Source organism: Electrophorus electricus, chromosome 3 (genome assembly GCF_013358815.1).
Source record: "Electrophorus electricus isolate fEleEle1 chromosome 3, fEleEle1.pri, whole genome shotgun sequence".
Classification (NCBI taxonomy): domain Eukaryota; kingdom Metazoa; phylum Chordata; class Actinopteri; order Gymnotiformes; family Gymnotidae; genus Electrophorus; species Electrophorus electricus.
The window spans coordinates 8,709,854-8,836,903 of record NC_049537.1 but is presented as its reverse complement, the minus strand read 5'-3'; the positions used below and the strand labels follow the sequence as shown (position 1 = coordinate 8,836,903).

Here is a 127,050-nt window from a genome sequence, read left to right as displayed (position 1 = left end):
GTGAAACAATAATTATCTTGCTTAATGATATCAGCAGTGACTACACATAGAGCTTCTCATCTAGCCAGGGCAGTGTAGGGATAGTTCCTAAAAGAATGGACTTTACTATCTGAAGCAAATCCAACAAATAATATTGCTTGCACAGTGACAAAACTGCCACCACAATTAATATGGCTAGAATGGAAAATTAAACAAGCAAATGTAGCATAGCCATTTAAAGCTTGGTTGTCTATTGGGAGCACTGAAAGGAGTGTTTTGTCTTTACCAGTCCAAATTAATTTTGGTTTCAGACGCATCAGACAGCAGTCCTGGAGAGGCATGGCAGTCTTTTTTCTTTCTTTTTTTTTTTTTTTTTTTCTTTTCTCATCTAAAATGTGTGTGGTAACTAGCTGGACCAGCCTATAACATGAGAAGAGTTCAAACCTCCAGATATCAGAATGTTCTTACCATTTGTAGTTTTCTGTCTCACGTGCTCTCAGAAGCATAGACATGTTAAGATCAAACGTTGCATTTTATTAGTTCTCTGTGCATGCAACAAGTATGTTTTTGAGAAAGAGATCTGCATTGTTGGAAATGGATAGGCAGATCCCTTATTTGTGTGAAAAAAAGTGCATACACACACTATACACAACTGTGAATGGTTGTAAGGGGAGATATAATCCAATTTTATTTCAGTATATGAGGAACTATAACATTATTATAATCAGAGAATTTCAGACTATAAAACTTGTGTCTCAACATTTTCAGACTTACAGTTAAATTTTTTTATATATATATTTGGTTATGAGGAGAACAATGCAATGATTTCCAGTGAAAAATATTAATTGTGGATGAAACTTTACATTTTAAAACTAATATTAACAATTATGGCAGACATCTATGTGTCTATGAAAAATAAATAATATGATTTTATTTGATATGACAAATACTTTGAACAATGAGTACAGGGAGCTAAACTGTGTGTTTTAGTGTAGTTTAGAGGAAGGAATGCTTCCATAATAAAAGCATTAATTATGGAAGCAGTTTTCTCACATAAAAAAAAATCCATGTGCTGCAGAAAAGTCATCCATTTCCTCCTTTGAGACTGTCAGCTTGCCAATTTCAATGAATCAATCAGTTGCTCTATTACACAACAAAATCAATGGATCAATCTATGGATTAGTTAGCCAGATCTGGCTGTCTGTCTAACGAGCATTAAGTAATGCCTTTGTCACTATTCTAAGCCTGTACCCTGCGCTATAGGCACACTGAATACTGAATATTCTGAATACACATGTCAACTATTACAGGTGGGTCAAAGATTAGTAGCAGGGTATTAATTCTTAAAATGCTTCATCAGGAGTTGTCAGAGTTTTTTTTAAATTTGTTTTAAAATTAAATTACATTTTATGCACCAAGTTTGGTGATGAGACATGTATATAGGTACACTATACACATGCATGCTTGCACATATGCACACATATCTTGTTTCGCTCCTTCAAATGCAGGTGTTGTTATCATGGCATATGTGTAACAAAAACATAAACCTTCACCTTAACAAAACTACAGTCATGTAGCACATTCATTCAGCAGTGATTCTTTGTTCTGGGCTATTCTATCTCCCATGTTCCTAGCTTCTGCATTCTCTCCATATCATGCCTTTGTCCACTCTGATTTTGTCGTTACCTTTCCTTTGTGCTGGTCTTTACCTTTACACCTTTTGTTTCCTGTCTTCCTTTACTGTTTTCTTTCCAGGTCAGGCATTTCTGTACCTCAGCATCATTGCACTCTGCTCATAATATAAAGAGGTGCGTCACTCTGTTTCTCTGTGTGTGTGTGTGTGTGTGTGTGTGTGTGTGTGTAATAAAGACATTAAGGTATACATGTTAAATGCAGTACAGTACAGACTTTGGAGGGACTGAAACGAAAAAAGATCTAAGACAGGTCATTTTGTGCAGAATAGCAGGGTCATGGTTGAACACACACACACACATTTTCAGACTCAGCAATCTAATAACCTAGTGAGCTAAAAGCCTTCTGAATCCGTTAGCAATGAGACTAACAGCATTAGTGGGCTCTCTCTCTTAGGTGGAAATTATAAACAGAGTGATCTATTAAATTACAGCTATTCAATTAAGTCCCATCTCTAAACAAACAATTATCAGAGTGTAAGCGTTTGATGTTTATTGAGATCGTTTGTGCATGTGTGTCAGTCAGAGTGTTTACATGATGCTATGAGTCTATATGTGTTTTTGATCCAAATATAAGCATTAGTTAGTTTGTGTTCATAGCAGTGTAATGTACATTTTTAATGAATGATCGAGCAAAGGACTGAACGGGTGCTGTGAAAGAGTTTCAATAAAAGAATTCCACATTTTAAAGAATGTCTAGTGTCTGTGCTTAGTGACGTATTAGTCAGATAACATCAATGCATTACTATAATAGAGTAGAAACGGTGACACCAGATATACCTGCAAGTATTAACACATGTACATGAATGCACTCCTAATTTAGATTCATTAATATAATGTTGTACTTAAACTCTTATACACCAGCTAAGTGTAAGGTTTCACTGTCATGGTGCATGCACACAGTGGCGTGAGTGTAGACTCTGTATATAGGGAGTGTGGTTACAGTATGTATTCTAATTACAAGTCAAACTCAAAAGCTCCATCTATTACTCAATACAGTACTCAGGTTACGCTAGTGATAAGAGCCCTATTCTACCCATGAGTTTCTGGAATTTTCTTTTTCAATCAAAACAATATAAACACAGTTGCAGTTCAGAAAATGATCTCACTTGCTCATTCAGTCTAGGTTAGACGTTTATATATTTGTGCATATTTGTCTGTGCATGTATTTTTATTTTTTTTCCCCTCTGCACATTTTGCAAATATTTGTCAGTTAGCCAGCTTATCTTTAGCTGGACATCCCCTCTGCTCCTTTAGTCACTTTCTTTCTCTCTTTTGGTTTCACATCTCTCTTCTTATATATTAATGTTATTGTTCTTCTTTTATTTCTCCCTCTCTTGTAATTTAATAAAGCATAGTGTTTTTTAGGGGCTTATACCTCACTCTTAAATATGCTGTGAAATCACAGTGAGGGGCTTCATTGCAGACCCATCAAACAGGAGCCTGTGTTATGAATGTACAAAATACTCCAAAATCCACCAGAATGATTATACAAAATAATTTTAGTACAAAATGTAAGATTTGGATGGCTATTTTATATATATATATATATATATATATATATATATATATATATATATATATATATATATATACTCACACACACAAACGCACACACACACATATATATATATATATATATATACTCACACACACACACACACACACACACACACACACATATATATATATATATATATATATATACTCGCACACACAAACGCACACACACACATAAGTGTATAAGTATTAACCTCTCTCCTGCCTCCGGCCTACTTTCCTGCCTCTAAAATTTCCTTCTGGACAAAAGCACTAGAACAAGTTAAAGAAAAGACTTGCAATAGAATACACACATAAACACTATCTCTCTCTCCCTCTTTCTCTCGCTCCCTCTCTTTCTCTCTCTCTCTCTATCTCTCAATTTCTCTCTCTCGCACACATACCCACACCCTCAGACGTTCACCTCCTCATATCACACAAACTGTCCCTAGAGACAGGCACTGAGTATTTCCAGTTGGCGTTCGCCATTTGAAAGGAGTGATTGTTTTTTAAACAAAGGGATGAATTAATTTACCTGCTAAACAGAAAGATACAGAAAAGAAGGGAAAGCAAAAGAAAAGGTAAAGAAAGAAGATAAATGTACCCTCAGGTGGGAGGATTTGTGTGTCCCAGTTTTAGTCAAAACCTTAGTAAACACACACCTGTTGATCCAGACCTTGCAAATACCATATGCTAATGTTTCTATTGAATGAAGGTTGAATAAAGTTTCTCCTGACATTAAGTATGATGTTCAGTATAGATTTAAAATCTTTTAATGCATATATTCACAAATATGTTCTAACAACATATGTTACTAGATAATTGATTTTTTGGATAATTTTATATACATTGACAACTGGCACTCCCTCTTAGCCTACATTTGTAAAATTCAGTTCTTTAAGAAAAAATAACTTCTGTAACAAAAGTAAAATTATGGGATGCCAATTATATCATGGAAATCTTAATATGCCTTTTACGTAATGAGCACAACCCATTACTAGCAAGTTATTTAATTATAAACAGAACTGTCATTCATTTTTTCATTATTATACAATATATCATTACTATATTTGGCTGTAGTAAAATACTGAAGAAATTCATATTTAATCCTTTTGCTCTCTAACTTGATATATTGTATTTTGTTATTTTTAGCTTTCAGTCCCAGGTCCACAGCTGGACCCTAGAGGCCAGTCACCATTCCCTTAGATACAGGGGAGAATGTCTTAGACACAGGCGCGTGGCAACAGATCTAGTAGAATGATATGTGCAGATGCTATCATTTACACCTGTCACTACAAGTGAAGATAATCCAACTAACAAGACTTGGGGGGGGGGGGGACACTTCAGGGTGTAAACATTGAATTTATGTATGCTATTTATGTAGCTACTTAAATAAGATTATGTACTATTAAGCTTTTTAAGCATGTTGTTTTAAAATGTTACAGGTTAATTTATCTTGGCTGACAGTATCCTATAACCTCTGGGATTTTTTGACTAGTTAATTACCTCTGACAAGTTTTTCTGAGGAAGAAATACAGGAAAAAGAAAGAAAGAAAGAAGAAAAAGGAAAAATACAGGAGGAGAGAAAGAAAAGAAACTCATTTGCTTTGGCTCATAAAAGTCAAATAGACTACAAGCTCACTACATGGAATTTAGTGCATAAGAATATGTTGTGTATGATAAGAATGCAGACATACAGTATGTAGTCTGTAATTGAAGAATTATTTTTATTTTACTTTCAATTATGTATTAGTCCTTTGGTGTACAATCAACAAGAAATGACTGAATTAACTGTTTGTTGACAAAGAATGCTGATGCACTTTCATGCATTTCTACAAATGACGTTTTATAGTACATTGTAAGTTGTTTTAATATAAAATATTTAAAAAATAAAAATATAAACTCAAACATCAAACATTATCAGGAATTTAAAACATGAATTGTGGTTTCAGCTCCACAGATTCTTTTTGAGCCACTGAATATTGCAGCTGTGATCTGTTCCCCAAGAAATATGAACTTGTAAGAAAACTAGAGAGAAATAGAAAGGGTTTTATAGGGAGGCACCAGGCAGCCCCTTCAGTGGCGCTCATGACCCACACACTCAACCCTGACACTCCTCCAACAGTGAGCAGATAGGTCTCTCCACTTTCAGCATTATCTCATCTCTCCACTTTCACTCATTCTCTGGGGGTCCATGACTCCTATCAGTCCCTTTCATGCACTCTGCATGCTGACAGCATCTCGGGCAACAACAAGTTTTGGAGGTGCGTCTGCAATTCACGCATATCTTTCGGACAGTCTGTGTGTTTTTACGTGTGTGATTGTTACATACATGGCACTGTGCATGTACATATTTTACCAGTGTTTCAGTCACAGTTAAAATGTAATTCCAGCATCATTAAGCCTGCCATGGAGCCAGACAGCTCACAGGACAAGACCACACATACACACCCGCATGTGGCAAATGTGAGGAGGAGTGCAATCCCATACAGTAGTATTTTAGTCATTTTGTTACTGAATGTAAAACACAAGAAATGTGTGTATTTAGCATATTATATGAATTTGTGTGTGTGGGTACTCACTAAAGAAGTGTACCTAATACATGCAATCTAATAACTGCCATGCAATCTAACACTATTCATACATTTACCAACTCTGAAAAAAACCCTAGAAAAAAAATAAATTAGAATAATACTCATAATTAAATAGTCTCAATCATAAACTGTTTAAAATATTATTTTTTTACATTTTAGATATGATTACAAGAAGGAACTTGAAATCTTATTATATCATTCTGTAATCTGGAAAGTACCTCTTTAGGAGGATGACTATGCAAGTTTAGTTAGATAACATTTTTTATAACATTTCTTAAGTATAATCCAGTGCTTGAAGTGCTGGTATTTTTGCTTAAGATAATTGAAGGAGTCTACAGTCAGATAACTGGAAATTATTAATGAAGAAAAGGTATCTGAGAGGAATGGGAAATGGAGCAGCATAAGAAAGAACTGGGTAACAGGAGACTTAGGTATGTTAAACATTCACAGTTCCATCAGATATACATACACTGCGACATCTTTGTCTTAAATTACAGAGCTCCAGTAAAGTGTGTAAAGATTCTAAAACAATACTAATACAAATGTGACAAGAATACAATTCAACCTATGTGATTGTTCTACAGCATTATTAGACTAACTGTAAAGCTTCACTGTCTCTACATTAACCAGTCATTGCCATTGCATCCATTACTGAAATGGCTAATCATTTTGGAATGATTTGAAAACACCACACCTTTAGGGCTGCTATTTTAGAAACAATGTAGCATTCTGGATTTATTGCATTAATGTACTCTGTGAAACTGCCTATATAACAGGATTCAGGGGTACACTTCCCAGCATTTCATCTGTACAGTAGCCCAGCTTTAATTTGTAAGAGTTGGCTTGTGTGCCAAAAGAACAGATAGCTGGTTAGTTAACAGATTTAAAGGAAAAAAATACAAAACAAATACAAATTACAAAATTCCCAGTGAAGGCACAGTAAAAGCCTTAGAATCTCTTAACCTAGAATAATACACTGCAGTTCTCTACATAAAGTGCAAATTATTATGCATACTGTATTGTTATAATAAAGTAAAAATGTTTGAAACTTAGAACTGAAGTCATAATTGTGTACAAATCCATTTCATTCTAAAACTAAAGAACTTTGAAAATGTGTCTTTGTGTAATATGACCTCTATTGCTCAGCCAGTGGCAGTAACCATGCTAGTGTGGTGGTTATAGCTAAAGGCTGGGTGTAACTCTATGGGTGGAGTCATGTTGAAAGAGTGGGAGATATTGGTAATGTGGTTAAATGTGGATGGCTTGTCCTGCATGAAATTGGTCAGATGCTGAGAGCCCTCCCCTCTCCTTCTTTTGGATTTGCTGGATATTTTCCTGTTTCGAGTCTGAATACCTTCTTTCTTCATTGTGAGTGGCCGATTTATCTGATAAAAAATTAATAATCACACATATAGACAGAAATATTAAGTACACTTGTTCTGTGTATGTAATGGGGGGGGGGGGGGGGGGTAGCAGGAGTAGGGGGTGTTAATAAAGGAAATGTACACTGTATAATGTTTCTTCCCTGTACGTTTCTCAATAAAAATGACCACAAATGAAATATTAAATATCAACAGCAGATTTACAAACAATTCCAGCTCAGCTATTGCACTGTAAATTGAATGTGTCACTGTATCCAAATACATTTAGTCTCTCTCTTACCTTGTCTCTCAGTCTTTCTATAATAACTCTCTGATAGCAGGCATACAAAGAACACAACCCGTGTGATACTCACATTGTGTAGTTTGTAGTAGAGGCCACAGGCATTGCAGACAGGCTCACCATTGGCATTTCGTCTCCAAAGTGTGGTGGTTCCTGTCTGGCAGTTAGCACAGCAAGTACCTGCTCGTCTGGCTGCTGACTACAAACACACATCCATGTATGCACCCACACACACAAACAGAGGCATATACATTTAGATTAAAATACAAGTTTCTTGGAATACATATTTCGCTTATGCATGCTTTTGTTAGTGATTAGTGGAAGGATCAAAGTGATAGGCCTACTGCCATGTGTGTAACCCCATGATTTTATTCAGGATACCTATTTATATTTATATAACCAAAAAGCCTTAACGTCACACTTTGCCAACTTTCCCTATAAATCACATCCCGCCAAGACTCGGTGAACAGTTAGGCCTACTGCTAGACAGGTCTACATGAAATCATACCCACAAATGGGCGAACCTACAAAAGCCCCTCGATTTCTGCTTTTCGTCCAGCCCTTACGTTTCCCTTTTAAGCTTTTTTCTTTTACGTTCCCGTCCTGTAGCACAAAACTGCGTGCTAGAAGCACTGGTTGGCTTTTAAAAACTCGAGCGGATGCGCGTTCTCATGATCCGCTCTTCTCTATCGGTACCGAGCAGACATCCGGCTCCGGAAACAACTGGACCGACCCGTCTCTGCAGGAGAACCTCAAATATACGACTGCGGTAAAGCGGGTTGTATATTCATGTTGAACGTCTACATTTCTTACACGAAAACATCTTAAGTCATAATGACTATGACATGATCAGTGCCTATCCTGCAGAAAAGAAAAAAAAAAACATTTTGTTTTTAGACTAAAATGGAATCATGTAGTTTTTGTATTTTGTTTTTGATTGCTTTTTAACAAAAGTCTCGTTTATATTGAATACTCGTCGGAAAGGCTTCCGCACAACGTTTTTAGGACTTTGGTAAAAGTATGGAAACCGTTACCAGCCCTTAAAGCACGTGTTATTCTTGAGTTACTCAAACCACAGTTTAGACATCACGAGCTTCAGCTTGTGTGCAGGCGGCTGTAATACGCCTGAATTTGTGACTAATGCTCTGTGAACACAGCTAAAGAGCTTTGGTCATTGTTACATGCATGAAACACCTAGTGGTTTGGCTAAGAAATAACCGGAAAACAACAGCCCTGAAGGAATGCCAGGGTAAAGCTTTAATTTGATAAGGTTTTTGCACAGCAAAATCCACAGTGTTGAATTTATGTAAATCCAGCTAAAGAAAGCTAAGGATTGTAAGAGATCATTCAACGTTGAAGGTGTTAATTCACAACAGGCTAGTGTAGAGGTTATTTTGCCAGTACTGGAATGTGTTTTTATGGTGTATTCTCTAATTTCATGATGCTACTGCTATTTTAAGTCTTTGGAATGCAGCTTTTTGGTCTTAATGCTTTCATGACAAATGTTCCTGTTTCATGGATACTGATTTGACAGCCAAATGTATTCACAAGTTAGTTAGTCACATAAATCAACATTATATAACCCTATTTAACCATTTATTTTTAGATAGTATTCATTGGAAATGCTAAGAGGGCATAAATATGTATTTATTGTGCAATTACTATTTGTCATTATATGCAACCAATAAGTGTGTATTTAGTTAAAATTGCAAAGTATAACAGCACAACTGTAAATGTCGGTCTGATGGATCTCCTAGGGATGGTATCTGATATCTGATCATGTTTTCACTTATTGGTTCTAATTAACTACAGTTCATTACTTGCACTTTAAGCCTGTTTGCTTGTCCAAGGAAACTCTGTGATCCATATGGTCAGTAGACCCCCACCCCTTTCCCTCCCTGCCTCTCTCTTTTTCTATCTCTTTCTCCCTCCCCTCCCTATTTCCCCCTTCTTCTTTATTCTCATCAGACTCTTTAACCTACCTTCTGTGTGTGTAATTCAAGTAAACCCCAATTCAACCACCACAATGGCAATGAAAAGCACTACTCAATAAAGGGGTCTCACAGTTCTGCCTCTTTTCAAACCTTTGGCAAATTGTTCAAATAGTGCTACAAATTGTTCAAAGTATTTCTAGTCAATACAGAATATCTTAGTTTATATACCCTGTGTGTGTGTGTGTGTGTGTGTGTGTGTGTGTGTGTGTGTGTATATTTGTGACTTACCAGTCGACGTTTGGGTCTGATGAGTGGTCGGTTCTGGCCATTCATTTTATGGTAGAGTCCACATGCATTACATAAGTAATGGCCTGTACCATCTCGTCGCCACAAAGGAGTCGAGGTAGCCCCACAGTTCACACACTCACGTCCTTCTAACACACACACACACATTCACCCATACATATACAAATACACACACAAACACATTAATCCATACATAAACATATACACACACACACGCACACAAACACATTAATCCATACATATACAAACACACATACACACACACACACACACACACACACACACACACACACACACACACACATATAGTATGTATGAATTGTGAGCATGGCTCAACTTCCCATGGGTAATGCTTACAGCTGACTTAAGTTCCCTAAATTTAAAATATTTTGATGTGTTAAACTGAATAAACATTTTAGCTGCTCCAGCTCTTCTTTTTATACTATACATCAAAAACCCAATATATTGGTGGTGTTAAAAGTTGCTCGTTAGCTACTAAGACTAAAAGGCATGCGCTAGGTCACCAGGTGCGTGCTCACACTAATCCATCTCAGTCATCACCATAGATCATATATGGCACCGTTTATAGACGGTCGTGTGTGGATGGTATCCAGTTATATATTTGCAGCTAAAGCACTATACTAAACATACAACTGCTATTGCTTTTGGTAACTAACAAGCTATCAGTACAGATCCAAATTAATGACACTTTCCATAAAACGCATAAACATTTAAATGTGTGACGTAAAAATATCGGACGGATTTAAAGACATGACTTTTCATACTTTGACAAACTTTGAGACTAGTAATAGGGTATATCGGAAATATTTCAATTTATAATATTAATTGTAGCTAGTATGGAAACGGTCGATTCGGCTTCTATTTTTGCCGTCACAGTTTTATCTGCAAGTTTCTTCTACACACCAGAACAGGCGCGGCTTTTGCTTTTTGCTTTTGCAGTTAAGACGCCGGTGCCCCCACCGAGAAGACCGCCTGTGTGTAATGAGCGGCCTGTATACTCAGGAGCTCCTGGTAAGGCGTATGGTGAATATGAAGACAGTGATACGGCATGGTGCGTCAGATTGTTCCGGAGCGGGCCAGCGCTCTCCATCTTCATTCCGTCTACAAGAGACATCGGGTACTTCCTGGCTTCCCGCTCACTAACGCTTGGAGGATCCGGGGACACGTCCGTTGGCGGTGTGGGAGGAAGGCAGTAGAGCTGAGGGCTGCATCGCTGGGTTTGTGACAAGCAAGACACCGAACCCGAGCCAGGAGCATATGATCCGGGGTATACTGCTGAAATCCCACTTGACGCTGCAGGGTGTAAAACAGTCTTACTGAAGTGCCTTGCTGTCCATGTATTGTGGTGTTGGGACGCAGAAGAGGCCGATTTGCTGCTCTCCAGCCAAGGGAAAGCTTGGGTGTGGAGAAGGTGAGGTCGACACATGGATCCACCAGTCAATCCAGCTGTAAAAAAAAAAAAAAAAAAAGAATTACAGACGAACAGGTCTGTTTACTGGAACACAGTGAAACAATAAAGCCAAACAGGCTTATAAAATTACGTATTATATCTGTTAAAGATAACGTATTTAAAGGAGCAATATTAACATTAACGCAACGTTACATTTGTTTAGATGTTTAAATGTCACGAACAAAATAGTCTTTCATTATTAATTTTTTTAATCTATAAATTAACTTTAATTGATGGTTTATTTGGGTATGATCCAGCATCAACGAAGCCGTTACATGTGTCAGAAAGTCAAAAAAGATTGAATTAGGGTGAAGTTTTGAATATTAGGATGAAGTCCCCACTCGTGTACGGATGTTTTGATATCTTGAACTCATCTCGGAATCACGAAGAAAAGTTTACATAATTTTATACTATGCGACGTAAGTATAAAGCTTGTTTGGAAGATTGATAGATTGTTGCATATTGTAGCATTTTCTTGGTAGGGTCCGAGTTATAAAATCCCCAATACTAAATTAATACACATATTGTTGAAATCCTATAGTGTTCATGTGTGGTATGCAACGCTGGAGATGTTAATTCAACACAGGATTTCTTGCTGTGAGGATATTCTTTTACCTTGATCTAGTTTAAAACGAGTTTACTATACATGTTATTCATTGGGTGAGCAAAGTCGAGCTAGATCCTGGTTTCATACCTGGAGTTTGGCTGTAAGACATCCTTGCTCGAGTGTGAGGCGCGTGTGTGTGGTAATAGGGATTTCCTTGAGAGTCTATATGACTGAGAAATACATCCACATCCTCTGGCGACAGTAACGGTGCTGATGGCTCTATAAATCCAGAGCCCTGATTCCCCAAGCCAGCGTGAGATGTGACTGTGTCCTGCGTACCCAGCATGGCTGGATGATGAGCGTGCATCATCCATCGGGGCTCCGCCGAGAACTCCATCTATAGCTGCAGTATTATCCAGGTGAACTGGTCTCCGCGCTATTGTGTAAGGTGATTTGATACGTGTAAGAAAACCCTTGCGTAGTTTATCAACAGTATCCCGCCTATCTTTTATACAGCTTTTCGAATTGTCTTCATCCAAAGCATAAATCTAATGGAACACCTAGAAGAAAACAAAATAACGGATATTGTTATTTCAAGTATTTTACGCTGTACCCGCGTGTCTGTCGCGTGGCATGTCTTACCTCTTGGTGACTGGTCCTGTTTTAAGAGGATGATGCACGCGAGGGATTCCCTAGATGACAGACACTTCGTGCGCTCTTAAATCTCAAATCGGTAAATATTCCATATGTTCTCTAGAGCTGATTACTTACTCGAAATCTAAATTATTTTTATAAATAAAAGTACAACTTACCCACTTGCGCTTGTCTAACAGGGGAATCCGGTTTGTGTCTCCACGGCAGGGATGAGTGAGCGCATTTCTTCTTGTTCAAGTTTTAGTCCACTTTTTGTGTTTGAATCCTAACTAGACATTTGTCCAATGACCTGTCGGCCTAGAGGAAACAAAATTCTTATTTATGTGGCCAGGGGCGGGATCTTGTCCCCAACATTGAGGTCTAGCCAATTAGACTGCACTCTTTTTCACGTTTGACACATGAGACCAGGTTTTCACCGTAGGTAACTCTTCTCCTGACACAGTGCGTTACACCGCACACTTACGAGGAGGTCATTACTGGGTACTTAGTTTATTAACAGTCTGATTGTATGTATCTTAAAGGCTGGGTTAAGTGATACCATAATGCGTAAATTAGGACATGAAAGGTGTCATGAAGAACTGGAGGCGCTCAGTAAACAAAAATGATAAATGCTTTAATAATGCAATTAGTAATGCAGTCAAGTAGTTCAGCACTGAATTTTACTCTTTTTCTAATTTTGGGAGATAGTACTGTAATATAAAGTTAATCACTTAAAAAAGAACTTGCATTTCCCTAATATAAACCTGCAGAAATAGGTTTCATGTTATTAGTCATTTTGGTTTTTACTACATCTTCAAGATCTAGTCACATATATAATTTAATTCTTTCCAGCACAATCCACCATGAAGGAATGTATTATTCCAATAGGTGAAATTAGACATTTAAGGCGAAGAGCCCCTTTTCCCTCTGAGGTTAATCAGCTTGTTACCACTCATTGGTGGTGCAACTCCTTGCACAAAGACACATCTCTTAAGCATTAATAATTCACAGAATCAGCTTCTTTGTAGGCTGTATTATTTGTCTCTTGAGAGTGCTGTCATCATGCTGACTAATATTTCTTATCTTTTTTCTTATATGAAAGGGAGCGAGAGAGAGAGAGAGAGAGAGAGAGAGAGAGAGAGAGAGAGAGAGAGAGAGAGATGTTTCTTATGTTTCTGTGATGCAGGGCTATGTCATTGTGAATTTGAATAAAAACGGTGGCAACACAGCAACTTCTAATGAACAAATGACATCACATAAAGATTTAACTTATAGATCATAATTATTAATATTTGCTAAATAAATCTTTACTTTTGCATATCCCTTTCTGTGATAGTTCTATATGATACCAAAATGGATTCCCCAAAACATTAAATTGGAGAAGCATATAATTTCTTAAATAATATAAATAATACAATACCAACATATACAAGGTTATCTATATGAAGAATATCTTCTCATACCAAATCCATGAACCAGTCTGTTCTGAAAACCAATTGCATGTTCTCTGTCAGTATTCCAAATGTATGTTCCTTTTTTGGCCATCATTGTCTTAACCATTTCAGCAGCTAATAGGTCTTCAGGTTCCTTGTGGATCCCATTGGACATCCCTTTATTGTGAAATCTAAGTATTCCTTAATGGTTCTTTATAGAGCATCTATGAACTCAATACTTGGCTCCCTACAGAATATACAACCTCAGAATCATTATGGTTCTACTTAGAACTTGTTTGTCAAATCTTCACATTGCATGTAAAAGTATTTCGAGTATTTTTCTTTTTTTTCAGTTTTCTGCAGCTGGAGCTGAACAGTATAACTCATGCCTTCCTTATTGCCTTGCAGTCAAAAGTTCATTTCCTGCAGGGAGAGAGAAACAGGAAAGCAGTATTTATTGCATATTACAGTGACAGCCTGCCAGTCATGTTGTCCTTCTCCCCAGAAAACTAACTAGACATTCAACAGGTAAAATATTATGTAGTAAATATATATATATTTTTTGTCATAAGTGATTCTTCAGGTTGTGCCAAGAAACCCTAGAGAATCTTCTTAGGCAAAAGCTTTTTTATTTTTTAATGGTTGCACCATCACAGTCCCACCAGGAATGCTTGAACCCCTGAATCGTTTTACTGACAGTTGCACATCTTCAAATAATTCTTCTGTGAAAAATGACCAATTCCATATTCCTCTGCATAATGCAAGACTAGGAACACATTAGGCTCCTGAGTAGCTTACTTAGCTCGTTAAAGCACTCCTTCTCTGACTAGTGAGCATCAGAGCCACTATCCAGGATGAAACAGCCAAGATCCAGGAGTACACCAGGATGATGGCCCCAAGTGAAGTGCTTAGTGAGTACCTCAGACAGCAGAAACCCAAGGAGAATGGGAATGAGGAGGAGCAGGAACCATCATGGGAGGATGAACCCCTGCATTGTATGTACCACCGGCAAATCATGGAAGTGGCTGATATGGAGAAATCTTATCAATGGATTGAAAGACAGCGTAGAGGGACTAATTATGGCAGCACAGCAACAATCTCTGAATATGAGATCAATAGAGATTGGGATCTACAACACCAGGTAGGACCCCAGATTCAGGCAGTGCACAGATGCCCCTGAGACAGTCCAGCACATAACAGCAGGATGCCAAAACCCATGGAACACCAAAAGTGGCTGGCATAGTGTACATAGTGAAACATCTGTACCAAGTACAGGTTGTATGTTCCAAGGTCAAAGTGGGAAACACCCACAAAGGTGATGGAGAATGACCATGCTAAGATTCTGTGGGACTTCCCGATACAGACAGATAAAATGGTTATGGCTAACCAACCAAACATAGTAGTGGTGGGTAAACAACTGAAGAGGGCTGTAGTGATAGATGTAGCAATCCCAAGTGATAGCAACATCAGGAACAAGGAACATGAAAAGCTCAAAAAAATACCAAGAGCTGAGAGAAGAGCTAGAAAAGATGTGGAAGGTGAAGGCAACAGTGGTTTCAGTAGTAATTGGAACACTAGCAACTGTGACCCCAAAGTAGAAGAATGGCAGATCCAGCAGATCCCAGAAATATCACCTGAGATCTCCATCCAAGATTGCAGTCCAGGGAACAGCTGAACTGCACTATGCAGGACCCTCAAGCTCCCAGGCCTCAAGCTCCCAGGCCTCTGGTAGAGGACCCAAACTTGAAGGAAAAAGAGACCGCCCATGGTAGAGCTTCCCCAGTGGGGAATTGTTAGTTGGAGTACCAGCATTGTATGTGGCTGCGATTTGCTTGACTGTGCACTGCTTGCTCATCAGAATGATTCTTGACATCCTCAGACCACTTATGTCCATTAATTGTTTACATCCACGGGGTTCCCTTTCACTAGATGTTTTTCATTGATCACACCATTCTCAGTATACTCTCCACAGAGATGTCTAATAAAATCCTTCAAAGTTGGCAGTTTTTAAATATTGGCCCCAGGTACTCTATCACTGATGACCATGCCTCGGTCAAAGTAGCTCAGATCACTCAATTTTCCTCACATTCTTCCACAAAACAAATAGAGTCTTCCAGTAGTACATGTGAAAGAGAGAAGGCTGTGTAAAAATGTGTTCATAGGCCCCTATACAGCTATACATTACGCCAAAGCATTTATTGCATGTTTTCCCAAGGTTACAGGCAAAGCTTCCCTGCTACATTGGGATGGGAATTCATTTTCCCAAGGACCCAACCTATGGTACACAACATATCAAAACACAAAGGTTTACTTAGGCACTCAAAATTATGATTTAGTTTAGTTAAATTGTTTTAGTTAAATTATAAATTTTCTACAGCAGAGTTTACCAAGACAACTGTGTTGTATGTATGCGTGCTGTAAATCAGTGCAACTTGAATTGCGTTTGTTTATTGGCACACATATATGTATGTGGCTCTAGGTATATGTTCATGTGTGTGTCTGGGCATATGTGTGTGTGTGTGTGTGTGTGTGTGTGTGTGTGTGTGTATGCGTGCATGTGTATTTGTTTTTGTACCAATGTGGTAGGAATAACCCTTTCCCCCTCCTTTACCCATAGTGCCTTGCAGGCCTGGTTTTCACCACATCAGGATACAGGGTTGCTTACTGAATTCCGGTATGAAACGGAGCGCTGGTGCACCGCAACATGTGTGTTATACACACACATCCCTCTCCACACCTAGGGACACGTGCCCCTAACGGACACTAGCACACATGCACATACATAGAAAGTCAAAGTATATATAGATTACTATAATAACACACAAAGCTCATGATATTCTAAATTGTATGAGTCACACATACACACACACACACACGCACACACACACAAAGCTTTTGTATACATAATTATTTGTCATAATACATATAAACAAATACACAGCTTTTGACAGTAATGCCTTAACTGAGACACACATGCATGTACATGCACACACACACACACACACACACACACACACACACACACACACACACACACCTTTTGATCCAAGTGATACAAGCATGCCTTTATTTTGTATGAAAAATAGAAGAAGAGGGAGGAGTCAAAGACCAGGAGAGCAGGAATATTTGAGGGTGACACTGAGATTGAAGAAAATGTGATTGCACTGGGCCAGTCACTAGGGCTGCATCACTATCACTTCTAACCCAAAGCTGCCATCTCCTGGCCACAGTGAACGAGACAGCAACTTTGCACACTACTCAATCCCACCAAGGCTGCCTGATTCAGTTTCATGGCTCCAGATAGGCCTGGCTTGAAACTTCTCATGATCACCTTATGCAGTCACATGATGATAAGCACTAGCTCCTTTAAGCACCTTCAATATAAACTTACAATTCAAAGTTAACGTTTGAAATGGTGTAACCTCACACAGATTTCCTGGGTGCCTAGCATAGAACATGGCTCTGTGGAGCTGCGAATGTGTATGTGTATGTGTATGTGTGTCTGTAAATATGCCTCTGTCAGCTTCCGGGGGATGTGCTGGGTAACTGTTGCCCGCTTTGGGTTTCCGGAGTGGGCGCCTGCACACTGCCAGTCCCCCTCCACTTCTCCTGCTATCTTGCTCTCTCCATCACTCCTGCTATCTCACTGTCACACCAGTCAGGCACTCAGCCAGGACACTGTGGTGACAGTAGAGCAGGTTTCCGCCTCACAGCAAGCACCCGGCTACACAGAGGAAAGGGCAGTGGAGTGATGTGGAGAGAACTCAATGACAGGGCAGCACTGTTGGCTCTTCCTGTTGTTCAGCACCTGGGCTTGTTTGTCTGACTCACCTGAATGGTCAATGATGAACGTGTCATTTCCAACATTTAAATTCTGTTAGACGAAGAATACATTGCTTTTAAACTTTGTTTTGCTTTTTTGTTACTCCCTCTGTTTTGGCATAAAATGAAGGAATTATGATGTATGTCCCAGTAAACTATAACAAGTCAAACCATGTAGTTTAAGGAACAAGTTATACATTCAAAAGTTGAAAGATTATTGTTGTGTTTTTGATTTGTATCATTAATCTCTCCCCTTAACAAAATTTTCTTTGTAGTAAATTGTTGACTATAAACAGAACAAATTACACAAATTATATATATATATATATATATATATATATATATATATATATATATATATATATATATATCAATATATTAACAATAACAAATCACAGTGCACTTACACTGCTCACATAAAGTGTATAACAAAACAAATAACCCACATAATGTTAAAGGCTTAATATTACAAATACATTCAGGCTGGCAGGTAAATTAAATTGTTCTATTAGATTTTCTATACTCTATGTATTTGCCTAATTATAGAAATATAAACAAACAAAACACAGGTGAAGTGTTTCAGCACGTTTAACCTGTGACAATAAACTTGGTCTTTATTTGAAAATTACATTTGAGAATTTACCACTCTCCTAGCCAAGGCACCTTACAGGACGTAAGTCAGTGGATGGCACAATAATACAAGTAGATGTCAGTATATGTCAATATATAGCACAATATTGCAAGTACATGGAAGACTTAGAGCCAAAAGACTTAGCACTAGAGTTTCACCAAATGTTTTGGCACAACTGTACCTGCCACCTGCTAGATAAATAAACATCAATTCCTGAATTACATGGTGAAACATCTGTGGACCTCTCTTAACAGACTATTGGACAATTGACAGAGGAGGCTGTAGGACTGCAGTCAGATTATTTGTATGCTGTGTGTTTGTTTGTAATGACAAGGCATTGACTGAAGGTACTGACTGAAGAGGGTGTCTGGGATGAAGAATATTTTAAAATATTCTGCAGGAGTAGAAGTTGTAGTAGAGGCTGGGACTGTGTGGTGGAATTGTAAGGAGGGAAGAAAATGTGGGGAGCAGATTTCAGCATGGCAGTGATTCTCCTTGGTAATGTTAAAATTGCAGCCAAATATCAAGAAGAGCCAGAAGCTGCAGAAATAGTATATAATAAAGAGAGTTTAGGGCAAAAGCATCAGTAACAGAGGATGACCTATTTACTGATAGGAAAGAGAAAAGGAGGGTTGTAAAGAGAAGACTAGGCAGACTGGTGCACAGTGGCTTTCTATCTGTCTGTCTTCTAAAACTAAAACTTTGTTTTGGTTTATTTATTTTTTTTTTTTGTATTCCAAAAGTTTTTTTTATCACTTCTCAGCTGAGATATGAGATGAAATCCTTAAAAAGAGGTTACAAACTTCACAGAAATAACACTTTAGTAAATTGAGCTAATGTTAATTGACTTGACATATTTGAAGGTAACTCCCTAAGATTCATCATCATTACACAATGATTAATCCCCTAAGTGAAGATCATTCTTACTGAGGTGGAGGGACATGACAACATCATGACTGACTGGGTCATATAACAATTTGCATAAATAAAACACATGCAACTTACTATGATCACAATGTTTTTATTAACATAAAAAGAGCAGAAACAAAAACATTCTTTTATAGAAAAGTCAACATTTGGCAAACTGAAATATTATCTCAGTTTGTCTGAAATAAATATTCCTTTATGAGTATAGAAATTAAGACATAAGATAATAATGCAGTTTGCCTAATGTGGAAACATGAGATGAAGAGATGAGATTGAATATTTTTCATGCAATTTAAAAGACCTTATAATTCATTAAATGGTTCATATCCATATATATTATATTTATCTTTTATCTCATCTGCCAAATGTAGAACTTGAATTCATGTGAGAAAATGTCCTTTGAAGTGTGTGGGCCAAACAGCACATCTGTGCATGTGTATGTTAGTAAGTATTTGTGAAATATCATATCTGATTGACAGTCTGCAGATCAGTGAACTCAGTATTAACAGATGTTCAGTGGTTGTTGAACAGACTGGCATCTCATTGTGAATACAACTAAAATCGGTACACTAAAATCTACACACACACACACACACACACAAACAAACAATCTATTCTCCTCCGAGGATATCCTTTTAACTTTGGATGAAATGATTGCACTGCTGATGCCATATATAAATTTGTGCCTGATTATGTGATTATGTTTTACCTTGATCATGGCTGCGTCTCATACTCCTTCTGACTTCTGATGCAAGTACAGAAATAGTACCATTCTAGTACCGTGGCCACTGTGTTTGACACCTCTGTTTTTCCTTTACTCTCAAACCTGATACAAATCACCACATTTATCTACAGTTGCCATGTTTAGCACAGATATGATTAATGGACTTTCTTTAGTGCACTATCCCAAAGGATATCCTTTTAGAATGAAATAGGTTTTAGGAGTACAGAGTTATAGCAAAGTTTGTGTTTGTGTTAATACATGTCAACTCTCCTAAGTGTCTCTCAGCATAGTTTTAGGATGCTAGCCAGTCAGCTGGAAACAGATCAGAGCAGGTTTGTGGTTAGAACTTTTTCTGTGTTTGAGGCAATATTGGAGATTTGATCACCTGCTGTATATGTGCAACTGCACTGTAATAGTGATCTATAGTAAAAAGTAAAAGGTCTGGATTGTTATAGAGATTACAGAGAAACATGCTTGTGCTTAATTTCACATTTAAATCAGATAGATGTTAAGAGGTCACATAATACCTGTTAAAAGCATTTGAGGAGGAGTTACCTACATCCCTTAGTTCAAGAGCTCATTTTGGCTTAGCTCTTCTTCACAGGACTTTGGATGTCTTTTCTTCTATAAAACAGCATTTTCCAGCCCTGTCTTCTAGGGCTACACAATACCCACACAATACTCAATACACATTTCTGATCTGTTCCAATGCCTAAACCAAGCAATCAAGAAGGTGAATGCTTCAGCAGAGACAGAGAAGAAATGCCCCAGAGCACTAAGTTGGAAAGCCTTTTTGTATATAAACCACTGGTGTATGTATTTAAAGTAGGTGTTTTGTGTACAAATTATGTTATATGCTTGTGATAAACTCTTCACCTGAACCAAATACATGAAAGGCATAACTATGAGAAATAGGTACAGAGGACCCAGCACTCAAACTGTAGTTTGTTTAATTTTATTTTTACAGAAATATTTCCATAGAATTGGCTATAAGCACTTGTCAAAAATGGCAAACTTTACATTTTCAATGGAATAAAAAGAGCAAAAGTACCATTAGTTAAGGTCTGTCTATGTGTGTGTGTGTGTGTGTGTGTGTGTGTGTGTGTGTGTGTGTGTGTGTGTGACTTTGGCAATTAAAATATCACGTCTATATAATATAGGATATCATTTTATGACTGTTTTGGCCGTGTCTTCATCTCTACACTTTTAAATGAGTATCTCTTCCCAGTTCGAGAGTCAGTGAGGATATACCAGGTGCCCCAGTAGATGCCATCTGTGATGCCACTATAGCGGCCATGGTAGTAGCGCCCATTAAGATTGGCAGCCAGACAGGAGTCAAACCACCAGCCTGCACCATAGTACTGAGCACAGTTCCCTGCTGCGTAGCGGTCATGATCACGGTCATATGTACTGAAAGCTCTGCCATTATGGTTGTAACGTTTACTATAACTAAGGGCATTACCAGCATCTCCATGATAATCTTGTGCGGTCAGACGAAACCTGAGAGGTAAAATTAAAAACATAGCAGAAAAAGCATGTAATTGTGTGTTTGGCCATAGGTGATTATTTATAAATGAGTGATGAGTGAATGTGTTTGTGCATGATGTTTTGTGTTTTCATACAATGCACAAGGCTTTGTACAAAATATTGCATTTGTTTGGCTTTGTGTCTATCTCATCTGTATGTATGTGTGTGTGCGTGTGACGTGTGTGCATGTGTGTGTATGTGTACACATTGGCAGGTGTTTGAGGGAAATATACCTTTGGATTTCCCCTGCCACTTTGAAGGTGTTGTAGGTGGCATGTCGTGTCTGTTGGTGCCAGTCTTGGAGCGTGATGCAGAGTATGTGTGGTCTGTTGGCTGTGAGAGCGTGCAGAACTGCATTCCCTAGCCAGTGTTCCCTCTGCAGTGAACCAAAACCTTCCCGGTACTCCCGCCATGTCTGGTTAAAGTCCAGCTGTCCATCAAATCGCCGTTGAAACACAGTCCATCCTCCACCCATAGACAGCATGTCACACGCAGCCTAGAATGAGAAAAGGATAAGCAGACACACACATAATTATATGTGTGTGCATGAATCGTGTGTTTTTTACTAATAACATTCGATTATTGTACATAACACACATACTGGCCATATATCTGGACATTGTTTATAAGATCTCACATCCTTTGCTAGTTTTGAACATTGCACAAGAATTTGTTCTCTGTTACATATGGGTGTAGTTTTACCTCTAGTGCCGGTTGTTGGGGGTCTGGTTGTATGGTGTAAATCCCATTCTCTTTGATTCCTAACTGAAGAATCTCATAACAGTCCTGAGGATAAAGCCCTGAAGAGGGTGCCACTACCACAGTGGAGTAAAACATGCATACATTAGCACCCAATAAGAGTTATTGCACTTTGCACTTGGCTGTTTGTTTGTGTGTGTGTGTGTGTGTGTTTTGAATGGTAGAGAGAAACTATACCTGTTGGAGTTTTTTGTGTTGGTGTGGGAGCAGACAGTGTGATACTCTTTATCAAAAGCAACAAGTCTTTTTTTCCATTTCTACCAACAGCAGCACCTTCTGAGAGAGAGAGAACAAGCGAGAGAGACAGAGAGAGAAAGAGAGAAAGAGAGAGAGAGAGACAGAGAGACATAGAGAAAGAGAGAGACAGAAAGAGAGAGAGAGAGAGAGAGAGAGAGAGAGAGAGAGAGAGATGGGAATTATTCTTTGCCTGTTTGGTTTAGGTTAGGAAGGTTGTGACAAGGTTATATAAAGATTGCACAAAGGTTATTCACTTGAATAGAAACTATTTAAGTGTCAGTTTTTGGTGCAGACTCACATTCCTGAGACTACTGCCGACATCAGGTTCTATTTAATGTGTGTGTTTAGTGGTGGGTGGGTATGGGTTTGTGCATGTGGGTTTATGGCAGGGCTGATTAATTTGAAGGTGGTGAGAGAAAACGTGTGACACCTAAAGTAACTGTGCAGCTGGCAGTAATATTGATTGCCCAGTGGCCAGATGTTCATTGTTTAGCCTGATATTTAGAATGAGCATTTATGCATAATTCATGAGAGCAAAATTTATAAGAGCAAATTCTTCAAAAGAGTGGCCACTAGGACCAAATATACTGTGCATTACACTGACCTAGTCTTCGTGCCATATCTCTGAGCCTCTGAGTATGGCAGTGCAGGTCACATTCGGTCAGCACTGCTGTCAATAGAGCCAAAGTGGCTGCCAGTGAATTAGATTCATATCCTCGATTTCCCATTGCTGGATCATGTTGTTTCATACACTGCTGCAGATGCACCAAGCGCTCTGAAATGGCAGATGCCTGGAAGGCACACTCATAGGCAGAGGATGTAAACTAATGGGCTTTTGTTTAGTTGTATATAAGTAGTATATAAGCACAGGTTGTGTTAACTGTAATTTGTTATTGTACAAAATAGCACTTTCTCTCTTTCTTTTTTTTTCTCTCTCTCTCTCTCTCTCTCTCTCACACACACACACACACATGCACACACACACACACACACACACACACATGCACACACACACGTACGCACGCACACATGCACACACACACACACACACACAGAGTTTTAAAATACATCTATAATACATCATTCAAAATCATGCAATATTTCACACTGTATCTATTTATTTTAGTTTTTCAATGCTCTGAATATTATACAGCCAAAAAATAACTCCACAATACACTTTTTGTAATAAAGACCTGAAAAAGACCTTTATTTATCCAAAGGATATACTTGCAGGTGCTCACAGACATGCAAAAATATGAATACACAGCAGAACAAATAATGCATGCATTTAGATTCCTTCATAAGTAGCACATAGCCCCAGTTCACCCTCTCACACAAAAAACATACAGAACTAACCTGAGCATTTCTTTGACGGGCCTCCTGTGTTTTCCTGTACAGCATGTCCTGGGTGTGTGTGAGTTGTTCTTTTGGGGGAGATGCTGTTAAACTGCAGGCACCTACACATCTTCTGTTAGAGGGCCCAGCTACCAAACTATCCCTCTGACATAGCACACACACTGACATCATGCATACACCTAGCAAAAGTAAGTGCAGGATGCGCACCCACATGCACATGCTGCACATGCCACTCATGGGAAACACAGAGGTGTTTGGACCAATGACTGCAGTCAGCTGTCTTAAATACACCAAACTACCTTTCACCAGTCTTTTCCAACCTGCTGTCTCCTTTATTCTTCCACCTAGGGGTTTCCTTCTCAGCACTCCAGGGTCTCAATCGATCAGTCTTTGCTCTGTTCTGTCGTTTTTGTTTTGTCCTTTGTAGCTGTTTAGTCCTGACAATACTGTGTTGTGCCTCATCCCTTGTACCAGTTTCAGTGAGTCTTTTTAGGTCTTTATCTGATATGCTCCTTCTTTCACTCTTTAGCACTTTTTTGCACTATTCCTGTCTGCATCTCACTGCTTCTTGTGCTGTCTTTCTCTTTTTTTTAGGTCTTTTTTCTTTCCCTCTATCCCTCCCTCCTTCCCTCTCCCCCACCTCCTCTTTCTCTCTTTGAGGTTCTTTTGACTCAAATTCCTAGATAGCTCTGTTTCTTTGCTCTCTGACATGTACCAATACTCACTGCCTGAGCAAACATACACAAGTACCTACACACATGCCACCTGGTTGATTGCATAAATTAATTTCTACCCTTCTCCTAAGTTACACACACTCCCTCATTAACAAATCGAATGGAAACACACACACATGAAAACCATGACATTTCAGTATTTCCATACCTCCTTGTGTGTGTCCTCTCTTGTGATATGTGTGTATTGTTTCTGAACTTGCTATAGGTCATAAACAGTGCAAGGATCTTGTGTTTGTGGAATTCCTTAAAAAAAAAACCAACATATTTACACTTTCATTAACTGCCTCATCTACACACACATAAACACACATCTTCTGAATAGAGCGACCTCCACTCCACTCCAACCTTTGACATTTCTCTGTCTAGAAGAGGAAGGTAGTAGACCTCTCCATGTGTGGTTTAGAGAAGTGTGTTTGCTTTGTGCATGAGTGTGTTTGGGGGAGAGGTGGGAAAAAGGTCAGAGAGGAGACAATGATTACCTCTCTTTGAAGAAATTAAAACATTGTGAATTGTTATTAAATATTAAAGGAAATGATTGGTAAGTGTACTTGTGAAACAAATCATATTTCTACTCATGCAAGCCATTAACTCATGCAAGGCATAAATAAAATAAAAACTTAAACATCCTTAACTACTTGATAGAAGTGGTTTTGACACTGATCATTCACTGTGAAAAGAATGAACTGGAATTGCATATTTTAAAAATTGTCAACGCAGGAGTTCGGCCCTACTGTACAGTTACTGTGTTACTTTTATTATTCAATAACTTGTCTTAAGACCCCTTTTAGTGTAGCTTTCAGCGTACAGATTTGCGTATAAAGTATTAAGGGTCAGTCTCGCGCTATGCACAAAGTAAATGACAGAAAGGAATAGAAAGACAAAAAAGGTCGTACGTGTACATCATGTGTTATGAAGGAACAGAATGAAACGTATTTCGTGAGCAGTCACATTTCTTCACGTTTATAGACCTGTTTGCTGGCTTTCGGAGATGACCGCGAGATTTCGCATATAGACCCATGTATGGAGGAGCTTGTCTTGCGACACGCCATGAAACTAACCAATGAGCGCCTGCTAGGGCAGAGTTTTAAACGGTTTAGACCCTCCCCAAAGCATGCGCAACAACGCAAACAGTTGTCACAGGATAGAGGAAGTGAGAGAAGGAAGGAAAAGCACAAGCGACAACGTAGGGAAGCTTTGCCTAACTATTAGAGTTATTTATAAGGACGAGGCAAGAACACAGCGTACCGCGTCTGTATTTTACCTAAGATATTAATATTGACAATCCAGTCTTTGTATATAGGTTGTTCTTGAAGAGAAGAAAGAAGAGGAGAAGTAACAGGTTAAGTTAATGCTGTTGCTGTTCGAATAAGAAACAAAATGGATGTAAATTGCCGTTTGTAACATTTCTGCCCGTAGTTTTGTAAGTAATGTTGGAGCTGAACTGGACCTTATGTTACGGAATACTAATTCATAATTACACTTACCCACCAACACAGGATTATGATCTTTATCTTTTTCTTCTCTCTCTCTCTCTCTCTCTCTCTCTCTCTCTCTCTCTCTCTCTCTCTCTCTCTCTCTCTCTGTGTGTGTGTGTGGGGGGGGGGTTCATCCCTATCAAAACACAGGAATCAATTTGCAATAAGATTTTGAACAGATTCTGCATTGTTTTGCATTTGTTTGTTGTGATTCCTCCACACAGTATGACATCTAGGAAGAAAGTTCTTCTTAAAGTCATCATCCTTGGAGATTCAGGGTAAGATAGTTTGTGTGTGTATGTGCATGAGAGAGAGAGAGAGAGAGAGATTTCTTTGCCATGCTCCAGTCTGACATGTTATCTGGCATCTATTGACCTGTCATAAAGAAAGCTGTACAAAAATCCAATAAGTACATTTGTTTAAAGACCAGATTTGCTGAAAGATTGACATATTACACCATTAATGTTGAAATTCAAGTTTCCTCTTTTTGTTATATTTCTTTCCCTCCTCTCTGTTTGTAGTGTTGGAAAGACATCTTTAATGAACCAATATGTTAACAAGAAATTCAGCAGTCAGTATAAAGCTACAATAGGAGCTGACTTTCTCACAAAGGAGGTGATGGTTGAGGATAGACTTGTTACTATGCAGGTAACCACATTGTGTCAGTGCTGAACTATCATGCAAGTCACAAATACTCTTTTCAAATGTATAAGAAATATGATCAAATATTGTCAACATGTCAACAAGTAATGAAATTTTGTGGAGATCCATCGGCTGTGAACGTGTTCTTCTTTTCTCTACCCCTCAGTAACCATATAAGCCATTTCCTACACCAGTGCTTTGCAATGGCATCTGTAGTCAGTTGTAAAATATAATTTTTGATTTTTTATTTTATATATTTTCTTTTTTTTCCATTTCTTTTTTTAAATTGTTTTATACTCTCCATGTTTCTGTCAGATTTGGGACACAGCAGGGCAAGAAAGGTTCCAGTCCCTGGGGGTGGCATTCTATCGCGGTGCTGACTGCTGTGTTCTGGTGTTTGATGTTACTGCTCCCACCACCTTTAAAACTCTGGACTCCTGGCGAGATGAGTTTCTGATTCAGGCTAGTCCCCGTGATCCAGACAGCTTCCCTTTTGTGGCACTTGGCAACAAGATTGACATGGAAAACAGGCAGGTGAGTGAAAGCCCTATGCAACCACAATAAGAAAGTGGAGGTTTGAGACCATTTGTTGACTGATGCTAAAGGACTACAGCTGTATGCTAAATTATATTAAAGGTGGACTGTATTGGATATAAGTTCATACTAAATCTTGGTTCAGACATAGTATGCAGGCCTTGAATAATAAGACAGTTACATAAAGTGGTGGACTCATCCTACATTTATGACATAAGATCACTAAGAGGGCAATTATGATTAACAATGATTAAGCACTGATGACATTTGGCTTCATAATGCCATCTAGACAACTAGGTTGGCTAATGTGGACCCTGGTTGGCTATGTTTGCAAGATGGTAAATTCATTCTTGGATCATTCTCAGCCTTTTCAAATCAGTGTGATGTGAGTATATTATTGCTTATGTCATAGACACCATGGCTTATATCATAGACACCAAAGTTGATAAGATTGTTAAGAAAGAAAGAGTATTGATAAGAAAGTTTGGTCAATAACAGTGGTCTTGATTACTTTGAACCTATGTTGAGTAGCTAACTAACTAACATTAGTCTTTCCTTCTGTGCCTTAGAACAAGGGTAGAATAGAACAATTAATAGAAGAAGTCCTCATAAGTGCATGTATGAATGTCCTTGACAGAAATATTACAATGGTTAACCTTGCCAGTCCTGCCATTTCCTTGAGCTGGCAGTTGCACACTGTCTCTGCTAGAGTTAGACCTGAACGCCAAACTTCTAAATTGCGATTGATGTGCTTATTCAACCACACTTAATTTATGAGAAGTGCTGTGCAGAGGAGGATGGTGCAGTAAAAAATTATGCACAAGAAAAATGAACTGTTATTAACTAACAATAATATCAACTAGGTTATTTGTTTTATATCATCAGTTACATTCAAAATTGTGGAGAGCATACATTGCTGTTCAGCTTCTATTTAGTGTGTTGCACAAGTCTTACTTGCTAGACAAGTTGGGGCCCTGTCCTGTTATTGATTCACTTGACCATATTGGTAAAGACAAGCAATTAAGCAACAACAAAGCATTTCACAATATCAAAAAATAAGAGTTAACAAAGAACATAAACATACAAACTCTGGAGAAAAATGGCAAGATTTGAGGTTGCATACACACATTTCATTTCCTCCCCAAAGTGCCGCAAGGAAAGAGTCTTTGATAGGAAATGTTACTTATGTATAAGCAACTTCACCCATATCTTGCTCTGACATTTTTGTCCTTTATGTGCATGTAATTTTGAATTGGTGTGTGGGCATGTATGTATGGCAGTTAAATAATTATATTATTCTTCTTCACATAGTGCCTTTCTCAGACACACACACACACGTGTGTGTGTGTGTGTGTATGTGTGTATATATATATATATATATATATATATATATATATATATATATATATATATATATATATATATATATATACATAAAATATATACATACATACACAGTACAAGTGTATATATATGTAGTGTATGTATATATACACTTGTACTGTCACATAGGTCACATTCATACAGGAAAATTTAGAATATCTAATCAGCCTAACCTCCATGTTTTTGGACTATGGGAGGAAACCCACACAGACACCTGGAAACTCCACCCAGATAGGGACTCAAACCCAAGACCATAGCACTGCAAGGCAAACGTGCTACTCACCAAGCCACTATATCTGTGTTTTAGGTGACAACAAAACGAGCTCAGGCCTGGTGTCAGAGTAAAAGCAACATGCCATACTTTGAGACCAGCGCAAAAGAGGCCATAAATGTTGAACAAGCATTTAAAACCATTGCAAGCAATGCCCTAAAAAAGGTTAGCAGAACACTGTCATTACATCACATTACATATGTACTTAGTTTTCCACGTATGCTTTTACAGTATGTTTAACTCATTCATGTATTCATATGGTTTAGAAACTTTTTATCATTTTCCTTCATTTAGGAAACAGAAGTAGAGTTGTATAATGAGTTTCCAGAGCCAATTAAGTTGGACAGAAGTGATAGATCCAACCCATCAGCAGAAAGCTGCAGTTGCTGAGACATGTTTACATAGACACTAACATGCACTGTTTAATGAAAACAGATTTGCACATGCAAATTTTTTTTTTAACACTTTCAACATTTACAACCATATACAGCCATACACACATCCACATACAACCCATACTACTTGATCATGTTATAAACTTTGTAACTAGTTTTCATGTCTGGAAAAAATTGGGAGTGTGTCCTAGCTTCACCAACCCTCTCATTATTTACTTTCTGTGCTGGGTTTTGTTTCTTTTTTTAATTTGCAAAGTTGATATCTTAATAATAAAAATAATGTAATAAAATATATACTGATTGGCTTGCCAGGTATGTGAAATATTTTATGTATTATTTTAGAGATTACTTTGTTGTTATGACATGTTGAGATATATCCCCTTTACTGTGTTACTTTGTTGTTTAGATTTGCTAAGATGTATTCACTTAATTGTGTTTAAGGGTGCACTCATAATTTTCTGAGGAAGTGGCAGTTAGGTCACAGAGTAGACAAGGATTAAAAATCTTCCTTTCAGGCTTACCTTCTTTTGTTGTAATCTAAATAAATAAATTTGTCTATTACTCATACTTGTACCTTTACAAGTAAATCTTCATAATAAAATAAATATTCATAATTTTCATAAGAAAATTGTAGTCTTTTATTTAATAATGTAGGCTATAGATTTTGTTTCTGGATTGTTCCTAGACACACTGATGAAATGACATTTCTTTGTCTTTTTATGAGTTTCTACTGACCCAGGAGACCATATGTTAATCATATTCATATCATCTTGATTAACGGAAGCCAAAATGTTTTTCTAAATAAGTGTAATTAAATTGTTATATGGACACACACTAATGCAACAATCTCTTTAAATTCTTATTGAATAATTGGATTGTGATTAAATCTAACCTTTAAATAAACTTTTAAAGGGAACTCTGCTTCCACCACTGCTGATATGGTTGCCTGCACCCTTTTGAAAAGAGTTCCAAAGTTTCTGAATAACCTCATAATTTAATAACCTCAGACAGATAGGTAGCAGCAAGTCTATGAAGAGCTATTAAAGTTAGAAGGATATTTAATATTTTATACTTAATCTGGCAGATAAAAGAGAACCAGTGTCACTGCTGAAGGACAGGTGTGATGTGTGCAGTATGCTTGGTAGATGTAAGAACTTAAGTTGCCGAGTTTTGGATGTACTGAAAATGGTTGATCAGTTCAGTGGGGAGACTATAAAAAGGAGTAACAGTAATGGATACATGAATTTATCAACATTGTAGCAAAATTATCATTGAGCATAGTGTGAAGCATACTATACTTGACTTGTAATCAGAAGGTTTCTGGTTCAAGCCCCACCACTGCCGAGTTGTCACTGTTGTGCCCCTGAGCAATGCCCTTATTTCTCAGTTGCTCAAGTTGCATTCAGTCATAATTGCAAGTTACTTTAGATAAACGTGTCAGCTAAGTGCTATAAATTAAAATGATTGTAATATTGCACAGATGACAAAATGCAGTTTTGGTGAATGATAAATCAAAGAGACCAAGGTTTTCATTAATTTGAGCTGACCTAATAAGAACACCATCAGAATCAACAGGGAGGTTTGAGAAAGCAGAAAGTAGTGATTTAGGCCCTAACTGTAAAACTTCAGTTAAGTTTAAAGTATTTTTGTGTAACCAGAGTTTTAGATCTCTGTTGGACCCCTGAGCAAGGCCCTTAACCTTCAATTGCTCAAGTTGTACTCATTCATAATTGTAAGTCGCTTTGGATAAAAGCATCAGATAATGTAAACATATAATCACATAGCCAATTATTATTAGGCTGTCGATAACTTATTATATATTAATAGTGGAGAAAAGAAAGTATATTGTGAAATAAAGCCTTAAATTGGAAGAAAATAAATGATGACGTAATGGTGTACGTTCAAGGGTGACCAACGTTCAAAAGATTAATTCAGTTAAAAACGGTAGCTAGGTTATTGAATATAGTCATCACAATGTTTAACGAAGTCAAATCACTCCTTGTAATCAATAATATGAGCCGCAACATCAATTTAATCATCTAGGAATTTTCGCGCTGCAGATTCGGCCGCTGTTCTGACGATTAACTCTGGATTATGTCCAATAAACCTGCTGCATAGCAGGACAGCTTCACATGGTATATTGCCGTAACAACTAGCCTACGATTTTTCTGTTTTTGGAACGGAACACCCTCAGTTTCCACGAACTCCCAGACAACAGGTCTGGGTTAGTTGCTAAACCCGCTTTCTGGAATAATCCGCAGAACCGAAAAAGAACGTTTGCCAGCACATAGCCACGCGAGGGCGTTTTATGTGCTAGTTTAGGGAAATTAAACAAAATATATCTCGGTGTTGTTTGGTAAACTTGTAAAACCCAGTACCGTTTGAGGTTATTTACACCTTAAATTGTAATCTTATCTGTAATATATAGTGTATCTGTGTCAAGGGTAATATATTTTCGCTCTGCAAGTAGGTGCCCCCACCCGACATCGCATTGTGTGCGACGGGTATGATATTTTGTTTGTCTGTATTTTACAGAGTTTCGTATGCACGTTAACATTTTTGTGCATTACTGGAGGCAACATCGGTTGCACTTCCCAAATAGATTATATAAGGTCGGTAACGAGGTTTAATTTGCGAGATAACAAAGATCAAACTACGCGCAAAAAACACAACTCCAGAAATGCCTCTGTCGCCTGTGTTGTTGTTCTCAATCACGTCCGCGTATTCATGTTAAATCCGAAGCACAACAACGTCACGTAGGTGCCAGCGTCTTGTAGGGGAGTGAAGTGCACAGCATCACAGTAACACTCTGATAGACCATGTCTGCTCAGGTCGAGGAGACAGCCCCAGCCCCAGCCCCAGCCCCAGCTGCATCGGCGTCCAAAAAGAAAAAGACTCCCGCCAGTAAAGCCAAGCCAGCGGCGAAGACTGCCTCTCCAGCAAAAAAGAAGAAAAAGAAGAGCAAAGGCCCCGGAAAATACAGCCAGTTGGTAATTGAAGCCATCCGAACCTTGGGGGAGAAAAACGGATCATCCCTTTTTAAGATATATAACGAGGCAAAGAAAGTGAGCTGGTTTGATCAGCAAAACGGTCGGATGTACTTGCGGTATTCTATCCGGGCACTCCTTTTGAACGATACGCTCATCCAAGTGAAGGGGCTGGGTGCCAACGGTTCATTCAAACTGAATAAGAAGAAATTCGAGACCAAGACGAAAAAGAAGAGCTCTGCAAAGCCAACCAAGACAGCGAAACCCGCCAAAAAAACGGCCAAAAAAGCTGTGGAGAAAAAGAAAACCGCGAAGAGCACAAAGAAAGCAAAGACAGAGACCCCTGCCACGAAGAAAACTTCCAAGCCGAAGAAGGAAGCTAAAAAGACAACAGGCGTTGCGAAGAAGGCAAGCAAGACTAAGAAGTCTAAGCCGACAAAAAAGACGATTTAAGACTCTTAAAACCTGCTTTTCGTAAATGCTTCAGGCTAAATGCTTTATAGTGATTCTCAATCGTTTCCCTCCTGCAATAAGAATGTAACGTGCATTGTAAATAGAGAAAGGCTGCCAGATAGCCTATAATTAATTTGTCAAAACTTGTTAACCTTTTTCGATCTAGGCTATTTGTTTTACTGCTATAGCAAATTTAAACAACTATTCTGGGACACGCCCACATTTACATTCATGGGTTTCAGTTGCTGTTTTTATACTGTTTTGTTAGGCTACTTTTGTTACCGGTTAATAGAAATTATCTGGACATGCTTCTAGCCAAATAAAAGCATACATGTTTCACAACAAAAGTGTAAATGGAAGGATGCTTGTTTCTCTGCAATATTTTCAGTCATATATTACATCGCAGAAGCAGTGCTGTTAAGGAAACTATTGTTATTTGTGCCTGAATAATAAACTAGGTGTAAATGTCATGGTTTAAACTCATACAATTATTAGCAATTACACGTCATGTGAGTTATGTGCCGAACGTGTTAAACACCCAGCACCACAGTCCTGTTGACTTGGCCTGGCTTATCTTCGATTTAAAATGATTTTGTGCCAAGCTAGATGTAGAAACTTGTAATGTAACTTTTTAATTTTATTATTATTTTTTTTTTATTATTATTATTATTATTATTTTTTTAAATAATCGTCAAATCATGCAGAGTCACAACTTTCTAAGCACAATTACGGGTTGACCACAGAGAACTGAAATGCCAAGCACATTAAGTCAGAAGCAGCAGCATTTGTCTTAAGAATACTCTAAAGGTGTAATAAAAGCTATAACTGCCAAATCGCAACTAGATTGGTGTGCATACTTGCCTCACTTTTATTAAATACAAAAGTGCTTTTATAGATAGTTTTATTTGTGTATTTTTATAGTTTAAAAAACAAGCCTTTGCAAATGTGGCATTATAAAATAAATACATGTAAAAATGGAGTGGCAATGTAAATATTGGCTATTTGCAGAAATAAACTGCAAATAAATGCTTTTCACATTACTTTTGCAATATATTTACATTTTACATATTTACATTTCTGTTTGTATTAATTTTCGTCTTCCTGCTTTTCACTTTGAGGTCACTTCTGGAAAACTGCAAGTTGGGGCATGTTATTATAGCCTATTTATTTCTTTAAAAATACATTTACAGGTTATGTTTTTTTATAATATTTATTAATTTACTGTTATATTTCAACATTTACATACCTAAAATATATGTATAAATTGGTTGATTTGGCATGTTTGTGTTGTTATAATTTCATTCGTTAATCTGCTTTCTACGACACTAGCCCGCTAAACTAAGGTTAGTTATGGTTATCACCAGAAAATTTATAGAGAGGAGAAATGCCACTGTAATGTCTTCCGGGTTTGTCAGACGTTAGAGGCGCCCGCGAGAGTCTAAAACGAATGTGGGTTCAAGGAGCTAAACGCTAAAAACGAAAAATTAAAATGGTTTCTCGCCACTTTGTCACGATCTTTCTATAATCTTAGGAACTATGAGTTTGCATTACACTAAACCAGCAAAGAAAACTTGTATCTTCTTTTTTTCTACAGCAAACGGGTTAGGTGCAGAAGGACGCTAGCATTTCTGTTACTGAGTGCTAATTGGTTGGTGAGCTGACGCTGGAGTAGCATACATGCCAGCGTACTACTGCCCAAAACCCGTTTGCTGTAGAAAAGTAACATGTAAGTCTTCTTTGCTATATTTGGTATAACGCCAAGTAGTGAGAACCTATTGTAATATTTCGGTTTTAGCCGTTTAGCTCACCCTATCTCGCTGGCGCCCTCTGGCGTTGCGTCACTTTTTGATGTACCGGGAGGAAGTGGACAAGTTCCTCGTAAATCAGCTGTGGTAGCACCCAAAAGAAATGGCGGGGATCACGGAAGTCACTTGATGTCTGTATCAGCAAGATAGCATTTCCGTCTTTTCGCCCAACGCTGCCTACAGAGAAATGGTAAGATAGTTAATTAGCTGCACTTCCAAGCATTTTTATGTATAGCAAATATAACTGTATGTGTGATTTTGCATACGTTATAAATGCTATCACCAAGCTTGTATTGTTTTGAAGCGCTAGGGTGCTTTCATCAAATCGAAATATTATTAGCAAGCTAACGCTAACCTAGTTAGCTCTTAGTACATCCCCACCCTAGGTAGCTAACGTTAGCTAATCTTTCATGTTTACATTGACAATAATAATTAAGTTTGACAGTTAGATACGCTGGCTAGATTGCATTTGTCTGCCTCTATACATTGTTTGTGTTTGTGTGTGTTTGTGTGTGTACACACGGGTGTACTATACAATACTAGTTAGGTTTTTGCAAGAATATACATGAGCATTTTGTAATCAACTAGCCGGTTAATGTTAACGTTATAGCTACCCTTTATTATCGTCAGATAAATGTGTAACCGCTAGCAACAAACTGATGCTATGTGGGTAGTTAATCTATAACTGGTTTTCTAACGCTGTGAATCCAACCGCTCCGTTTTTCTGCGGTCCGTTGGCTAGCTAACTAGGATAGCTAACGCCTAGCTAGCTAGTTTGCTCGTTTTAATGGTCTATAATATTGTCCTCACAAGAGGCTTTGGATTTCCTCTTTTGTTTCTTCAGTACAGGAAATACTGTACATATAGACTGCACACACTTGTAATTGACATTTATGGTATTTAGCTGACGCTTTTATCCAATGCAATTTACAACTATGACTGAATGCAGTTTGAATAATTGAGGGTTAAGGGCCTTGCTCAGGGCAACAATGGCAACCTAGCTGTGGTGTAACAGATACCCTGTTGCTTAGTACATTAACTATTAACTTATTTTTTCTTTTATCGGGTTCTTTTATCAGGTTGCTTAAGATGAATCATTCTTTCTGAAGTTTGGCAGATTTGCTGCAATAATGTGCAATATATCTGAATAACTTTTTACTTGATGCACCCAATAACTGAATATACTGGTATTAAATGGTATTGTATCTGGGTTTAGAAGGACTGAAAGCGTAGAGTATTTCAGGAATTCTCTTACAGGTTCAGACCTGTGTAAAATGACTTGAGAGTTCAAGAGGAGTAAGCTTTGTATTGATTTGCAGTTCATGTGTTAGGGGTGGGGGCACACAAGTGAGGTGTACATATGATTATGGTCAGTGTTGTTTAAGTGAAAACAAGGGATTAATATCTGGTTTCTCCACCTTTCACCTTACCTTATCTGTATGGCTCTGCAGACGGCAACTCTGCGTCCATACCTGAATGCAGTACGTGCTACACTGCAGGCTGCTCTCTGTCTGGAGAACTTCTCCTCACAAGTGGTAGAGCGCCACAACAAACCTGAGGTAGAAGTCCGGTAAGTGTATTTATGTGCATATTTGCACCTGAAATATAACATTTTATTTCAGTCAATGTTGAGCACTATGGTGTTGTCTCTTGTTTATTTAATGCATAGTAATAAGTGATTTGAACAAATCTAAAAAATCTTAACATTTTTTCTTTTTAATTGTGACCTTTATGTTTTGAGCTTGGTGTAAACATGTTACCTTTAATAGCATGTCTTAAATGACAGAATGTTCAGTAATTTACAATGTGCAGTGCGTTATGTACACATAACCTTTAGTCTGTAGTGCAGGGAAATATGTAGGCCTACATCTTTCCAGACATGCATTCAGGGTATAAAGAAACACAATGGTGACTTCTCAAATTGTATTGTGGGTGTTTATGTAACACTGTTCTTTCTCACTTGAAAAGTTTTAGTGGTGTAAAATGTCTCATAAATTACAATTACCGATCAGCTTTGTTGATGTGATTCAACAGGAGCAGTAAAGAACTGTTGCTCCAGCCTGTTGTGATTAGTAGGAATGATAAAGAGAAGGTCCTCATAGAAGGTTCTATCAACTCAGTGCGTGTCAGCATTGCAGTGAAACAGGTATATTCAGACCTCTCATACCTCTGATTCACTCTCATTTGTTTCTTCAGGTTGCACATTTACACTTGAAATAACAGCACTGAAAATTTGGTAAGCCATTTTGGCTTGTGAATCTTGATTTAGTTCTGACTCATTCCATCTAGGCCGATGAGATTGAGAAGATTTTGTGCCATAAGTTCATGCGCTTCATGATGATGAGAGCAGAGAACTTTTTTATTCTGCGAAGAAAACCTGTGGAGGTGAGACATGTTTGAATGATAAGGAGGGTACAAAAAACTGGAAGTAACAGCTTGAAGTAATGTTAGGCCAAGTACTCTCACTAGCCACCTTGTACCTACACTGGTCATTTTATAAGGTACACCTGTTTTACATTTAATGTGTGTAATGTTATGCCCATTTTTTGGCATGAGGAATTCCTAATCCATCTTTTACCTCCATGATCCATGGTCAGTTTCTTACAAAGTCCTTAAAGAGATGGGAGGTGGGGAATGTACTGTAGTTTATCATCCTTCATTATTTTTCATTCCATTACAAATGTTTTGCATTCCCTTACAGATTTTCTGACTTCCCTCACAGACACATATGGCATAATTAGTAAGAAGTGTGCTGCATTTGCAAAGGAATGCAAATGTTCTTTGAGGGAATGCAAAAAAGAGATACTTTCCCCTCCGCACTATCCCATTAAGGGTTATGTAGTTTCTCATCATGAGGACATTGCTGACCGGATTCTTTTCTGAATGGTGTTACATTCTCACTGACAGCATTAACACTCGTGGTAGTGGCAAGGCTGTGAATGATGAGCTAGTCAACAACGGTGTTGTGGTGACCACTGATGAACAGCTTAAGTATGTTCATGGCAGGAGGTGCACTGTATATTTTGTAGATGTGTATAAAACTATTCAATGAATACTACAATGAATAATAATCTAAATAACAGAATAAGTGAAAGATAAATAAGTGAAAGTGAAAGGTATTTGAAAATATCAGTGTTTTGCTTATTGTCAAAATTTGTAACCACAGTTGATTTACAAATATGATGTGCTAAACAGATTCATGGTTTTCTTTTTTTTTCACTTAGTTTGGTGTTCTGTTAGTTAGAAAGCAGAACATTCAATGAAAGATATGACCAATGATAGTTATAGCAAACCGTTAGAATGACAACAGCTGCATTGACAAAATAATGGGAAACCACAAATGTCCTTTTGATTATTATTTTTTTTACCTGAATAATAAAGGTTAATATAAATAACAAAGTAAAACCACAAGCTGTTTTAGTTTTAATGACAGTTGTAAGATCAGTATAACCCTGCTCTTGTTTCTGCTCTCCTTTCTTTCTCTAGGGTTATGATATCAGCTTCCTCATTACTAATTTCCACACAGAGCAGATGTATAAGCACAAGTTGGTTGATTTTGTAATCCATTTTATGGAAGAGATTGATAAGGAAATCAGTGAAATGAAACTTTCAGTTAATGCAAGGGCAAGAATAGTTGCTGAAGAGTTTCTCAAAAATGTGAGTGCCATTTGTCCTCTAACACACAAGCAAGCAAAATACACTTTTACATTCTCATGGTAAAAGGCAGTACAGGTGATTTATTTATTTTTTTAATGTAAAATTTTTTTCACTCTTCTTTTAATAAATCAATAGAATACAGGAAGTTGTATTAATAACATCAGAACTGACATTTAGTTGATGTTACACAACCCAATGTGTGATATCTTTATTAAAACCTGGAGTGGACTAACAGTACCTTAATTTCCTCTTTTCAACTCAGTTTTAAGGAAGTGTCCATATACCCTCAGCGTATAGCCAACACTCAGTTCACCAAGGTCAGCAGACACATTGGTGGCAGCTTTGAGCCAGGGGGAGGGGGACCTTCAGAGAGTAAGCAGGAGGACATATGGTGTGAACAGCCAGTCAACATGGAGCGCCACCAAATGGGGATCAACTGGATAGAGGGTGTGTGCCCACTGCCACAGGACTGAATTCACAGTATTGCAGTGATGTAATACAAGAGCTCTGATGGAATTCATAGACAACAGACTTAGACTTTGTATTGTTCCCTCTACTGTTCAACTCTGACTTTACTTTTTCAGCTTCAAAGCCTCTTCTAGTTAATTCTACTCTGCACTCTTCTTCAATCTTCAGAGTAATTTTACTCTGCAAAATGTTTCCTAATTACTGCAATTAATCTTCTTATTCTTCTCTATCCATGGTTGTGCTCACAGCATTGCAATATTTTGAATTTCCTAAATGTTTCTCCATGTTCATTAACATTGATAAGTATGTTTATTCTGAATAAGCATATAGCCATCATTCTTTACTCTTGCTTCTGAATCAACCACAATTATTTTTATTGGTGTGTTTTCATAGATAGGCTTTTATTGACATATTTCCTAATAAAGGAAAAATTAAATAGTTGTCATGTTTCAATAATGTGCACTGTTTTTAAAAAATAATATATGTGCATAAAGCCATTTTAATTTTTTAAATTTTGATACAGTACATGGACTCCTGATGCACATGGAACACACAGACCTTAGTGTAGGCATAGAATGAGAGTTATGATAAATTCCTTTATTGGTTTTATCTGTAATTTCTACTCTTGTGTAGTTTGCAACTTTCTTCACATGATTTTTGCATTCTGTTATAATTAAGCCCTTTCTAAGTATTTTTCTGTCTTGGATGAGTAACACAACGATAATGACATAACAGCCCAAAAAGACAGTGTACTACCTGTCTGTCCACACAAACGTACATGCAGGTCTAAAGATATCAAATCCTCGATTATCTAGAACTCAGGTCTTTTCAGGGTTTTGCCTCAGCCTTTCAGAAATTATCTAATCAGTTGCAGACTAATTTTGCACACTACTGTTTCTCTGGAATTTCTTGAATCCAGATGAATATGTACATTTATAATTTAATATACCTTTTTTAGAGAATAGCTAATTGGACAAAAGTAAACAACTCATTGTATAAGGCATATCAAACAAAAGATATTAAACTTTACTCTGAAAAGCATTCAGCAGAATATAAGGTATCAGTGTCTGGAGGCTTTAATGTGACCAAGTAAACTACATTAGCATTAGTGTTCTATTAGCTCAATACTCCAAAGACCTTCATGTACATTTTCTCTACAATTTAGCTCTGTTATTTGTTCATTTTTGTGTGGGCAGCTAAATGTGTGGCTGTCTACTCCTAATAAGTGCATAGTGGGACCTACAATATTTCACCTGTCTCATTTTATAAGATGAACTGATTTAATCAAGTGTAAAAGTCCCACAATTTTTGTAGCACTGTACAGTTGTATCCTATTTCTCTAAGCAAAATTCAAGGCTAGCTAGATAATCTCCATTATATAATTTGATCTTTGGATCATCAGTTTCAGAATCCTTTGCAAGGCTGTTGTGAAGAGGTCATCTTTGTGTTTCAGGTCATTGGGTATAATAATTGTCCGGGTGACACATTTTTGCTGATTACCACACCAAAGAGCCAGCTCCCTGCCAGAACTCACGTTTCACCCTCCTGAGTGAGAGTCTCCTCAACACTACCCTCTCTCTATGAAAAATGTGATTATCAACTAAAATGCTTATAAACAGTGTGGTGATTAGGGGTGGCTTCTTTCAGCTCAGAACAATCTCTAGATTTAAATCATATCTTACAGCACCTTTCTGATTCTGTATGGTCAGAGTCATGTGGCTGTTTTTTGACAATTCAATTGTCAAGCTATGTTGCACTATTTCAGTTGAGAATGTGGGGTTGTTTTTGTATACGCTATATCACATTCAGTACTTTTACAATTACAGTAACAATTGAAATGTTTGAACAGAAGAAGCCGGGGCATGTTCCTGGGAAATGGCAGTCTCTGATTTTCTCACTCAAAAAGTTACATAAAAACATATCTAATTACAGGAGGTAAACTCTAAAATTAATGACTCCATTTATTTGATTTCACTTTAGTTTCAAAGTTCAGTTCCCATTCCCACTGAAAAGAAACTATTTTTTGACTTAAAAATGAATGCTCATTAAGTAAAATTCAGGGGTCACTATAACGCATCATCACAATTGGACTTCAATGCTTTAGTAATGTCAGGACTGAAAAATGTCAATTGCTTTTTGTTTGTGGGTGCTAATTTCAAAGAGTCAATATCATTGAAATTTTCTGTCCACAAACAATATTTTATTGCATAATTATATTATTTTATATGTCAACTATTATTTTATATATGGCTGGGCAGTGGTAGCTCAGTGGTTAAGGTACTTGTACTTGAAAGGATGTCAGTTCAAACCCCACTGCTAGCAAGTTGCCACTGTTGGGCCCCTGAGCAAGGCCCTTAACCCTCAATTGCTGAAGTTATATTCAGTCTTAATTGTAAATTGCTTTCGATAAAAGTGTCAGCTAAATGCCATAAGTATCATCCCTTGATACTCAGCAAGAGCAAGAGCAAGAAGGGGACAATATCAAAAGCTCTGCATACAACTAGCTGTGAAGGTGACTCAAAAGAAGCACAAAAAAGTGATATGGTTTTGTGGTCAGGTACGACAAACATGGAGGTTTTTGGCCAAAATTCAAAACACTTGTGCAAACCTAACACCATTAAACCCTACACAAAGACAATCCCAACAATGAAGTATAAGTGTGGCAACAGCATGTTGTGGGGATGCTTCCCCAAAATGATTGAACATCTTATTAAAAATGAATGGTACAGAAAACAGTGGAATACTACAAGACAACATGCTTCATTCTAAAAAAAGGAAGCTTGTGAGAAATGTCACCTTTCAGCAGGAGACCTCTTCACAACACCAAGTGGTATCTGAGTGGTTGAACAACAAAAATAAAATGTCCAGATTTCAGTCCTGTTGAGAATATCTGAGACTATATGAAAATTGTGGTTCACAGGCATCATCCAACCAACCTGAACAACTTGGAGAAAACACTCCTAAACAATTTGCAGAGATGGTAGAAACTTACCCCAAGACTTGGAGCTGTTATTTCAAAAAAGGTAGTTCTACCCAGTACAAGTCAGGAAGGGGTTGAATATTTATACACTACTTTTTTCTTTTCTTGTTTTTTTTTCTTTAAGAGCATAATGGTTTTAAATAAAAATACTGCCTGGAACAATCTGTAACAAATATATCTTTTAAGGGGAATAAATACTTTGCAAGGCACTGTATTTGCTCACTCATTAAGTAACATTACAAAGTCAAATATATATATATATATAGAGAGAGAGAGAGAGAGAGAGAGAGAGAGAGAGAGAGAGATAGTTTGGCTTTTCATGTCTGTTTGATATTTGTTTGACACATATGGATGCTTTGTTTTGTTTTCAGAATATTTCAGCACTGAGAAAATTCCAGATCCCATGAGAAGAGGAATCGCTTGCCCCAGATATAGAGCTGGTTGCAGTCAGCTGTCAAGCTTCCCATACGCTAGCGTCCGGTAGTCTCGTGCTCCTTCCTTTGGTTTTTCGTTTCGCTCTTGGTTTCGTTTGATCAGCCCCTTTGGTGTTTTCATTGTCATTTGTTTTCATTAGTCTTGCTATTTAACGTTACACACTGTTTCCTTAGTTAATTTGCTGTTTGATGTTCTAAGCTTCTGTCTGTATTCTGTTCATTGCTTGCCAGTCGTTTCCGTTGTTTCTTTATTGTTTATCAGCTCCGTTGCTGTTTTCCATTTATTTCCCGTGTTCTCTGTATCGTTATTTGCCCTGTTTTTTGTATTTGTGTTTTATTTATTCCGGATCTACCCGTCTGGGTGTTTCGATTATGGACTATGATTGCGACTCTGTTTGTGGTTTTGCCCTTTATACATTTCGTTCTATTCCGCGTTTTCGTCCAAATACTTATCGCTCTGCCCTACAGCCGTCTTGGATGACACTAAGACATTATTCTGACTGAATGTAACTCTTTTGAGCTCATGTTGGACATTATCTAAGTTGATTACATTTATGACATGATAATGTGTTCCTGGGGAATTGTTGATTTTTGTAATACCTTTGATTTATTCCACATCTTAATTCTGTAATAGGGCATCAGTAGTTGTAAATATACTTTTACATAATTTCCATAGAGGTATAATCATTTTGCTTAAGTTAATATTGAGAGATCTATCAATAAGAGATTTTTAAGCATATATCTTGATAGCTATAATTAAAATAGATGCTCTGAGAAAAAAAATTCTGATTGTCCTGGGCTCTTAAAGCAGCACTGAAAAATTGGTGTGGTATCTGCAGACTTGCTAAAGTACCCATACTGACCTTGTCCACTGCTGAAAGTGCCCACAATGGATATGTGAACATCAGAACTGGACTATGGAGCAACAGAAGAAAGTAGTCTAGTCTGGTGAATCACATTTTCTTTTACATAATGTGAAAGGCCAGGGCACATGTGCATCATTTACCTGGGGAAGAGATGGTACCAGGATGCACTATGAGAAGAAGACATGGCAATGAACGCAGTGTGATGCTCTGGACAATTTTAGATGGGAAACCTTGAGACCTGGCATTCATGTGGATGTTATTTTGGTATCTACTGCCTACCTAAACATTGTTGCAGGTCAAGTACACCCCATCATGATAACAGTACTCCCTAATGCCAATGGCTTCTTTCAGCAAGATAATATGCCCTGCCACATTGTAAAAGTTGTTCAGAAATGTTTTGAGTAACATGACAAAGAGTTGAAGGTGGTAACTTGGCCTCAAAATTTTCCAGACCTCATTTAGAGCAAGTCCATGGGATTTGCTGGAAAAGCAAAGATAATCCATGGAGGCCCCACCTCACAATTTACAGGATTTAAAAGATCTGCTGCTAACGACTTGGTGCCAGATGTAACAAGACACCTTCAAAGGTTTTATAGAGTCCATGACTTGATAGATCAGAACTGTGTTGGTAGCACAAGGGGGAGGTACACAATATTAGGCAGGTGATTTTAATGTTGTGGCTGATCAATGTATGTCTGCATGTGTACAGCTGGATGTCTAAATGCCATAGTGACACTGTACTCAGTCATAATTGTAAATTGCTTTGGATAAAAGCATCAGTTAAATGCCATAAATGTAAAATATTAATTTAAAATTTACATGCCAGTCTGACTGTATGTATGCATAAACAATTTAGAAATGGATGTTTGTGATTGCAAACCCTGCTGGACCTTGAGTGTGCAAGGATAGTTGGCCAGTAAAGCCTGATTCTGATCCTGATGTTTGATGTTTGAAAAAATAATGCTGTGTTATTGTTATATCAAGGGCTCTTCAGGCAACACACCACAAAGATATTACAGTTACAATTCTTGTTCGGCATATAAACAGAATACTTCTCATAATGTGCAAAATCAAGTTTCAGCTCCATACCAAACTCAAGGAGGTAACTGAATCTGCAGGTCATAGTCAGCGGCCTACAGCGTCATCTAAAATTTACGGCAGCATTGTCTAAGGGTTTGGCCACACAGGGTGCAATGACTAGTACACCTTGTTTCCATGTTACAATAATTTACAATGTAACAAAAACTGCTGAAAAACATTGTTTGCATTTGGAACATGACATTTAACAAAATGAATATGTTTCTTTATACAGAAGATGATCAGAAGAAATCTGAACCTGCCTGCCAATTTATTTTATATCAAATTGCAGCTGAATGTGAAGGCCTAGAAGATGAGGAAGCAGAGGACTACACTGCAGGGTCATATATGACTACAGCAGTATTGTAGCATGTTTATACAGTTACAGTATATATACAGACAGTTAACTCTCTCACAGGGAAAGCAGGTTAACACACCTGTACAAGTACAGGAAGGAGCAGCATGAGCTGGAGGAGACTCAAGAGATTGCTGACATGCTATCACACTAATACTAGATAGTATCCTTATTTGCTCTCAGAACAGCTTCAGGTCTTTATGGCAAGGAATCCACAAAGTGATGAAAACATTTCTTGTGACCATATGGACATGATTGTATAATTGCTGCATATTTGTCAGCTGCACATTCATGCTGCAGATTGCCTGTTCTACCACATCCCATGTGTGTCCTATACTGAATTTAGATCTGGGGACTGGGGAGCTTAGTGAAGTACACTGGACTCATTGTCATGGTCAGAGGACTCAGTTTTATGCTCTGTAACACACATTATTGTGTTGGAAGTAATCATTATAAGATGGATAAATTCTGATTTTAGCCACCAAATGTTTCCAGTCTTCAACTATCCAGTTTTGGTAAGCCTGCGTCCACTGTAACCTAATATTTACTGTTCATGCTTAATAGGAGTAGAACCTAATGTGTTTTTTGCTGTTGTAGCTGAACCTCCTCACCATGGTTGAAAAGAGTAGTTATTAGAGTTACCCGAGGAGCCTTCATCTCAGCTCTAACTGGTCTGGCCATTCTACTCTGACCTCAGAAGTGCTGCACACAGGATACCATGAATAAAGCTACAAATATGACATCTTTTCCTGTTCTGATGTTTGATTTGAAAATTAACTAAACCTTTGACTCACGTGCATGATTTTATACATTGTCCTGCAGCCAAATACTGATCTTATAATTGCATGAATGAGTAAATGGACATGGCTAGTGAGTGTATATGGTTGACTTAAAATATAGAAAAATGTGTCTGGTTATAAATTTGAAATATTTATATGTAAGTACACTATATTGCCAAAAACTCATTTACCCATCCAAATAATTGAATTCAGGTGTTCCAATCACTTCCAGGTCCACAGGTGTATAAAACCAAACACCTAGGCATGCAGACTGCTTCTACAAATATTTGTGAAAGAATGGGTCACTCTCAGGAGCTCAGTGAATTCCAGCGTGGTACCGTGATAGGATGCCACCTGTGCAATAAGTCCAGGAGTGAAATTTCTTCGCTACTCAATATTCCACGGTCAACTGTGAGTGGTATTATAACAAAGTGGAAGTGATTAGGAATGACAGCAACACAGTCATGAAGTGGTAGGCCACGTAACATGACAGAGCGGGGTCAGCGCATCCTGAGGTGCAAAGTGCACAGAGGTCGCCAACTTTCTGCAGAATCAATCGCTACAGACCTCCAAACTTCATGTAGCCTTAAGATTAGCTCGAGAACAGTAGGTAGAGAGCTTCATGGAATGGGTTTCTATGGCCGAGCAGCTGCATCCAAGCCTTACATCACCAAGCACAATGCAAAGCATCAGGTCCATAAAGGCATAGATGAATGAATTTGGTGTGGAAGAACTTGACTGGCCTGCACAGAGTCCAGACCTCAACCCGATAGAACACCTTTGGGATGAATTAGAGCAGAGACTGCAAGACAGGCCTTCTCGTCCAACATCAGTGTCTGACCTCACAAATGTGCTTCTGGAAGAATGGTCAAAAATTCCCATAAACACATTCCTAAACCTTGTGGAAAGCCTTCCCAGAAGAGTTTAAGCTGTTATAGCTGTAAAGGGTGGGCCGACATCATCTTAAACCCTATGGATTAAGATTGGGATGTCACTCAAGTTCATATGCATGCGAAGGCAGATGAGTGAATATTTTTGGCAATATAGTGTAAATATTATGGAAACAACTGTATAATAGTGGTAATGATGAATGCATTCAGTAAAATGTATGTACTTTGCCATTTTAGAAAATCAGTTCTTTTAATTTAATTCTATTTAATTATTTGTTTTTATTTGTCAGATTGTGTGCAATAAAAAACAGAGAACATGCTTAGTTTGAGTCTAGGTACCTCTAGAAGGAATAGATTCTGGAAACGAGTGCACACGCCCCCTAAACTGTCAACCACAGGCCAGTATTGGCCTACAAATAATTTTTCATCTAACACTTATACATATGATGAATGTAATATGAGTTTGTAAAGACTCAGCCCCATCTGTCATTACAGATCCTTATTTTGTGCCTTTTAGCCCTCTGAACCTCATCCCAAGCCCCATCCCACAGATTAGTCCATACTTTCTAATTCAGATGTCATTAAGTCTCAGTGCCTCACAGCACACAAGAGGAGAAACATAACCATTAATACACATCTCTCTTCAACTCAACTATGGGGCCAGTCCCAGTGTCAAAAGACATCAGCAGGTGTTAACCAATCACATCTCTTAAGTCACACAAACACATTAATTAAACTCAGCTACGAGCTTTAGATAGCTCAAGCAAAAGTTCAAGGGAACCCAAGGGAAGAATAGACATGCCTGGTAATGTCTCATTTGAATGTATATCTTCTTTCTTCAGACTTTAAAACAGTTTAAAAAGCGTTCCATGTAAAACAATTGTTTTAAGCACTGTGATATGATGAACACCACTTAAACTGCTAATAGCTCAATTCAGTTTAGTCAAATTCAATTTTATTTGTATTGTGTTTTTTACAATAGACATTTTCACAACAACAGTGTTACAGAAATATTTGTCTATATCCCTAAAGAGGCACAACAAAGTTTCCTATAACAGTTATGTAGATGATAAACAAATATCCTTGGCTCTCTCAGTGGATGATTAAAGCCCATAATAAAAACACTATCTATATTTGGAGCATATACATACTGGATGAGACAATAAAGACAAAACAGAGGTTATGATATTTTGCAAAATAGAGGAGTGTCTCATAATTGGTGCACATGCAATTGGTATCTAAAAACTAAAGTTCAAATCTTGGAGTTCTTGGACTCAGATCTTACCTTTACTAGCCATATCAAATTAATCACTAAAGCAGCTTTCCATCATCTTAATAATATAGCTAGAATCAAGGCTGTCACAAGATCCATAGAAATACATGCTTTTACTTCCAGCAGTGTTGACTACTGTAATGGTCTCCTAACTTACAGAAAAATAACACTCAACAGCTACAAGTTATTCAGAATGCTTCTGCAGTATTTCTTACCAGGACAAAGAGAACATAGCACATTAGTCCAGTGCTAAAGTCTCTACACTGGCTCAGTTATAGAATTGATTTGACAGCACTCTTACTAGTCTACAGATCACTAAATGGATTAGGCCAAGAATATATTTCTGATATGCTCAAAGAGTATGAACTCTGTAGGTCTCTTATCTCCATGGGTACAGGCCAGATTCTAGAGGCCAGAATTCTAACCAAAGGTGATGATGCAGCATTTTCTTTTGCTACACATAACTGCAACCAACCCCATTAAACTTAGATGAGCCCAAAATGTAGTTCTATTTAAATTCAAATAAAAAAAAAACATTTCTATTATCACATGCTTATAATTCAGCATAACCCTATATTTTTGCAGCACCTTATTGCAGTTTCAGTATTTTAAACTATTTATCATCGTTTCATTTTTAAATTATTTTATGAACTCTTAAATCTTTTCATTGTTTTCTATTTAAAAATCAGATGTTTTACAATTATTATTTTTACTATTTAATTAAATGGTTTTATTTGTCTATGTAACTTTTTTTTTTTTTTTTTTTTTTTGCAAAAAACCCTCCTGAGGTGATAGATCTTTGGATGTAATAAGATCTATTGTTTACTTAAATACTTTATTGCCACCATTGTTTTTATGTTTTGTGGTAAGCACTTTGAATAGCATGTGAATGGAAACTGCTATACAAATAAACTTGCCTTGCCTCAAAAATTCATCAATTTATCAATTCAGTCATGTCCATCTCTCAGTAACTTTATATACCAGTGATCTCTATGCATCTTTATCAAAGACTCTAGCAATTTCTTTCAATTGTTTAACATTTATATTAATATGAGCTTTAATGGGATCTAGCCACTGTATTCTTTGTCTGCCCCTTCTTCTGGTTCCACTAACCATGCTTAGGATCACTGAGTTTCCATGCATGATGTGATCAAAATGCATTAATTTCAATCTTGTAATCTACTCACAAGCTTCACCTATGATATTGTTTGGGTGGGGGTGGTGTTCTATCTGGAGTGTGCTCTTAGGTGTTCAGCAGCTTCTTTTAATATTATGGTAATATAGCTCGAACGGAGACTTAGTTATAGCCTTATTTATGTGAAAATACAATAACTGAACTACAGTATGCTGCAAAAGACATAAAACCCAACTTCTGTAAAATGAAAAATGTATTTTGAGTGGTTACCAAAGATCCACACTCAGTTCACAACTCCATAATATGTGAAATGTGCTTTTCTCAGTTAGGAACACAAAAAGTCAAAAACAATTTGAACCTGAAAATTAATGCACTATTACTGGCTCTGCTGAAAAAAGCCTGCAGCTATAGTTACAGCACCCCAATACCTGCAGTAGTCTTCATGGCCATACACTTGCAGGCGCTTGACAGTCATTGAGTTTGTTTTTGAAATGTAATGCAGAGAGACTTCAAAGCTCCATTAACACAATAAGCCTCTCAAGCATGCTGACATTTGGCAGACCAAGATGCACAGAGGGCTATATTTGTATTTTGTCCAAATAAGAATATGCTGTTATGGGTGAGCTATCAAATATCAAATTTTTATTCTTTGCACAAGCCTATTATATCGCAAGAGTAACTGCTTTAGAATTTCTTAGGCTTTTCCCATCATTGCCAGTATTGGATCACATTTCCTGTGGAAGGACTGACCTAAAGACAGACAAAGGTTGCTTTTAAATCATCATACCATGGGTAGCTTGTCACACTTGAAGCCGAACACATTCTAATCTTCGGACATCCTACAGCAGCAATGTTTATGTTTAATAAAGGGATTTGTTCTGTCTGTTAACTCACAGCTGTTCCAGTACATTATCCTCGAATAATATAAAAATAAATGTCTATAGAACTAATACATATTAACTTTACAAAACTAATACATATTAATAATGAGCATCTCTGACAATCTTACTTATATGCAAAATCTCACTGACACTAAAAACAGCAACTTGGACAAAAAAGGAATATGCATTTTGCCACCCACTCTGTCTTTTATCACTGAGTGGGGAGAGCTGTGGCTAGAAGCACACATGACTTAAGCAGGCCTGTTGGCATCTCAGCATTTGTAGCAGTTTTAGACCCAGGAGAGGCCTGAAGACTCTCAGCTGTTTTTTACTGTGCCACTGGGTAATCCCTTGGCAGCTTCATTGATTTCTTAAAGGTTGTGGAATGAAGCCATACCAATTTTATTTCTTTATAACATGTTAAACTTGCATGGCTCTTGTAACTCTATACTAGTGACATCTGGTGCCTTCTTTCTGAAGCTTTATAGTGCCAGAGGACATTCAACAGGAGGATTACCTGGGCCATTCAGTGACCTTTTTTATCATGCTTTACTTATGGTCAAAAAGGATGAAATAAAGTATTTGTTACTTTTAAGTATATTGAACACTGCTGTTTTCTGATTGATTCAATTAGAGAAAGAACTCTTTATAATTGGAAGGGCTAGATTGTTCTCAATACAGCCCAGGTAGTGTGTATTAAAACAACAGCTCAGACCTCAGAAGATGGTCTGGATTTGTCATAGGATAAAAATAAAATACTGGTATGGTCATAAGATGCTGCTTAGGAAGACAAACATTAGTGGGCAAATGAGGTAAAAATTCATGACCAAATGGAGTGCCTCAGACATGCTGACCACACACTTAAAACCCTATATAAGAGACAGCTTGAGACTCAGTTCTACAGACACCCAGCCAAGGTGAGTGACTGAAGGGCTCTCAATGGTTGAAGCTCTTTTATATTTTCTGTGCTTTCTCTATTCAGACATTCTGGATTGAGACTGTGTGCCTATTTAATAATAATAATAATAATAGTAAAATCATGTTGAACATCTTAGTTCATAAAATGATGATTGATGACAAACATGACACACAAACCTTGTTTTCTTTAACAGTCCTTCGAAACATCAGCATCAGGGTTCTTGAGAGGCATTAGCCAAGGGTAAATAAAATTTTATCATTGAGACATGTTTTATTTAGAAGTAGAACAGTTTTAGCAATATTGAATAACTTTTCCTGTGTAAGGTTACAGAAATCATGTTCCAAGGTGCTAAGAAATGTCTTATTATCATTTAAACCTGTCTAATGTCAAGCATGAGTGTAAGAATGTTTTTATATTTTTAAAAGACAATATTTCTCAGATTAAGACAGATTAATGCTTTAGACACTATATATCCTCCTTCAGCAGTCTCCTAGGACTGATATTTAGCTACAGTTCACAAGCCCTGGAATGGCTTGAAGGTTTCTCTACAAGTATATATTTACTTTTACTGACACTATTGATAAGGTGCACTGAATTCTCTCTTTCCTTTATATTCATGTTGAATTTTCCATACCCAACCTCCTTCAGTGAGATGTCCAGGTAAATAAAATAAATAACATATATAATAAAAGTAATATTGTGTTATTGTCCAGTAAGGTGTCACTGTAAATATGGATCCGGAGATGGAGTGTTTTGGCCAAGCGGCCGTCTATCTGCGGAAGCCAGAACGAGAGAGGATTGAGTCACAAAACCTTCCGTTTGATGCCAAAACTGCTTTCTATGTGGCTGAGCCAACTGAGATGTACCTCAAAGGTGTCCTCCAGAGCAAAGAGGGAGGAAAAGCCACTGTCAAAACTCTGTGTGGCAAAGTGAGTAGAAAAGATTATATTTAACCCAGTGTTTAGCTGACACAGTTGATCTTATCTCCATGTCTTGATGTTTGATAAAGTTCTATTTTGGTACATCCTGTACATGATTTATTTAAATCTCCACATACACTAAGAACTATTTTATGCCTTACAGGTCTTGACAGTGAAGGAGGATGACATACATCCCATGAATCCTCCAAAGTTTGATAAGATTGAGGACATGGCCATGATGACCCACCTCAATGAGCCTGCTGTGCTGTACAACCTCAAAGAGCGTTATGCAGCATGGATGATCTATGTGAGTATAGAATGTTGTCTGATGCCCTAAATTGAATCTTGTGGTCACATTATGTGACATTATCATCTGAACAGAACATTACTATTAAGTAGCACTAATTACTACAAAGGTAAAATAAAGGATAGGTTACATCCTGTTATCTCTTTCTGTCTTGCAGACTTATTCTGGGTTGTTCTGTGTTACTGTGAACCCCTATAAATGGCTCCCAGTGTACGATCCTATGGTTGTGATAGCCTACAGAGGCAAAAAAAGAGTGGAGGCCCCGCCCCACATCTTTTCCATCTCTGATAATGCCTACCAATTCATGCTTACTGGTATGAAGGTTATGTTATGTTTTTAGTGTATTTCTATAAACTCATTATTTAAAACTATATATACACACACACACACACACACACACACACACACACATATATATATATATATATATATATATATATATATATATATAATTTATTTATTTATTTATTTTTTATTTCCCCCCCTCAGATCGTGAGAACCAGTCAATCCTAATCACGTAAGTCTTAAGGGACTAGGTCCAGTTAAAATTTGATATTGTTTTCTCATGTTTCACTGTAGATTGTAGTAGCAACAGGATTTTGCATATTTTCAATTTTGTTTTATTATATTTGTTTGTGTGACTGTTTTTAGATATTTATTACTATTTTTTTTTGTCAGATGGCCACAAAGATATGATATAAAGATATGACTTTTGACTGACATTTTTGTGTTGTTAACAGTTATAGAAATTGCATGTAAGCCAATCAGTCAAGAAAAATGCCAGTGATTTCCACAGCATGTGCACACTTTCAACCATTGAAAAATTGACTGCTGGTCTCTGAATTTTTGACTGAAACACAGTGCAGTATTGTTTTAAGCAGGTAAATTCTGAACTCTGTTTTTAACTTCAGTGGAGAATCTGGTGCAGGAAAGACTGTGAACACCAAACGTGTCATCCAATATTTTGCGATAATCGCAGTGTCTGGACAAAAGAAGTCAGAGCCTGTTCATGGAAAAATGCAGGTTAGTGAGACAAACCACAAATAGCATGCAGACAGTTATTTTTATTATTATTATTATTATTATTATTATTATTATTATTATTATTATTATTATTATGTTGAAACCTGTAGGGGTCGCTGGAGGATCAAATAATTGCAGCCAACCCTCTACTGGAGGCATATGGTAATGCCAAGACTGTGAGAAATGACAACTCCTCTCGCTTTGTACGTTTCTGTCCTGAAGTATTTATCTACTGAGACAATAAAAACTTTACAAAATATTATCTATTAGACTGATTTTCCAATATCATGTTTAGGGTAAATTTATCAGAATCCACTTTGGGTCCACTGGAAAACTGGCCTCAGCTGATATTGAAACTTGTGAGTTGGAAAAAAAGACAAATTTTATTTAATTTAATTAAAATAAATTAAAATACCTTTTAATGTTATACATGTTATGTGATTACTTTTACAGATCTGCTGGAAAAGTCAAGAGTAACCTTCCAGCTGTCAGCTGAGAGAAGTTACCACATTTTCTATCAGCTGGCAACTGGCCACAAACCTGAACTGCTGGGTAATACATGTACACAAGTGTTAAAAATGGAAATTCCTTGGTTACAAAGCAAAACCCAGAAAAATTCTAATTTAAGCACTTTTGGTCCTGATCATGTTGTTCACCTGCCCCTTGGATAAATTTCAATTAACTGTAAATGATTACAATTCTGTCAGATTGTACTGTCTAAATAAAATATATTTTACTCATTACAGCAGTTGCAGACTGCAGTACATACCAATACTATCCATCACATTCAGTCAAAAGAATTGAAGGAAAATAAAAATGTAACAGTACAAGGATTAGAACGCTGATTTTTATTCTTCAGAGGCTCTCCTGATCACAACTAACCCATATGACTACCCAATGATCAGCCATGGGGAGATCACTGTTAAGAGCATCAATGATGTGGAAGAGTTCATTGCCACGGATGTAAGAACCTTTTTGTAGTTTTAATTATTCAGACTCAGTTTGTGCTATATGAACATTGTAAAACATTAGTCATTACATATGGTCAAATCTGTGTTTAGAATTGCATGAAATAGCTGAATGTTAAAAAGAATGTTTTCTTTGTTACCTCAGACAGCCATTGACATCTTGGGCTTCACCTCTGAAGAGAAGATAAGCATTTACAAGCTGACAGGAGCTGTGATGCATCATGGGAATATGAAATTCAAGCAGAAGCCGAGGGAAGAGCAAGCTGAGCCTGATGGCACTGAGGGTGAGTGTGACTTCAGTTCAGCTTCAACTGACTCAGAGTAGGATGGCTCCTTTTATGCCTGTCATTAATGTTTTTCATTAATATAGATTTGGGACTGACTGTGTCGATAACATGCTATAGAATTAATTTCAAGGACATTCTGACATGACCATATAAGTCATAATATTCAGTATCATTAACTGATTAAAAGGAATTTTGTTTATATCAGCCCTTTTATTTAAACAATGATTTAGTCTTGAAGTTACTCAGCCACCACTTTGTTTAAACATTTGAATTTTGACCTATTTCCTCAGTGGCTGATAAAATCGCTTATCTCATGGGCCTGAACTCAGCTGACATGCTGAAAGCTTTGTGCTATCCCAGAGTCAAGGTTGGGAATGAATATGTGACCAAAGGGCAAACTGTTCCACAGGTAATAAGAACTCCTGAAAAATAATAACAAATTATAAACTAAACAGAAATTGAAAAGACTGTTGTTTTGCTTTCTTAAAAAGGTGAACAATGCAACCATGGCTCTGAGTAAAGCAGTCTACGAAAAAATGTTCTTGTGGATGGTTGTCCGTATCAATGAAATGTTGGATACAAAGCAGCCCAGGCAGTTCTTTATTGGGGTGCTGGATATTGCTGGGTTTGAAATCTTTGATGTAAGTAAACTAGATGGCAAGTTAAAGATAAAAATTACTCATAATTCCCATGGTGGTAAGTAGCTCATCAAAATCTGTTTTTATGCCATAGTTCAACAGCTTGGAACAGCTTTGCATCAACTTCACTAATGAGAAACTGCAACAGTTTTTCAACCACCACATGTTTGTGCTGGAGCAAGAGGAATACAAGAAAGAAGGAATTGAGTGGGAGTTCATTGACTTTGGTATGGACTTGGCTGCTTGCATTGAGCTTATTGAGAAGGTAGGTGATGCTTATCTAGTTAACATTATCTGTTTTGAGTGGTTAATAAGGCATTCATTTATCACTCCCCATACAAAATAAAGGATTTTTTACCCACAGCCAATGGGCATCTTCTCCATCCTTGAAGAGGAGTGCATGTTCCCCAAGGCCACAGATATGACCTTCAAAAACAAACTTTATGACCAGCACCTGGGTAAAAGTGCAACCTTCCAAAAGCCAAAGCCTGCTAAAGGCAAGGCAGAGGCCCACTTCTCCCTGGTACACTATGCTGGCACTGTGGACTATAACATTACTGGCTGGCTGGAGAAGAACAAGGACCCCTTGAATGATTCTGCTGTCCAGCTGTACCAGAAGTCTTCACTTAAACTGTTGTCTAATCTGTTTGCTACACATGCATCTTCTGAAGGTTTGTCGAAGTCTATTTTTGAGATACTTTATTGTACTACTTGGGGAAGATGGCAGGAAGATAAATTGCAGCATATACAACATTTCAGTATTAAAAGGATTTTACTGTTTGATTGTTTTTTGTTTTTTTTATCCCAGAAAGCCAATTTACAATATATTAAATCTCTTATCAGTACACCAGCCACCCAATTCTGAATGTTAACTGTATAATGTTTCTGGCACTCTGAGAGGGGGATTATGTTAAAGGTTTGATGCCATTGATTGATTCACATATACATACTTGATTTCATGCTGAATCAGCATCTGAAGGGGGTGCCAAAAAAGGTGGGAAGAAGAAGGGTGGCTCCTTCCAGACTGTGTCTGCTCTGTTCCGGGTAAAACTATCATTATATATTTCTGTTCATGCTTATGAGACAATGATATTCTAAGATCATAGAAAGTCTTTGAAAGAGAATGTTGTTGATCTGGTTATTATCCAATGCAACAGGAGAACTTGGGCAAGCTTATGACCAACTTGAGAAGCACTCATCCTCACTTTGTGCGCTGCCTCATTCCAAATGAATCAAAAACCCCAGGTAATTTCTCAAAATGTAATTTCCTTCAGTGTACATATGGATGAAAGAATTAGTACTTTGACAAGAAATAAACAAGTTCTTAGGAGAGCTCTAACATTTTTAATGATAAGCACTTCCACCAACACATTTATCTCAACCTTAGGGTTGATGGAGAACTATCTGGTTATCCACCAGCTGCGTTGTAATGGTGTACTGGAGGGAATCAGAATCTGCAGAAAGGGGTTTCCCAGCAGAATCCTCTATGGTGACTTTAAGCAGAGGTATTTTTGGGGAACCATATATGTGATTTCTAAATGCCATTTGTGTATCAGACCAAGAGAATCACAGTAAATTATCAGCAAACTATGATCTACTTCCTCATAGATCAAACAAATTGTACGTACATATATGTGTGTCAACTTGATGTCATAGTAAAGTAAAATTTATTGTTTTTTAGATACAAAGTATTAAATGCCAGTGTTATCCCTGAGGGACAGTTTATTGACAACAAGAAGGCATCAGAGAAGCTTCTAGGTTCCATAGATGTGGACCATACCCAATACAAATTTGGGCATACCAAGGTAAGAGGTGGTAACAAAGGTAGAAAATATTACAATATTCTCATATCAATCAAACCTTGTTTACAGGTGTTCTTCAAAGCTGGACTTTTGGGTCTTCTAGAGGAGATGCGAGATGAAAAGCTTACCATCCTTGTTACCATGACTCAGGCACTGTGCCGAGGTTTCCTCATGAGAAGAGAGTTTGTCAAGATGATGGAGAGAAGGTTTGGGGCGTCTGAACATAGGGCATGAAACTGAATTCAGTAATATAATGCAACAGAACCTGACTGATTTTTTTTCTGCACACTCTAATTTTATAACAGAGAGTCCATCTTCACCATCCAGTACAACATCCGCTCATTCATGAACGTGAAACACTGGCCGTGGATGAAGCTGTACTTCAAAATCAAGCCTCTTCTGAAGAGTGCAGAGACTGAGAAAGAAATGGCGGCCATGAAGGAGAACTTTGAGAAGATGAAGGAGGATCTGGCAAAGGCTCTGGCCAAGAAAAAGGAACTCGAAGAAAAAATGGTCACACTATTGCAAGAAAAGAATGACTTGCAGTTACAAGTAGCTGCAGTAAGTCTCCCAACTGAAGACTAGTAGCTTGCTTGTTAGGAAAATAACTGAGAGCATTATGACAAATATTTCCTCATATTTAATTTCTAGGAAGTTGAAAACCTCTCAGATGCTGAAGAGAGATGTGAGGGGCTCATTAAAAGCAAGATCCAACTTGAGGCTAAACTCAAAGAGATAACCGAGAGACTGGAGGATGAGGAGGAAGTCAATGCTGAGTTGACTGCCAAGAAAAGAAAACTGGAGGATGAGTGTTCTGAGCTGAAGAAAGACATTGATGATTTGGAGCTAACATTAGCTAAAGTGGAGAAGGAGAAACATGCCACTGAAAATAAGGTTTATATTTTATAGATAAGGCCTTGACCATTTGATAAACTTTGTTTAAACAAATGTTTACACAAGTGTTTTTTTCTCAGGTCAAAAACCTAACTGAAGAGATGACTTCTCAAGATGAAATTATTGTCAAGTTAACCAAGGAAAAGAAAGCTCTTCAAGAAGCACATCAGCAGACGCTTGATGATCTGCAAGCAGAGGAAGACAAAGTCAACACTCTGACTAAAGCCAAAGTTAAGCTTGAGCAGCAAGTAGATGATGTAAGTTTACCAGAAAAGTGTTTGATACCTCATATGCTGTATGAAATAAAAACTGCTGGTTAAGGCTTATGATATTCTTCTCCGTTTGCAATACTTTGTTTACAATAGCTTGAAGGATCTCTTGAACAAGAGAGGAAACTTCGCATGGATCTTGAAAGAGCAAAGAGAAAGCTTGAGGGGGATCTTAAACTGGCCCAGGAATCAATAATGGATCTGGAGAATGACAAGCAACAGTCAGATGAAAAGCTAAAGAAGTGAGAGTTCAACTTGTTCACTAAAGGTTCTCATTCAAAATTGTAATCTTTGAGCTAAATATTGTTTTTCATAACAGGAAGGAATTTGAGACAAACCAACTTCTTGGTAGAATTGAGGATGAGCAGGCTCTTGGCGCACAGCTTCAGAAGAAGATTAAAGAACTCCAGGTTATACTAAGTACTTTGTCACTTACCATTATAAATGTACTAATCACTAACATTTACATTAGTGAGTAGTACATAACAGCATCACATATCCATTATAGGCTCGCATTGAGGAGCTTGAGGAGGAGATTGAGGCTGAGCGTGCTGCTCGTGCCAAAGTGGAAAAGCAGAGGGCTGATCTGTCCAGAGAACTTGAAGAGATTAGTGAAAGACTTGAGGAAGCTGGAGGTGCCACTGCAGCCCAAATTGAGATGAACAAGAAACGTGAAGCGGAGTTCCAAAAGCTGCGCCGTGATCTGGAGGAGTCCACCTTGCAGCATGAAGCTACAGCCTCAGCTCTCCGCAAGAAGCAGGCAGACAGTGTGGCAGAGCTAGGAGAGCAGATTGACAACCTACAGCGGGTGAAGCAGAAGTTGGAGAAGGAGAAAAGTGAACTGAAAATGGAGATTGATGATCTGAGTAGCAGCATGGAGACTGTATCCAAATCAAAGGTGAATAGTTAATAACAAACAAAAATACATGGTACTGTGATAGCACAGTGAGTGCAAAACATTAAAAATGTGGCATCTGTGGCTTTGGACAGGCTAATCTTGAAAAGATGTGTCGTACACTAGAGGATCAGATGAGTGAGTTAAAGACAAAGTCTGAGGAACAACTTCGTCAGCTGAATGACATTTCTACCCAAAAGGCACGACTTCAGACTGAAAATGGTAAATGATGGTGAAGCGAAACAATTTTTAATTGAAAAGCATAAGTCAATAAGTATAAAAACATAAAGCATAAGTGTAAACACATAAATGACATCTTACTGAATGGTGTCGTGTCAATAGAAGGCATATTCAATTCCAGTTTTGTAATAGGTGAAATTGGACGCCAACTGGAAGAGAAAGAAGCTCTTGTTTCTCAGCTGACTCGAGGCAAGCAAGCTTACACTCAGCAGATTGAGGAGCTCAAAAGGCAAATTGAAGAAGAGGTCAAGGTAAGTTATGGTTTAGAAATTATACTGTTAATCAAGTCACTTTCCAAGGAAATTTCCTAACAGATTTTTGCTTTTGATTCAAAGGCAAAGAATGCGTTGGCCCATGCTGTGCAGTCATCCCGTCATGACTGTGATCTCCTTAGAGAACAGTTTGAAGAAGAACAAGAAGCCAAAGCTGAGCTGCAGCGTGGAATGTCGAAGGCAAACAGTGAGGTGGCTCAGTGGAGAACCAAATACGAGACCGACGCAATCCAGCGCACCGAGGAACTTGAAGATGCCAAGTAAATCATGCACTTAATATAGCTGTACATCAAACATAAAAATAGAATAACATAGTAATGCTCTCTTGCTTTTCTAAGGAAAAAGCTTGCCCAGCGTCTGCAGGATGCTGAGGAGTCCATTGAAGCAGTGAACGCCAAGTGTGCCTCCCTGGAGAAGACTAAGCAAAGATTGCAGGGTGAAGTGGAGGACCTCATGATCGATGTGGAAAGAGCTAATGCACTTGCTGCAAATCTTGACAAGAAGCAGAGGAACTTTGACAAGGTAACATAGCTTAATTTATACCTTTCCTACATACATATGCACTTGCTGCCATTCTAGGCAAGAAGCAAAGAACATTGATCTTTCATACTGAATGCTTTGGCATAAAATGCCCAGAATCTCTTTCCTGCCCTTTTTTCAATACCTATATAAACCTTATAATATTGAGTTTGTAGCTATAATGAAACTGTGGTGGAAAGACACTAGGTTGTATAATCAGTGTGCTTGCCGTTGTAGTTCATGTTCAACATAAATGACATAAATCAGATACCACAAACATGCAAATTCAACTGTTGATTATAATTACTTAAAGGTCTTGGCAGAATGGAAACAGAAATTTGAGGAGAGTCAAGCAGAGCTGGAGGGAGCCCAGAAAGAGGCTCGTACCCTGAGCACAGAGCTTTTCAAAATGAAGAACTCCTACGAAGAAGCTCTAGATCAGCTAGAGACACTGAAGAGGGAGAACAAAATCCTGCAGCGTAAGTCTTCAAATATACCTTCTTGTGAAACATGGAAATGAGATGTAAACTGCTGGCCTCTTTAAGATTATCTCGCTCTGTCACCGAGCTTTTATTCAGCATGTTAAATTATGACTATCCATACAGAGGAGATCTCAGATTTAAGTGAGCAGCTTGGTGAAACTGGAAAAACTATCCATGAGCTGGAGAAGGGAAAAAAGACAGTGGAGGCTGAGAAGTCAGAAGTACAGACAGCTCTTGAGGAAGCTGAGGTGTGTTAAATAGAAATGTTTAAAATGGTCTTACAGAATTTTAACACTAGATTGATCTGTGAATATTGCTCTTGAAATTTTTCAACTTAAACTCTCAGGCCACACTGGAGCATGAAGAATCCAAGATTGTTCGTATCCAGCTTGAACTTACCCAAGTTAAGAGTGAGATTGACAGGAGGCTTGCTGAAAAGGATGAGGAGATCGAGCAGATCAAGCGAAACAGCCAGAGGGTGATTGACTCCATGCAGAGCACTCTGGATGCTGAGATTCGAAGCAGAAATGATGCCCTTAGAATCAAGAAGAAGATGGAGGGTGACCTCAATGAAATGGAGGTTCAACTAAGCCATGCAAACCGCCAAGCTGCTGAGGCCCAGAAACAGCTGAGAAATGTCCAAGGACAGTTTAAGGTTTGTTCACAAAGTGAAAGAAAAACACCTACAAAGGCCAAAAACAAACAAGCAAAAGAAGATATTCAAAACAACAAAGACCTAAATGAACTTTGCTTTTACTAGGATGCTCAATTGCACCTTGATGAGGCTATACGGGGACAAGAGGACATGAGAGAACAGGTAGCCATGGTGGAGCGCAGGAACACTTTGATGCTGGCTGAAATTGAGGAGCTAAGAGTTGCTCTGGAGCAAACTGAGAGAGGACGCAAAGTGGCTGAGCAGGAGCTGGTAGATGCTAGTGAGCGTGTAACTCTGCTTCATTCTCAAGTAAGCAAAAGCAATTCTTAAGTAAGTAAAATGATTTCATTACCAATTTGGAGATTTAACCTGATGCATGGTAAACATTTCACAATCTTTTCTAATTTTATTTAGAATACAAGCCTCATCAACACCAAGAAGAAGCTAGAGGCTGATCTTGTGCAGATTCAAGGAGAGATGGATGATACCATTCAGGAAGCACGGAATGCTGAGGAAAAGGCCAAAAAAGCTATTACTGATGTAAGTGAAATACTGTACTTTTATACAGAACGCACTGGACTCCAGTCATAGGTATTCATTAAAATAGACCAATGTCTCTAACAGCTAAAAGTTTTCATTTAACTTATCTAAACAATCACGATGTACCACTGCTGAATAACCTATTAAGCTATATTATAAAAACAATACTGACAGGCTGCCATGATGGCAGAAGAACTAAAGAAGGAGCAGGACACCAGTGCTCATCTGGAGAGGATGAAGAAGAACTTGGAGGTTACAGTCAAGGATCTGCAGCATCGCCTGGATGAGGCTGAGAGTCTGGCGATGAAGGGTGGAAAGAAACAACTCCAGAAACTGGAGGCCAGAGTATGTGTCAATGATGTAAATATAAACATAATTTAAATATGACTGAATTAACTATATTAAGACTAATATTTAAAATTGTTATTTTAGGTGCGTGAGCTGGAAAGTGAAGTTGAAGCTGAACAGAGACGTGCAGCTGAATCAATTAAAGGTGTTCGCAAATATGAGAGGAGAGTAAAGGAACTCACTTACCAGGTACTACATAATTGTACAATCTCTTTTGCACAATAAAGACCATTATTAACTCCTCCTTTGGTGAAATGCTGAATGACTGAAGAGGAGGCTTCTCTGGGTTTTTTCACCTGTACAGTCAGAGTCAAAACATAAAATGCTCATAGACACTAATGAGCAGATTTGAAGTTGCAATGGTCAGAGTACAAGTTCACTAAAATAGACTAAAACAGTACAACTATATAATTTTTTAATGCAGTACATAAACCATGAAGAGGAGGCTTAAAAAAAGCCTTTTCAAGACTGGAAATGTACCTACTAGTCTTCATCATACCTTACAGACTGAAGAGGATAAAAAGAATGTGACCAGGCTGCAGGATCTGGTGGACAAACTGCAGATGAAAGTGAAGTCCTATAAGAGACAATCTGAGGAATCTGTGAGTCATCCATATCATTTTTGAGATGGGACATGCTAGCTTCTTATCAGAATTTATGCATTTCAAATTCACCTTTGTCCCATTGAATATGTTTGGCCCAATAAATAACAAAAATGATAAGTATTGGTATAGTAGCTTCTAACCTATTTAAAACAAGCCACTGAGTATTTTGAAATTTAGAATGGGTTAACACATTACCATGCACTATTCCATTTGTAGGAGGAGCAGGCCAACACTCACCTGTCCAGGTACAGGAAGGTACAGCATGAGCTGGAGGAGGCTCAGGAGAGAGCTGACATTGCTGAGTCACAGGTCAACAAGCTCAGAGCCAAGAGCCGTGAATTTGGAAAAGTACGTACTTTTCATGCTTAAATAAATCAAATGAATAATAAAATGGATAAAATAAATAAATTACTTTGTTTTGCTTTGTTTGCAGGGTAAAGAAGCTGAGTAAGAAGATGGAAGAGAGTAGCAGCTCATACAATATGAGTTCTATGCAGTATTCTCATTAAAATATTATCGTGGAATATAACTATGACCAATAAAAAAGCTTATGATCTAAAAATCTGTCTTTGTTCCCCTAATTGTATCTGGTCAAAACTATGAATATTAACTATGCACCTAAGTGAAATTATATTATTAGGCACAACTTCCAATGTGTATCAAATGTGTATCAGAATTCATGTTCTGCTTAAGAAATCTTGACATTGGCAAGTAGAAAAAACTGAACTCGGAACTCTACAACAATAGCTGTGATCTTCTGTGATATTCTGAGATCTAGTTGTCCTCAGAACCTGTAACTAGTCTCGGATTGAAGGTAGCCAAACATTTTGTGCCTCTCCAGATTATACAACCTTAATGTCACATCACAAGTCCAAAATTTTATCACTGTTGAATATTTCTGAAAAATAACCAAACCACAATTTAAACATTTAATTAAACAATTTAATTAAACTTATTCATATGTCACCTATCAAATGTGCTAGCAGATGCCTGATCCTATGATTACAGTGGAGCTGCCTTTAGTAGTAGGTAGGATGAAAAAACAATTCCCATTCCTCCTTTAGATCGTAAATATAGTGTGCCTGACTTCAATCGTGAAAGGCCAGCAGAATTTGGTGAGTTCCCTGCTAATTACCTGATGAGATTAATCAGTTATTTGTGAGCAGGTATATTACCAAAGTGAACCACCCAGTACTGCAGTCGGAAATCCCTGAGTTAGAGACGCCAGTCTTGACGAGCGTTAGCCCAGACAGCTTCGCCACCACCAGGGGGTGCTCTTGCCTCTTGGCGCATAGTTCTGTTTGCGATGCCGCAGTTGTCAGGGCAATGGCGTCTTATGGTCAGGAAAGTGGTATCTGCAGCAGTGTAAGGTTTAGGATATTGTGATACAGTGGGTAAACAGTTTTGCACATTTCAGAAATTGCTACCTTATGAGAAGTTCAGAGGGATATATTTCAATTACATTACCATGCACGAAGACTGGCTGGATATATGCATCTACGAAGTACAAATTACTGAAATGACGTCGCAACGAAATGAAAAATGTAGCTAACGCTAGCTAGGCTACGATATCTAAGTGAATGTTGATATCCGTAAAAACTGAGTAAGCGTTTTTCATCGGTAAGATAACGGTATCTAGCCAGTCAGAAAATTTAGCTCGCTACTTGTTCATTAATTCAATAGTAGCAAAAATATTTATATTATTTACACTTAGCTATTTTGACAGTCTAGGTAACTAAATCTGTTGTTAATTTGCATTTTTACTGTCTTACCTAAGCCCGTTGGCAATGTTGACTGTGTGACGTAGCAGACTAAGTAAATATGTTTCCATGCGTTAACTTTTAGCTGCGAGAGAACTGTCACCACCCATGGTGTACTAGGAAGTGCATTCTTGCTGGGTGGAAAATCCGTTGTGAGTATATGGGTTTGTCTCAACAAAAATGTTTCTTTGTTGATAATTGGCCAAAATGACTAAATTTCAGGGAAATACAAAGGATGGCACCGAACCATTACCAGCTCCCCCACCGTTAGCCCGAGAACGAATCCCCGTGCAGAAAAGCAGTGTCTGTTCTCGGTCGTACTTTATGGTTGTCATGGTTTTCTTCCATGTGTACATCCTCAACGTTATTGCGCTTCTTCTCTACGTGCATTACAATAACGCTTCTAATGCGGTCGGATCCGACCTTGATTTCACTAGTAGGACTAACAATCACAAAATAGCAGAACAGCTGAATACAGAACCTCCTTCTGACACCAGGTTTACACGAAATGTATACCTTCCACGGATCGAGGGAATTCGGGTTAGATTTATTTTTGCCTTATTGCTTAAAATTGGAATTTTGCACTATTAAAAGTTATAATTCAGATCAGTACTGATGAAACGATTTTTATTTATCAGGTTGGCCATGTCCAAAAAGTGTCTCTGGCACCAGGAAAAATGCATGAGATGAGGACACTTAGTCTAAAACCCCTGCTCTTTGGTAAATTCTTGTTTATGTCTGTCTCTTGGATTTTGATGTGCATTTTGATGTGCCTGTTGGACACAAGCACAAACGTGTCCTTGATCCGAATGTCCTATTGCTGTTGTTGTGTGTGTATGCATTCCTGGGTGTGCTGCTGCAGAAATCCCTGATTTCCTCTCAGAGGAGGAGTGTGCTGTAGTGGTCCGCCTGGCTCAGCTAAAGGGCTTGACAGAGAGTCAGGTCATGGTGCCTGAGGGGCAGGAGGAGCTAAGCCAGCAGCTCAACCTCAGCCCTGAAGAGATCTTTCATTTGCTTGACCTCAATCAGGATGGCCAGCTGCAGCCACAAGAGGTGTGTGTGTGTGTGTGTGTGTGTGTGTGTGTGTGTGTGTGTGTGTGTGTGTGTGTGTAAATACCACTGTGCCTGTCCTGAGTTTATATATATGTTTGTGTATTAATGCATACTTTTCAATTATTGTTGACATGGTAAGTAATCTCCATGCTGTTCCTTCCTCCATGGTGCAGATTTTGACACATTCTCGAGTGAGAGATGGAATTTGGTTAACCCCTGAGAACTTGAGAGAGATCTATGATGGCCTTAAAGTTGACCAGGATAATAATGGTGAAAACAAATTTTGGATACTTTAAATCACACATATAAAACTAACAAAACCAAAAAAAAATTATTCTTCACATATCAGATATGTGCGTGTGTATAATGTTTAATGTAAAGTGTGCTATGTGCTGGTTTGTATGTATATTTTTTCAGGTGTTTTGAGTATGGAGGAGTTTGGTCAACTGAACAGTGATTCGTTCCAGCGTTACCTACTCCAGCATGGGGTAAAGAAGAGTCACCTGGTGAGGAACAGCAAGCACACATGGCTCTACCAGGGCCAGGGAGCACACCAGGTCCTGCGAGAGCTCCGCAATAGGTAGCTGGCTGTCCACTTGGGAGATCATCAGCCCCCACTCACCTCTCTTTTCACTGAAATTACATTCCTCTGTCGGATTGCATAGAGTCACACGTTTGACAAGGCTCCCGCCCTCTCTTGTGGAACTGAGCGAGCCCCTTCAGGTGGTGCATTATGAGCAAGGCGGTCATTACCATGCCCACCATGACAGCGGACCAGTGTATTCTGATACAGTCTGCACTCATACTCGGGTTGCTGCCAACACTTCCTCACCATTTCAGACTTCCTGTAGGTGAGCTAGTGGTGTCAATTTGGCTGTCAGCATTAAAGCATTAAAGAATTTCCAGTTATGCTACAAAATCATAGGTCCTAAAACTGTTTACGTTCTAGATTATTTTTAAGTGCTTCATGTTGTATCTGCAGGTACATTACTGTACTGTTCTACCTGAACAGTGTGGAAGAAGGTGGGGAAACCACCTTTCCTGTTGCGGACAACAGAACCTTTGAAGAAGTGGTAAGTCTTACTGAATAAAATTTTCATTTTTGGGCATTTCCTCTGGGATTGTGTATGTTGCTGTTGAATCAATCATTGGTCTAAAAACCAAGCCAAACCAAACTGTTTGCTTGTATGTTTTCCAGTCACTTATACAAAACAATGTGGATCTGTTGGACACAAGGAAGCACTGTGATAAAGGCAACCTGAGAGTAAAGCCCACCAAAGGGACAGCAGTGCTCTGGTACAATTACCTCTCTGATGGCAAAGGTACTGAGAAAGATTCTGTGTTTTACAGCCTTTACTATTTTAGCCTCCACTGATTGATTTAAGACATCAATTTACAAAAACATCTAGTGTAATAATGCCTTACTGTTTTATAGTGAGATTCTTCAAAACACTGCAGATGCAGGGCAATATTAACACTTTATTACACTAGCCAGTTTAGAAACATCTACATTGTACCTAACCTTACTAGTGACTTTATTAGGTTCACCTGTCTTATATGTGCATTTTTAAAGAATGTCAGCCACCTTCTGCCTCGTTTACACTGGTTCGGTGTCTGACCAGCTGGTACAACAAGCACAGTATTGTTGCTGAGGATTTGCATGTGTCATTGACACAGCTGTGCTAAGAGTGGTTTCCCACCTGAAATATCCAGCCAACAACAGCCAAAAGATGACCTACAGACGAGCTAGGGCATGAGAGTGTATTAGAATATATTTTGAAATAAACACAAATTCAACATAAATTGAACCACCATTTTCATTATTTTAAATAATTAATTAATTTATTTATTTATTAATTATTTAAATTATTTCCCTTATTGGTCTATGCACTGAGAGGTTTGTATTATGCATGAGAACTGTATTGAACTCTGGTGCCCCCTGTAGGCTGGGTAGGTGAACAGGATGAATACTCTCTACACGGAGGCTGTATAGTCACTCGAGGGACAAAATGGATAGCCAACAACTGGATCAATGTAGACCCAGACTACCAACGGCAGGCTCGCTACCAGCAGCTTGTATTGCAACAGCAGGAATCCCAGGAGCGGCAGCCAGACATGAACGCAGATGAACACACAGGCAACCACCAAGAACTGTAAACATACTTATACATATATGCACTTATGCATGCGTAGATACACAGTCACACAAAACCTGTAAATGCACACAGATAACATGCATGAGTGCCCACAGACCAAGACCTGCAAACATGCATGCGTGCTTATATGCTCATAGAAACACGGGTTAACACACACACAAGTGCAAACACACATTGTAAGGGACATACCATGCCTTGGTTGACCTACCTGAACTTTTGTCTTCATTGTTTAAGCTAAGCTTTCTAAGTTAGGGTCCTCTTAGCCTGTTACTTAGCATATCTGTCTGTTACAGTTACTGGGTAGTAGGAATTAATTTTGTAATTCATGAGTGACAAGGTAAAGATGAGCGATTTCTCAAGCTCATCAGGCTCATAACACCAGGCTCATTGATTGGTTGTCTGTACTAAAGCTTTTTTCCATGGTCTCTCTTATGGCGCGCATAGTCATCCCTACAGAGCAGCATGCTTCCGCAGTTGGCTGTCCTTTAAGCTTTATTACATTTTTAGAAAGGGAAACGAAAAAGAGGTTCTTGTACACCAGAACAGAGGTCTGAGGAGAAATCATTTCTGAGTGGACTTCCTTTTAATTTAGTCTGCTTTAAATTCAACTGTATCTTTGGCAAAGATTCAGTAGTACGTGCTACTGAAAGCTAAATAAAAGCATTACCTACTAGTTCCATACATACCTGAACTAGTAGATAGTTGATTTGATTCAGGAACAAGAGCCTAGAGATTTATGCAATTATGGATGTTTTTTGGTTGCTCTGTTACATTTACATTTGTCAAACACTCTTATCCAGAGCAGCTGACAACATCAGTCATATTACAGAGGTAAGCATGTAGTGTTATTAGTCTTGCCCAAGGACTTATTGGTATAGTGTGGTGCACTTTCCCAGATGGGGGAGTGAACCCAAGTACCGTATGGGAGATGTCACCTTTATTTATTTATGGGAATGCAGCCATATTTTATAACCTTTGTTTACATATTTATGCAATACCTCCTAAAGAGTGTAAAAGAATGTTAACTTGAGTTTTGATAATTGGTATTAAGTACATATACATTACCACGGATGTCATCAACATCAGCTCATTATAGTCTGGTTTAGTTTTTTAGTTATTAACCCTTTCAAACTTAAATGAATCCATTTAAACATACCAAGAATATTATACATCTGGTCATACATGCATTACCTCAGAGAGGAACGAACATGCTTAAATGATTCTTGCACAAACAGATACTTTAGGGGTTGAGATTATTTACTTCTATTTGTTTGGTCAATACTGTAGCATTTTACACCTGTATCCAAAGATGTTCAATTGCTGTTTTGATTTCTTTTATTTATATTATTTATTGTAACATTGTTTTCAGAATGTGTGCAATGTTCTCAGAATACACAAATAAATTCATAAAAAACCCACAAAGTTATAATTGTGTAAATTCTTTTTTACAAACAAATTGAAAATGTAATGCATAATTGTCACTCATTAGGAAATTCTTATGAATTCATTTTTGTGCCCTGTAATAATTTGAATTAGTATATTTTAATTGACACTACTATGATATTAATTACTAATTTAATCAATGAATCATAAATCCATAATTCAAAAAATTCTGTAATCAGCTGTTTATATTTCAATGTTTCATTGTTTAATCACAAAATGGAACAATGTAATTTTTTGAACCACTAAACTCATGCTGCTGTCAGGAATGAACCATGATGTCTAAGATATTACTGTCATTCAAGTCATATATGACAACTGAGGTCTGGATGTACTCTACGTGGGTGGGTGGGTGGTTGTGAGACAGGAGTAGACTTCAGGAGATGTAGATAGTACAATCCTCATAGTCTGGTGTTGCTCATATGCTGTAATGGAAAATTTCACACATTAAATGTACTTGATATTATATATTATTAAGTGACACTTAGAAATGCATTAAAAATATCAAGTGTCTTTCATGCTTTTATGAGCCTCAACAGAGGCTTCAGGAAAGGCTCCTTGATAAACAGATGGAGAATCTTTGCTATAATCTTTTTTCCTGCTTAAAAGATTTCCACACAAGACCTGTACACTTCAAGCTGTCACTAATAGGGTTCCACACAAAGTAGAAGCCTACATGTTTGTATATAATATTTTCATTGCAAGTTTGGAACTTGTATTTTTGTATATAACGTTATATAAGATGGGTACTTGCCTTACTCAGTAATAGGTTATTAGAACCTGAAGGACTCTACCATTTAATCTTAACTAAACTATTCCATGTAATTGTGTGGGCATGTCAATACTGTAAAACCCACCACTTTTATGTCATAGTTTGGCAGAGTTCCATCACCGCGAAGGTTGATGCAGTAAAGCACTGCATCATGCACTGTAGTGAAGAGCCGTTCTTTGGTGATGTCTGAAAAAAAGCCACCTTGTTCCAGCTGTTCCACCACAGGTGCTGGAGTGAAAGCAACACAGAATGAACACATCCATTGGTGGGTCCAATAAGAGCACATTAGATATGAAATATCTATACACACTTGTATGAACCAGCTGGACAGAAAGGCTGCTGCAGACATTTTTTACCAGTTACCTTATATACAGAATAAACATACAACACCAAAATGGACACATATCTACCAGTCTTGCTTACCTTGACAGCCTGCTATGTAGATATCCACATCAATCTCTCCAAAATCATGAAATATCTGTATAATCCAAGAGCATTTTGAATTACAGTTAATTTCACTGCTAAATATGCACACTACATGTGTATTAAGATTTTTATTCCAACTTTGTCACTTACATTTCTTAAAGTCTTGAGGGCCACTGTATCAATGAAGTTGGCTGTAGAAAGGTCCAGGATGATAGAGTGGATGTCCCAGGTCCACTTACCCAGTGAACCCAATGAAATTCTTTCAAGATCCCTGCTGAGGGTATCCTCACTACTGCATCCCAGTGTAGTGATGTCCCCATCCTGCAAATCTGACATTGATCCCAGTGTCGTGGTTTCGGGGTCTGTGCCCTTCAGGTACACCCAGCTATTGTTTGGCGTCTCAGGCATAATAAACACTGTACTGTTCTCGCGGTTTTTCCAGCCTGACTCTTCATCTTGGATGAAGTCTCTGCCTCTTTCTCCCAGCTGCCCTGCCTCTTCTTCAACTGAGAACACACCCCCTCTAGATCGCTGAGAGGCTGCTCTGAGAGCTTGTTTCTACACACATGTACACAGAGAAAATGAATGGATCTGTGCAGAGACTTGTGAGCATCCTTAAGAATTATGTTACCATTAGTCTTTTTAATTGAAAAAAGCATGTTCACTTGTCTTTTGGCTTGTCTCTTTGCTCTTCTTGCTGCTCTCCTGTCTCTTTTTCTCTGTTTGGCCTCCTGTCTACGCTTATAAGTGATCATCTTAGTGATATCCAAGCCACTCTGCAATCACAGTCATAATGCACAAACACAAAAGTGAAAAGTAGCATCCACAGCCCCAAGCGAGTCCCAGGATGAACAATATGGAACAGGTTCACGCATATCCACCTCAACATCAGAAATAAATGTGTACCTTTTCTTTCAGTGCTTCTAGGTAGAGTTCTGCATTAGCAAAGTATATGGTAGCTGAAGAACGGAATATGGTGATGCCTGGTACTTCCCTAACCTGTCACAAACATAAACCTTTTCATACATAATAGTACTCAACATTTTAAAAATGAATTACATACACTAATATGTTTTAGCCTGTGTTAATCTAAAACAGATTGGTTAAATGGTCTAATAACATTGGTTAATAAGAAACCTTTATTGTTCAGTTTGATTTTTAACATTGTTTAATACACACATTCCTTATTCACAGTCCAAGCATGAAGTAAATCATACATAAAATACTCTATATTTGTATTATTTATATCTGTATAGAAATATGTGGATTTACATTTTAATAATTGAAAAGACATGCCCAGGCATGCGTGTTAGATGGTGTCACACAGTGTAATATGCTTCACCTCTCTGTGTGACTCCAAGTCCAAATAAAGCTCTGTACCAGGTAGATGTCCAAGCACAGAGTATCGAGGACTGTAAGATAATTATTTAACTAATGCAATGCTTATAAAACACAGATAAAGCATGACATTGTGAGCAGGGTCACTTGAGTGAAACAATCTTTGAGCAGAAGTCTTGAGATTTCAAGATAAGGATAATAGATAACATGGAAAGGACAGTTGGGTGTGTCTAACCTCTGCGTTCTAAAGATAACAGTCAGCATGGCAAAGCTAATGGAGGCTGCCAGACCCATATCCAGATTAAGAAGGAGAGTGGACACCCACGTCACCAACCAAACCACCTACATCCAGTAAATACACAACATTTACAACAATATGCAATACATTAATATTCTTCTACTACTACTACTAAGTTCAATTTATATAGTGCCTATTAAATACATAAACAATAACTGATCATTACTGACCAGAGAGAAAAAAGAACAGTTGTTAATAGAATATCAATTGGGGGTGTGCATATGAGGGTATTCTACCAGATCAATCTTGTTTCTTCTCCACAGTGTGACAATGTCAGTATACTGCTTGAACATGCCCTTTAGATTCACAAATACAATGGCAGCAAGGACTGCCTTAGAGAGAGAGGGAGAGAAAGAGATCTATTCATATCAAAGTTCACATGCTATATTTTCAAATACAAATGTGCATCCAGCGCTCAAACCATTTAGACATACCTTAGGCAGCTCCTGAAACAGTGAGCCTAACTTCATCATAGTCACGAGCACTATCACAGATGATGCAATCCCTGCCATCTATAGCAGACACAATGAAGTGCAATATAGGCCTGTGCTTATAAGATGTCTATATGTAAAAGTCTTCTCTGTGTGTCTTACCTGTGTCCTGCCTCCAGTGGTCTCCTGTATGAGACTGCGAGACATGGAGGCACAGACAGAGTAACACTGGAAAAAACCTCCAACTGCATTACTGAGACCTAGAGCCACCAACTCCTACAAAAGAGATCTTTTGTAGAAATCAATAACCTTACAGTTCATGGTTACATAAGCCTTCATTTTATTAAATGTGACTTAAATGCCCCATGTACCAGCACAGTGGTAGTTTGTCACATACCTGACTGCTGTCTATTTTGTAGCCATGTTTGAGAGCAAAGGTTTTTCCCAAAGACACAGAGATGGCATAGCCAACAATGGCCAAGGCAAAGGCATCCACAACAACCTCAGGAAATATACTGGCATTTGGCATAGTGGGGGGCTGAATCCTGATTAAGCCAAACAAAAAGCATGATAACCACACAGTACACTCACAACTTGCGATATAATATACATCTTCATTTATTGATTATATTATTCATGATTTATCTTTATAAATAACAGTTATAAAATTCATAAAAAAATAACTCACCCACTAGGGATCTTCCCTACTACTGAAATCTCATATGTCTCATTTAGATGAGCATAGAATGAAATTAATGTTCCCACCACAATCTAGTAAACACATACATACACACACTTGATCGGCATGAGATGTGAGTGCAATGTTAATGAAGCAGTGCAGTGTAAATCACAATAAACTGCATTATTTCTACAGAGAGAGAGAGATGAATATAAGAGAAAATATGAAATGAAAAGTTGGAAACATACAACAATGAGCTCCACCGGTATAGGTACTTGCAGCTTCTTTCTGCACCTGTTGTTTAATTCTTTTGCAGTGATTAGGATTACGATGGACAGTACACTGACCACCAGAGTGGGGAGATGAGTATTTGGAAGTAGCCCACACACATCCACTAGTGTCTGCATGCACACAGAACAATGCAAGATGTATCAAAGTAATCAAGATGTATCAAAAAAGTAAACAAAACAAAACATCAAACTTTATTTTGATGTTTTGTTCTGTTTGGCCATAAAGTGGGTGATAGTGGCACTCACATACACCATTGACAGTGGTCCACTGAAGCGGGCAGGAGACACTCCGAAGATGGTCTTTAATTGTGCCAGTACTGCGTGTGCAGCTGCTGCTGAGGTGTAAGCTCGCACTAATGGCTCAGAGAGATATGTGCCCACAAACCCAAACTGCATCAAACCCAGAATCACCTGACAGACAGAAAACACATTCAGTTCATTTATATTTTCTGAGATGATAAAACATATGGCGATAGGTATATTTATATGTGTAAATGAGTGTCAGCTGATGAGTATCAATGTGTATTATTTGTATTTTTCCAAATCCACAGCCTCCTATGTGTGTACAGACCTGAATTGATCCCCCGAGTACTGTAGTTGCAGCAGCAACCTGGACTCTGTACAGATCTCTAGCAGTGATGTCAACCTCCTCTATTCCACTAGTTTTATTAACGATGAGAAAATTCTCATCAGGGGCAAGCCTCTCTGTAACACTCCCCACCATAATACTGAGAATTGTAAATGTACCTGCAAACAAATATATGTTTAGAAAGGAGGCGCTGCCAGACCCATGCAAGCTCAGGAACGAGATTTAGAATGAAAGAATTGCAGCCAACAAATCTTAATGCCCTTTTAGTAGTTTATTTTAAACAGCGTGCACAGTAATTTCACTCCTACCATAGCACATTTAAGATAAATGTAGTCAAAACTGTAGTATTAACATGCAATCAGACTCCTCACCTATAGAAATATGTCTGGAGGAACCAAAGAAAAAATAAACAAGTGCAGGATAAAAGGAAGAATAAAGTCCAAACACTGGAGGCAGAGAAGCCAGCAATGCATAGGCCATTCCTGTAAAACACATACACACACACACCAATGTGGCCCAAAACTCTGTCCTAAGCAATTCAAGAAAAAACATGTTCTGACCCATGAGCATCAAACTGAGGTGAATTGCATCTATACCTTGTGGCAGGTGCATAATGCCCACACTGATTCCAGAGATGAGGTCAGGCATGCCATAGTCCCAAACAGAATAATGTGGTAACCAGTAAAGCACAGGCAGAAAGCCTACCACTGTACGTTTCAGTTTGGGAATAGAACACCTGTGAGAAGAAGTAAGAGACAGCAAAAAGAAACAAAAAGGAAAGAACAAGAAAAACTTCACTTTACTGGTATTTGACATGGAGGTCATATCACCTTTGATTTAACCACTACGTAACGCTAACATGTTTTTAAGTGTAGTCTCTCTGTCTCTTTCTGCATTAAATCTCACCTGAGTGAGTTTTTCAGGCGATGTGAGAAAAGGGTGTGAGTTTGTGAAGAGTCGAGCCTTCGAGACAGCTCCTCCAGTCGTTGTTCATCCAGGATCTCCCTCTCCACACAGTACATTGTACATGTCTTCCCAGTAACCATATTTGCACCACAAATATGGTTCTGATCCAAGTTTGTTTGTGTTCTATACCTTTATCTTCCTCTTATCTGTAACTGTGGTACTCCAACTCTTTATTTTCTAGTGTTTTTTTTCTGTAGCTGTACAATACAGTTACTATGTATTTAATTATCTAACAGCCCTGATCTCTACCATTGTGATTTGTACTCATGGAACACTCAGAGATACTTAAGATGGGATGGGAGTGGTTTGTCATAAAAGAGGATGTCCTTTTGTCTAATGATTAATTGAGAAATAAAAACTATAATATAAACTATAATTATAAACTATAATAAAGTGATAATAAAATATTAAATGTTTACACAATTAAATATCCTGTAATGATATAAAATTAAATGTATTCTTTAAAAAAGTATTATTAATTACATATGTATGCCGACTCAGCTTTTTCTCATTAGTTTCCACTGGTTTGTTCATTCTAGGACAACTGCACTGCAAACATTTTCTGTTCCAGATGTTGGGTAAGTCATGTAAGAATTAATAATCTCATCACAGGAAACAGGAAACATTATTTTACCATTAGTTTTTCATTATTCTTTCTTAATAAGTATCAATATCTATTGTGTTCGCTAGAGGACTTAGTCTGCAACAGTGAGTTTAATGAAGCATTAATTGCATTCTTTTAATATATTTTAAGCTTCTGCTCAAAGTATTTTGCTATTTTAATATTGCCAAAACCCTCATAGCCAACCTTATCTTTTACAGCTGCTGTATCCTAATAATTTGTCAGTTTTAAATCACTTTATAGGATATTCTTAAAATTCTTATGACTTTACCCTTCAAAATTTAGATTATGATTGGTTCATTTGTGAAGGACTGGTTGTTTAAGTGTCAAGTTGTTACATCAACCTTTTCCAAGTGAAAAGTTTTTCATGGTTAATATTTTCATTAATAATTGGGCTGACTGTTTAAAGGTTAGCCTCCACAGTAAGAAAATCAGTTGCTACAGATCGTTGCTGATTACCCTTTGTACTCTACATTTAATAGTATACTTATAGGACTTAATTGTGCATTTCAATTTTCTAGTCAAGAAAAACTCAAGTCCTCAAATCAGAGGCCAGGTCACAATCCCACATTAAAATATAGGGAAAAGAGAAAATCTAAAAAAAAATTACATTTGAAGCACATGAATGAGGAGTAGTGACATTTGTGCATTTATTTAAAGGTATGGATTTTACATGGAACATGGAAGTTCTTAATGTTCAAGTACAGAGCCTGAAGTCATGCATGATGGAGTGAAATCTGACTCCAAATGCATAGTGTACCAGTAGGCATGTCAACACATTTATATGTGACAAAATAAAACAAAATATAAATAAATCCAAGTCTGTATACCTTCTTAGAATACATGAAAAGTATAACCACATTGTTTCTAGACAGTCTGCAAGCTGTAGCAAATGCTTTCAAAGGCTCAGAAAATGCCTCTCAGTCACTGTTTTCCCCCACTGGCTATTTGACACATCATGGTCTATTATTAGCTTTGTTGCTTAGCACAGAGGTGCGCAGAAGGTTGAGCAAACAGATTTCAGTCACCCTCTCTCCTCCTCCTCATATGGTCAGAGGCACAATGTGTATGTGCACACTGTGTTTGTGTGTGTTTATGTTTGTGTGCGTAACGTATGTGTAATGGACGGCTTGTATTCTGAGAGCAAAGACCACAGGAGGCCAGAGATCTGGTACGATTTATGGGTGCATGTGCTAATGTAATCCTGAAGAACTGGTATTTCTCTCTTAGTAGTCAATAATGCAACTGAAAAAACAAACAAACATTGACTGTGATCCATATTTAACTAAGAGGCTTATTTGTTATTGACTGAGCATTGGTCTCTTTTTTTCCAGGCTTTTGCAGATTTGATCATGTGTGCATTACAAATACAATATATAATGTATGAATTAAGATTACGTTATGGATCAGACTCTGTGCTTTGACATTTAAAGAACATGCCCTAACATAGTTGGATTATTGTACCCATTCAAATAACCTTTTTTTCTGTTTGTTCACTAGATAAACCTTACCTGCCTTTTCTAAATTATTACCACAAAAATGTCCTTGGGCTAATGGAAACCTTTGTTTAAGTTATTTTTAAAGGAGAGAATCCTCAAAATAGAATGGATCTGAGAGCTAAACATGGTTTGGCGCTGCTGGAGCAGCTCAATCGCATGCGAGAAGATGAGCAACTCACAGATGTTGTGCTTGTTGCTGAAGGTGTCAGTTTCCCATGCCACCGTGCTGTTCTTGCTGCATTCAGCCCCTACTTCCGTGTTATGTTCACCTGCGGCCTGCGTGAGAGCACCCACCGTCAGATTGTACTGAGGGACATGCCAGCTCAGAGCTTAGCCCTCCTGCTGGACTACATGTACAGTTCCAAACTCCCACTGTCCCCAGACAATGTGCAGGGCATCTCTGTTGCTGCCTTCCTACTGCAGATGGATGACGTTTTTGGGCGCTGTCAAATCTACATGACAGCCAACATGGATGCCTCAAACTGCTTGGGCATTTATTACTACGCTCGGGACTTGGGGGCTGAGGATCTGGCTGACCAGGCCCAGCGCTACCTCCGGCAACACTTCACTGAGGTGTGTCTAAGTGAGGAGGTGCTGGAACTGGAGGCCCACCAGCTAGGGGCACTGCTGGCCTCAGATGACCTTAATGTGACACGGGAGGAGACCATTCTTGATGTGGTGCTACGATGGGTAAAACATAGCTCGGTTGGTGCAGGCCTGGAAGAAGAACACCGTGTCAATCATCTCCCTGAACTCTTGAAAAAGGTACGACTTCCTTTGGTTAGTGCAGGTTACCTGAAGGAGACCATGCGACGGAACACACCACTGCTGTCTGATGCAGAATGCTTGCAGATGATGGAGGATGTGTTGGAAGCGACAGGAGCACATCCACATGCTCCACCCCGTCGACTGAAACTACGCTATGGCATGGAGACCACTGACTTACTCCTATGCATCGGCAATGACACTGGAGGTATACGGTCACGCTACGGTAGCTATTCGGACCATTGCTTCTGCTATGCTCCTATCACTGGTCGCACATTTTTCATCACGTCCCCTCGCTATGGTGATGCTCTTGGATATGTCTGTGCTGGGGTTGTCACTGAAGGGAATGATATTATTGTGGCAGGAGAGTTAGGAGCACGAAGAATGGCAAGACATAAAGACAGGAATGTTGAGATTTTCAAGTAAGTTCAAATAATGCTCAAATGTCACTATGAAGCTCTCATAATGCCATTAGTTTTATCAAAATCATTCCTTTAAAATTTTTTTTTAGGTATAACCAGGATGCTCAGGGTAGCTGGAAGCACCTGGGTTCAGCAGAATATCGTGATTCATATGCACTGAGCTCCCTGAATGATAACTTGTACCTCATTGGAGGTCAAATGAAGCTAAAGAACCAGTACCTCATCACAAATAGTGTTGACCGCTGGTCATTGCAAGGCGGTCCTTGGCACAGTGCTGCACCTCTACCTATGCCCTTGGCGTATCACAGCGTAGTCCGGATGAAAAGGCGCCTTTATGTGCTTGGAGGACGGACCCCACAGGTAGCAGACAAATTAAATTTAATTGAACATTTGTCTCAAAATTATCTAACATTAACCAGTTTTCCAGGGTATACCTGGTCCTGCAGTACAACACCTTGATTTCCCTCATCCAACACATTATATCCAGATGAACAACTGGTTAAAGTGCCCTTAATTTGTTTTAAAACAGGTGCTATAGTAGAAACAATGTGCATTGCAATGTTACTCTGGGAATAGAATTAGAAACACTGCATTATTTTACGATCGTAACTTCCATAATGGGCAGAATGAACGAAATCATATTGAGAAACAAGCATAGTAATGTGTGTAAACATACTGTGTCTCTCTCCCTTTCTTGCTCTCCCCAACTGCACCTGTTGGGACTTGTCTCACGAATGACAGACATACCGTGCAGATGAGGAGCCTGACCGTATGAGTAACCGCCTGCTTGAGTATGACCCAGAGACCAACAAATGGAATGAGCTCTGTCCAATGAAATACTCTAAATATCGCTGCTGTGCAGTTGCACTCAATGGGGAAATCTATGTTCTAGGTGAGAGGCAATATGACAGTGTTAAACACATTGCATTTAGATGGCATTACCTGGGGAAAGAACATAAAGGCAGCATAAGCAGTTAAAATAGTATCCTGTTTTATTGTCTTAGAAACTAATTCTTAATAGCAGCAGGACACCAGTGCATTAAAGTAACATGGGCTTTTCTAGTACAGATAAACATTTTATCCTTTAGATAAACTATGCTTTTTCTAATGTGATAGAAAAGTGGAGGTATTAGATTACATTTAAACAGTGACAAGCATATGCCATGTTTGCTTGAAACAAAAACTTTTCACCTTTCAGGTGAGGTTTATTGTTTTGTTTCACCTGTTCACTTCATGGGTCTAAAATGAAAGGGTACCAGATTCCATCTTATATAGCAAGTGCATTAGGCTTACAATCCTATGTAGTGTCAACATGAAGTTTTCGCTCTGAGCCTGCAGGTGGTATTGGATGTGAGGGCGTAGATCACGGGCAGTCACGCCGCTGTCTTGATGCAGTAGAGATCTATAGCCTTGATGGAGATTTCTGGAGAGATGGCCCTCCTTTACCATGGCCTCTTCTCTCACTGAGAAGCAATGCACCAAATGCTGGTGTGGTGGATGGAAAGCTGTATGTTTGTGGCTACTACAAAGGAGCAGGTAAATCTACAGTACACTAACGCCCTTCATTGAAAGAGGCATGATCTAAAACTGATCCTGATATTTGAAAACACATATCTGATCCTATGCATCTACTACTGCTCTGTTCATTTCCATAAAGGTTGTGCTCAAAAATCAGTTAAAAATGAATCAATTCAAATGTCATTGTAAATGTGGATATGTACTCATCATAGTGTGACCTTAACCATGAAATTGTCCTTAGATCGGCATGACATTATCACCAAGGACATCCTGCAGTTGGATCCATGGGAAAATGAGTGGACTGTTGTGGTAAAGCAGGCTGTAATGCATGACAGTTATGACGTATGTCTAGTGTCAAACCTTAACCCCCGAGGACTTATGCGCCCTCCTGCTGACTTAGTTGATGAATAACAAATCTATTTACGTCTATTAAAAAACAAACCTGCCGTCATAGATTTGACCTTTGAGAAGATTAGTAGAGATCTAAGATGTAAATAGATATTTTTGTTGTTTTCTTAAATACTTAAGTGCCACTGAAACTGCATTTATTTTATATAAACAATGTTAGTACACTTGTGTTGAGTAACTCTTACATTTTGGCCTAATTCTGTCTGAAAATGTAATTCCTTGTCATATTAAACAGCTGACAATCTCAATTATTTTTGTTAAGGTATATTATGTTAAAACTGCTTTATGACAGGTGAATGTAAAAAATGAGGGAACCCCCCCCCAGCATTTATTTGTGCATAAAGAACACAAGAAATGTACTCTAAAAATGATACAATATGCATACTTTACTCAAAGCATTACAAACTGTTTACGCACTTAAAAAAACTGTGCTGTACATTTGAGTCTTTAATTTTTCTAACACTATAGTTGCTATGTTAGTAATGTATTATGAGAAAAACAAACAGAAAAGCAAACAAAGGCTTTTTTTCCCTTTGGCCTGAGCTCTTATATTGGGGTTAAATAGAATATATCAAAGACCTGAAAAACATTACCTTACATGAAAACAGTACTACAGGAAACAAAATATAAAAACCTGTTTTGTGAATTTAAAACTGACATACATTTATTTAAAACAAGACTAATGTAAACATTGCTGTTGTGCAAGGAAGTAGTGTCTACTAGGATAAAAGGTTGTAGAACCACAACAACTGGAATCAATGCTCTCAAAGTCTTAAAGAAAGACAAGTAATAACATTCTAAACAAGTCCTGGAAATAGGATGTTTGCGGTTTGTTTAAAAAAACAACACAACTCATAAAGCAGCATTACCTTAGTCAGAGTCACTGATGAAGTCAAAGAGCTGCCAGATGCCTCTCTGATCATTTATGGCATCAGTGTTGTGTTCAGACTTTGCTCTCTTCAATTCAGCTTTCTGGCATTCCATCATCATCATCTGAGAGCTGTTGCTGCTTTGGGACCATAACCAAGGATTCAGGTGCTGTTCAGATTCAGTCCTAATTGGACATTCCTGCTGAGGTTGTAGATGGTTCTCTGAAACAGTCTTCTTGCTTGTTTTCCAGTAGACATTGACTGTTGGGAAAGGGACCATGTTTTCTTGCTCATCATCATGCTGGTTCTCCTCAAATACATTAACCAACGCCATCCTGTTAGTAGACCTCCTTTGTGGCAGAATCAGAGCTCTCTTCTTCCTCCTAAAAGGCTGGATTCTCTGTCCTCTCTTTGAAACTTTTTTCTGCCTGGATATTTCAGTCCAGTTTGCTGAGGCGTTCTCATCCATATTACCCAAAGATTTTAATGGTTCAAAATGCACAGAGGTTCCAACCATGTTACCTCTTATAGGAGCTTGAATAACAGCACTGACAGCAGTAGGGCTTGCAGCACTGGTCATAACTGAGTGGGTGCAGCAAGTCTTCTGCCAGGTACTGGGCTCAGACATCTCCACTGCGGTGTGATTAAATGGCCGTGGATTCTCAATAGGCTGATGGCTTAAGATCGGCAAAGATTCTCCTGTGCTGAGCTTATCTAGACATTTTGCTTCAACAGGCTCCGCAATTTTGTCTACCCTTTCTTCTGGGTGAGTAATGTCCCCACTGCACACCCTCATACTTTTAAAATAACACTTCTCCTCCGAAATGACACCAAACCTCTCCAAAAGATCAGGTGATGTCTGGACAGCGTTTTCAATCATTCTGACATGGCTAGTATGAGGTCCACTGAAGTGTGCAGTCATTTTAGTGCTGAGCAGAGACAGTATCTCTCCAAGCACATTCTGCTCCTTACTCTGTTCTACTCGCAGCAATTCCATATCCCGCTGGAGACCAAGTACGATTGTGCGCAAACCTGTTATAGCCATTGTAGCCTGAATCAAGAGAAATCAAAGAAACCTCCCTCAGAGTATGCTAACAATGTGAAATATAAAAATGGACATATTTTCTGATGGGTTTTTTTTTTTTTTTTTACTTGGGTTTGTCATATAACTCCATATGACAAAAATAATATCAAAACAGTAGTGGCAAGCAGGAATAGGAAGAAGTTGTTTCAGGGTTAGTCTTCCTCTGAAACCTCATGTTACCTAAATAATAAAAAAGACAATCACTGACATTTTGGCAAATAGTCTAATAACTTTATGGTCATGTCCAGCATAAAGTACATTATTATTTAGCAAGCTATTTTTCATGCTGATATAAGACCAGGTCTTTGGTTTAAGTATTTTTTCTGTGAGTGCAGAGTTGTCCTCAATCAGTAACTGATGCTCAAGTAATCTATAACAAAATAACTGGCTGGGATCTCAGTGACTACTGACAGAGTTGCTCTCCCCCCCAACAATAGATGTAAACAAAACTGGACAGCACTTTCTATCAATACGCTGCGCTGAGCTGCCACTGCATGGTCACTAGTTCAAAAATATGTGGTGGCTGGCATTGGAGAAATACATGTGGAAACCTTCTCATATCAATTATGCCTATAGTGGAATGTGAGTAGGAATGTCATCTTCATCAAAATGTCATGATGGAAGTATTTCTTTAATAAACAATAAAAGATCATGTAACTCATTAGAGTACTTGAATTTTATGCAGCAGTTATGTGATCAATTGGAATGCATTTATGATTGCAATTTTTGATTGAGTAACTTGACATTGTGAATCCCTTGGGTGCAGGAAATGTACTTTTTTAAGGCATCCAAAGAAACGATCAGTATAGCTCAGGCTTATATCTCTCTACCCCTCACCTTATTCTCAATGTCCTTCATCTCTGTATGGGTCTTGGTCTGCAGATTCATCAGCATTTCAGTTTGACTTGATATGCTCTCCTTTATTATGTCTAAATCATTCCAAACTGTAGTCAACAAAATTATAATTGCAATTAAAACATGTACAAGGAGGAAAATAACATTGACTAAACAGAAAAATCAACTTTCTACCATTGTTTATTTCTGAGCATTAGTACTCTCTACTGGACAAAAAAACCCCAAAACATTGATTTTCTAAATGTTACTAACAGCATGACCTACATGAATGAACGCGCTAGACAAATGTAAAGACAAAATACTAAGTGACAATATTTACTTGTTTTTTTAAAACTATCCACTCCTTCAGCTACAGCTTTTCGGGTAATATCACAGTTTCCATCAAAGCAGTTTAAAAACGTCCTTTTGATCTGAAACAAAAACCAGATTACTGAAACATGCGTAAAAAGGAATTTCATAAAAAGGACACCCACAACATGTCTATCACTTACATTTTCCAGATTTTCCTGCAACTGTCTGATGCCCTGAATGAGAATTTCACTGAAAAAAGAAACTGTATGCATCATCATGGTGGATTTTACTTGTTAGTAATTTTCTAATTACAGAATTCAATGAAGTGGGCCTTTAATCACCTTTCATATCATGCATAGGGTAATAACCTCACCTCTCTTTGGCCTTTCGCTTCTCCTCTTCAAACTTGTCTAGTATGCCCTTGGCTTTCCCACCAGTGCTGTGTGTTGCGTTTCCATCTCCAAATAGCAAAGGCTTGGAGTTGTAACTGGTTGATACCTTCATTTCATTTATCTGTCAGGATTAAGCCATCATAAAACCAAACTGCTGCAAAGCATTTGAAAAGGAAAATCTCCACAAAATGCTTAATATTTACATCTTATGTTTAGTCAGTCATTTTGCTAATGCTATTTTTCAGAATTACTTTAATAAAGTGATTAAAAATACATGAAGAATCTGAAAACATTTAAGACCTGAAAACCATTAGTTTTACCCTGTTTTGATTGTGTGCAAGTGTAACTTGCATTCTCAGTTCAACAGTACAAAAAAAGACAGAAACAAACTATTGGGTTTTTTTGTTTTTTTTTTACATTTAGCTAGAAAGAACACAATTGAGCATAAATTTTACACAGAAAGAAGACAGCTCCCATACATCCTATGCAGTTACAATCAAACGCAGATAAGGAAATGGGTTTTAAAGGTAGGAAGGGCAACTACTAACTTATTAAGTTACAGAAACTTACTAAACATACTAAAATACGTTAAATCATACCTCCTGTGAGCCCTGTCGAGAACTTTTGGATGGCCCACTTATGTCCTGGGGAAAGCTTTGAGAATTATCGGGCCAAAACTGAGATCCAAACAAAAACTGAGAATCAGTCAGGCTGGAGTAGTCACTGGTGGAACCAGTTTTGGTCCCCCTAATGAAATGAGACAGTCTGTTGACGTGCATATTGGCTTGCATAAAAGGAGGCCATTATTACAGAATGACATCCACGTGTAAACCTAACCAACAGCTAATCATTAATGTGCAGTACATTCCTTCAAATGGTTTAGACATACTTTACTTTGTGTAAAGTCAAAATTCAAATTATGATAAATGCCAGATTAAGATGTAAAACTCAGTTGAAGACTTACATACAGGTTGGTGGGATATTCAAAACATCCCTTATGTTCCAAACGTTAGGCTTCATTTGCAATTATTTCTGTGTTTAAAAAGAGACGTTAGCTAACAAGATAGCTGGCGTCAACATCGCATAGATACCAAGAAAATTAAGCGAATCAGAAAATTAATAACTAGCTAACCTATTATACAGTCCCATTTAGTTAACGTTAGCTAACATAGCTTAGCTAGTGTTAGCAAGTTAATTAGCCGTTAGCACAGTTATTAACTTGCTTGCTATCTGGCGTTATCGTCCATTTAGCGAACAGCTAACTAGCTAATTAGTTCATTTTGGTTACTAGCTAACCTAGCTGTTTAGTGATAGTCAACAAACCTTAGGGCTGATGAGCCAATATTTGACTACACAAAGCTATGAGACTTACAAATATATCTAAAACAAAAATATTTGGCGTTCTCTGCAGTGACGGTCTTCGACGGTTAACACAAATAGGCGCGACACTATTAGCTACACGTGACAGTACAAATTAGCTAGACGTGTTTTAAACGACTCAGCATCTGTTACACCCATTAAAAAGTTTGTTTGTTTTTTACATTTTTTTTTTTGCCTAGTTATATATCAGAAATTATTTGGGAATTTACTTTCGGACTATAGTCGAAATTCGACTTTGGATGCTTAAACCTTTGCGGGTTTGATCATTTACTAGTTTGCCATCAATAATTGACTGCGAATGGGTGGGGGGTGTCGCCTCTTCACAGACGTAAAGAAATTAAATGATGTAAAGAAAACTGAAAAATGTTTAGTAAGTCATAAATACATGATATGTAGGCCTATTATTCACCTATTCTACTATTTACTTCAATAAATATACATTATAAAATTATCAAATTTTGACCTGTGTTAATGTGTCTTTGCCCGTGCCTCTCTAAACGAGGAACTATCCTGGGAGTACCACCTTGTCTATTAGCTATATGAAAATACTGGCAAGAATCTAACAATATGATAGTTAGAATCCAATCAAATCACCCAACCCATTGCATTTAAAGATAATCCTCAACCAACACATCAGTATTAACTGGGATATTCCAAGCTGAAGATATCAAATACAGTCGGGCCTCTGGTAAATTTTCGTAAATTCTGGTGATTTTCCCTCTGGTAAAATCTATCTGTCTTGCTGAACATAAATGTTTGAAGTAGCCAAACTCGTGGAATATAGAGAAACAACTATGCCCTAGAGTCTCAGTGGTTAAGGTACTCGACCAGTAATCAGAAGGACGCCAGCTCAAGTCCCACTGCCAACACCGCTGGTGCTTATGACTCTTGAACTACTGAGCGTGGCTTTAGTTGGGTATTTATAGCTAGCTACATGATCTCCTACCGTTAATGCCCGTCGTGACCAACGTTTTTTAATCTATCTACATTTGATACGCTAACTACTTCAACAGCATCACCTGTTATAATTAACTTTAATTTTAAAAATGAGCGACTAAACAAATTTATTCGCCTTTAACGATGGCCAGCTTTCGTTTTTCATTGTTTCTGCTGGTTGAGTCCATTGAACTGAATCGCCACCTGGTGGCCGATTAACTCTACTGAGGATTTTGTTTTGCCGCGAAGAGTTCTGGATGGGTAAGGGGAAAAGCAAAAAAAATCACAGGGGAGCTTATGGCTGGCTAACAGCTATCATGCTATACCAGCTTCGACCACGAGGTAGAGATTCAGATTTTTTTTGTTACCCATCAGGGCAGCTACAGCAGAGAGAAAAAAATGAGGGACAACTTTGACTCCAGAACACACTATTTTTAAAATACCTTTCGTGGCAGGTAGAGTAGGGAGAAAGACTCCAGGGTACCCTTCAGTTAGACAAATACAAATCTGTAGGATAGGCAGTTCCAGGAATGGCTACAGTGCTGAATATTACTTTTGTTGCTCCAACATCACTGATTTACATCATCATCAGCTAATCACCATGTGCTTCACGAAGAGAAGTAACTCTGAACCTACTCATGTTTGGCTATACATTTGATGAACTGGGTTAGTTCTTGTATTTCCTTAAACATTTATTTCAAAATCAGAAATTCGTGTGAAATTTAAAAAGCATTGCTTTTTTTCAAACTAACACTTGGCAAGGAAAAACAAGTTACATGATAATATCAAAGCACTTTTATTTTGGCAATCAATTTAGAAAACAGGAAGTGCACTGTGGACACGAATTTTACAAGCTGTCATATTAAGAAACTTGATTGAGATGTTGAGAAGGTAAGTGTTTGTTTTAGGTCTTGAGTGTCTGCGTAGTGAGAGTCCTCAAATGCAACGGATTTATTCCGCAGTTATTTATTTTTGTTAGATATTTAAAGTGTATTAGAGATTCAAAATAGCTAGTAAGCTAACATTAGCCATCTAACTAGCGTTGGCTAGTGTAAGTGACCTGCCTAGCGTTCAGCTAGCTAGCAAAATAGCTTTTAATGCTAAAGTTTACTAACGTTTGCTGCCCAACGGTTACTGGTTTTATCAAATGGTCAGTTTGCCAGTTGAAAAATACATTGAATTGTAGTTCTTATTTAGGGGGCGTTTTTTATTTTGAAGGTAAGGTTTATAATCGTTTGCATTAGTGTAACATTACTGATAGATGTGCCCTCTTGCTAGGGTTCAGGAGTGATGGGATCCACTTTTATAATTTGGTTCTGTGAATAAATGCTACTATATATTATTTTTATGTTGGAGCAATCCTGACTCAGTTCGATATGATTCCCAGGACTAGCCTCACCATGATCAGAGTCTACTTCATCATCGCGGTGGCACTTTTTGTGTTAGAAATTAATGTAACCCAGGTACCTATCTTATTACCACTTTTCTTTACGGAAAAAATGTTATCACTATAAAGTTGCAGGATTTTACTATTGTGTTTACTGTTTTATTCTTATACATTGCATACCCCACATTTAATATAGCAAAAAACAAAACATTTCAAAAGGCTCAAAGCAAAAATGTATGCACATAAGTCTTATATGATTATTTGCCTTTAGATATCAAGTTGACCTTTTATGATGTTTTTATCATCACTATTAAGTAACAGGTTTATGTTATACACATTAAAACAAGGTGTGTGTGTGTGTGTGTGTGTGTGTGTGTGTGTGTGTCTTAGGCTGTGCTAGAAAACACAGATAATTGCTGTGGGAGAACACAGAAAATGAATGAAACCTGTGCAAACAGCACACGCTGCGATTCTGGTATAGTATCCATTTTATTCTGCATTTTGGAACCAGTGCCAACTATATAGCCAGTCTGTTTAAAACCAAAATCCTGAACATCAGTGAACACAATACATGTAACTGTCCAAATTTACTTGTTAAGCTTTGAACACTAAAACTAGTTTTTAAAAAGACACAAAACCTTTTTTATGCTCTAATACTAAATAGTTTTAGAGTGCTGATTTTGTATTTATTATTGTTTTGAACTGATCACAGTTCACCATTCTTACAGTGATGTCTGGTAAACACAGTCCAAAACCTGTTAAGGAAATGAAAATGCTTCTGGCCAGGCTTGAAAAATCAGTGTACCCTGGGGTCTCAGAGTCTGCTGTTAAAATAAAATAATTAAAATGATACTAAGATGCTTTTAACATTTAAAATATATTATTAATATAAGCTAAAATGATATGTGAATGGCAGGTAAACAGAGTATTCACTTAATGTCTCTTCTCCATTAGGGTGCCTCCGTGTTTTGGAGAACAACACAGTTTTGTGTGTGCCATGTGTCGCATTAACTTCTGAGATGGAAAACATAACACTCTGCAACTATAGTAAGTGTTGCATGTGAGAAAGCCAGGTAACCAAATAAGCTGGGCTATGAAACTCCTCTTCTGCTGTTTCACATTTCCCACACAGTCATACTGAATGATTAACTATGAAAAGAGTATTAGATTTATGGCATTTAGCTGACACTTTTATCCAATGTGACTTACAATTATGAATGAGTGCAATTTGAGCAACTCACTGGCCCAATGGTGGGGCTTGAACTGGCAACCTCCTATTTACTAGTCAAATACCTTAACCACTGAGCTACTACTACCTGCCTGGTGTGCTTATGTATGTACATAAATTATGCATTTGGTTTAGCAAAGCTATATACGCTGAAGCCAGGTAGGTTAGCTTGGTTGTTGTGGAAAAGGTACAGCTTATAAGATGTCATAACATGGCCAATAACAAAGCTTTTGTTATTTAAATAGCAATAAAATGGACATTGTTATATTGTACTGTCCTGGAAGGCATTTTTTATTTTAAATATCTAATGACTGTCTTTCTAAATGATAAAACCTGGCTAATGGATACTTTTAATTTTTGCATTTCTTTTTCTCCACCAACTCCCCCCCCCTTCCCCCCCTCTATTTTCACCCTTTTCATTTCACAGCAGGGACCAAGGATCACACAACAGTGTTCACTATAATTAGGATTGGTAAGATCCCAGCACTCCTAAGTTATCATCTGTTAAATTTATTTCTCATGTAAACAGCTCTCCAGGTAGCCAGTTGTAGCAGCTGCATTAAATCCAGGTGGGAGTATGTGGATCTAGATGTATACACTCCCTGGCCACTTTATAAGGTACACTTTTTCAACTGCTTGTTATCTAATCAGCCAATCACATGGCAGCAACCAAATGCATTTAGGCATGTAGACATGGTCAGGATGACCTTACTGAATTCAACATCAGAATGGGAAAGGAAGGTGATTTAAGTGACTTTGAATGTGGCTTGGTTGTTTGCACTAGATGGGGTGGTCTGAGTATGTCAGAAACTGCTGATATACTGGGATTTTCACACACAACTATTTACAGAGTTTACAGAGGGTTTACAGAGAATGGTCAGAAAAATAAATGTTCTCTGAGACAATTCTCTAGGCAAACATGCCTTGTTGATGCCAGAGGTCAGATGAGAATGTCCAGACTGGTTCAAGCGGATAGAAAGGGGAAAGTATCCCCAGTAACCACTCATTACAACTGAGGTATGCAGAAGAGCATCTCTGAACGCACAACACACTGAACCATGAAGGAGATGGGCTACAGCAGCAGAAGACCACACCGGGTGCCACTCCTGTCAGCTAAGAACAGGCAACTAAGGCTATAGTTTGCACAAACTCACCAAAATTGGACAATAGAAGATTGGAAAAATATTGCATGATCTGATGAGTTTCGATTTCTGATGTGACATTCAGATGCTAGGGTCATAATTTGGCATGAAACATGGAACAACATGAAAACATGGGTCTATCCTGCCTTGTATCAACAGTTCAGGCTGGTGGTGGTGTAATGGTGTGGGAGATGTTTTCTTGGCACACTTCGGGCCCCTTAATAACAAATTGAGCATTGTTTAAATGCCAAAGCTTACCTGAATATTGTTGCTGACAGTGTCATCCCTTTATGACCACTGTACACTCATCTTCTGATGGCTACTTCCAGTAGGATAACACGTCATGTCACAAACCTCAGATCATCTCAAATTGGTTTCTTGAACATGACAATGAGTCCACTGTACTTAAATGGCCCCTATAGTCACCAGAACTCAATCCAATAGTGCACCTTTGGGATACGGTGTAGTAGGATGTTTGCATTATGGATGTGCAGCTGACAGATCTGCAGCATCTGCATGATGCCATCATGTCAAAATGCACAAAAATCTCTGTGGAAGATTTACAGCACCTTGTTGAATCTATGCCACAAAGAAATAAGGCAGTTCTGGAGGCAAAAGGGGGTCCAAATCAGTAATAGCAAATGGTACCTAATAAAGTGGACGGTGAGAATAAGTATTTTATATATTTTTTGTTGTTACTAAATCATCACTTGCCGAGCATTTTACCGAGCATTCTTCTTATGCAACATGGGTGAATGATGTCCCCTGAAATACACATGGATTTGTGAAGTTGAAACTTTTCCTATGCAGTCATTAACTTGTTTTGTGAATGTGATTGTTTCTTGTGCAACCATAGGCGGTCCAGGTGTAGCCGCCTCTGTCCTTCTGGGAACTCTGCTGATCAGTTTATTCCTCATTCTCTCTGTTGCCTCCTTCTTCTACCTCAAACGCTCCAACCGTCTGCCCGGTGTCTTCTATAGGCGTAACAAAGGTAATGAAATGTAAATTAACTAAATGTGATTGTGAAGCCCACAGCTAATTGTAAAATAAGACAGTAAAGACACTGATGTAAATCTTTTAGTTGGGCCTGTATTCTTCTAAACCAGTGTGGTTAAAGTTTATTTTAACAAATTTAAATTCCTGAATGAAGATTGTCTTTTCTTTTTATTAGCTTTCATATTTCAGCCCAGTGAGACGGTAAGAACATATTAGAATTTTACAAAAAAATTATATGTACACCTTTTAAATTATTTTTGCCCATACTACCATCAGATATTTGATGTATATTAAAGTTATCATTTAATAGAGCCATAATTATTTCATTTAAAGGCTGTCATGATACCTGCAGACACATCAGGTGAGAAGACCTTTTGTTTATCTGTTTAATGAACCTATGTTCTTTTGTCAATAGCTGGGTCCTTATTTCCAGACTATACTGAATTGGTTTCTTTTAAAAATTAAAATAGTTAAGTGGTGTTTTTGCAAAGAGGTGTTTTGTTGAAGGCTTGTTTAGTTTTGTTCAATCAATCTAATCTGCAGTGCGCAAACCAAGGTATGTCAGGAGAGAGAGGCCCTCGGCAACATCAGCAGGCAGCAGTGCTACCATGGCAACTGGGTCAGCAACAAAGGTGTATAATGTAACCATCCAGTAGGCTCTAATTTCTGAACGTAAAGGGAAAGGTATTGTTTACTTCTCTCAAAGATTTATGGGTTTTTGTTATTGTTTATTTTTGTTGTTTTGTTTTGTAATTTAAACAGGCTATACATATAGTGAAGACACAGTATCTTTGTAGACATATTTTCCTTTTTCTGAATAGGAAAATTCTTCTGCTGTTCACTTTTCTTAAAACTGTTCTTGATGCACTATGAGTATTTTTGTGCTTTATTTTGGAGGTTTAACACTGATTGAGGTATTTTCATAAACCTTTTAACTTATATTTATTACAAATATTTTCACATGATATGTTTGACCATGTGTGCAGTGGCAGACAGTGGTATTTGCACGTGATAGTTTTTTTTTTTTCATCTCCTCCTGGCTTCTTTAGCAGTCAGCAGCCTTTATGATTTAAATTTAAAAAAAACTCACTCCTTTAGAATTAGTGGCCTGTAGATAGAGAGTACATTTAGGCCTACCGTTAAACAAAACACACCAGTCATTTTGTGGGTCTAATTTTGTAGGTTAGTAATACAAGAATGTTGGTCATACAAGAATGCCACATAAATAATACTGTATTACTAAATAGGTAGTCATAGTAGTTATACTGTATGCAAGTCAGAAAATACATTAAAAAACTCTTAAACCTCAAATTCTTTTAAAAATGTACATTGCATAAATGATTCTACCAGCACTCTTGCAGATAATGGCTATATGCATCTATTTTTCTTATTTGGGGGAAAAGTGCCAACTTGTAACCTAATGCTCAGTATAAGGTTCTCCAAATGGCTTACCAGACATCCGATTAGAGCAGTAGATTTCAGCCAAATAACAAGCTTGTGACAACAGAATGTTTGCCTCAGTATGTACTTCTGATTGCACTCTTATTTAAATGATCTTTCCCTACCCTCTTAAAACCAGACCTGACCAATTTATTTTGCATTTGCCATGTTTATTGCCATAGAAACACAGTGGAGGACCGAGCAGGGGCATGAATGTGATCTGCTCATTTGTTGTGTAGATGATTGTATTTGCACAGTTGATACCATTAAAGTGCCAAAAAAGAATTGTAATGTACACTGTGGTGTCTGTACACAAGGGCTAGAAATGTCTATTTGAATTATTACATTTTGTAGATGTTAGAAGGTAGTATTTTGACTATTCATACACTGTGCCACAGCATTCCAGTTTATGTCTATATTTTTACTTTTATCCTTTTTTCTATTTGTGGTTTTCTTAAATTTGAGCATTGGCTTTAATTTTTGGTATACATTGTATTTGATTTTATGAAGTTATATATTGGAATGATTGATTTTTCTGGATGTAGGTTGAACATTAACAAATATATTTAAATCTAAAGCAAAGGACAAAATGTGAGTTTGTGTAAAATGTAACTGCTGAGGATATAGCCACTGACTGTAAAGCTTAGAGGTCCCATTGCCATTTTTATTAGCTGTTGTGCAGCAACTTGAAAACATGTACAAATTGCTTTTATATATTGATGGATTATAGATTTATGATGTTGTATTGTTTGTTTGTTGGTAACTATATTAAATTGTAATTATAATTAAAAAAATAAACCTCATGGAGTCTGATGTTTGTAATAATAAAGCTTTCATTTACATTCAATAAATCAGTATTCTATTCAGGTTAATCAGGTTCAAGTTATTTAATTTATTTTTGATTTTTTTTTTTTCTTTTCATTTTAAGGCTTGATCATTTTGCCTCATATTCAGTTCCAAAAAGCACTGTTGTTTTAGTTACAGCTAGGGAGACGTAGCCTTCCTTAGTACTCAGTCAGTGCTGGTCCTTGGATACAGGAGCCTTAACCTACTGGCAATGTGTTTATTCTGTACTGCGCAATGTGGTGTGTTTTGAGATTTTGCTTGCCTTACTCACTTTCTTATCCTAAGATAGAACTATAAACTTATGTCACATGATAAGTCATGTATGATTTACCAAATGTTCTGTGTATGACCAGATTTCAGCATTTACATTGTTACAATAGAGTTTAATTAATTTAGTGTGCATCCTGTAAGTTCAGGATAAGCAGTTTGGATGTGCTATTTTCCCTCGGTTTTATGACTAATGTATAATAAAATGTAAGTACATCTAAAGTGCTTTTTTTCAGAGATTAAAAAAAAAATTAAGTAAAATTGTAATCATTACGGTATGTGTATATGCCTTTAGTAAACGATGCAAGAAAGGCAACTGAGGGACTTTGATCTCATAATCAGCTCAAACTTCCTGTAAAGGAACTAGAAAAGTCCATAAAATACACCTAAACTTGGCCCTCTTCTCTCAAACGTCCTGTTTCCTATGTCTTTTCACCATTATTTTGATAATTAATTAAACATACTAATGCTTTGTCACAAATAGGAACCATTTGCAAGACAAGTGGGTTGAGTCTGAAACTTCACATAGATTTCACATAGTAATGTCATTATTGAAATAATGCAATGACAATATTTATTGTGCAGCTCTACCTAAAGTAAAAGGTAATTACTGAAAATGATGTATGAACAACACTCAAGCAGTTTGGGATGATAAAGTAAATATACATCATGAATGATCTTAAATGAAAACTACATTACTTTCCTCACCAATAAATAAATATTCTCAGGCATGTATGAATCCACCCACAGTTCTATACATGTGTAGATGTAGCTTATTCCCCATTTACATCCAGTGGTCATTCTCAGGCAGACATCTAAATCTGGAGGAAACAAGTAAAAATCTGCGGGCTGTGTAGTGCTTAGATGAATTCCAGGCAATGTGATGAAATCTATTATTCTGGAAATCTGTTGTTCATTGTCAAAACACAGATTTTTTTCCTCCACCCTAAAACAATATGTTTACAGACAACAAATCTTCTGGGGAGTATGTTGATGGAAAAAGGACTTCTCTGTAAGGAAGCGATAGGAAATGCAAAACATTACTTATATAGAACTTACTTACCATTAGTCAAATATTTGGCTGCTATTATGCAAGTAAGCAATCAATATGTGTTTATTAGTTTCTGTGCATTAAAAGTAGCGGTAGGGTGCAAGGTTTTTAAATAATACCATAGCAACTTATTGGAAAAATGTACTTGCCATCATCTGTGAACATAAAGATCCAAAGTAGTGCTCTATTAAGGTATGTCTTACATACTAAGGTTCCTTCAAAACCCAAAGGAAAGAAGAAAAATGTAACCATATGGGTTAAAGAAAATTATTAGAAGCACAAATTCTTAAAAACATTGGCTATATCTTAAAAATCACCTATGTAATAAGAAGTTGTGCTATAAACGATCTATATTATAGTAAAATAAATAAATTATATATATATATATATAATAAACAATTAAAATAATATTTTTATTAATATGTTTGTTTCTTCAATAGGTTTTTGTAATATTTTTTAGGTTGATAGCATTGCATGTATTGCATGTATAAAAAAGAAAAAAGCAGATATTATTTATAGCTTCATTCCAGTACAAATACTTTCACTGTCTGTTTTGGCTTTTCTAATACACATTTCTATACAATCCGTGTGATTGTGGGAGCACATGCAAACAAACTTTAATGTCCCTCACAACTTTCCTTGTATTTGACCTCTCCCACTCTAGAGAAAAGATCTGTTTATCAGAAAAGCAGCCTTTGTTCTCCTCAAATTACATTTATATTATGGATACACAGACAGTTATCAATCTTATAAGGTGATAGGAAAACCTTTAAAGTCCTATCAGTGGAGTACACAACAGATCCTTGAGGATGTTGTACTTGCAAGTCTCATATGTCAAAGCATCCACAGACTGGAATAAACCTCTGTGTTTAATAAAAATGTATTGACAATATCAAATTTCAGCACATTCTTTACATTTAGGGATACACAGTGAGGAGCATGGAACAAGCAGTGTATCATAAAGTCATATTTTCACTTAGTCATGCATTTCGTTAAAAATCCTGGAAAATCTTACTCATGGAAAAAACATAAAAGTGCTTTGTCATTCTTTTAATGCAGTATTTGAAAATGTGTGTGTGTGTGTGTGTGTGTGTGTGTGTGTGTGTGTGTGTGTGTGTATGTTTGGGTGTGTATACAGTGAATGCTATCATTTTTTAAAAAGTACTTCCTTCTTCCATTTATCATTGCTGACCTGTTTGGCCCAACTTGCATGCTGGGTCTGACATTAGTGAATGAGGGAGGGAGAGAGGGATGGTAGTATGTGTGCTTTTAACAGTAAGGAAAGAAGAATATCAGATCAATAGAGTAATTCATTCCAGATGTACATAGATTATCTGAGGCATATGAATACAATGGACTAAGGGATTAAGATCAGTTGATGATTTTGGAGAGTGAGGCAGAGCAAGACATTTTCAGGAAATATAATTGTTCATTCTTTGAAGAATTTTTGTGCCCTGATTTATTCCGTGGAGATTCATTCGATGACAATGGTGAGCAATGCAGCAAGAACTGTTTATGCAAGTTTCTTGGCTCTTAAAGTATAATAAAAAATAATATTAATATTAGTAAAAACATTCATTATCATGTGGTCTTGAAGTGAACTGTTCCTCTGTAAATAAAGGCTAAAGTATTATTTTTGACAGTTTTAAGAAGAACCAGGTATGCTTTACATTACTGAAAATAGTCTTACATTTTTTTGTAAAGGGGTTCAACAAAAACAGTCAAGAATAGGATAAAACAAATATTAAATGTTTAAAGTGACTGCTATTTTGTCAATTTAATTTGCTTTTCTACTTACTCTTTGTGGGTAATGTAATTTAACCTGTATTAGATTTCTTCTGCATACAGTCTGAAGACTGGCTTATCTTACCTTAGCATGAATGGAAGTCTACTGCTAGCTAAGAAATTCTAGAGTTAATCTGAAACTGAAAGTTTTATAGTTAATCTATTCCATGTTGCCTTTAAATAACTCCACTGATCAACATAAAATCAACAATTTAGGTTCCTTGTATAGCAGAAGATAGTAGGATGCAGGTAAAAGCAACTACACCTTCCCAAGCAATGGTGCACCAACATGGGACAGCACTCCCCAGTGACAAGGATGACCGTGTCTGGGATGCTGCTCCTGAATGTTCCATCTGTTTCACCTCATATGATAATGCCTTCAAGACACCTAAGGTTCTGGAATGTACTCATACTTTCTGTTTGGAGTGCCTGACCCGCTTCATCACCATTTCACCAGAGCAGGAAGGAACTCAGATCACCTGTCCTCTTTGCCGACAGCCAACTTCTGTACCTGAGAGTGGACCACCAGCTCTGACCACTAGCAAAGATATCCTAGACCAACTCCCTAGTTACCAGCAGCAAGAAGAACATCTATGGCTTGACGGAAAGAGACTCTGCTATTCAAATCCAATGACACCTGACTCAGTCTGCATTTATATTGGTGGAGAAAACCAAGAGAATGAAAACAGACACCGAGAAAGGGAAAGCTGTGGAAGGAGACTGCTGCACTTCCTTGGCTTTCATGGCAACTGGAAGCAACTGCTGATTTTTACTCTGGTGCTACTCATAATATTTTCCATCATTCTTTGGCCCATACAATACATTTTAAGGTAGCAAGCATGGCTTCTGAGTACCTACCCTACAGCTTCAACCGGAGGTGTTAAGTTGTGCAGAGAACTTAATTCATCTGGTGAACTTTACACTTAATGTTTGGGTTTGGTCTTGTGACATAATTGATCATTCATTCAGAGGTATTCACACAGTGGCATAGTTGCAGGAAATTATTGCAGGACTTTAACATTAAATAAGAATTGCTATGTGCAAGATTGCATTGGACTTGACCAGACTGCTATTCCCAGCTTTGGTGTGAATGATCTGAAGAAAAAATGTCCTTAACAGAAACAGGACATAAAGAGACACTGCTGTGAGGTGTTTGAATTATAACATTATAAAAACTTTCAAGATCACTTATGACAAAATTTCAGTCTTTCTCTCTATTTTATATTCTAAAACATTTCCATAATTAGAAATTGTTGTAATGTTAAAATTTTGTATACATCCAAACAAATGTTTGGACAGGAATAATATAGGTACACTAAATATAATTATGCTATTACGGGGAAAACCTTTTTCTACACTTTTATTTCTTAGTGACCTGATAAAGTTTAAAGTAATGTTAGATATACCACTCATAGGTACCTATAAAAGTGTTATAAAAAAGTGTCATTGCCTTATTTAAATAGTTTAATTTAACATTAGAAATTAATATTTTGGTATATTTTCTCTTTACTCTGCTAACAGAGTGCAATCACAGTGTAATTAATATATTTTTGTAATTGTGTGTTGATAAGAAGTATCTTGTGTGTGATGCTTTCCAAATACTTGGGATTTGCTAAATTTGCGTGAAAAAAATAGTGATATATTAAAACCAAGCAAATGCTGGATTACTGATTGATCATGCAGCTTTATCAGATCCAAGAATTTTCTCATGTAATGCTCCTTAAGCCATGAATTCATCTTATAAACTACATGACTATGTTGGTAAACATTTATGTCAATGAAATGACTAAGTCAATGACTAGAGCTTGCTTGGTTAAGACTCGGGCTATGTCACAGAATTATGTTGGTTATGCTAGTTATGGGTCTGAAGATCTAGATCTCTGCAGGTGATGGAGGTAAAAGAAACAGTGGGAACCACATTGAAGTAACTAGATAGTAATCTGCCAATAAGGCAAGTTAGAAATTTGAATATTGAATATTGGTGGTTAATAGATAATAAGCAGTCATGGATCAGTTCTCCTGATGAGTCCTATTTTAGGGTGTGTAACAGAATGCTTGTCATGGAGCAGCAGAACATATGCAGCTCTTCATGTGACACATGGCTCTATTTATAACAGAGCAGGACATAAGCACCACACTCACACACACAACAGGAACGCTGGGGATAGCGCCATACCAACCCTGAGTCAATGCTCAAGAATTCAGGAAGTATAATTTATACATTAAGGTAAGACACAAGGGAAACACAAGGGAAAATAAAAGACTCACCTCTCAAGTGTTGTGGAACTTTATACTGCATGTAGAGGTGTTGGGGTTTTTATGTTTGTTTGCTTTGGTTTGTAGTAAGAAAATGTTGTAAGTGACATGATCTTTGCATGTGGTGCTGTTCTAACAATGTTAGTTCGTGAGAAACTATACATTTTAACTAAATGCAAGAAATTAGACATTTAGGTCTGAAGTAACAGGGATACCTTATCAACACAAGTCAATTTTGATTAACACATTGCACAAGGTCTGCTAAAGACATTATTTTCACTTTAAAATTGTACTGATTCATACTATAAACACCACACCTGTTCTGCTTTCATAAATGACCCACTTCTGGTCTTTGTTCTAACATGTGTAATCACTATAGCAATAGCACAGGCCATTACCATGTTGCTGGCATCTAAATATGTAAGCTTCCACATATGACCCTTTTGGCTTTCCCTCAAGCTCCACCTATGGAGCTTACAGTATAGCTTAAAAGTTTTGTACTGGAACACAAAAGACTCAGGGCATGCAATGATTGGAAGAGAGCAGTTAAGGTGGGCTGTGTGGCCCCTGCTAGGGATCTGAAGTGGGCATGAAATGAAACCTTCCTCAAGGTGTTGCCGATAGCCAAATTTCCCAGGTGAGGAAAACAGGTGAAGGTTGTGTTCTAACAATTTTCAAAGCAGACTATACTTCATTTTATCACTAATGCAAGCAGGAAATGAATTAATTATAAAATAAAGCATTATGATAGATTTAATTCTTTATGGCTTGGTTTGCTTTTCATTTTCAGTATTTGTTTTTTTTTACTGACTAAAACAGACCTCAGTAGGCAAGGTGCACAAAAATCTTCTATAGCTGTTGCACAGTAGTCTATTCCAGTAGTCTGAGAAATAATTAATCACAACAAGTGCGCTAGTTCTATCAAAAATAACTCAGTTAATAAAACAAAGCAAACAAACCAACATTTATCACCTGCAAGAATATATATTAAATTGATTTGTCATAAAAGTATTCAAACACATTACTTGTTTTCCTGCAGCAGTGGGGCTGCTGAGGTAGTCTGCGGATTTGTTATTTGTTTGGGTGGTGTCTCTGCTTGGTGTCACACACTGATCACCCACCAGACTAATATATAAACACCCACTAGACATATATTCCCTGGGTACAACTTGCTCTGGAATCATCTTACAGTCTGTGCAGGACTGGTCCAAAATACAGAGGAAAGCCCCAGCAGTTACTGTTTTAAATACAGAATATGAGGTATTTATGAGCTCAATTCTTTCAGCTCACTGCTATAGTTGGCTGCTGTTAAGAGGCAAAGCTCTGTTGTGTTTTGTTTATCATAAAAGATTTGAATTGTTTATCGTATATTTAACAATATTCTAAAAGTAGACCTTTATCCATCCTACCCCTAATACTTCTAATGTTCAGATGGTTTTGTATCAGTTGGTTCTATAAATACTGTAGTGAATTGCTGCGAATTGTTGCATAGGCCCTGAATTAAAAATTTAATGACTTTTAAGGGTGCTCACTTAACTCTAATGTTAACAGCAATATCAGTTTTCTTGTTTGGTTTACATGGCCCGCATTCTAAAGTATCTTACTGACAATATATGCTCTGACTACAAAAATACATATTTGGTGAAAAAAAATGTAACAGTTTGCTCTTTTCAGGTCCTGGATGACACTATGTAAATATAGCAGTCATGGATGACTTGGAGCACAGTGTTTTTATAGCAGAGCAAGAATGGAACTGTTTCTGTGAGGAGAGTGAAGAATGCTCTATCCAGCAGGCTGGGCTTGCAGGCCTGGATGACTCGGGCCTCAGTGACACTGATGACGATAAATGCTCTGCACAAGAGCCTGTTCTTCTTCTTCAGACAAATCCTGACAAGCCCAGTGAGGAACAAGGTGCAACCGCACAAATACAGGACAAAGCTGAGGACTGCAACATGAGAGACCTGTCCGTGGATTCTGAATGCTTTAGCTGTGAGACAGATAGAGGCAAGCATGCTGAACAGACTTCACAGATCAGTTTGACTGCTAACGCAACCACATGCACATGCTTGAACACAGATTGCAGCGTGAGTGGTAGTGACATAGTTCCCTCTGACCAGCAACACAGGACTTCAGACACAGAGAGTGTTAAAGACCACGATCAGTATCGCAGCAAGGGTAATTTAGGTCAAGCCACAGGGGAGCTAGTCACCATGACATCTGCTCCAAGTATCCAGCACACTGGTAAAGTTTGTAGCTCAGAAGTCACAATGGTGATGGGGAGTTCAGAAACACCAAAAAAGGAGAAAGAACGGTGGTTTGTCACAGTAAATGACAGTCCAGCTCACCCTAGAATATACCATGGAACTCCAGGCCAAAACAAAAGGAAGAGAAAAATGTTCTAGGAAGTTAACTGAAAAAAAAAAGAGTAGCAAAAAGGCCGTGTACTATATCAAATAAAGAAAAAAAGCAGATAATTTATATTTCAATAGATTACCTGGTAACGGAAATGAAGAGATCATTTCAGGATCAGCCAATATCCAAAAAATAGTTTTATCCCCATAAAAGAGCATGAAGTGGAAGATTGCGAAAAGGCCTCCATTACAAGCATTAACTTTACTTTAACTGTAAACCCATCTGCTGCTAAATTTGAAAACTTAAATTGTGCAGATGTTCCTACAGATATGCCAGAAAATAACTGTTCTATTTCTTTAAATTCTCCAACCCCACTAATTCTTGCACATAATTTACAATTACAAATTGATATTCTAAATGGTTCCATGACACAACTTGCATATGACTAATACACAGTTAACTAACACGAAAGTAACACTGAAATCGCCACTCATGATCAACCAGTGACCAACATATTATGCCATGTTTATGATGACACAGGAGAAAGTGGTTCAGGATTCACCCTCGCTTCAATAACTGTCCCACCAGATAAGACAATGAGTATTTAACACATTTTCAAAAAGAAGAGAAGCACTCCTCTCTCTCAGAGAATTCGGCATCAACTAATGAAAGCCTGGAGGTAGCTATAAATCCATCTCGTCCAATATATGCCCTTTCATCCTTTTGGGATGAAATGGAAAAGTTCGCAATAAATGACATCTTACATCTTAGAGTAGCTAATGACAAATGAAAGAAAATGTTCATCCTGAGGCGTGATGTCCAAGACAGATGTCTGGTGAATTCCAAAGACAGGATTTTATAAGAGAGTAGCTTAACAGGTGACACTGCAGATTCAGACTGTTTCACACATTTAGATGACTCTAAACCAGACCACTCAAGCTGTGAAATTCCTTTCACAAAAAACTTTCTCTGATTTTGATAATGAATTTTTACAAAGTGCAAACCGTAGCCCGGAGTCTCAGAATGTCCAAGAGCCCATCAATATACAAGAGCTCTTACTAGAACAAGTAAATGAGTTAACGGTAATAAACAATAAAAGTGATACAGAACATTTTATAATGCTATGACCTCAGGATGGAATCCCTCTTTACCTGTGTCCAGATGCAGAGGCACAAAGCTCATGTCTTGCATCTGATCAGGACAGCAGTGGAAATCCTTTTGAATGGGAAACCTTCAGGAAAACATCTTCCCTTGTTTTGTCAGTTGTCAATTCTCTAGATGATCATTACCTGTTAACTTTATCTGACATTTTTGCTAAAGACATTGCAGAAGGACTTGAGACAAGGAGCCCAGATGGGCACAGCTGTCATCTCATTTCCTTACTCACAATACCTTTCTGTGCCAAAGACTTATGATGATTTCTTTTCAGACTTTGAGGTTGCAAATCTTTTCTTTCCTTCAGTACAAGATAAAACAATTCCCATTTTCTCATCCCCACTTTTCTTGATGAGAGATCTGGTATTACCTGAGGTGGAGGAACTGAGCAAGTCAGATGCTGAAAATGAGAATTCCCAAATACAGGTCATGGCTCGCTACAGCAGCCAGCCAGAAAAGTCCACAAGTTACTTGCCAAACTTTAACTTTTTCACAAACCAGAGGAGAAACTGGAGAAGCATTCTTTCCTTGAGAAGAATCAGATTTATGGGGAAGGGAAGTAGCTGGTGCCAAAAAATATGCTCTTGGATTTTCCCACAAGAAGCAAAAAAGGAAACATCATATGTCTCAAAAGTCCAGTCAATGTCACCTCTGCTTCCCCTGGAGGCCAAAGCACTTGTAGAGTTTGTAGATCAGCAGGAAAATATTCAACATGGTGTATCAATTTCAAGTAAGTTTAAACCTTTTATAGGTTTATTTATAATACCCACCAGTGTGTGTGTGTGTGTGTGTGTGTGTGTGTGTGTGTGTGTATATATATATATATATATATATATATATATATATATATATATATATAAAATGGACAAAAGCACTGGGCACATTACACCAACATGAGCTTTTACAACATCCCATTCTAAATCCATAGGCATTAATATGAAGATGGGTCCCCCCTTTGAAGCTATAACAGCTTCCACTCTTCTGGGAAGGATTTCTACAAGATTTTGGAGCGTGTTTGTGGGAATATTTGCCCATTCATCCAGAAGAGCATTTTTGAGACCAGACACTAATGTTGGATGAGAGAGCCTGGCTTGAAATTGCCATTCTAGTTCATCCCAAAGGTGTTTGGTGGGGTTGAGGTCAGGGCTCTGTGTGGGCCAGTCTAGTTCTTCCACACTCAACCATGTCTTAATGGACCTTGCATTGTGCACTTCGTTACAGTCATATTGAAACAGAAAAGGGCCTTCCCCAAACTTTTCCCACAAAGTTGAAGGCATACAATTGTTCATGTCTTGGTATACTGAATCCTTTCCCTTCATTGGGATTGGGCTAGGCCAACTTCTGAGAAACAACTACACAGCATTATCCCTCTTTCACCAAATATTACATTTGGCACAATGCAGTCAGGCAAGTGACATTCTCCTGGTTTTCACCAAATCCATACTCGTCCATCAGACTGCTAGATAGAAAAGTATGATTTGCCACTCCACAGAACACCACTCTATTTGATACTTGTCATTGTGCTTAGTGATGTAAGGCTTGCATGCAGCTGCTTGGCCATGGAAACCCATGCCACGAAGCTCCCGATGCAGTTTTTTGCTGATGTTAATGCCATAGGAGGTTTGGAAGTCTGAAGGTTATTGAGTCAACAGGGCGTTGGCAATGTTCACATACTATGCACATCAGCACTCATTGACCCCGCTTTGTAACTTTTTGTGGTCTGCCAATTCATGGCTGAATTTCTGTGGTTCCTAAATGCTTCTACTTTTCAATGATACCACTCACTGTGGACTGTGGAGTGTCTAGGGGGGAAGAAATTTCATGAACTTACTTGCTGCAATGGTGGCATCCTATTACAATATAATTTGACCCATTCTTTCACAAATGTTTGTAAAGGCAGACTGCATAGCTAGGTGTTTGATTTCATAAATCAGTTGCAATGGGACTGAATGAAACCTAAATTCAAGAGGTGTGTACCAATACTTTTGTCCATGTAAAAGATTTTATATATATATATATATATATATATATATATATATATATATATATATATAAAACCACTTCCTGTATATTATATATGTTTTTTACATTACAAAGTAATGTAAAAAATAGAGGCTAATGTTCTAATATTTCTCTTACAGAATCTTCTTTTCTATAGGTCAAGAAGATAATTCAAGGAGAATAATTTATGGACATACAGATTTACTGATGCAACCTTATTTCAGTATATTTAGGAATTTATTTAGGTAAGATAATCACATACAATTAACATTTTTCTACTTAATTTGTTCATAGCTCCGCTGGCAAATGTGAGTGCAATATCTGCTATCCAGTATTTGCGGCAGTATGTGAAAACAGACACAACTAATCATGATCCATGATCCATAGACTCTTGGATCTTTCCAAGAAATTCTCTGAAGTGGGCCAATGTAAAAAGAAGGGTTAATTCTGCATAAATTCATGGCAACAAACATTTTTCTTTTGATAAATATATATTACAACATACACCCATACAGATTTATGTGATCCAAAACACTTTACTTAACATAGTTTGTCAGCAGCTATGTCATTTAAAATAGACAGCATCCAAACCTTAGGGGAAATCCATTATTTCCTCCTATTTACTGTATTGTTATTAGAGTAACATTTATTCTACTATAGTCCAGGTATTGCCTAGATATTAGGTTTACAGAGGGCACTAGTAGGATTTATGTCAGAGATAGTTAGAACTGAAGATGTGCTAAACATTGGTAGCTTGTGTATATGGTTATGAATGAAAAAATACCAATAGATTGTTACTGAAAACTGCAACAATAGAACAATTTATGTTTTTAATAATAATAATAATAATAATAATAGTGTAATATTGCAAAGAATGTGGATATTTGTCAAAAATGTTTGTCAGTACCTTCATGGTTTAAAAAAACTGAGCACATGGAACTATGGAACAGCAAGTAATGTACCTCGCTAGACCAGTTTAAATGTGAAGCATACATTTTTAAAAACGAATTAAAGCTGCTTTTCATAGCAAATACAATGTTTTTATTTTTGGTTTTTTAACAAAACTGAGGAAGATTTATTTAACAGAGTAATGTATTAAAACCTTTGAATTCTTATGGTTTACTTGGACAAGCTGGTATTGCTATGGTCATACAGAATGGATTTTACTTTTTAATAACTGTCCGAATAATCTTTCAAAAATATAGTGTTAACCTGTTTACTACTGACCATGAATCAAGACAATAACTATTATTATTTTCCTATAACTTTTACTTCTAAAGACTGAATTTGTATTTTATAGAGGGAAAACTTTTAAACAGCATTCAAACAGCAGTTACAGTGGGGTGGGGTTCAAGCCCCATCACTGCCAAGTTGCCACTTTTGGGGTCCCTGAGCAAGGCCTTTAATCCTGAAAAGCTCAAGTTGGACTCAGTCATAATTGTAAGTCGCTTTGGATAAAAGCGTCAGCTAAATGCCATAAACGTAAATGTATATAGGACTGAATGCAGTATTAGGGAAATGCATGTAACTGTGACATCATATTAGTAATATTTATTAACCAATTTATTTGCAGCTAAGGGAGAGTGCTTGAAAGCATCTATACTAATCAAATTTACTTTTTATTTTTATTCATCAATAAAATTAGAAAAAATGTAGTTTGATTTTTAAAAGTACAGTAAACATACAATCAAATAAGATTTGATTTTTGATGCAAACATATGTACGTGCTTCATAAGGAGATACATTCAATATTGTTTTATTGTAGAAAATGCTGGATTGGTTGGCAGATGTGCAAGCAAAATTTTGACATCAGTAGGTTTTGAATAATATTGTTAATAGTTCTAACTTATGGTTATTCAAGCACACAAGAAGAAAGACACTGCTTTTTATTGTCACAGCTACCTTTATATTGTTACTTAGACATAACACCATATCCAGAGATATATGACATGATGTCAAGGAATTAGTTATTTGCTATTAATACAGTTTCACTTGTATTGCAATAAACAGTCCAAAAACTATTCTTTCTCTTTCTTTCTCTTTTCTCTATGTTATATAAACAAACGTTAAAAGGGTAAGACAGTGGAATATAGTTGACATACAGGCCAATAAGGAATTACTACTACAGTGTTATACACTAATAAGAGTGTCCCCTCTAAGATATGCCTGAAAAGAGGATGTTAAAGAAAGGGTAAGATACTGTATGTAAAGCATGCACTTTCTGCACATAGGTTACTTAAGTCCAAATCTACCATTGGAACATTTTAATTTACAAATAATGTAATATATTATTTGATACATATACTATTTACAATCTTATAGAGAGTAGGATTCAATAAATTCTGAAACATTTTGCTATATTGTGTATATAAGGATACAGGACAGCACCTTGCAAATACTAAATAAGTCTAGTGCTTTAGCACTGTAACAAAGTTTCATTAGATTTCCTTTTTAACAGTACAAACTGCCAAGTAATATTCATGCAAGGAAAACAATGTCAGTGTGCTTGGAAAAGGCTAGTTATTTTATACAATACAACAGGGAAAACTCTTAAGTGCAGAAAAGAGGGGGGGAAATGATCCCAATACAGGGTTATCTAAAGAAAAAGGAAAAAAACAAACAAACAAAAAAAAAAAAAAAAACAGAGTTAATACCCTGAATACAGAATTTATTCCATAGTCCACAGTGTATGTCAGTCATTTCAAGACGGCTTGTCTCCCTCTTTCTTCAGACGGCTGTTGAGCAGATAACAGCACAAAATGAGTATGAGAACAAACCCTATGAAACATCAGAGCAGTTCCATTTCACTTAACGCACCTATTGCTGTGGGCTCTAAAATTGTAGCTAACCATTTCTGAACATTATGCCAACATCTCCAAAAAGGTGGGCATGGCGTCGTCGTGGCTCACCTGTAGTAATCCTCCTGGCTTGGGAGAGGGGCGCTGTGCAGGTGGGCGTGTCCGTGCAGCCACTGCTGCTCCAGTGCCAACCTCTGCAGCTCGGCAGACTGCGCCTGCATGGCCTGCAGCTGATGCGCGGCTGACATGGGGCCCAGTGGGCCGGGCAAATCTCTAGGGAATGCTGCTCCTAAAAATCACCACGCCAAAGGGGTGGAAATCAGTGTTTGTATTGTTATTCTTTAATATAATAATCAGCCATACACAAAGGTGCTGTGGTCCAGGTGACTCACCAAAGAGAGGGTGCCGGAGCATTTCATGTTCATGGGGCAGTTCACCCAGCAGAGGATTGGGAATAGCACCTGGTGGATAGGGGAATCGGGCCAGGGGTGGCCCTGCTGCCAGTGGGTCCACCAGAGGATGAGGGCCTGAGCCTGGTACTGGGAGACATCACACGGATCTGGATCAGTCAGCAGTTTTGGCTACCCCTACTACTCTTCTCAAAACATACCTTGTTCTTTACCTTCTTATTTGTAGCTGATGCTTTATATCTCATGTTTGTGATTATGACAACGACTGTAATCAGATTTACCCTGGTTGAGTGGGTCCTGCTGATGCAAATGAAGGTGGGAGTGAATGTGTGAGTGCTGGTGATGGTGAGGCGTCACGTTGAGCATCTGAAGCCTAGCAACAGGGTCCCCGGCGACAACGGTGGCGGCCATCCTCTCCGCATGCAGCCGCTCTGCTGTCAGCCGCTCGGCATACGTCAGCTCAGGCCGAGGTGGTGCCGCCACGTTACGCTCCATGGCGGGGTGGAAGGGAGCAAAGGGGTGTGGCCCAGCAACATGAGGGAGGGGTAGTGCCCCGTGACGGGCAAAATGCTCCATGGGGTTGGCTGATGGATGGAGTGGGGTCTCCAGCTCCGGCGGCTTGACCTCAAAGCCTGGTTTCATCCTCTCCCGGATCTCCCTCTCTCGGAGCTCGCGAAGCTCTCGCTCACGGAGGGCAGGATCAGCTGCATAGAGACCCTGCATGTGATAGGCCAGGAGGTGGTCGCCTGGGCCAAGGGGCATGAAGAAAGGGTGGTTGCGGTTGCTAGGCGACATGACATGTGGCCGGGCGTACTCGCTGAGCGTGCGCAGGGCAGGAGTGTCTGGTCCGAGGTACGGCGGGACAGCAGCCACCGTGGTTGGAGGAGGCGGCTCAAATGAGGGCCGAGCCTGTTGTGCGTGGGCAGTGAGGGGGTGGTCACCTAGACGACCATCATGGGAGGAGCTGGAGGCCCGCTGGGAGAGAAGAGAAACATTTAATTTTTATAATCCACACATCATTCCATGTCACCTGTCCACAAAAATAAATAAATCACATATTTAACAATGTTTAAAGTTTTTTGAACAGGGCTATATATAATAATAAATCAGATTGCACAAGTGCTTACAGAAGCTTTGTCTGAATCTCTCTCTCTCTCCCGCTCCCTTTCTCTCTCCCTTTCCCGCTCCCTCTCCCTCTCTCTCTCCCTCTCTCTCTCCCGGCCCTGCCGAGCGCTCTGCTCTGCTTCTCGCCGGGAGCGCTCCGCAGCCTCCTCCCTTTTCTTGGCTAGTTTGGAGGAGGCAAGTGGGGTGAAGTGGAGGTCAGTGCGAGAGCACGAGTTGTACCCTCTGTTCAGGTGTTTGATGAACCTGTTGTTCACACAAAACAGACGTCAGTGAACAAACCACAGTAAACAATAGCGCCATTACATCTCCGCAAAAAAACAGTTTACGTTTACCTTGCTGACTGGCTCGCGTGACTGGGTATGTTGACCACTGTGGGTTCTGGGGAGGGACTCCTGCGGGGAGGAGGGGGGCTATCACAGTCTTCGTCCTCATCCACTGGCTCCTCTTTAATGGCCACGTGCGCCGGTGCACCGGGGCCGCTGGCTGCAGAGGAGGTGGAGGTCTGGGGGGCTGGGCCGGGTGCTGAGGATGAGGCCAGAGACAACGCTGCAGCAGGCTCTGCTGTGGGGCGCATTTGTGAGAGCGAAGGGTGGGGGCAGGCAGCAGCCGGAGGCAGACCAGCGAGGTGACATTTGCCTTGATGGCCCTGCGACTGAGTGAGCAGCGGGGGCTGAGGAGGATGAGATTGGGGCATGATGTGGAGCGGTGGAGGCTGAGAGCAAGGTGGATGCTGAGCGGGCAGGGAGGCCAGAGGCTTCAGGGCCGGAGGTGGAGGCAGGTTGGGGTGAATCTGTAGGAAGGGAGGAGCAGCGGGGATGTGGGAGGGCTGCTTGTAAGAAGAGGGGATTGGTGTGGTTGGTGGTGGCTTGATCTGAGATGCTGATGCTGGAGGTACCGGAGGAAGGAGGCTCTCTCTCTGAAGGTGCAGAGGCTTAGGAGCAAAGCTGTGAGTGTGATGATGGGCTGCAGGAGGATGGCTGGGGTGGTGGTGATACTGAGGAGGCATTGGAAAGGATTGCCCCTGTCCTGGGCCTGGTCCCTGGAAAGATGAGGGTCCAGAATGAGCCTGGGTCGCCGGAGGACCCTCCAGGCCCCTTTGACCCCTCCTCTGAGCTATTATCAATGGATCGTCCGGGGGAGCATCCACGGGTACGACAACCCTCGAGGTGGTGGTGGCCATAGTGATAGTGGAAACACCAGGGGAAGATGCGCTTGATGGAGATGGCTGAGATGGCATAGTGTTTAATGGTGATGGTGTTTGAGAGGGGGCAAGAGTAGCAGCTGGAGTTGCTGCCTGCTGCGTTTGGGCTTGGGGCCCGGGCGGAGGCACAGGGATGGGGGAGTCTGAATCACTCTCGTTGGCCTGCAGGGGGCTGGCGAGGCTGGGGGAGGAGCTGCGGTTGTCCTGGTCTATGTCTTTAGTGTCACTGCTGCCATCATCATTAGCACTGCGGCTGTCTGAGCTCTCCCCTTCACCTTCTCCTTCCGACTGGGAGTCTGGACCCTCCTGAACAAGACAAGTAGGTGTCCTAAATCTTTTTGTCTATCAAATTATTTATTCATAATTTTAGCAGATATAGATGGTGTAATAAACTAAAAAGGGTTCACATATGAGTGTAAAACCATCACAGAACATCAGGACTAAAGCCATCTGCTGCTCGTTTAGTTATCTGAATTGTGCTGTGTTAAGTGTGCATGGATTTGTTCATCTTACCTGATTCTTGGGCCTTTTCATGGTTTTTCTTTCTGGTTCATCTGTATCTGGGGCACAAGTGTCTCTCTGTCTCTTCACTCCCTTTACTAAGGATGCCTCCACTTTCATCTTCTGAAACCAGGAGGGAAAATCATTCCAAAATTAGAGGTTAATCACAGTTAAAACATGAAATAAATCATCAAAAAGTAGAGCCTACCACTCACGGATGCACAACAAAAAAAAAGAAAACAAAAACAATAACCTTGCTGGCCTTCCCTGCCACTCCGGGTTTGGTATCAGAACTGGATGCCCTAGTTGCCATAGCAGTGGAGCTAGTTCTGGGGGTGTGTCCACTAGCTCGGACATCATCATTGGAGGGGGAGAGACCCCTATCAGGACTTCCTGTCAGCCTGTTCCGCCCACTTCTAAGAGATGACATCTAGAAGAATAAAATATGGAATTATTTAAATTGCAGGAGGCTTTCAAAGGCCGAGAGAGCATATAACCTGTCAAGCCAAACACACTGGTGCTCTGCTCCGACGCGTCTTCATGCCATGCCGTGCACCGAGCCCTTCTTCCTCCTCTCGGACAGGTTTGAACAGATAGGGTGGGTCGGTTGGCTTAGGTGCAGGCGGCAGGCGCCTGTGCTTGCTGAGGTGGGCGTGGCAGCTGGAGCACAGTAGGATGTTGTCACGCCCTCCATGATGCCAGTCCTTAGAGCCTGGCAGTGACAATACAGCCTATTAGAAGCAGAAATCTCACACAAAAGTGTATAAATGGAGTATAAAACCTGTGAATGTAGTGACTGTTTTTAACGTTTTGACAAGTGTTTGCAAAGCAACTTTTTAGAATCAAACTCACCCCTTATTGCTTATTTCCAAATTTTCATTTTAGGGCAGTGTTTAAGTGTTTAGGGCAGTATTATATGCTTTGAAAGCTTCTGTTTAAAATGTTGCTGGATCACAAAACTACAAGAAAATCTTGTAATGTCACCCTTAATAGAATATATACCATGAAAAGCTGTGCTATTGTTTAGAGAAGACCATTACTTAGTACTCAAAGACTCTTTATATGAGAAAAAGTTATTCATATTCATACATTTAGGGTACTACATAAAGTGGCACAAAGCATATTTTCATTAAAAAAAACCAATACATTAGTTTGTATGCGTCAGTGACAAATAAAAAATGAACATTTCACACAATGTAAATTTCAACATGTTTTCAAATGATGTAGCACATCAGTACTGAAGAAAAACATTTAATTGGCAAAGTGCTCATAAACAATTACATCCAGAAAGAAAAAACAACAGTTTTGCAGTACAGCTGCAAAAATCATTCCTAATAAAATCAAAAGAAAGGAACAAAGGTAATCATGATCCACACCATTAGCTTTCAAAATGTGAGTCTTCAGTAGGTTGCAGGCTAAGCATGGGCTGGAGGGGGTGATGAGTGAGATGTACTTACTGGTGGTTAAACAGTGGCTGCAAGCTTGACCTTTGCTCCCCTGCTCACTGTCCTCACTGTCCAGATCGTCCTCGCTGGCTGAACTGAGCTCCACTACAGAGTGAGTGAGGGAGAGAAAAAGAGAGATCACAGGTATCAGAGCACTCTATGCTTATAATATTGCTCATCCGCAGGGCACGTATGTGACTTGCTGTGCAGAACTCACTGGAGGAAGTGCGAGAGGTAGTATTGGCAGCAGCCGCAGTGTTGCGAGTCTTGACCTTGCGAGACGCAGGCTGCCGGCGGTGCTGCCGATGAGGTCGTGACCCCACTGCTTCAGGAGTTTTCTTCCAGTAGTAGTAGAATGTTATCAACTCACCCTGAATGTGACGGCACAAGTTCAAATAAGCCCAAGCCCTGTAAAGCGTGAGCGTTTTAGTGTGCAAGCATTAAAGCTTCTCCTACCGTTTTCTTACTAGGCAGCAGCTCTTTGCGTATCCTGAAAAAGTTTTTGCCATACTGTCTGAGACCTTTGATGAACCGCTTCTGTAATCAAGCACAGAAAGAAAGTAAACTTTTACAAAGTTACAAAATAAACTACATAAATCTTGACATAGATTATAACTCAAAATGAAACATTGATAGAGTGCTGTAATATACACCTAAACAGTTATTTTTGCTGAAAGAGCTTCCACTACAGTATCTCTTATATCATATATCATAATAATGTTAAAGTATCACTTCTCACCACTTCATCTTCTGACCAGCATTTCTCTATTAGTTTAGGGACTGGCTTCTTCACCAGGCACTGCAGAGCTTTGGCTGCATCATACTGGCTTTCATGGAGCTTAAAAAAACAAACAAACAAAAAAAAACCTTCCTCATAAATAAATCCTTCAGCTTTAAAACAGACTTCAAGAGACACCTTTACATTAAATATTTACTGTTGTATAGTACAAATCTCTATGAAGTCAGCCAATTAACTGCAAGGCGTTGCTTTTAACAATTCACTACCACCTCCAGTGAATTTTATTTTAGTGAATTTTTCCAACACCAATATAATGTAATGTCACAGAGTACAACAGTGCAATATTTGGTTATTCAACACAGTTACTCAGATCTGTATTATACTGTTATCAGCCTATAAAATTGAGAACATGTACATAGGCTTTTCAAACATAACTGAGTTCAAATGTTCGAACAACTAACCGTGTTCAAAGCATTCAGTGTAGTATCATCACGGGAGGCTGCAAGACAGCCATCCTCTGTTGAACCTCCATCACACATCCCTGCAAATGCTGCCATGCTCCTAAATACAGGAAGTAAATAAATAAACAAAATACTCAGAGATAAGACAATTTATAAACACTTGCCAGAAAGCAATAACCCTCCAAATTCCCTTCCCCCACAGCTGACTTAATTCAGATTTTGAAGAAGCTACATGTGTCATATGGCCAAGGACCACTCACCTGGCAGCCCGCAGGTACATGAGAAGATCACAGTCATTGACTCCTGGTGTCCAGACTAGCTCCTCTTTATCTGTGACTGAGTGCGTACTGGGAGCAGGCAGGGGCTGCAGCTCAGGGAGTTTGGCCTGCACATGTTCAAATGAAGCTAATAGCACATTTATGCACTTTGACAATCACACTAACAAACATGCCTGCACAGTTATATATGCACATGAGAATCACAGATATTAAAAATATGCATATGCACATTCATTAATTCTAGTATCAAAAATAAGCATCTATTACTAGTTGTGCTTATTTTTACTATTTATTTCAATAGGATCTACTAGGTGTGTTTTTCACCTACCTGATGACTTGGACCCACTCGAATCTCTCCTTGCGTGCTGTTCAGCTGCCTGAAACACAGAAGTGGTATTAGTCTTGAAAACATGCAGCATGGAGATTTGCATTCATTTTGATTCCCTTAAAGCATGAGGTATCCAAAACGAAGATAACATATCAAATGCCAGTAATATATTAATCACTTTTTAAAGCAATGTAAATTAAATATGTTAAAAGATAGAAATTACCAAAAATGTCAAGTCAAACTGAAGCACCAACAAACCATAACAGCATCACAAATCATAAAAAGACAACAGGGAATGACAATCCCATTTAAAATGATTTTTAAAAATAGAATTTAAAAAAATAAAGATCATTTAATAATTACTATACAATACGCGTGATCCTAAAATGAGGTATATGTAAAAAAAACGCTCTTGGTGAAGTTGCATATCAAAACCATCTATCCACAAGTTCACCCCATTTAATCCATTCAGATACACTTGGAAAAGTTTGAGCTGCGTCATGACGGGTAGTGTTTTGATGTTTGTACCCTTTTAAATCGCCTCATTTTTAACGTTAATTGCAACATGTCATTTGCCTATCAGCAATCAGGATTATCAATCTCAATCCCACCCATTTATCTTAAATAGCCAATCTACGCCCGTCGGCGACGTTCCCTCCAAAGGTTATATAAACAGGTCTTAAACACGTACACATTAGAAATGGGTAATTTTTTCAAACAAGAGTCATAAATTACATAACTTATGGCCGGGTAAACAAGCATTTTACATTTGAAATCTTTAAAAGAAATGCAAGATTATATTATGCCATTCGATCGGTTTTCGCTAACGCCACAGAAAAATAACCAGTGCACAGAAAATTCCTTCCTCGAGAATAAATATACTAATAAGTAGGTAAGGAGAACTTGTAAGTACAATATTGGCTATAAAACGCAGCACGAAATTAAATGACCATCCGCCATAGTAGATAATCAGCATCTGTCCCATTTCCTTCTTGTCAAGATTGCTAGCTAGCCTTGCTTCGCTTTGGTGTGTAGCCGAGCGAAGCAAGCTGTCAAGTTCATAACCGTTTAGCTATATTTGCAGGAGAATACAAAAGTACTCGCGGTGTCTGACAAAATGCAAGGGCAGATTAAAACAAGGCATTGGTAAGGGAAAGAAATCTAACAAACCTTCGCGGACTGAATAAGTCATCCATGGCAGAGGCTCCTTCGGTTGTGTTTACAGATTGTTTGGTTCTGCGTCGGCTCCAAACTATGCTATTCCCCTATTTCATACTACTCAAAATGGAGGCTACGCTCAGTATTTTTTCCTAGCTCAGGCGATGACCTCAGTCTTCACGCACAGCCTACCGAGATCCCCTTCCATAAGCATAACTGAGCATGTGCCGTCGCGACCATCGGTAATGGAATCATCTCTGTGTCCGGTCTGTCCGTTAAGAAACGAACGAGAAAATCAAGACTGCCTGCAATGTAGACAATCCGATTCAACTGTCGATGGGGGCGTAGCATGTAAACTGTAAAATTTAAATAGTAAATTAGCTTCCCAACCTTATAATCGGGGAAGCTCAGAACAGTATCAACGTTAACGATATTACCGTGCACACACGTATAAAACGTATACAACCGCACTTAGGAAAGCAACTGAATAAATGTGTAGCTATTCCCCTCCCCCCCTGTTGAATAAAAGCATCTACGCCACCTTTATTCAACTTCCGTTATGTAAGGCATGTGGATAACGTTCTTAAATCTAGGCAGATAACTTCGTCACTTACAGCCAAGTAAAACCGTTACTGTATATTTACTCCTAAACCTTAATTTAAGCCGTTTATTAATTGTAATGGTCGTAGTATGCCTTGGAAAGAAATAAAGTTCGTACGCGTATATATACACATTTTATGTATATTTGCATATACATAATGCATAGGTTTTACACGGCAATTTATTTTATGGGGGCAGCTTTAGACACCAAGCCAAGAGATACCGATTTGTATCACTACACCTGGAATCTTTCAATTAATGATTGCATCTAATCTAGCCATCATAAACAAACAGGCTGCCAGAATAGCCCAATTTCCATTACACCTATTTCTTAACAATTCTTACTTATTCATTATCCAAATTAAAAGTAAAATATATTCAACTGCTTTCACTTAATTACTACATGATTCTTTTATGTTTCAGAGGTAATCTTTTATTTATCTCCACAGGTTTCTCCATTACACAAACATATTAGATCTACATAATTACACTTATCAGTAAATAATTATTTCACAAAACTAACCTTCTGACCACAATGACGAATATTACTATTAACTTCTTATTCAAGTAGCTTTATAACACTGTCAAACACACAGTACAGATTTCTATAGGTACTTTCTAGTTTACTGCAAAGTGCAAGCATACAAGTGCTAAAATTGTCTGCAGTGCACTCAGTGGTTCAGCCTCAGTTCAGTGGGTTTCTGAAGCTCCTCCCTGCAAATCGAGCCTCATCACCCAGCTCCTCTTCAATTCTGTGCAACAACAACAACAAAAAAAAGTTGGCCAGTAAACAACTGTGTCAATTATATAAAGTACAGAGGTCAGATGCTACCTTAGGGGGCAGCTTTAGGCACCAAGCCAAAAGATACCCATTTCTTTCACTACACCTGTAATCTTTCAATTAATATCATTGCATCTAATCTATCCACCATGAAAGACAGCAAGAAAGACCACAAAAATGCAGAAAACACACCTTATTAAGCACAAGGGACTATATAAGCATTGAGTAAATCTGTGTTTGGGGCCTTAAAGGCACGACATCCTCTAGGTTGTGTCCTACATGGAGACTTAAGTGGGGTACTGTAGGTTTACTTAGAGGTAATGCTAAATAAGATCAGAGGTCCTCAGATTTGACCAGAAGGTTCTATGAACCATGTAGGTGCATGGAGAGTTAGAAATCATCCTAATCACTTTATTATCTGATTGTTAAGCAATTTTTACCCAATATGATAGCTAGAAATTTCAACAGGCTATATCTAACGTTCATATGCGGCTCATGTAAAAATGATAAGGAATGATACCTGAGGATCTGGTTGTATTTGGCCAGGCGTTCAGAACGACAGGGTGCTCCCGTTTTAATCTGAATAAGGAGGAGAGGTCAAACAAGCAAACTATGATTACTGCAAATAATCATTTATTTGTATTGGTGATTCAAAAAGCTACATTTGTTGAGATGAGTTATGCCAATTGATCTTGTGATCAGACTGTAAGTATATTGTAAACCTTACAAAAGGTTTGCTGTACCTACATTTAAATTCTAGGTGGGAATAAATACAAGTTATAATACTTTGTACCTGTCCTGTACACAGACCAACCACCAGGTCAGCAATGAAGGTGTCCTCTGTCTCTCCTGAACGATGACTCACCATAACACCCCAGCCACTGGACTGGGCCATGGTGCAGCTACATGGGCATATACAGGAAGCTAACAGTATACCACCCATCTTGTACTCATACATGCTTGATTATCGAAGATTATTCAGAACTACACTACAACCATTTAGAGATCAGGAACTCACGCTTTCAAGGACTCAGTCACACTGCCAATCTGGTTCACTTTGAGCAGCAGGCAGTTACAGGCCTTCTCATCCACTGCTTTTGAAATGCGTTTGGGGTTGGTCACAGTCAAGTCATCACCTACAACCTGGATGTCTGTACTGTCAGTAAAACTGGTCCAAGCCCCCCAGTCATCTTGGTCAAATGGATCTTCAATGGAGACCACTTGCAGGGGGTGGGAGAAGGGAAAAAAAAGTTTAAAAACACATTGGACTAACAATAAGGCACTGATTTAGACTGATTCACATCTTAAAAACCTTAACCTGAGAAGTAAAATCAGCAACTCCAAGCTCAGCGCTTAAGGAAATGAGAACCGTGGCTACCTGGGTATTCCTGAACAAAGCTCTTGTAAAGTTCTGCAAGCTCATCAGAGTTGATGTAACGGCTGGGGTCATCAGGTGACTTGAAGTCAAGATCATACTTTCCATCACGATAGAACTCTGAGGCTGCAACATCCATGCCAATCACAACCTCATCTGTGTAGCCTGCTTTGCTGATGGCATTCTTCAGTAGCTCTAGGGCTTTGGCACACAAATACCACAGTTAGTTTTCAACAGTGTTACTTCAGTATCACAGTGCTCCTATAATAACAGTGTTTGAATAACCACCTTCCTTATTCTCCAGGATGTTTGGGGCAAATCCACCCTCATCGCCAACATTGGTAGCGTCCTTGCCGTACTTCTCCTTAATGACGTTTTTTAGATTGTGGTAGACCTCCGCACCAATTCGCATGGCCTCCTTAAAGCTGTTGGCTCCCACTGGCAGGATCATGAACTCCTGCATGGCCAGTTTATTGCCCGCATGGGAGCCACCATTTATCACATTAAAGGCCTTGAGGAACAGAGCAGGCAATTCAATATTAAAGGACTATAACAAAGCATTTCTCAATATCCATATTCAGTAGTACTCACAAATTAGCCAATATGAATCCAAATTTAAGTTCAAGTTCAACTTTGGTGGGGTACACTGCTTACACCACCCAACTTAACATTATATAAGTAGTGTGAGAAGGAATTATTGGGGGCATCATGCCCCCTCTCAAACTATGTCTTACACTTGCCTGCCTTTTTAAAATTAGTTTATGTTGTCAGTTAGACTAAGCAGTCATATCTCATTCCTCCTCACCGGCACTGGTAGGATGACCTCTGGCTTTCCTGCAAGGTCAGCAATATGGCGATACAGAGGGACACCTTTCTCTGCAGCACCAGCCTTGCACACAGCCAGGGACACGCCCAGGATGGCATTAGCACCAAATTTAGCTAAAATTTGAAGGGGCAGTGTGCAGAAATAAGAGTTACTCTTAAGTCCTACATTCCTAAAACCTTATGAACAGTAGCTCACTTTCTAAAACAAGTTTAACATTGTTGAAGCAGCACTACCTGTTGACAATTTTGTTTTTATGGTTTAGTCATTTGAAGTAGAGCAAAGTGAGTAGAAAAAACTGTATTTTGTCCAAGTTCCCAAAATTGGGTAAAACACTCAACTTATTGTTACTAGATAGACAAGCTACGCAACACATCCAGTGTATGTTTTGTAACCTTATGCATGGCTTACACTTGTTATCAGTTCCATCCAATTCAAGCATGAACTGATCAATCTTCTCTTGCTCAACTACAGGGATTCCCTAGGAGAGAAGGAAAGGGCAGAGAGAAAAAAAAAAAAAGAAAAAAAGAAAATTGATATCCATTCCAGCACATGACCCCAATAATAAATAAGGGCATATTTCCTGTCACATGATTCAAAAAGATCTGACACCTGTGCAATGAGCGCAGGTGCAATAGTTTGGTTGACATGCTCAACAGCCTTTGAGACACCTGCAACACACAAAACCCATAGTATTATATAAAGCATTAAAAAAATACAATCAGAAAAATGATTTAATCTGTGCTTTCAGACATAGGGAAGCAGATGCAGCAAAAGTAACAACAATAACATATGCAGGTGTAAACTGCATTGAGCCAGAAGCACATCCCAGCATCAACAATCTTCTCTTGCATGCACCAAGTGTAGTGATCACACACAATGGCAAAAATCAGTCAGGTTTTTTAATGTCCAAGTTAGTCATATCTGGAAAATGGTTAGAATAGACATCATTCCACCCTACTCCATTTATGGTGATTAACTGAATGAAACACCCCAAATACCAGTATTGTACCAGCAATCATTCATATCAATTTTTGTATGATGGTATAAAGGTTACATGCTCAACCAGCATTTCAGATCACCAGGCATGCATGACTTACTGTTGAAGTGTAACTGTAATTTGATCACCCTTAAATTGAACCATTTTTTTCATTCCTCATGCTGAATATCAATGACCTAGTGTTAAAATTACCTGGTAATAAACAGATGGGGCCCACAAAACAAACAGTACATCTAATGGGTCTCTAAGTCAAATCTAATAGACAAAAAGAAAAGGCTGCACTGAAGAACAGAACAAAGACAGAACGTATACAATGTGTAATCCCTAAAAAAATGTTCCAAAAGACTGGGGGATGCGATATAAAAGTAAGTGTTTTGCTTTTGTAATGATAGAATTTGTAATTGTATTATTTGGTGAAAAAGATTTCTTTGTGAAAAAACTCAGAGTATAAATATACTTTCACCCTGAGATTCCATGAACAATAAAAGCCTTGCAGGAAAGGTGAGAAGACTTTATATTTGACTTTTGTCTTACTCATCCATCTAAACTCAAGGCATTTTGCTTATTAAGCAATTAAATGTCTAATGGCTAAAACCCATCTAATACAATATTTAAATTTGAGTTATAAGTGACATTGATGCTGCATTATACTGCATCATGGAAAAACTGCATTTAATTTTAATTTCATTTTATTGTTCATTACTGCTCTACATGTCACAGAATTTCCATATTAATTCGTTAAAGAAAATATGATCATAAACTTGCACACCTTTGCCCAGGTACTTGGACTTATCATTGTCTCTCAGCTCCAAAGCTTCATAGATGCCAGTGGATGCTCCACTAGGAACAGCAGCTCGAAACAGCCCTGTAAAGACCAAAATATGCCCTTAACATCCAATCAATTTTAGTTTGGGAACATGCAAGAAGCCCTAAAAAAATAAAGCACAGAAATGGAGAATCACCTTTGTCTGTGTAAAGGTCCACTTCTACAGTAGGGTTCCCTCTCGAGTCAAAAATCTCACGTGCCTGAATCTTTAAGATTGACATGTTGCTGAAAAAGAGCAAACAAGGAGTATAAAGCACAGAAACTGATCAGTTTTCAAAATTAATAGTATCCATAGTTTTAAAAACTAAAAATCACTATTTTTATCCTGCTTCTCTTGAAACCTTATTTGTACTCCCCCCCCACGCTCCAAGTAGTACTCATCTGCATCTTGGAGAATTTAGCGCCTATTCTACGAGTCATGTTTAAATCCCTTAACTCTTCAGATAATTATTCCACTTAAAGCTTATCCTAACTACACATATTTGTTGTGAATTTGCTTTTATGACATATTTGATACGTTAAATTAGTAGTGTCTATCAGTTGCTTAGAGCTAGCCACTAAATTAGATTAATTGCTGTCATTCATCGATCATCGCAGACAGCCTCTCTCTGGAAAGGGCTTTTAATGATTTTTGGATCATGTCTGTTTTACTATGCAATACCGCATGTCTGACCCATAACTAGCCAACGCTAATTAACTAATGATTAATTAGTTAAACGTTAACAGACTTGTCATCGTCGTCTACCCCGTTCTATGCTTAAACATCTAGCTAGCGTTTAATTCTAGAGGCAGGCGATCGAATTTCTCCCTTGCAGTTATTATCTAAGCTTAAAACAATAAGTGACCGATAAAAGACAAAGGCGAGCCATAAAGCTCAGGACACTCCGCTTCGAATAGTAATTTTTAATACTTCATCGGGCTTACATAACGGAATCATTTCTAGGGCTATGTAAGACCACAATGCTAAGACGTCTATGATTAAATATATTAAATGTTGATGTATCTAGTTTGCTAGGTTAACTAGCTACATCACAAAATCACTCCAGCATAACCTTGAAAGCTAGCTAAAATAGCTAGACTAGCTAGCTATCTAAACACCATCAGCTAGCTATGCTAGGGATAGCTAGCAAGTATACAAGGAAAATTATTTGCTAGCTATCTTAACATCCTAGCAACCGGGCTCTTAAGTTGTATTAAGAAAACACCACGAAGGAAACTTCATCTTTGGACATTGACTTTACATAGCAGGCTATACAATGCTAAAAATAATGCAATATTTACCTTGGAGAAGCAAAAGTAGCTAGCGGTGAAGGACTACAAGGAGATTTCCAGGTGGATTTGAAGGAGATATCCAGCTGAAATTCTTCGGGAATGCGCACCACCACCTATCATACCGCCACTTATCGCCACCTGCAGCTTCATTGCTTCTCGTGCATGTATTCTTTTGGCATGCATTAAAATGACTTCTTTTCTCTGAATAAAAAAAGAAAGGTAATCTAAAAAGTATCTTATAGGACTAAAATAGCAACGAATGGAAATTTTATATAAGGTGTATCGCTATTAAATAAGGAGTTTTGCAGCAACATGTTAAAACATTTTTTAAATTTTGATTCTTATATCTTTACTTGGTTAAATTCGGAGTTATAGTTATGGAGTTATAGATTATAGAGTTACAGAGCATATACAGTTGGTATACAGTTAATGAAAACATATGAAAAAATGAGGTTGATGCATTTTCTTTGTTTTTTGTTTTTTTTTTTTTGGGGGGGGGGTTGACATATTTTACCAAAAGTAAGAAAACAGAAAACATCCTGATGTCAGAGGCATGTATGGCCAGGCCACTAAAAAGACAAAAAGTGTTTATTTTGTTTAAAAATCAAATAGTTTCTATTACTACTATTCACATTTCTAAATTCACACCCATGAAAAGTAATACAATTAGTTAAATGTTCTCATGCCACAGAACCTTACTGTATCCACAGTCCACAGTTATTTTTGTTTAATTTTCATGTGATGTTTTATATCAATAAATTGCACATTTATTGTATTTTTACCACTGATCGCACACATTTTTCCATACTCCTACCCAGAGGAAAAACTGATGAAATAAACTAAGGAGTGTTTGTGTTCAAGAGAACCCTGACAACTCTTTTGGACTCCTTGGTAGTCTCTGAGGTGAAGTCTCCCCCTGGACACAGACACTCTCTCTCTCTTTCTCTTTATCTGCATGAGTGGGTGTGATGGTGGTGGCAGAAGCTGTCGAGCTTGTTTTGTTGTGAGCCAGTATTGCATGCATTCCCTGCGGGCTGCTTTGCTAGCCAGCTGATCCCAGTGTTCCACCCCACCATCACCCAACCTTCACATAAACTGACATCGGGGAGCTCATTAGCAGACTGCATGGGCAGAGGAAGACATGGCGGTGAACTGTCACCTGGGTTACAATCCTGAACAGTGTCCCAAGGTACAATCCTTACAAGTGGAAACTCGGGCCTTCTGCCCAGTTTACAAAAAATAAATAAATTCAAGAAAATACCTCTCAAACATATTTAACTTGGGCAAAGTAACATATTGTGTGAATGCAGGAGTTATAAGGGCACATTGTGTGTAATATGTCTTTAAAAAACAACATTATACCATTCTTTACTCTACCATAAACTTATAAATTATAGTATTCTGAATATTATCATCACATTATAATAATATACAAATACATTACATAATATACAAATACATTCTCAAACCTCTCCTGGGTCCAGTGATCATTATTAATATTTTGTTATCACCTGTATGAACAAGCTTGTCACGTTAGATAATATAAGCATATGATACTTTATATAAAGATCAATGTATGAAGCAATCAGAACCCAACAGTCAAATGTACTGTACATATTACAACAAAAACAACCAGTGTAAAAGTTACGAATGAATGTTCTGTTCAATTCCCTGTCTTATTAAGCTATACTAAAACCTATACATGTTCATTTATGTTATTGTTTGTTTCCTTAAATCTAAAGGAAGCATTGTTCCAAAGTAAAATAGCATGTAGTGTGAAACAACATGTACTTTTAATATTCATGTTTTTGCAATACTTTTAAACTGTCAGAGGAGTAAGATTCATTTAGAAAACCAAAAACTAAAAGTGGGCTAGAGGGACAAAGTAATGTAAATAAAGCATTATTCTTCTTTTTACCAATCTTCAGTTGTAGCTATTCATGTTATACACATTTATTTGTCGCTCTGGAAGTCCTTACTACAGAAAACTTGACTTTTCTTGATATACAGTGGACACAGAGATGCTCTTTTTTCATTTGCTCTAAATGGGTATATCCTGAAATACAGGACTTGAGATTCTACACGTGTTCTGAATTATGTTGCACTAGAGTGAGTGTGTAAGGGGTGTGGTTTCTTAAATCCTTACCTCATACATTCTGGTGGACTTCTCTAGTCCCCTAACCAATCGTAGTGCATGAGACACACCTGTGTGTGCATGGAGCACAAGGATTGGCCGCAACATGAAAATGATACCTGGGCAGGGCTCCAAGGTGTACCTGAAAACCCAGATCTTTTGTAGGAGCAGTTTCTTCGCTTCAGGAGCTTAAGGAGATTGTGTTTCTTGTAGTGCTTGAGATTCCACTTCTATTGTTCTGCTGTTTTTATGTCTCCATAACATCAGCAGCTCTACTGAAACAGGTTTGTGAACTTTCAGCCAACGTGGAAGGAAGCGTTGGTCCTTCAACAAATGGAAGGAGCAGGAAGTGAACTTCTTCGGCTAAAGCAACAAAACACAGCGGCACAATGGCATCTCTTGTTCACCACCGCGTACCGAATGACCACAGCGAGAATCAATAGGGTAACTTAATTATAATCATTTTCTCTTTTTTATTCTTTATTTGTAATATTGTCACTTTTAGGATTGGTTACATGAGTTTTTATGAAACTGAACTTTTAAAATAAAATATCCAAAAAAACTTTTACTGCACCATACTGCAAATTAGTATAATAGAGGTAGATAGGAAGATTTAATAACATATAGATTAGAACATTAATACATGAAATATATATATATGTTTAACAGGTTAACTATAGCTTCCATGACCTGACAAACCTGTTGGGTCAGTTCAAAACAAACAGAAAGAAAATTACTACTTATATGTTTGGATACTAAACAGAGAAGATGCATAGCGTATAAACAGCATTTTAATGCATTTAGGCTCTAATGTACTAACATTTCAAGCCACTAATAATTTTATAGTTAATGGTCTTTTTACATTTATTGCAGTTTATTCCAACTATAGCAGACTTTAGTCTTTTTAAAGATTTTTTTTTTTAAAGATATTATTTTAAACAGCTTCTACACCACTACATAAGAGCGCTCTATTATATTTTATTGTTAATTTTAGTGAGGGACTAAGTAAAGTCACCATCTCACCGATGCAGATTAGGCAGAGATAGTGATTGGGAAAGCAAGAGAGACAGAGAAAGAAAGAATTTCTTATTTCTGAGAAAATTATGCTAAGAGATATGTTTGGCAAGAGCAATATGGGCAGATTTATGTTAAGATTCCTTTGTACAGGTTTGGTTTCAGTAGAGAGTAAGTTATCTGATGCATGTAAATGTATGTAATACAGGTAACAGGTCAGTCAGGTGCAGGCTCAGGTGTATGTGACAAGGGTGCCATTTTGATAAGCATGACTAAGCACTTTCATTAGCACTGCAATAGCCTGGTTCAAATGGTGTGTCACATGCTCTAGACACAGTTTTGTTTTGATGAAGATGCAGTCAACTTGTTTAGTTCTCCTGGGCTTAGACCTTCCTGGTAATCACTCTAAGGTAATGGTTACCAGAGAAACAGGACTCAGAGTGTTAATTAGTCTAGGTAATTTTGTGCCATGAGCTGGTAGGTGTGACTTTCCAAATGCAACATGTTATATTAAATAAAGTGCAGGTAAGGGGATGTGATTTTGGTTAAGGTTTTAAATGTGTTTGAAGGTGTAATTATTTATCATATTTATTTATTTATATTTATATATAATGTAATATATCATCTGTACAGGAATTTATGAAAACTATAAAATAAGGTGACCAGTCTGAAAAGGGACAGATAATTAACAAACATTCAAAGGACTGGGACCCTTTCATTTACACATTATGTGCACAGCCTGGTGATTTGCGTTTTGAAAAATGCATCGCAGACATCATAACTTGTCTGAGTTATGTGGGAGAGACCAACAGACTGATGATTATAAGGATGGTCATCTCCATCTTACGAGGCAGTTTTGGATGTCAAACTATTCTCTAATACTGCCTGGTAATGATGCAGATGGTCCTCTACAGGACATCACTAAATATATACACATATACCCAAAGACATATACAGCACTAAAGGAGCACAATTATAATCCCTAAGTCATAACATTCTCTGAAGACTAAAGCATCCTCTTAAGACTTAAGTAACTCACTGTAAGATGATAAGTGGTAACAAATGAGGTGGAATTATGAGGTGATATTACTTTTCTGCTCTCAGGGCACATCTTACCCGGCAGTGCTGGGCTGATCACTGGTGTTCTAACACTGTCTGGTAATGATGCACACTGGGAGCACTGGAAGCGACGAGACAAGACAAGTCATGATATGAAGATTTCAATAATTCAGTATACATATAGCTGCATTCTATCATTCTCCAGCTGAAAAGTAACAATACATCAGAAATATTATTGCCTCCTGAAGCAGTCAAAAATGACATAAGAGGGACAAAAATGATACATTAAAAGGTGCTGAGTTTGGATTGACTATAGACTACCTCACCTACCCTCTACACCCTGCTATTGTCATGTGATTCAAATTCACCCATAGTATTTTCCACCCCACCCTATTGTATTGGATCTGTTACCTGTTACTTATAGCATGACTGCCTGGTGTCAGAGTTCCCCCCAGACACACACACACACACACACACACACACACACACACACAAACACACAAAACCCCGAATAGTGTGCTCTGTCAACCTGTGATTGGTCCAACCAGCCCTACCTGCATGGTTTATTGTGCTCATGACACCTGAGATCTGTGTGAGGGGAAAATGTCCACTTTTTTTATTCTGGATGATAAAATGAGAGGAAGTTATTGCTGTCACTGAAAATGATTAATATTACCTTTGATAAATCAGGATTAGAGAGGGTGAGAAGTTATTATTAGGAGCATTATTTGAGAATTCTATCTTAAATTAGGATGTCATAGGGCCAACAGGCCAGATTTGGTACTGCAGGCCTCATAGAATACATAGCTTCTAACTGTACATTCATAATATAGAACATTTGAACATTTGTCATGTATACCCAGATACTTCTGCACACTGTATGTCCAACCTTCATGGGTTGGGTGTTACACAAAACAGCATTTAACAACCATGCATGTTCAAGGTAATGTTTGCCAAGGGCCTGCTCTTAAAGTCTAGTGTAACCAAACCTTTCTTTACTTTGTCCCAACCCCCACCAACAGCAGCATGTTTACTGTTCTATTGATTTCTATAAACCTCCCATAATCCTCTTATATTGCTCATCACACTGCACACTTGCTGCCCTAATAATTCATTTTCCACATTTAATTCGACTTTCATTCTCTGTCTCTTTCTGTCCTTGTGCAGTGTTGCCACAAAGTACGATTCCTCTCGGTGCCTTTTACTCTGCCTGTACACCTCTACAAAATCCTCTGATTTGCGTCTTACCAGGCATGTTTAGACGTTGCTACTCTCTCTAATACTGCCTGGTAATGCTGCCAATCTAGGAAGACAATCGTCATTCTGACCTCCTTGGTACCCTCAGTCAATGCAGGACATTTTCACACACATCAGAATACCATCCATATCTACAGATGATTTAATAGAGTGATTGGCCACATAATGGTTTGCTTTTGTGCAATAATGTATTTAAAAGTAAGCTTATATGTAATCACACGTCATTGTAATAAAATTAATAATAAACTATTATTATCAAAACGTGTTTTTCTGATATATGTATTTGTTTGACAATATTCTGTGTGTATTACTTTGAAACATAGTTCAATAGTCTCGAGTTATTAGATCAAAGTGTATTTAAAAATAAATTGTTAATCAAGCATTCAACAAATACACTTTTATACAGTTTAAAACCCAAGATAGACATCCTTTATATAATCCCCAATAACCCATTATAATCCCTTAACTAAAAGTAATTATTTCCTTATGTTTTTACCAAACTGCCTGTCTAACAGTTATCTGAATGTATTATTAGCTGATCAATGAGGCCCATGATTTAATTTAAGCAAATTTATTATTATCTCAGCAGCTACATTTTCTCATTCTCCTCTGTCCAGCCCCTCTCATGATTTAAACTGACATGAATTAGGGTGATGTCATCTGTATTGGACCATTAGATAAAATGGACCTTCCATATTCTTAAAGTTTTAGCAACAAACGTATTTGCATAGTTGCCAGAACTTTTGACAATAGCTTTGACTGGTCAGAGGTTTCTAAAGTTTCTGAGATTATGTCGAAGGGAGACTAATGAGCCCTATGGTAAGTAAATATCAAATTATATTTGTCAATAATAAGGGTGAATAAAAAAAAAAGAAAATGTCCAATTACTTAACCCTTTATAGTCTTAAGGTAGGCCTTTATTGGTCTTGTACCATTTCCTAAAACAACAGCCTAATTTTGTCTTTCAATTGTAATTTTGTTTTAATTCCTTAACGTTAATTTGACATCACAGTCAAAATGATATTTTAGCAAAATAAATGGCAAAATAAATCATATAATTTAAATACATCAGTCCTTCAATCTACTTCTAACATGTTCCATCTACTTCTAACATTCAAAGGGTCACTTTTCAAAAACTCAGTTAAGACATCCAGTTATGTACCTGTTTGAAAACAGACTAGACTAGCAAGACCTTTCTACACTAATCACCTGGGAGATTTTTTTTTTTTTTAAACAAATGAAAATGTACAAGCCAAATCACAACTTATGATTGGGGGAAACCAATGATTAGAGACCCCAAAACTAAATCTGTTATGCAGTTATGTTTTTCATACGTTGTCATTCAAATCTATTGACTACTTTCCCCCTTTAATCTGCTTCGTAGGTAATGACGCAGCTGCACTCCCCTCCAGCCTGTCGTCTAGTTATGTTTTTACTTTAGATCTAAAGACAGTTTTGCCTCAAGCTAATTCCTGGGGGAAATTAAATACC

General features: G+C 38.0%; 14 protein-coding genes and 1 long non-coding RNA gene across 22 annotated transcripts; 9 read left to right on the top strand and 6 right to left on the bottom strand.

Annotated features, from left to right (window-relative positions):
* Positions 1-6,518: 6,518 nt before the first annotated feature.
* gata2b (GATA binding protein 2b) lies at positions 6,519-12,120 on the bottom strand. The gene is made up of 5 exons (XM_027007863.2): positions 11,871-12,120; positions 10,630-11,172; positions 9,688-9,833; positions 7,539-7,664; positions 6,519-7,188 (listed from the first exon to the last, which is right to left on the bottom strand). Exons 1-5 carry the CDS (start codon positions 12,118-12,120, stop codon positions 6,946-6,948), a joined length of 1,308 nt encoding a protein of 435 aa, XP_026863664.2. The 3' UTR covers positions 6,519-6,945.
* Positions 12,121-21,062: 8,942 nt separating this feature from the next.
* Positions 21,063-24,009, bottom strand: si:ch211-157b11.8 (fibroleukin). The gene is made up of 6 exons (XM_027007799.2): positions 23,773-24,009; positions 23,021-23,207; positions 22,357-22,455; positions 22,123-22,235; positions 21,654-21,916; positions 21,063-21,393 (listed from the first exon to the last, which is right to left on the bottom strand). The coding sequence occupies exons 1-6, from the start codon at positions 24,007-24,009 to the stop codon at positions 21,063-21,065; spliced, it is 1,230 nt and encodes a 409-aa protein (XP_026863600.2).
* Positions 24,010-25,655: 1,646 nt separating this feature from the next.
* Positions 25,656-29,834, top strand: LOC113576002 (ras-related protein rab7). 2 transcript variants are annotated; one of them, XM_027007885.2, is made up of 6 exons: positions 25,656-25,845; positions 26,206-26,259; positions 26,503-26,629; positions 26,939-27,157; positions 28,848-28,976; positions 29,106-29,834. In XM_027007885.2, exons 2-6 carry the CDS (start codon positions 26,207-26,209, stop codon positions 29,199-29,201), a joined length of 624 nt encoding a protein of 207 aa, XP_026863686.1. In that variant the 5' UTR covers positions 25,656-25,845; position 26,206; the 3' UTR covers positions 29,202-29,834. The 2 variants fall into 2 exon arrangements, with proteins under 2 accessions (XP_026863686.1, XP_026863687.1); XM_027007886.2 differs by having other exon boundaries at positions 25,656-25,926.
* A 2,109-nt stretch (positions 29,835-31,943) lies between these two features.
* LOC113575939 (histone H1.10) lies at positions 31,944-33,488 on the top strand. The gene has a single exon (XM_027007781.2). The coding sequence runs from the start codon at positions 32,026-32,028 to the stop codon at positions 32,644-32,646; it is 621 nt and encodes a 206-aa protein (XP_026863582.1). The 5' UTR covers positions 31,944-32,025; the 3' UTR covers positions 32,647-33,488.
* A 560-nt stretch (positions 33,489-34,048) lies between these two features.
* arpc4 (actin related protein 2/3 complex, subunit 4) lies at positions 34,049-43,719 on the top strand. 2 transcript variants are annotated; one of them, XM_027007906.2, is made up of 6 exons: positions 34,049-34,641; positions 35,903-36,021; positions 36,486-36,597; positions 36,741-36,836; positions 41,497-41,599; positions 41,928-43,719. In XM_027007906.2, exons 1-6 carry the CDS (start codon positions 34,639-34,641, stop codon positions 42,038-42,040), a joined length of 546 nt encoding a protein of 181 aa, XP_026863707.2. In that variant the 5' UTR covers positions 34,049-34,638; the 3' UTR covers positions 42,041-43,719. The 2 variants fall into 2 exon arrangements, with proteins under 2 accessions (XP_026863707.2, XP_026863709.1); XM_027007908.2 differs by lacking the exons at positions 41,497-41,599; positions 41,928-43,719 and adding exons at positions 37,938-38,108; positions 38,371-39,017 and having other exon boundaries at positions 34,054-34,641.
* A 6,637-nt stretch (positions 43,720-50,356) lies between these two features.
* Positions 50,357-62,400, top strand: myhb (myosin, heavy chain b). Of its 2 annotated transcripts, none has more exons than XM_035524345.1 (40): positions 50,357-50,405; positions 50,883-51,094; positions 51,249-51,392; positions 51,550-51,706; positions 51,882-51,909; positions 52,304-52,415; positions 52,526-52,618; positions 52,711-52,774; positions 52,869-52,967; positions 53,275-53,378; positions 53,529-53,667; positions 53,961-54,079; positions 54,162-54,311; positions 54,403-54,573; positions 54,673-54,979; positions 55,279-55,352; positions 55,466-55,553; positions 55,696-55,813; positions 55,990-56,113; positions 56,180-56,316; positions 56,416-56,671; positions 56,762-57,004; positions 57,085-57,261; positions 57,370-57,515; positions 57,593-57,683; positions 57,782-58,171; positions 58,264-58,390; positions 58,541-58,659; positions 58,744-58,940; positions 59,019-59,202; positions 59,513-59,678; positions 59,805-59,929; positions 60,028-60,336; positions 60,442-60,645; positions 60,751-60,876; positions 61,051-61,221; positions 61,309-61,413; positions 61,731-61,826; positions 62,046-62,177; positions 62,263-62,400. In XM_035524345.1, exons 2-40 carry the CDS (start codon positions 50,897-50,899, stop codon positions 62,278-62,280), a joined length of 5,808 nt encoding a protein of 1,935 aa, XP_035380238.1. In that variant the 5' UTR covers positions 50,357-50,405; positions 50,883-50,896; the 3' UTR covers positions 62,281-62,400. The 2 variants fall into 2 exon arrangements, with proteins under 2 accessions (XP_035380238.1, XP_035380237.1); XM_035524344.1 differs by having other exon boundaries at positions 50,879-51,094.
* Positions 62,401-63,140: 740 nt separating this feature from the next.
* On the top strand, positions 63,141-68,221 carry p4htm (prolyl 4-hydroxylase, transmembrane (endoplasmic reticulum)). Of its 2 annotated transcripts, none has more exons than XM_027007901.2 (9): positions 63,141-64,129; positions 64,228-64,309; positions 64,452-64,642; positions 64,816-64,912; positions 65,060-65,222; positions 65,308-65,493; positions 65,625-65,715; positions 65,841-65,964; positions 66,216-66,550. In XM_027007901.2, exons 1-9 carry the CDS (start codon positions 63,797-63,799, stop codon positions 66,326-66,328), a joined length of 1,380 nt encoding a protein of 459 aa, XP_026863702.2. In that variant the 5' UTR covers positions 63,141-63,796; the 3' UTR covers positions 66,329-66,550. The 2 variants fall into 2 exon arrangements, with proteins under 2 accessions (XP_026863702.2, XP_035380244.1); XM_035524351.1 differs by lacking the exon at positions 66,216-66,550 and adding an exon at positions 66,588-68,221 and having other exon boundaries at positions 63,771-64,129.
* On the bottom strand, positions 67,525-76,401 carry slc26a6l (solute carrier family 26 member 6, like). 2 transcript variants are annotated; one of them, XM_035524347.1, is made up of 19 exons: positions 76,328-76,401; positions 73,658-73,797; positions 73,433-73,543; positions 73,044-73,219; positions 72,719-72,883; positions 72,431-72,583; positions 72,192-72,274; positions 71,901-72,048; positions 71,666-71,779; positions 71,507-71,584; positions 71,309-71,404; positions 71,010-71,116; positions 70,779-70,848; positions 70,343-70,435; positions 70,102-70,212; positions 69,587-69,994; positions 69,434-69,488; positions 69,096-69,238; positions 67,525-68,663 (listed from the first exon to the last, which is right to left on the bottom strand). In XM_035524347.1, exons 2-19 carry the CDS (start codon positions 73,707-73,709, stop codon positions 68,640-68,642), a joined length of 2,187 nt encoding a protein of 728 aa, XP_035380240.1. In that variant the 5' UTR covers positions 73,710-73,797; positions 76,328-76,401; the 3' UTR covers positions 67,525-68,639. The 2 variants fall into 2 exon arrangements, with proteins under 2 accessions (XP_035380240.1, XP_035380239.1); XM_035524346.1 differs by lacking the exon at positions 76,328-76,401 and adding an exon at positions 73,968-74,262.
* On the top strand, positions 75,698-79,509 carry kbtbd12 (kelch repeat and BTB (POZ) domain containing 12). 2 transcript variants are annotated; one of them, XM_035524350.1, is made up of 7 exons: positions 75,698-75,820; positions 76,150-77,121; positions 77,278-77,335; positions 77,425-77,695; positions 78,077-78,227; positions 78,674-78,871; positions 79,095-79,509. In XM_035524350.1, exons 2-7 carry the CDS (start codon positions 76,254-76,256, stop codon positions 79,262-79,264), a joined length of 1,716 nt encoding a protein of 571 aa, XP_035380243.1. In that variant the 5' UTR covers positions 75,698-75,820; positions 76,150-76,253; the 3' UTR covers positions 79,265-79,509. The 2 variants fall into 2 exon arrangements, with proteins under 2 accessions (XP_035380243.1, XP_035380242.1); XM_035524349.1 differs by having other exon boundaries at positions 76,150-77,335.
* Positions 79,510-79,801: 292 nt separating this feature from the next.
* On the bottom strand, positions 79,802-83,772 carry iho1 (interactor of HORMAD1 1). The gene is made up of 7 exons (XM_035524062.1): positions 83,717-83,772; positions 83,352-83,499; positions 82,734-82,873; positions 82,561-82,609; positions 82,389-82,479; positions 82,052-82,158; positions 79,802-81,181 (listed from the first exon to the last, which is right to left on the bottom strand). The coding sequence occupies exons 1-7, from the start codon at positions 83,770-83,772 to the stop codon at positions 80,132-80,134; spliced, it is 1,641 nt and encodes a 546-aa protein (XP_035379955.1). The 3' UTR covers positions 79,802-80,131.
* Positions 83,773-85,885: 2,113 nt separating this feature from the next.
* Positions 85,886-92,590, top strand: c3h1orf159 (chromosome 3 C1orf159 homolog). Of its 2 annotated transcripts, none has more exons than XM_035524352.1 (9): positions 85,886-85,959; positions 86,456-86,531; positions 86,846-86,930; positions 87,410-87,502; positions 88,111-88,155; positions 89,682-89,816; positions 89,997-90,022; positions 90,155-90,182; positions 90,365-92,590. In XM_035524352.1, exons 1-9 carry the CDS (start codon positions 85,949-85,951, stop codon positions 90,475-90,477), a joined length of 612 nt encoding a protein of 203 aa, XP_035380245.1. In that variant the 5' UTR covers positions 85,886-85,948; the 3' UTR covers positions 90,478-92,590. The 2 variants fall into 2 exon arrangements, with proteins under 2 accessions (XP_035380245.1, XP_035380246.1); XM_035524353.1 differs by lacking the exon at positions 85,886-85,959 and adding an exon at positions 86,021-86,286.
* A 2,863-nt stretch (positions 92,591-95,453) lies between these two features.
* LOC113575955 (RING finger protein 223) lies at positions 95,454-96,044 on the top strand. Its single transcript, XM_027007803.1, has one exon. The coding sequence runs from the start codon at positions 95,454-95,456 to the stop codon at positions 96,042-96,044; it is 591 nt and encodes a 196-aa protein (XP_026863604.1).
* A 1,335-nt stretch (positions 96,045-97,379) lies between these two features.
* Positions 97,380-105,616, top strand: LOC113576028. Its single transcript, XR_003410458.2, has 3 exons — positions 97,380-97,437; positions 99,141-101,703; positions 103,115-105,616. It is a non-coding gene; the product is annotated as an uncharacterized LOC113576028 (long non-coding RNA).
* On the bottom strand, positions 104,715-113,917 carry rereb (arginine-glutamic acid dipeptide (RE) repeats b). Its single transcript, XM_027007890.2, has 17 exons — positions 113,431-113,917; positions 112,261-112,309; positions 111,915-112,039; positions 111,655-111,754; positions 111,194-111,292; positions 110,911-110,991; positions 110,672-110,825; positions 110,467-110,559; positions 109,525-109,721; positions 109,263-109,439; positions 109,022-109,132; positions 107,640-108,814; positions 107,310-107,550; positions 106,464-107,157; positions 106,165-106,311; positions 105,884-106,061; positions 104,715-105,709 (listed from the first exon to the last, which is right to left on the bottom strand). The coding sequence occupies exons 1-17, from the start codon at positions 113,454-113,456 to the stop codon at positions 105,676-105,678; spliced, it is 3,681 nt and encodes a 1,226-aa protein (XP_026863691.2). The 5' UTR covers positions 113,457-113,917; the 3' UTR covers positions 104,715-105,675.
* Positions 113,918-114,428: 511 nt separating this feature from the next.
* On the bottom strand, positions 114,429-120,208 carry eno1b (enolase 1b, (alpha)). Its single transcript, XM_027007903.2, has 12 exons — positions 120,105-120,208; positions 118,960-119,048; positions 118,767-118,862; positions 117,610-117,668; positions 117,409-117,478; positions 116,980-117,113; positions 116,463-116,685; positions 116,178-116,375; positions 115,818-116,019; positions 115,593-115,701; positions 115,320-115,378; positions 114,429-114,770 (listed from the first exon to the last, which is right to left on the bottom strand). The coding sequence occupies exons 2-12, from the start codon at positions 119,042-119,044 to the stop codon at positions 114,704-114,706; spliced, it is 1,302 nt and encodes a 433-aa protein (XP_026863704.1). The 5' UTR covers positions 119,045-119,048; positions 120,105-120,208; the 3' UTR covers positions 114,429-114,703.
* Between the last annotated feature and the right edge of the window lie 6,842 nt (positions 120,209-127,050).

Excerpts from the sequence above, each read along its gene's own strand:
- p4htm (XM_035524351.1), top strand. The coding sequence starts at position 63,797 with ATGACTAAATTTCAGGGAAATACAAAGGATGGCACCGAACCATTACCA. Across the intron at positions 65,223-65,307 it reads CTGCGAGAGCTCCGCAATAG|AGTCACACGTTTGACAAGGC; the intron begins GTAGCTGGCTGT and ends CGGATTGCATAG. Across the intron at positions 65,965-66,587 it reads TTACCTCTCTGATGGCAAAG|GCTGGGTAGGTGAACAGGAT; the intron begins GTACTGAGAAAG and ends TGCCCCCTGTAG.
- LOC113576002 (XM_027007885.2), top strand. The coding sequence starts at position 26,207 with ATGACATCTAGGAAGAAAGTTCTTCTTAAAGTCATCATCCTTGGAGAT. Across the intron at positions 26,260-26,502 it reads ATCATCCTTGGAGATTCAGG|TGTTGGAAAGACATCTTTAA; the intron begins GTAAGATAGTTT and ends CTCTGTTTGTAG. Across the intron at positions 27,158-28,847 it reads TTGACATGGAAAACAGGCAG|GTGACAACAAAACGAGCTCA; the intron begins GTGAGTGAAAGC and ends TCTGTGTTTTAG.
- eno1b (XM_027007903.2), bottom strand. The coding sequence starts at position 119,044 with ATGTCAATCTTAAAGATTCAGGCACGTGAGATTTTTGACTCGAGAGGG. Across the intron at positions 116,686-116,979 it reads AGGTCATCCTACCAGTGCCG|GCCTTTAATGTGATAAATGG; the intron begins GTGAGGAGGAAT and ends CTGTTCCTCAAG. Across the intron at positions 115,379-115,592 it reads TTGGTCTGTGTACAGGACAG|ATTAAAACGGGAGCACCCTG; the intron begins GTACAAAGTATT and ends CTCCTTATTCAG.
- si:ch211-157b11.8 (XM_027007799.2), bottom strand. The coding sequence starts at position 24,009 with ATGAGTGGCATGTGCAGCATGTGCATGTGGGTGCGCATCCTGCACTTA. Across the intron at positions 23,208-23,772 it reads CCCGTCAAAGAAATGCTCAG|GCATCTGCCATTTCAGAGCG; the intron begins GTTAGTTCTGTA and ends TGTGCCTTCCAG. Across the intron at positions 21,917-22,122 it reads CCCAACAACCGGCACTAGAG|GCTGCGTGTGACATGCTGTC; the intron begins GTAAAACTACAC and ends TTCTCATTCTAG.
- arpc4 (XM_027007906.2), top strand. Across the intron at positions 36,022-36,485 it reads AAACCTGAGGTAGAAGTCCG|GAGCAGTAAAGAACTGTTGC; the intron begins GTAAGTGTATTT and ends GTGATTCAACAG. Across the intron at positions 36,598-36,740 it reads TCAGCATTGCAGTGAAACAG|GCCGATGAGATTGAGAAGAT; the intron begins GTATATTCAGAC and ends CATTCCATCTAG.
- myhb (XM_035524345.1), top strand. The coding sequence starts at position 50,897 with ATGGATCCGGAGATGGAGTGTTTTGGCCAAGCGGCCGTCTATCTGCGG. Across the intron at positions 54,980-55,278 it reads TACACATGCATCTTCTGAAG|CATCTGAAGGGGGTGCCAAA; the intron begins GTTTGTCGAAGT and ends ATGCTGAATCAG. Across the intron at positions 58,660-58,743 it reads AAATTGAAGAAGAGGTCAAG|GCAAAGAATGCGTTGGCCCA; the intron begins GTAAGTTATGGT and ends TTTGATTCAAAG.
- rereb (XM_027007890.2), bottom strand. The coding sequence starts at position 113,456 with ATGGATGACTTATTCAGTCCGCGAAG. Across the intron at positions 110,992-111,193 it reads GCTGGTCAGAAGATGAAGTG|AAGCGGTTCATCAAAGGTCT; the intron begins GTGAGAAGTGAT and ends GCTTGATTACAG. Across the intron at positions 110,560-110,671 it reads TACCTCTCGCACTTCCTCCA|TGGAGCTCAGTTCAGCCAGC; the intron begins GTGAGTTCTGCA and ends CTCACTCTGTAG.
- gata2b (XM_027007863.2), bottom strand. The coding sequence starts at position 12,120 with ATGGAGTTCTCGGCGGAGCCCCGATGGATGATGCACGCTCATCATCCA. Across the intron at positions 9,834-10,629 it reads CAAAAGCCGCGCCTGTTCTG|AAGGACGTGAGTGTGTGAAC; the intron begins GTGTGTAGAAGA and ends TGTGTGTGTTAG. Across the intron at positions 7,189-7,538 it reads TCTACTACAAACTACACAAT|ATAAATCGGCCACTCACAAT; the intron begins GTGAGTATCACA and ends ATTTTTTATCAG.
- kbtbd12 (XM_035524349.1), top strand. The coding sequence starts at position 76,254 with ATGGATCTGAGAGCTAAACATGGTTTGGCGCTGCTGGAGCAGCTCAAT. Across the intron at positions 77,696-78,076 it reads TTGGAGGACGGACCCCACAG|ACATACCGTGCAGATGAGGA; the intron begins GTAGCAGACAAA and ends CACGAATGACAG. Across the intron at positions 78,228-78,673 it reads TGGGGAAATCTATGTTCTAG|GTGGTATTGGATGTGAGGGC; the intron begins GTGAGAGGCAAT and ends CTGAGCCTGCAG.
- c3h1orf159 (XM_035524352.1), top strand. Across the intron at positions 86,532-86,845 it reads TAGAAATTAATGTAACCCAG|GCTGTGCTAGAAAACACAGA; the intron begins GTACCTATCTTA and ends TGTGTGTCTTAG. Across the intron at positions 88,156-89,681 it reads GTTCACTATAATTAGGATTG|GCGGTCCAGGTGTAGCCGCC; the intron begins GTAAGATCCCAG and ends GTGCAACCATAG.
- LOC113575955 (XM_027007803.1), top strand. The coding sequence starts at position 95,454 with ATGCAGGTAAAAGCAACTACACCTTCCCAAGCAATGGTGCACCAACAT.
- iho1 (XM_035524062.1), bottom strand. The coding sequence starts at position 83,772 with ATGAAGCCTAACGTTTGGAACATAAGGGATGTTTTGAATATCCCACCA. Across the intron at positions 83,500-83,716 it reads AATATCCCACCAACCTGTAT|GGGGACCAAAACTGGTTCCA; the intron begins GTAAGTCTTCAA and ends TCATTTCATTAG. Across the intron at positions 82,610-82,733 it reads AAGCGAAAGGCCAAAGAGAG|TGAAATTCTCATTCAGGGCA; the intron begins GTGAGGTTATTA and ends TTCTTTTTTCAG.
- LOC113575939 (XM_027007781.2), top strand. The coding sequence starts at position 32,026 with ATGTCTGCTCAGGTCGAGGAGACAGCCCCAGCCCCAGCCCCAGCCCCA.
- slc26a6l (XM_035524346.1), bottom strand. The coding sequence starts at position 74,107 with ATGGTTACTGGGAAGACATGTACAATGTACTGTGTGGAGAGGGAGATC. Across the intron at positions 73,544-73,657 it reads CATTATGCACCTGCCACAAG|GAATGGCCTATGCATTGCTG; the intron begins GTATAGATGCAA and ends TGTGTTTTACAG. Across the intron at positions 70,213-70,342 it reads TAGAAGCACTGAAAGAAAAG|AGTGGCTTGGATATCACTAA; the intron begins GTACACATTTAT and ends CTGTGATTGCAG.